Here is a 143064-nt window from a genome sequence, read left to right on the forward strand (position 1 = left end):
CATTTTAATTTATAAGCCACTGAAGGGCTTAATTATACTTGTCAGTTTTCCATTCATTGTCAGTAACCATAAATAAAATGGGGTTCTGGTTAAACATTGCAACCCTCAGAAATTTAGAGAACAAAAATGGTGTGGTGGTGTGGTGGTGCGGCAGGGTTGCCCAGTGCCTGCTGTGTGGTGGGTCTGGGGTTCAAGCCCTGCGCTGCCACATTAGACCTTCGCTCGCAGCCCCACTCGGGACAAGCAGTTGTTGACGTTGATATGTGGTACAGTCTTGACAGTTTGTCAAAGTGCTTCATACATACAAACTTTCTTTTCAACGTTCAAACTAAAAGTAATATTTATACCAGAGTGTTTATTTGAAATGTGTGAGAAATCAAGAGTCCTAAGTTTAGGAATCTGCAATGTAAATTGCTTTTTGATAGATTGTCAATTATGCAGGCTACTCTGATAAATTTAGCCGTTTCTGTTGAATAAAGAACAGGTTCAGGGAGGAGGGATGCTGACACTACTATGTACAAGGAGAGGTTTTTTTTTTTTTTTTTTGTGAGATTATTTTGTACATAGTTGTTGATGTGTTGGTTTATGTGTTGTGATGTTTTGATATATTTGATAAAAAATTAATAAATAAAGTTTAAAAAAAAAAAAAATCAAGAGTCCTGATATAAAATCCCAACTACTTACATATTTCACTGGTATTAAAACTTTATGAAAGTTTAATGATAAACTTTTTTTGGTTTTTTACTTTTTTTTTTTTTTTTTTTTAAACTGGAGCAAAAAGGATTGAGTTTGGTTTTTTTCTCTTTATAGGCTCTGACGATGGATCGACGAAATCTGAAGACAGCCTTATTCCAAGTAAGTAGTACAGTTAACATAACTTTGAGTGTGTTACTAATACAACTGTTTCTCTTTTTTATCCACAGTGGTTAATATCATATATATTTGCAGTTGTTCATATAGCAGAGACTTTCTTCCAGAGCAGTGTACAGCTCAGAGTAAACAGAAGTGCCTTCAACAACAGAGAGAGATGTTTAATTGCACAGGATTATAGAAAGATTTTTCGATCCAACAGTTTTGCTTGTACACATTAAAGTAGATGCCTGTAAATTTTAATAAAGTTCAGTCATATATTTTCTTTTTGGTTTACTGTTCCTTTTTTTTAATTTTAATGGTTTTGTTTTTTCTTTTGATTTCTGTTTTTAGTTCAGTGATGGTTCTTAGTAAACATACTGGAAATTATTAGTAGTGTAAAATCAATAGCTGTGATATTTATAAGCTCTTCTCCTTAAACTATGAAAATTGCAGGTAGCTCCTTGTCATCCAGACTGCAGAACAGACCTCGCAGCTGAAAATCAAGGGGTTTGTACATTCTGAGCACTTTGTATATGAGATTTTTCCGTATACTGATCTTTATATAAACAGAGTAACACAAATTTACTGTACATATTGAGTCTGCTCTTTCTGACATTGTTATGCATTTATACAGTTCTACTACAGCACATAGATTTAAGACTACAAGTAATTTGAAGAACCCAACTTATAGAACATGGTCTTTCGCAAGTGGAATTTGGGAATAATACAGTCCTGTTATGAGAATTTTATCACAGACATACACAGCTGTGTCGAGATGAAAATGCAGCTCTGATGATTGAAGTGATTGATCTTTCAGCATCACATGCTTTCCGTAATCAGTGGTGGTTTGATATGTTTGCCATTTTTTTCACTTAGGGTTTCATTTTGATTTACTGTAGTTACAGTTGGCTAATGTGGTGAGTGTATACAAGAATACTGGTGGTCCAAGTGGAGATTGTCAATGAAAGGCTGTAATACTGGAAGAGAAGAAGGATGTTACAAGCTTGCGTAGTCTCATTATTTTAATATGCCTTTCTTTATTTTAAATGATGTTGTTTTTGGTAGGCTTTGCACTGTCTTCTAATTTTTGGTTTGTTGTGAATTTTTGGTAGGCAGTGATTTTTTATTTTTATGTATTGGGGTCTTAACATGAGTTTTCCCATTTTTACTGTTATTTGTTAGAAGTTACCATCACATAACATTTAGAAGAACAAACAATGGCAAACGTACCCCCAATGTGATTTACAGATTGTTAAAAAAAAAAAAATTATTGCACTCATTAGACATTGTAAACATTGTCATTGTTGAATAATAAAAAAATGAAGTCATACACTTTGTAATGTCCAATTATTTTGTGCTAAAATTGTGTAGCCATAGCAAACTATAGATGTTTGTAGACTGGCACTCTTCATGTGGGAGTTTCAGCCTTTGTGTCTCTGCTTTTTTGTTTAATTTACCTTATTTTTTTGTATGTATGGCAAACAAGTTAAACGTTAATTATAAAAAGTGATAGAACCATTTGTATGAGAAATATATACGTGTGTGAGTGTACACTCCTATCTGGTGGATAGCAGGAGCCCATTTCCCATTATTCATGGAAATTATAGTTGGTTCCCAGGCCATCCAAAAAACCCCAACTAGCTTTAACATATCTCTATATCTCTATGCTTGTTGGAGAACAAGCAGGTTGAAGTTAATTCACTCCCGCAGTATGGAAGAAATAAGCTTATTTCTTTTGTGCGGGAGGGGGAGAGTGTTATAAGTCACGCGCGTGGTCGTGGTGATACGAGTTTTAAATGGGGTGAAGTGCGTGACTGGAAGTTGGTGGCGGACGTGGGAAAACAACTGCAGATGCCGCAGTGCATTGCGATCATGGCGTTGAGACCCGATATTGTGCTGTACTCCGAGGGCGCACGGATAGTGTACTTCATTGAATTAACAATACCCTTCGAAGACTCATTGGAAGATGCCTTTGAGAGGAAGAAATTGAAGTACTCTGAGTTGGCTGGTGAGGTGAGGGAGCGAGGCTGGCAGTGCGTTTAGACCAGTGGAGATCGGTACTAGAGGGTTTGTTGCAAAATCAACCACGTCGCTACTGTTGGAGTTTGGTTTTAGGGGTCAGTCGTTAAGAGCAGCCGTTAAAGGCTTGTCGGAGGTAGCAGAAAGATCCAGTCAGTGGTTGTGGATGAGAAGGCACCAGGGTGTTTGGGGGAAGCACACTTGAGTGGGGAGTACTCGCCTAGGTGAACATCAATGGTTTGAGTTTTGTTGTCACCTCCATATGCTGATGTGGTGTATTGGTTGGTTGTTGGTGGTTGGGGTGGGTTTGTTGTGGGTGGAGTCGCTGGGATGGCACTGTGGGCATGGAGGGGGGTGGGTCTGGGACGCCAGATCTCGCCGTTGAGCCTTCTGGAGGTGTCGTGGGCTCAATTCAATGAAACATCAACGAAGGAAGGTGCCCACTTGACAACCCCAACGAAGTGCACGCGGTGGCTCCCGGCAAGGAGGATGGTGTTTGCCCATGATGTGGGCTGATTATTTTTTTTTTTTTTTTGTGAAGGGAATTGTTTGGTGGGGTTTCGGGAGGGATGGAATATTGCGGCGTGGTTGGTTTGTGTCTAGCCCCCCTTGATTTTGGCACGAGGGGTTGAACATCTTTCCCTGTGTATTATTGTATATAAATGATACAAAACACTTCAGATAATAAATTAAAATGGTAATAAAGTACAACAGTACATTATAGAATATTCTAAATATGGAATATTTAAGTTGCCCAGAAATATTGTAAGAGCCTGCCTGGACCAAACTGTCAGTGGAATTACATAAAGATGACTTGGAAGACAGAAGTGTTGGAGAATGAGCTTTACTGCATCTTCCAGTCATTAGATAACAGCACTCATAGAGCACACACACCTGCCTAAAAGCTCTGGAAAAACACGGCAGTCGTTAAACCCCCACAACTCCCTACAATGATTGCACAACAACAACAGTAGTGCTGTATTATGGGAGTGGAATAACTTTGAAGGAAAAATGTTTATCTAAACATAAAGAGAAATGAGACCTATTCCCCACAGGACACATGTGTTCATCCCAAAGCCTCCTTCCACATGACATGAAGGGGGTAGGGCTTCTGCTCAGAATGGAACTTGGATACACAAATATTGCTGTTTTCTTTGTGAATGGGACTCATGCAAGAAGCAACCCTTACATTGTAAAGCCATGGTCACCACAAAAGAGTCTAGAGCCCAGAGTTTAAACCATTCTGCAACAGCTACTCATAGATGCAAAGGATATCCCGCTGCCAGCACTTTACATAACACTGGGACTTTTTGGAGGGTGTGGCTTTGTGGAGCTCATTACCCATTTCAATGTTTGGTAGAATTTACATTATCCAAATGTTTATCAAATGAATGGTTGAGTTTCAGCCTCTAAAAAAATAAAATCAGCCTCCCCAATACAGACTTCCAGAAGTACCTGCAAGTACAATACTTTATTGCAGCCCTAGAAAAGGAGAATAAATTTGTGTAACTCAAAAAGAGATTGAGGCGCAGACTTGAACAAAGGCTTTAATATGAGCAATTGCATGGGTGGGGACCAGAGCCGTTCCAACAAGTGCCCACAATGAGGATGTACTCAAACCACTTTACAGAGGGGCTGAAGAAGCTTTTATGTTAATTTTGTATAAAATGAGACATCATGACCATAAACATACCAGTTCCCAGGATCCTCTGCCAACACATAAATTCTCACCTCTCGGTGTATAATATGCCTAGACATGTCCATTTAAAACTCACTGAATCTAAAGAACAGACTCAGTGCAATTTTTGGGAGCTCATACTACCTTCTACTTTTTAACTCTGTTTTGTGATAGCTGCTGTTACTGCATATTATTGCAGATGTCTTTTTAGGAGGTTCACACCAATTTATTCTTAAATTTCTCTCTTTGTAGAGTATGGATTTTCCTTGAATGTGAATGTGTTAGTGGTATATATAGTTTTGGTCCATTTTGCAAAGTACAGGTTATATCATTTCTTATTTTTATGTCTTCCACTTTTTCACTGTGCTGATTGCACATTTCACATTGCACTGTGCTGATTTCATTGTGCTGTACATTGCACTTTATTAATGCACATTTAATATCGTGCACACTTTTTGTTCTCTAAATTTTAACTTCAGTTTCCTACATTTTAGCTCTCTTGTCTTTTTTTAAATATGTTTCTCTAATTTATTGTCTTGTTCGCACAGTCTACAGTTATATACACTACAGGTTGTATGTGTATATAACTGTGTATGTGACAAATAAAATCTTGAATCCTGAATCATGATCTTGAATCTTGATTAAGCCAAAAACTAACTTTTTTCAGAATAAAAGTCTTTATTTTTATGTTAGACATGCTGACAGAGTAGTGATGGTATGCAAAGATGAATGATGAAAACTGGGTTCAGAACATGCCTTTTCTGTATTTGTGTATCAGCTCAGAGACGTCTTCCTGACACACCTTGATCCAGCCGTCCTCCTGCATGTGGTACACTGCACATACACATACAGTAACACTGTTAAAACATTGAGAACTGTGATATTGTTTCGATTTAGCTTCCATCATCAGTGTCAGGAATGCACATTTATTCATGGTAATGAATACAACTTAAGACTAGAACATTAATTTGCTTCAAGTCTAATTCCACGTTCCAGGTGTACTAATTTTTGTCGTATTTTTAATACAATTTTATTGAGTGATGCATTTCTCAAAGGTAATAGAGAAAGAAACAAATGTATTAGATGATGACTCACTGTTGATGACCCCTCCAGAGTAGGCATCTCTGTGTGTCGCATGGGCGATTGCCCGGCGTCCCAGCTCATAAGCCTCCTCAACTGTGAGATCTTCTCTATAACCACTGTCCATCACACCATAAGCATAACTGTTCCCGCAGCCCGTGGAGAACATCCTACCCGAGAGACGAGTACCATTCTCATCCACGTAGTACAGGCCTGGGCCCTGGAGATGAAATTTCACACTATGAATTGAAGAAAAACTGACAATGATGTTTTGTAAAGAATCACTCTTTTAGGTAATAAGAAACCTTTCTAGGGGAAAGATGACTTTAAAATATTTATCAAAGAAAAACATTGACTCTCTTTTTGAAAATGTTCTATTTGAAAAACATTTTAAAAGTGCTCCTCCTTCACAGCACACTTTTAAAACAAAGTGGATACAGAAACACTATCATTTCAGCACCTTTTTGTCCCATCCACAGATCATGCTGCCCATGGAGAGACCCATCCCCCGGTATCCACACATCATGTTGGACAGCAGCTTGGAGGCAGCAGACACTGAGATCCGCTCCTTGTTCCGTAGCTTGTAAAGCCTGAATCACAAAGGGCATTAGAATGGGTCCCAATAAAGTCAATCTATGAATATGACTTTCTGACAACCACACTTGTAAGCACTAAAAAACATCAAAAACAAACACAACAAGCATACAAACAAACAAAACAAACTCCAGGATATACATATATAAGCAGACAAATAGAAGCACAGAGACAGACACAGACCTGCACTCTTTAGCCAGCAGTCTTTCCCAGTACTGGCAGTCAGCAGCACATCCCGACATCGTCCCCAGCAGATAGGGGTTGATCTCAATCACCTTGTTTACATCTTTTGAAGCTAAAAAGAATACATTGAGCTCTATTAGCAAATAAAATATTAATATTCACAATAAAATGCACTGTGATGTACCTGTAACTTCTGATTCAGTAAAAATGATGAAAACAGGGACATTTATAACAACCATAACAGCATAACTTGTCAGGTATTGGGGTACCAAAAAATATTAGCACTCATTCTAAGTGGGTTTATATACAGATATTGGGAGGGAGTTGATAGTGTAGTGGTTGGAGCTGCTGCCTTTGTACCCAAGGGAGGTTTAAATCCCATCCCTAGCTGTAGTACCTTGAGCATACTTACCCAAAATTGCTCCAGTAAAGGTTACCCAGCTAAATAAGTGAATTAATACTTCTACGTAGCTCAGCATTATAAGTTGTCTTGAAGAAAAGCATCAGCTAAATTAATTAATGTAAATATATTGCGAGGTGTACAGTAGGATGGTTTGAAAATGGGGTCCACCTATTACACCTATAGTAACAACCATCCAGATCAGTTTACTACAACATGATGCCATACATCTGTAAAATGATATAGGGTGTAATAATGAATGTATCTACTGTAACAGAAAAACGCAAAGCAAACAGTCTGCACCGATGTAACTTCCAGATGATGCTCTGGAGTCCACAGCGACGATGACCCCGTGGCGGAACTTGAAGGCCAGAGTGGTGGTGCCATGGTTCAGGTCAATGGATACCCCTCCTTCACGGCTGCATGACCTGAGAAAGGCGGAGGGCTGCCGCACACAAACAGAACATAACATGATACACACTGACTTTTGGCATAAATATTCATAGTGTGTAAAACAGAGCCCTTCCATGCAAGTGAGCAACTGATCATTTTCACTCCAGCTCTTCTCGGTTATGAGCGGCTATAAAACAGAAAATATCACTCAGTGTAGTACAAATCAGAATATTTTAAACCAGCTTCTCCTCCATTTTTACTCACATCGACCCCCACGGGCACCGCGAACTCCTGCCTTTTGACACTGAAGGTGAAGTGATTCTGCGGGTCCAAAAAGTGCTTGGGCGCCGCTCCGAACAGCCGCAGGTCCGAATGAGCCCCGAACCCACTCACGTCAAGTAAAGCCATGATGGTTTCCTCTAGACAGGGAACACCGAGATAGATGAGCGTTACAATATATTTACATTAACAGTAAAACCTGGTAAAAACGGGACCGCGATCGCGGCGATGCGCTTCCGGTAAATTTCTGTCGAAACCGAAAGGATTTTTCTTTACTTTCGATTTTATTGCTCTATAAACCCGCCGTTTCTATCAGTGCACATTTTTCCAAGCGCTACATTGTGTCTTATTTATTGCTGACATGATTGCAAAACGTGTTTTGTTACACATCACCATTTCACCGTCGTGTTTTAACTTTGCAAACGTGTAACACGCAACCGCCCAACTGGCTAAAAAAATGAGGGAACAGGTTTGTGAAATTAGATCCAATAACAGGGCGACATTGAGGCGCGTCACATATTTTTAGGAAGAATTCAGCGAGGCGGGTTTCTTAGCGCTCGTCCCTTATCACTGTCATGTCGCAACCTGGAATATCATCCCTTGACTGTTGTCATCTCTGTTTACCTTAGACGTACTCTGGAAATAATAATACCCCATACAATTTAAATAATGCGTTGTTCTGATCAGGATCGCGGTGATCGGAAGCCTATAATTATCGAAGCTTTGGGTTCAAGGCTGAGGGGGATACAACCTGGACAGAACGGCAGTGCATTGCAGCATACATAGCCACACACACTGCGGCAAATTTAGCGTCACCGATTCACCTTAACGCCATATCTTAGAAATGTGAGTGGAAACCGGAGACTCCGAGGAAACACACGGCGACATAGGGAGAATATGCAGTTATTTTATTTTTGGTGGCACAGTGAGTAGAGCTGCTGTCTGACAGCGCCTGGGTGTTGTGAGAGAATGTGGGTTCGATCTGCACTCAGCCTGGTGTGGAGTTTGCATGTTCTCCCTGTGTCTGTGTGGGTTTCCTCTGGGTGCTCTGGTTTCCTCCCACAGTCCAAAGACATGCTGTTCAGGTTCCCCCTTAGTGTGTATGAGTGTCACAGAGTGAGTGTGTTTCACTGATGCATGGATAAGTAGCTCCTTGTAAGTAGTGTATCAAGCAGTGTGAGTCACCACGGTGAATAAGGTGTGTGGGCTAATAACACTACATAGAGCTCATTGGAAGTTGCTTTGGAGAAAAGCATCTGCTAAGTGAATAAATGTTATTGCAATATTACTGAGTTTTGTTACACTTCATTAACTTAGTTACAGTTCATCATTAAGTACACACACACACACACACATTTTCAGAACCGCTTGTCCCATACGGGGTCACGGGGAACCGGAGCCTACCCGGCAACTCAGGGCGTAAGGCTGGAGAGGGAGGGGACACACCCAGGACGGGACGCCAGTCCGTCGCAAGGCACCCCAAGCGGGACTCGAACCCCAGACCCACCGGAGAGCAGGACCGTGGTCCAACCCACTGCGCCACCGCGCCCCCCCTCATCATTAAGTATTTACTTACTAAGTCTCTTATTCCATCATTATGTAGAAAATGTTTTCCTAGTATTTTGACTACAGAGGTGCTCGATTTATGCTGAGTATTCAGGTATTAATGAGGAAGCTGTCAAGAAGCTGTCAGCTGTTCTGTGTTGCAGGTTGGTCTCAGGAGAAATGACATTTCGTTCAACTGTATACAAGCTGTATAGAGGAATGACAAGAAAAAGAACTTGAACTTGAAGAAAATTCTGGATATTTCTGCTTAATTTAAGTTCAGCTTGTCAGTTAAAAGTTGTTTCTCTAAAGAAAGTGGGATGTAGTAACAGTAAAATGCATAGACAATGAAAAAAACAAGACAAGGTTCCTGGACAAAGAGGTTGGAGAATTTATTAACTTCAAATAAAGAAACTGACAGCTGTAATGGTACAATTCTGTATTGTTTTCTAATGGTTGTACATTTTCACAATGTTATGTTTAACTAATCATGAATTTTGCGATCTTAATTGTACATGGTCTTGCTTTATACATTTATAAATATATCCTGCCAGGGTGTTTCAGCAGTCCAATCTCAGCACAGTGCTTTTGTTCAGGGTTATTGAGAGACACGTTCTTGAGGTCCTCAGTTCTGCGGTTTGCTTCAGGCTGTGTCCATACTCTGCACTGTCTCCTCAACCACCTCCAGGGGAATCACTCTTTCAGTCAACACTGCAGATGTTCCTGCCTTGTACTTGTACCTTCGCTCCCTGAAAGAAAAATAGATGAGTTTTAAAAATAAAATACGTGAAAAGCAACAAATAATTGCAGTGAATGAGGCCTCACAAAATTGAAAAGGTTATTAAATACAGATGCATAGATGCACTGAACTTTCAGTTTTACAATAAAGTGTTACTGATATAATGCAAGGCAGTGTTAAATTGACTGAACGGAGGACAAATATGAAATACCAGGACTCCACTGGAGGATAACTCCATGCTGAGAGAGACAAGTTAATGAAGTATACTGGCTCAACTGTTCCATTAGAATTTTTTTCTGAAATTTTCAAATTTTTGAATTTGGCTTTCAGCACATACCTCTTGTCCTTGTACACAGATTCTTCATAAGGTCTGATATAATCCACTCCTTGTCTGGTGATGACACATATATCTACATTGTTGCCTGAACCCAGGTCACTCATGATGCCAGAGTGGATGGCATCTCGGACCAGTTTCTTTGCAGATTCCAGCTGAAAGACAGCGGACAGTGTAAATATGAGCTCAACAAAAACATATAAATTGGTTGTGACTGACCACTTCTTACCTCCATATTTGGTTTGAAACCGTCTTCCAGTATCGCCATAGCAGCAAGATCCCCGGACCCTTAACACAACCCATGAAAACAAAGAAATATTAATTTCAACAGCCTCATAGCTCCTGTGCTGTGGGTTTGGGGATGGTTCAGTTTGTACCATCAGTACCAGTTTGTGCTCTAGTTTCCCCTCACAGTTCAAAGACATGATTCAAATGAACTTGTGAATCTAAATCATCCTTAGTAGGTGAGTGTAAGATCTCCTAGTCCTGCTGTGGATGGAAAGCTATTTCTTAGTACAGTATGTCAAGCATTGTAAATCATCTTGGTCAAAGGAATAAGCTAAACCGTAGTAATAATATATTTGTTACTTAAACATATAGAAATGGGCTACTACAGGATATATTAAAATAATAGAATTGATGAATACTAGCAGTGATTAGAATATAGCAGATTTACATTTACATTTATTCATTTAGCAGATGCTTTTGTCCAAAGTGATGTACATCTCAGCAAAAGTACAATTTATGCATTACATCAAGAGAAGGAGAAGGAGACATAGCTGCAGAAATTTCTTGTGGCAATACCAGTCCAGGACATTCCTTGCATCATTTACCCATTGCCAAATATGGCACTTTGTCCATGTCTCCATAGGGCCCAATAGTGTACAGATGGCCTCCTGCACAGTCCACCCCTCCAAGGATCAGATTTGCTCCAATCTGGCCATGGTACCTTCCAAACAGGATAAGCGTGAGTTGACAGAGGGACATTTCTCTGCACTACAATCATATGCTCTCACACACTGAGTACAGCAACAAATAATTATCACAGCATAGCACAGTGAACAGACATGAAACCTTAAGCTTGAAGTATTGACTGACACATAAACATACCTAAAAAGCATGTCCTGAACAATCTGCGCCGCCATAACAACCCGTGGATTCCTGCCACTATTCAGTGAGAAGATGGAGAGGTTGGAAGCAAGGAGCTCCGTTGTCTTCTCCGTGTCTGCTGCTGTCCCGGCACCACAACAACTGAATGGGACCAAGGATGGAGCCAGGCAAGATTGATGAGAAAGACCCAGGGTGCACACACACCTCAATCTACAGAAAAAGTTAGTCTCTACATTAACTGCAACAGGTTATGTAACATATCTACATAAAAGGGTAAGCTAAGTATGGGGCTTTGTCATCAATAGCCACTCACTAAATATTTGGAGCAATGTAGTGGATCTTTGCACACATCTTGTCAGCTACAACTTCACTGGAGGTTGCTCTGGTGTCTGCACCCAGCACTACACCACCCTAAATAATAAACAAGAAAACAAAACAGAACTTTTTGTGTATTTAACTTTTCAGAACTTTTCAGACATGTGACCCCTGATACCGGAATAGAAAGACAACAGCTGTTTAACTGGCAGCTCAGGAGTTGCGTTAAAACAAATTATGAGAGATATAGGACTCAAAAAGTACATGCGTGCACAATGTCTTCAGTGTCTTGGTGATGGAAAGAACATTGCAGAAAATCATCTTGACCATTCTAAATCTAAAGTTGACTGCTGCTGCAGTTACATACTGTGCAGTTGCTTTGCAGATACATTAAGGAGTGGACAAGGATGAGAGAAGAGAGAGCTTTGGCTCTGAACTCCAGCGGAATTTGTTTTATTTCCCATAGAGTATTGAGAGGAGCTATAAAAAATAAAAATTAAAAAAACAGCTAATTCTAGCTAAGGGGGCATGGTGGCGTAGTAGGTTTGGCCGGGTCCTCCTCTCTGGTGGATCTGGGGTTCGAGTCCTGCTTGGGGTGCCTTGCAGCAGGCTGGTGTCCTGTCCTGGATGCGTCCCCTCTGGCCTTGTGCCGTGTGTTGCCAGGTTAGGCTCTGGCTCGCCGTAAGTCCACTCGGGACAAGTGGTTTCAGACAATGTGTATGTGTGTGGGATTCCAACTGGGAAGCTATTTATCAAAAAATAAATTATGCCTCACATTTTCAATTTAACTAAATTTACTTGTTGCAGGAAAAGCAGGCCTTATCCTTCATTAGAACGCCAGGCATAAAACAGGGTAAATTCCAACAAAACCAAAGAGTAACACTCCAAGACATTCTTCTATACCATATTTTGCTTTAATTACAAAAAAGTGGTCCCCTCCACTCTATCAGATCACACTACACACACAGGGACACACAGAAGGTAAGGAGACATTTCCGAGGAACAGGGTTTCCACCAGGGCTCATTTACCCAAATACAGCAGTGCACCAGTGGTGTTGAAACATAAAGCCCTGCCAGCTCAGAAGTTCTGCATACTTGGACATCCTGGATGACACCAAAACAGTGAATACATCTATGAGTATAATTGCATTGATTGAATAAATATGTTTTGTGGACAGCGGTCCCTGAGCATCAGGCTGTCGGGTGTATGCATGCGCAACAACAGGTGTGAGTTTTACTCTGTTCACACTGTTACTGTACCTCACACACCACGCCGGCTATGGTAGTCCCTGTTTTCAGAGGAGATGGAGTCTTGCTCTTGCCCCCACTGAGCAGCCCGTCCAACACAGTATTCCTGGCAACGGAAAACGACACGTTACAGTCAATCGATACATGATGGAAGAATTAGCATCACAGTTGAGTAACCTGGTCTGGTACGGTTAAAATCATGTCGTGTGTTTGCATTTTGGAGATAGAAGAAAACTTGCTATGTTTATCTTTCAATCGTATTTTTTAAGGTTAAAAGAAAAAAAAATAATAACTCCTAACAACGTTATTATTCTTGCAAGCGTACTTCTTAGAATTATTATACTTTCGGTTTCATGAACGGAGTTCAAATCATTTTTTGCAGACAACACGCAAATATCCACAATCCGTACTCTAGTTAAAAGTATTACCTGGTCGAATTTTCGAAGTTAAAACCTGGACACGGAGTTTCTAAGATATACGATAGCGCCATTTCAAGAAAGAAATTTCCCGATCTTATTTCAGTGCAAGACTCTTGTGTTCCGTGTGTTTCTCCGGCTTCGGTCTCCGAGTTTCCCGCCGCACGATGTCGCTGTTTCTCACTACGCGTACATGCGGTATTTTAGGGTAACTTTTGACACATGTAGTACCGTATTTCTAAGCAGAAAGAACATTGTCCAAGTTCTGGTTCCATAAAGATTTACAGAAATGGAGAGACACACGACGGACTCGAGAGTCAAAGGTGTTAGTACAGGGGTGAGTACCTGGCCCTCACTGCGGGGAGGGGGGACGGAGGAAAATTTTAATGGTCAACAAGTCTGAGAGACTCTCCTCACCGCCACCGGAGGGGGGGGGGGGGAATCATATTATTTCCATTGTAGACTGTAGTTGAACATTGAAGCCCGGTGATTGAATTATTTGTGTTCGTGTATCTGAGCAGCAGGGAAATGTTCATTTGTAAACATCAAATTTACACGTTTTTCTTCTTCTACATTTACTTTCACTTTCGAGTTTGTCATGATTCAAACATTTCTTGTCGATTTAAGATCAAATCCTTTAAAATTTTTATCTGCGAAATGAAATGGTCTCTTGCTTGTTGTGCACTGTATATAGCTGTGATTGATCATGGTAACTGTTTTAAGCCTTTGTGGTGTTTCCATTACTGTACATTAAGGACTGTGAGAACTTTTTAGGAATGAAGCTAAAGCACAGCATGCTAAATGCAGAAATCAACTGAATAAGGTTGATGATTCTGAGGATGATGTCTGATGGCACTCTTTATGACTGTCATCCTATGGATGTACCTCACTTTGATGTGCAGACCACTATCCTGGCTGTGAAGTTTAGAGGAGGAGTGCTCATCGGCTCAGACTCACGGGCCTCCATTGGAGGGTGAGTTCACCGTGTGCTCATATTAACAGCTGATGTTCAGTACCACCAACTCTTAATGCGATGTGACTCACTTTTCTGTCCAACATCTAAACAGTCACATTTCAAACGGCTAAGCATATTTGGCGTAGATTGTTTTATTCTTTCTTAAGATGTTGATAGATCATCTTCAAAGAACTTTTATGCTAAAATAAATTAGATATAACACAAGAGTTTAGTTTTTAGTAGGATGTTTTTCACGTTCTCTTAACTGTTGTATCACTGCTACAGACTGTACGCTAGAAATGTCACTGAAAAGTTTCTGACTATCCTGTTTTAGGTCTTATGTGGCCTCCAGAGTGATCAACAAGCTGATCCAGGTACATGACAGAATATTCTGCTGTATCGCTGGCTCCCTGGCAGATGCTCAAGCAGTCACTAGAGCAGCCAAATTCCAGCTGTCATTTCACAGGTAATCTTCACTAGTCTTTTCCAATATTATACGTAACATTTAATCTATATTAGAAGCTGAACAACACCTGTGTTGGTCTTCTTCAGCATGGAATAAAGATCAGCATGGTATAAAAATTAACAATTTACACAATTATATTGATATTTTTACTTGGTCAAGCATTGTTGACCAGCATACTGTGTAAAATCTGTTACATGCTTTCTGCTTTGTAAAGCAAAATGAACTGTAACATGTGATGTGTAATTCTACTGTTCCTTTGTGACACTCTACTAGTCTAAAGTGCTTACAGAGATATTAATATTATACTGTGTCCATTTGAGATAGTGTCCAGATGGACTCCCCGCCTCTTGTTAAGGCAGCAGCCTCTGTTTTGCGAGAGCTGTGCTACAGCAACAAGGAAGAGCTGCAAGCTGGTTTCATCACCGCTGGCTGGGACAAGAAGAAAGGCCCACAGGTGAGCCTGCTCGTATGACAAGACTGGCCAGACCCCGGCCCCCAGAGGCACAAACCTGCAGAATTTTAGAGAATACATGTCTGTTACCACCTGAAATACATAGTAAATTAATCAATTTTTCTAAATAAATACTTTAGTGAAGCATTTTTTGAAGGTTCTCTTTCACCAAAAGATCATATATTGTTCAAGATTGAGGTTGGCAATATACTGACAGGGTTGTCTAACCTACAAATTTCTGGAAAGATTAAGAATCCTTACTTTCATTTCATTAATTACCTTTGAGTTTCTCAGAAAAGATGGTATGCACACAGAAAAATACTATTGTAGAGGTTATAGAAAGCCAGTGTCATTCTGCTTTATTTGGTGCCATCCTTTTTAATGCATGATAGCCCATCCCAAACCCTTTTCTCCATACAGGTGTATACAGTGTCTCTAGGGGGCATGTTGCTCAGCCTGCCCTTTACCATTGGTGGGTCAGGCAGCACCTACATCTACGGCTACGTGGATGCAAAATACAAGGCAGACATGAGTCGTGAAGAGTGCCTGCAGTTTGCCACAAATGGTACAGTGTATTAATATTTAAAAGGCTTTGAACTTTGGAAAAGTCTTTACTGCCAGTATTATATCAGTTGTACAGTGTGAAAAATGAATCAGGTCAGACACATTTGTAGTTTTAAGGTTGCAGGTTAAGAACCTACTGTTTATACCTTGAGGGACATGCTTAGCGTGAATTGTTACAGAAAAATTTGAACATTTTTAATAAAAGTGACAACATTGAAAGTGAAGCAGTAACTTACCTTTGGGTAAGGATAAAGTTTTAAATTTGGTCAGCTGAAGTAATTCATTGTTCCATGTAACTTATCTGAACTAATGTATCACTTCATCGTGTTCTGTATTCTTTACATTTCTTTTCTTTCCATTACATATGGCTGATATTTTAAATTACTTTGCTAAAATAACAAGGAGTGGCAGGGAACCCTTCATTATGATTGCATATTGCAGTTGTTCTAACAGTCTGTCTTGTTTCTTTCTCAAGCTCTCGCCTTAGCAATGGGCAGAGACAATGTAAGCGGTGGCATCATCCATCTGGTGGTGATCACAGAGGAAGGAGCGGAGCATATCGTCATCCCTGGAGATAAACTGCCCAAGTTCCACGATCAGTAGAAAGAATTCACCATGTCTTTCAGCTGTTGCTGACCCGTGAAGTGCTGCACCTAGGAATAAAAACAACTTTAAAACATACAAAATTACCAACAAAAACTATCAGAAAAAATCCTTTAAATCCTGTTGGAGCTGTGGATTCATTCTCCATACACTAAAACATCCATTCATTTGAAAGCCTTTGTAATTTTCTGTCCTTCTCTATGACCCCTAGTTTTTACTGACCAACACGTAGCTTTGTTTTTCAGTGTTTTTTTGTATGTTAAGTTGCAAATAAAAAAATCATAAACCTTGAGGCTGTTACAAAGTTGTTTAAATTGACAGCAATTTGTTTGATTATGACTTAATGTTTAAGCGGTCATTGACACTGATTGGTTTGAATAACTCTAATCTTGATTTTATTTTAGCTGTTAAAGTCTTGCTAAAACCATGTACACTGTGAAAATTATAGTGAACTTCTACATTATGCTACTGATATTTGTAGGTCACTAATAGCAAAACATCAGGAGTACTGGTTTTGGTAATTAATGTTTTCCCCGATGCTCAACTGGAAAAGCAGAAGAAAGAACAGCCAGTTTATTTATTTTATGGATGTACTGTAAATAAATTATGTGCGTAATATATTAATGTAAAGCAGTATTCTTGTGGTGGGTATGAAAAAAATGGCAGAGATTGATCGTAACATAAAACTTTTAACTTTTAAAAAAGTTTTAACAGGTCCACCCTGGTTGTTAACCTAAATTTCGATAAAAGAGGCTATTATATCCGGGATGGATATCCATCTGCCGGGATGGAAGAGTTCAGATAATAGACTACACCATCATATTAAATAAAATTCGAAATGTATATGGTAAAATACACACACACACACATTTTCAGAACCGCTTGTCCCATACGGGGTCACGGGGAACCAGAGCCTACCCGGTAACACGGCGTAAGGCCGGAGGGGGAAGGGGACACACCCAGGACGGGACGCCAGTCCATCGCAAGGCACCCCAAGCAGGACTCAAACCCCAGACCCACCGGAGAGCAGGACTGTGGTCCAACCCACTGCGCCACCGCACCCCCTCTCCTATGGTAAAATATTTAATATTCATTTAAGCACTACTAGTCTAGACAAATGAAAAACACTGTTTAGTGGTGTAAATAAGTTATAAGTGGAAAAAGGAAAAATTCATGATAAGTGACAAATTCTGAAGTAAGACGAAAATTTGACTCGCATTTCAACACGCCCCTCCCACCAGTAAACAGTCACATTGATTAAGTTTCATTTTCGGTTCTTTCAGAAATAATGGATGAACAGGCCTCGAAAATCAGCAAATCTAGTATTTAAACTAAGTAGTGCTGAAACAAGGCAACAACCGCGCTGTTACAGCTTTATGCGCCCGGGCCGCAGCGTCGCTCCGTATCGAAACTCTTTCGTTATCCGCTCCTTTTTTTTTTAGCGTCTCTCGCTATCGAGTCGCTTTTTTCCTCCAGACTCCGGACGTCGATCGTGCAGCTCAGGTCTTCCGTCGGGTGCTAAACCCTAACAAAGCATTATCTGCCAGTATCGCTCACTTCCATACTAAAAGGACAGTATGTTGGAGGAATCGTTTGAATCTGACTGGCTTTCCGAGGAAGTTAAAACAGGGGTAAGAAGTACAGCGTGCGACTGCAGGTGTATAGACTCGCTGTGTGGCGTTCAATGAACATAACTTACATATCGTAGAAATGGGGGTAAACTGGGTACATAAAAATTAAGTGGGTGGGTAGGTTCACCCATAGTGTGCGAGTGACAGTTTTATATGTGATGTCTTCAAACATTGGCTGCTACTGCAGTGGAGGTTATATAAGGAGCAAGGTTTACAATCAATGAATGAGAGTGATGATAGGAATTGTGCACTGTATGGACTGACAGCATTGTTATTAAATAGTAATATTCTGCTGACTTTGTACAAGGCACATCGTGAAGTCTTGATTACCTTCCATTGTTGTATAAGAACATGTCCGAAGTCAGCTAGACCAAATTAAAAGTTGTGTCAGCTGTATTTGCTCTGTTTGTTTTGTAGACAACCATTATAGCCATTGAGTTTGATGGCGGAGTTGTCCTGGGATCAGACTCCCGTGTGTCTGCAGGGTAAGCCTCTCACCATTTCTCCTATTCTCTACAAATACTAATTTTCTATCATATTTGCCAGTTTTAAAACCTTCTTTATTTTGGTTTCAGGCAGTCAGTAGTAAACCGGGTGATGAACAAGCTCTCTCCCCTCCATGACAAGATCTTCTGTGCTCTGTCCGGCTCTGCAGCTGATGCTCAGACTATTGCAGAGGTTGTGAACTACCAGATGGATGTGCACAGGTACCATCCTGATTAAGGGCCCCAGTATTTACCAGGAATCCTCATTGTTTGCTAATAGCCAGAAGCATGTTCTTGACAATCCTCTTTCTGTGTTATAGTGTAGAGATAGGAGAGGAACCTCTTGTTTGCTCTGCTGCCACTCTGGTGAAGAACATCTCCTACAGGTACAAGGAAGAGCTGTCTGCCCATCTAATCGTTGGTGGATGGGACAAGAGAGCTGGAGGACAGGTTGGTGTTTGATTATACAGGGAAATAGTGAATATGTAAAAGGTGGACAGAGCTTCAACATCAATCTTGCTCAGACAACCTACTGCAAACCTTCAGGAACTGTTTCATGCCATATGATGACATGTTTCACCTTTGTAAATTACAAAGTGTTTTGAACACCTATCTAAATGTGTCTTCATAGTGCTACTTCCTTCCTTCAGGTGTATGTGACCCTGAACGGCCTCCTGTCCAGACAGCCCTTCGCAGTGGGTGGATCGGGTAGTTCCTACATCTACGGCTTTGTTGATGCTGAATACCGACCTGGCATGAGCAAAGAAGAGTGCCAGCAGTTTGTCATCAATGGTCAGCAGTAGTCAGTTACTTCTCAGTAGGGTCTCATAGCAATAATACCTCACAAGAATTGAATGTCTGATACCAGTCCTGTCTTTACTATTGTACATAAGATCGCTGTCCCTTCATTATAATTTGAATTTGAAAATGAGAAAATCTATGAATAGAATCATATTATTTCAGTGTTTGGCATCATAGACACATTTCAAAGGTTTATTATATAAATGCAGAATATTTGGTTTGACCTTGCAGTCTACAGTTTGCATTTTCAGAATTAAAAACAGTACTGTAATGCTTGAGCAGCTGTAGGATAATAGAATTTTGTTCTGTTCTCCCAACTGTCCCCAGCACTCACCTTGGCGATGGGTCGAGATGGTTCCAGTGGTGGTGTGGCCTATCTTGTAACTGTGGACAAGAGTGGTGCAGAGGAGAAATGCATTCTTGGAAATGAACTGCCCACTTTTTTCGACCAGTGAAACCAGAACTACTTACTGTGCTATAGTGACAAATGTATTGACAGATATTTCCAACCGTTAAATGAGAGATTGAACGGGGCAAGTTTTTTTTGTTCGACATTTACATTTTCCTTAATCTGAATTACAATAAATGGCTTATTTTTAAAACAAACATTTCAAATTCATTTTTCAGGGCACCACAGTGGCAAAGCAGGTAGCACTGCTGTCTCATAGCACCTGGGCTGTTCAGGTGTGGGTTTGAATCCAACTCAGTCTGTAGAGTTTCTTTGTTCTCATTGGTTTCCTCTAGGTGCTCAGATTTTCCTCCAATGGCCCAGATACATAAGTTTCAGATTTGTAGTGGCTAAACTGCAATTAGTGTGAGTGAATGCAGGTGGTAGACTACCCTGCAATGGACTGGGGTCCCATCCAGGATGTATTCTGACTTGAGTGCTGCACTATGCTTCTGAGATAGGCCTCACACTGCCACAACCACGACAAGTGGTTAAATGATAGTGAGTGAGAGGGAAATTCATCTTCCAGAGAAAAGGTATTATTTCTAAACTCATGGATGCAGAAGTGTCCATATTTTTACAGTGAGAGTATTGTTAAATTAACTCATTTAGCTGACACTTAAAAGGCAACTTAAAATGTTACACTACTTACCAGTTGTAAAACAGGGTACATTTACATTTACATTTACTCATTTAGCAGATGCTTTTGTCCAAAGCAACGTACATCTCAGCAAAAGTACAATTTATGCATTACATTAAAAGAAAGAGACATAGCTGCAGACATGTGACTCAAGTAACCACAGTATGATACCTACCACTTGCTGCACCGAGGCTCATCGTTCAAGTAGGTGCATAAAAACACGGGATAGGCAAATCGTGATACCCTCCTACCAATTTTTTTTTTTTAAATAAGATACACAAGCAAGCAAAGCGATTTCAGAGTAGTGGCTGAATAAAGGCTTTATCTTGTGATGTTCATGAAGTTACGGTGCATGAACATTTACACCGTACATGAGCTGGAGAGATCTTGGACGAAATGGGTCCAGAAAAGGTGAGCTTTCAGACCCTTCTTGAATGTAGACAGAGTTCCAGCAGTTGTGAGTGAGAGGGGTAGGTCGTTCCACCACAACGGAGCCAGAACTGAGAACCTCCATGCTTTACCTTCCGTCCGCAGGACCACCAAGTGAGCAGTAGACGAGCGAAGGGGTCTAGCTGGGGTGTAGCGGTTGATGAAAACCTGTAAACAGCTGGGAGCAGTTCTACTGATGCATTTGTAGACATTAACTAGGGTCTTGAATTTGATTTGGGCAGCTATAAGAAGCTATTGCAGAGAAATGAGAAGAGGAGATACATGGGAACGCTTAGGCGTACTTAGGGTATTTTTGTAAGGGTTTATTTTTTTTACCAGTAAGAACTTTGCCTAGGGGTCCTACAGCAGGAGGGGGAATTTGAACCAGGGTCCTCTGAGTTCAAAGGTTGTGGCTTAAATCACTACACTACCAATTGCCCTCTATTTATCTCATAAAAAGTCATGTTGTTTTAATAAACTGCAAATATTTCTCTTGATTTAAGCTTACTACAAAAGCCTTTGCTGGATTTGTGAAAATATCAGTAGTTTTGAATACGTGTAGCACTTATAGCACTTTATTATAAGGAGCACTTTTGGGGCGCGTCTGAAAACTTACCGGTCAGTACAGCGTACCGTTTTAAATAAACAGACTGAGAAACAGTGACACACGGTGGTGGAAAAGTGCAACGACGTCTAGAGACGGTATTCGGTCATCTCCAGAATCTGCGGAGAGATCGTACTTGCTCTGATCTTAGATGGAATTAATGAAATTGTTTTTAAAGATGAGTGATGTCATTTAGATGGGGCTAACAAGGAGATGCTGTTACTTTATCGTAGATACAATGTGCGCATTTATTAAGTTTCACTTACGCAAAGGGGAATTTCAGTCTAAACCGAAAGTAAAAGGCTGCCTACTGAGTTGATCAGTAGAATACATGCAGGCTAAAGGTAAGCATCTTACTGAACGCTCGGGTTGAATTAGAAATAATATAAACAGTCGTATGTACGGAAAATAAAAGAAAAATGTAATTTATAAATTAATATTTTATATGTAAGTATATTTCGAGGTAAAAAGCCATGTATGGCAATTGTCGGATGTATAATTCATGTCGTTACGAGGAGCTGATTGTAATGGACTTTTTCTTTTGCCTGTCAGGTACTTTCGTACAGATTTTACAAGTTTAAAGTAGGAATAAGTGCGTCATGTACGGTGCGCTGGTGTACGTCGTGTCTACGGTGTGTTTGGACACAGCGATCCTCTGCGCTCTGAGCCTCGGGACCGCGGAACTACTGCCTTTGTTTGGGAACCACGATGTCCTGGGAGGTCTGGTGTGCATGTGGTCAGTGGCGATCACCAGATGGGCACTGATCTGCAGTCTGCTCCTTTCCAACGTGGACCTCAAGCAAAGAGCGGTGATGAAGCGCTGGTCCGCGGCTCACTGCTTCCTCGGCTCTGTGTATGAGAGCTGTAGACAAGTGATGTTTGGAGGTCCGCTTGAGAGTGGCGCTGCTCCGCTGGAGAACCCCTGGCAGCCCTGGTTCCTGGTTTTAAACACGGTGGCAGCAGCTGCTGCCTGTCTTTTCTGGGAGATCACATTCCCTGATTCAAATGGAGAAAGTAACGGGAAAGAAAAGAAGCAGAAAGCCAGGGTTCTCTTCATGAGAGTCCTTCGTTTCTATAGACCGGACTACCTGCTTCTGCTGGGGGCTTTTGTCTTCTTATCCGCAGCCGTCCTCTGTAAGTCATGTTAATGCACCCATTTCTTTCCTGATTTACATGTATTTATCTGTCACTTCATGAATGACATTATTTGCTTCATATATTTTACAGGCGAAATGTTTATTCCTTTTTACACCGGGAAGGTAATTGACATCCTTGGTACCCAGTACCATTGGCATGATTTCCGCGCAGCGATCTTCTTCATGGGTCTTTTCTCCATCACCAGGTTAGTAGCAATGGCTCGGGCAGCATAGAGCCACATAACAGAAAGCTCAAGTTATATCTTAGTGCTAGTTATTTATCGACAAATGCAGCTCCATTTTGGTGCCTCCCAAAGAAGCAAACTTTTTGACTGTTTATAAAATCTGTGGGGTTCCTTTGTGTATGAAGTGCTAACTTTGCGATGTCTATGGTTTTTCAGCTCACTGAGTGCAGGCTGCCGAGGAGGCCTCTTCATGTGTGCCATTAGCAGTTTCACCAGCAGAGTGAAGGTCAAACTCTTTGGTGCCTTGGTGCACCAGGAGATTGGCTTTTTCGAATTAACTAAAACTGGTAATGGTCACAAACTTTTACTTGTTTACTGTGACTGGGTATATATGCAAAGCAGGCTGCCTTTAACTATACGTTTCATGTGGTTAGAGTTTTATTGTAGGTTTGTTAAAGAATAAATCCATTCTACAGGTGACCTCACATCCAGGCTGTCTACAGACACCACTCTAATGGCACGTGCAGTGGCCCTGAACGTCAATGTGCTGCTGAGGACCTTGATCAAGACCCTGGGCATGTTGTCCCTCATGTGCAGCCTGTCCTGGAAGTTGACTGTGTTGATGCTGATGGAGACACCAGCCACTGGACTGCTGCAGAGTATCTATGATGCATACTATCAGGTAAATGTAATGAAATGAAGTTTCATTCATGGACTTACAAGACAGTCCACTAAATGAACACAGACTGTGGTAAACTAAGAGTGCCAGGTAATCATCACTGGAGTAGGTTGATGTATATAATATTTTTTTCTGTGACACAAGCAGAGTGTAATTCAGACAATGCCGACAGAAAAAGGCACTTTACTTGTCTACTTTAGATGATTCTAATATATTGAAAAATTGATAAAATAACAGATTGCACCAAAATATTTTATGTGGATGGGTTGCAGAGGCTGTCAAGGGAGGTTCAAGACTCCATGGCTCGAGCAAACGATGTGGCGGGTGAGGCTGTGGCGGGCATTAGGAGTGTGCGAAGCTTCAGCACAGAGAAGAGCGAGTCCCTGCGCTATGGCAACAAGCTGCTGGACACTCACAAACTTATTGTGCGCAGGGACACAGTCAGAACCCTTTATCTGCTGCTACGGAGGGTACAGATACCTTTGTTTGTTTCCTTCAGTCCTCCGAGGGATATGTATGTTCTACTTGATTGCAAAGAGATTTTTAAAAGCTTTGTGATTTTGAGATTGAGCATCTACTGAGACATACTTTGAGATCAGTGAAGTGCCATATATTTAGGACTCTGTATGTGGCATAAAATATGAATACTGAGAGTTTTGTGACCAGTTTTTGGTGCAGTTGTATACATGGTCAGAAGAGACTCTGGACAGCAGGTTTTCCACAAAATGATGGAAAAAATTTACATTGGCTAGACAATTGAGCTCAGATTCACTCCTGTCCCATGAATTAACTCCACCTTGCACCAGCTCAAATTTGGCAGTTTAGACTTCGTATATCTCTGTCTTGTTGAATAGTAATCCATTATTGTGATTTTTTTTGTCAATTTTATTATCAATTTTGTCTATGCATTTTCACATTTTCAGCTGACAGGGATGGCGATGCAGGTAGCCATGTTGTATTATGGCAGGAGGTTCATCCAGTCTGGACAAATGACAACAGGGAACCTGGTGTCCTTCATCCTCTACCAAACAGACCTGGGAGACAACATCAGGGTATGTCTCAATTGTAGGCCACTTCCATACTCCATTATAACTTCTTTAATAAGAGCAAATGTACTCCTCAAGTGCTTTATTCCTTGAGAAAAGTGAAGGGAAAACAGTACTGCAATATATCCACAAGACTGCTATGAGTATTCAGAGGCCTGACCTTTCTTTTTTTATTCATATAGTATGTATATTTCCACATTATCATGAGCTATATTACCATGTTAAAATATTTTAATATCTTACAATTGCTGTGATAATTCAATTTGTTGAGAATTATTGACTTGTGTTATATTTAAATTGATGTATGAAAATCTTTTTCACAGACCTTGATTTACATCTTTGGCGACATGCTGAACTCAGTTGGTGCAGCAGGCAAGGTGTTTGAGTACCTGGACAGGAAGCCCCAGGTCAGCACAGATGGGATTCTGCAGCCAGATACTCTGAGAGGACATGCCCAGTTCCACAACCTCACCTTCTCCTACCCAACACGCCCAGACCGACCTGTCCTGCAGGTAGGCCTTTGTTTGTGATCATGGAAAGATGTTCACCATGTCAGCCATGTGTAAGAAGCAGTACAGTTTTAAGCACACAATAACCACGCAAATCAGTCTAAACCTACTTTCTCACAATCACTAGTCATTGCAGGTCATCACGGTTTTAAATGCAATTAAAGTGAATATTTTTTTCCAAAATGTACCATCCACATTCTCAGAGTTTCTGGTTTTTGTTGACTTAGGGCTTCTCCTTGGAACTGAAACCGGGACAGATGACTGCACTCGTGGGACCGTCTGGTGGGGGTAAAAGCACCTGTGTCAGTCTGCTGGAGAGATTCTACCAACCACAGGAGGGGGAGATCCTGCTGGATGGACAACCCCTTCAGAGCTACCAGCATCAGTACCTCCATAGCAAGGTACGTACACAATTACTGCACTTTAACATGAACAGAAAGGTACAAACAGCTACCTGTACCAGAACTAACAGGATTTATGGAACAGTACTTCACTGTGAGTACAAAACTGTTTCTTTGCCTTGACAGGTAGCCATGGTGGGTCAGGAACCTGTGTTGTTCTCAGGGTCCATCAGGGACAATATCACCTATGGCCTGAAAAACTGCCCTTTGGAGAAGGTGTATGACGCTGCACAGAAAGCCAATGCTCATGGGTTCATCAGCCAACTAGAACATGGTTATGACACAGGTACACCCTGTCAGATTATTGAATTTGGACAGGGGCACTATTACATACAATGATACTTATGTACATTAAACACCACTTCCTCCATGCACACATACATACTTTCACAGTATTTATGGTGTACTTGCCAGTAATGCATATATCTAGAGAAGATTGTAGGACAGCTGTTCTTGGAATGTATTGTATTTATTTCATTGGCTCTAAATTTTAGTATGTATAGTATTCTTATTATTCTGTCTCTTCCAGATGTGGGAGAGCGAGGAGGTCAGCTCTCCGGGGGTCAGAAGCAGCGCATCGCCATTGCAAGAGCTCTGATCAGAGAGCCACAGATCCTCATCCTGGATGAGATCACCAGCTGCTTAGACACGGAGACCGAACACATGGTAAATAATGATGCCATATTCACTACACTGATGTACAAATTAGATTGTTCTACATTTGTTGCATCTGCTGTTGTGTGGCAACTGTTAATACTTTCATGCTTTGCACACTTTATTAAACGTGATATTCAGTGTTCATGAAAATACGGTAGAAGTTTTTAGAAATCATAATCTGTGGTCATAGACAAGATACCACGTTTCTATTTGAAGCCATGCTAAGTGATCATTTTGATTAATGTTGTAAATTTACGCTTTCATGACAGAGAACATATTGTTTCTGTTATAGATCCAGCAGGCCTTGGTCAGCTGCCCCTCCCAGACTCTACTGGTTATTGCCCACAAGCTGAAGACAGTGGAGAAAGCAGATCAGATTGTTTTGATTGACAATGGCACAGTACTAGAGAAGGGCACTCACCAGGAGCTGATGGACAGAAAGGGCAGCTACTACAGGCTCAGGGAGAAGATCTTTACTGAGAACAGCCCACAAAACTCACACTAGAAACCATAGGGTTGACCTACTCATAGACAAACTTCTTTCACAGACACACCAGCATGTTTTCATCCCAAGTAGTTACACTCACAGTAACACCCTTGCAGAACCAAGAAACTGTTAATTTGGTGTCACAGTGCAAAGATGTAAATCCCTGTACATATGTAGAAAGAAATGGCCATCATGTTGTCTCTACTTAAATGTTTTACCTGTGATATATAGAAAGTGATGGGTATAAGTAAATATGATTTTCTTCTGTGATCATATTTTTCACCTTATTTATTTCAGTTTTAATCTCTGCTAAAGGCCTAAAACCCCATTCACCATCAATAACACAAAACGATGACCGAGACAATGTTTCTCTTGTTATACATTTTTATCAAAACATCCTTGTCATTTGGTTTTTTCAATAAAATGATTCAGTATGAACCTGTACTATATATGTGTCTATTTCGGGGAACTGAAGTTTAGTATATTCAGGGCCTGCCATTAGTATGTTTGCTCATCTCTTTATTTTCACCGCATTGTGTTTTTGTTGTAATATCAGACCTGAGCACCATCACATTGCTTGCAGATCAGCACATCATGGAAGCTGCTGTTCATTTTGAGTATAACTATATGCAGTTTAAGACCCTCCTTCTAACAGACATCTCCCTATATGACTGGATTCCTTGTTACCGCCAGCCTTTCATCTCTACCTACTGTCAGGAATAACCTCAAATTCCACTTTACCTGTTTTCTCTTTGTGTCTCCTTCACCAAATCACAAACATGCCTTCTGCTCATTAAAGTGGAACTTTCCAAACATCTCTCATCTTTTTAACATACTTGTTTGTAACCACTTCACTATCCCTTTACATTGTAGTTCTTGCCCTAGGTTGACCTTGTATTCCCTGTAACACAATATCTTATCCTGGATTGTCATTATCTTATCATAACCCTGCAACATCACTACCACTGCTACATTTTTTTCATTTAGCTGACACTTTTCTCCAAAGCAACTTACAATGTTAAGGTCACATTTATTACATGCTTACAATCATTTACACAGCTGGATAATTTTACTGCGGCAATTTAGGGTAAGTACCTTGCTCAATGGTACTACAACAAGGGGGGGGGGGGGGATCAGACCTGAAAACTTTGGCTCCAAAGGCAGTAGTGCTAGCCACTATGCTACAAGCTGTCCCAGTATCCCAAGTACTTCTGTATCATCCTAAAACTGCAAATCACATTTGACAAAGGGCTCAACTAAATAACAAACAATAATTATATGGCTGACATGTAACAAAATGGCAGTTAGTGAATCATGAAAAAGCATTTCAAACTGGAACATGAAATTTATATTTGAACATTTAGTGTGGATGCAGTAATTTACAAACACACATATATATTATATATTATCATTATGTAAGAAATGGCCATGTGTAGCACGTAGGACGCTCAAACAACAGTTCTGCCTCCCTTCCTGTTCACCCTGCACAGCCCTGAGGGTAAAAGCATCGTTACTTGAAAGATCGTAAGTCGGAGATCCACTGTGCGGTACATTGGCTTCAGGATTGGGAGCTTTTATTTTGACATTTTAACAGCGTTGCTGACCGGAAGTCGTAACAAGGATTTCGAGTTCCGTAAACAGTGAATTGATCGGCAGGGATCTCGAGTATTACTTCAGTACAGACTCGAATTAATAGCCATTGATATGCGTGGTTTGTTGTACGAGTTCAAAGACACGAAAGAAACAAACGCATAAGACACGTCTTTTTATAAATCACTATTTTTTCATCAGAAAACAGTAGACTCGAAAGTGAAAGTAAAATGAATGGAGCCGGTTTCTCTGTGTGACCCTAAAAAAATCCCGCAAAGGTAACGTCGTATGTATTAATTTAAGTTCACGCGCCTCTTTTTATTCTGTTTGTCCTGTTAGTGATAAAGTTGTTTGTATGTTAGGCGTCTAGAAGGTGGTTTAGGCCTCTCACAGTGTGTAGCCTACAAATGATCCTTAAACTTTTTTTGCAAAACCTTGCAAAAGACTTCTGCTAACAACAAGTAATAGTAAATTACAGCAAAATCCCAGGAAAAAAAAAATTTGTGGTATAATTATTACTCAGCATTCTAATTTCAGGAAGTACATCTTGCAACAGTCCTTCTGAGGTTCACATCCTAGTTTCATACCAGCTGTGTGTGATGATTTTCTTTTTGAAAGACTCCTTAAAGCTTTTCATAATGACAGAGATTAGTCATGGACAGCGGTTTTCATGTTTTTTTAAAATGACAGCAAAACATTGTTGGGCCTTTCACTGAACCATTAAAGGACATGGCTGCCGTACTATAATTTCTGCATCATTTTATCATTTTACCTTTTCGCTGCTGAAAACTGTATTTCCCCCAACATTTCAGTCACTGGGAGAATGGAAATGGTTTTCTTTATGCTTCGGTGTACCATCTGAATTTGTGTCTGTAAATGTATTTAAACACTTCTAAAATGTGTTTAATTGTTTTTGTTTCAGGGCCTTTAGTACAGGTTTTAGAAGTTTAACACAGGAATTAAGTGCATCATGTACAGTGCGCTGGTGTACGTGTCTACGGTGTGTTTGGACACAGCGATCCTCTGCGCTCTGAGCCTCGGGACCGCGGAACTGCTGCCTTTGTTTGGGAACCACGATGTCCTGGGAGGTCTGGTGTGCATGTGGTCAGTGGCGATCACCAGATGGGCACTGATCTGCAGTCTGCTCCTTTCCAACGTGGACCTCAAGCAAAGAGCGGTGATGAAGCGCTGGGCCGCGGCTCACTGCTTCCTCGGCTCTGTGTATGAGAGCTGTAGACAAGTGATGTTTGGAGGTCCGCTTGAAAGTGGTGCTGGTCCGCTGGAGAACCCCTGGTTCCTGGTTTTAAACACAGTAGCAGCTGCTGCTACTTGTCTCTTTTGGGAGATCACATTCCCTGATTCAAACAAGGAAAACAACAGGAAAGAAAAGAAGCAGAAGACTATGGTATTGTTTATTAGAGTGATCTGCTTCCTGAAAAAAGATCTTGTAATTCTTGCAGGGGCACTGATCTTTTTGTTTCTGGCGGTCCTTTGTAAGTATCATTATGCTTTTCCCAGATTAAAAAATAAAAAAATGTGAAGTCAATTGGAGCTGAACTGGATCTGAAATGATTGTATTTTACCACCTGTTTTGCAGGTGAGCTCTTTGCTCTTTTACAAACTGGAAAGATAATTGATGCTCTGGGCTCCCCATCCCACTGGAATGACTTCCCATCTGCTCTTTTCCTCATGAGTCTCTTCTCCTTTGGCAAGTCAGTGACTGACACGTATAACACGTGCCTCATAATTGCTTTTGCTTTTAACAAATCATAAAAAAAACTATTTTTTTCTCCAGAAACCTCCAACCCTTTGCTTTCTGTGAAAAAAGTCCTCTACTTTGAGGATTTAGAAAACTGTTCGCTATGACCTGCCTGCTGATACTATGTGAAAGCCTGGTTATACTGTAATGGTAGCAGTTTGAATGTGATAATTATGTTGATCCTTCTCTTTCAGCACACTCAGTGTAGGTTGTCGAGAAGGTTTCTTCAGCTGTGCCATCAGCAGTTTCACACGCAAGGTGAAGGTCCAGCTCTTCGGTTCCCTGGTGTTCCAGGAGATCGGCTTCTTTGAATCAACTAAAACTGGTATAACCTACTTCGCATCTGCATGCCAAATACCATATGAATGCATTGGTTGCTTTGAATTTCATCCTGCTGCTTGGCTTTTTACAATCAGTTTTAAAAGCCATGATGATAATGGAAGTGCCATGTAGTCAAAGCCAACTCACAGTGACCACTTGGATGGTTCCCAAGGCAAGGGACTGAATGAAAGTGGTTGGAAGCCATATTTTAATTAAATGTGTCAGAATATGGTTCTTTATGGAGTAATATCTGAATATTTAATCTGAATTATTTTAAATACCTATTTTAATTTCAGTGAACAAAAAGACTTTTAAATTAGGTAAAAAGCTTAAAACAAGTATCCAGTAACAAAAAATAGTGCATTGTTTAAACATAAGGAAACGTTAATGTTAGGTGCTACTGATAGTTACTGTCATTTTGAGGTTCAGTGACTAGTTCCAGGCTGAGGGACATTTCTGCTGGTTAATGTGTGAGTGCATCCTACAGGGGATCTTGCATCCAGGCTGTCTGCAGACACTGGTCTGATGGGACACGTCGTTTCTTTGAGTACCAACCTCCTACTGAGGACCCTAATTGAGTTACTGGGCATAATGGTTGTCATGTTCGGTCTGTCCTGGAAGCTGACCTTACTGATCCTGATGGAGATACCTCTCACTAGCCTGCTGCAGAGCATCTATGACACATACTACCAGGTATGGTCACTTTAAAGACCAAAGCATACTTATGAGCAACACATGATTAATATCCAAGACTGTAGTACTGAATGTGTGCTCACTGAAATGAAGCCATAACTCCAGGTTTTGGTGTAAAGCAGTCAGTTGCAAATAGTGGCCAGCCTAACACTCTCTTAAAAAATGTAATTCTAAATATCGCACTCAGGTTGATGTTGACTGCATGATATCTTTGTCTGTGTGCTATGAGAAAGGTATTTTAGGAATCTGAAGTATTGCAACATCCAAACTAATATGTAAATGATTTAAGTGTTACTGATGGTACCCTGTGGTTTTGTCTGGCTGGGTTGCAGAGGTTTTCAAAGGAGATTCTTGACTCCATGGCACGGGCAAACGATGTGGCGAGTGAGGTCATGGCAGGCATTAGGACTGTGCGGAGCTTCAACATGGAGCGAAACGAGGCCCTGCGCTACAGTAAAACGCTGCTGGAAATCCACAGCCTGAGGACCCGCAGAGATGTAGTCCGAAGCATCTATGGGCTGCTCCGGAAGGTATCAGTGTCTTTGTTTGCCTTTTCCCTCAAATAGAATGTGAGCCCTGATGCAATTCATACTGAATAAAGAAATAGAGCACCAGTGTTGTTAACCTAGTGCTGAGGATTTTATGAATGGAGTACCTAAGCGTACGGATTTTTACTTCTTAATCACATATAATATACTATGTGTGCTAATAACATCTCCTTTCCACTATTGTGACACTGTGTTTTGGCATTGAAAATTTCACAGTGTGTTTTGCAATCCATAGGTGACTGACCTGGGAATACGGGTTGCCATGCTGTGCTATGGGCAAAAGTTGATCCTTTCTGGTCAAATGAGCACAGGTACCCTGGTCTTCTTCATCTTTTACCAGAGGGACCTGGGAAACAGAATAAAAGTAAGCCTAACAGAGTTAAAAGCTGTGAAACTTCCATAGACTCAGTAAGCTTTGAGTAACTCATGTAGATAAATAGATGGAAAGATAGATAGATAACTGTATTAATTCCAAAGGGAATAGCACAAGGCTACAGCAGCATGCATACCACAAAGTCAGGACTGATAAAACAGAACACTACAATAAATATCTCATTTTGACACATGTAAATGAGTGCAGATAAAAATGTTAAAGTCTTGTGGATCGCTCAAAATTGTTTGGACATTAAGAAGTCAGTACCATGCCAATAGCAAGGGCTCATCATTGAGCTGAGGGGCCACTAGCAAAAATGATCTTAAGGTAACAGTTCATGAAAATAGTGCAAATGGCCGCCGAGATTTAAAAAAAAAAAAAAAACAAAAAAACTGTGATTTCTGTGTTTATTGGTATCAATAAATAGTACCTGGAAATACCATAAGGGAATAAATGATGAATACAAAAATTTACCTGTAATTTTACATTGCAAGGAACTATAATGAACACACCATATAAATATCTTGATGAAAATGTACTCAATACTAAAAAGGAGATTGTGGTTATAATATTAACAGAATTTGGTATGACAAGATTTGGTTCCGTATATTAATAGTTTGGTGAACTGTCTTTCAGACTTCAGTTTGGATTCTTGGTGACATTGTGAACTCTCTGAGTACAGCTGAGAAAGTGTTTGAGTACCTGGACAGGAAGCCCCAGGTGAGCACAGATGGGACCCTGCAGCCAGATACTCTGAGAGGACACATCCAGTTCCACAATCTTACCTTCTCCTATCCAGCTTACCCAGACCAGCCCGTCTTGCAGGTGAAAATTGCCTACATGTGTGGTTTTTGAAGAGTGTTTGCCATATACTGTATAAGAGAGAATCATTGTCATGAATTTAATATCTGTGGCTCTTTTGTTGGATTGTGCTAGTTCTCCTGCCTGGTTTCTCTTTAGAAGAGTCCCATTCAAATGTACAAACTGTGAGTTTCATATTCTCTGAGTTTCTGCTCTTTGCTGATTCAGGGCCTCTCTTTGGAGGCGAAACCGGGGCAGATGACTGCGCTCGTGGGGCCGTCTGGTGGGGGTAAGAGCACCTGTGTGAGTCTCCTGGAGCGATTCTACCAACCACAGGATGGTGAGATCCTGCTGGATGGACAGCCCCTTCAGAGCTACCAGCATCAGTACCTCCATAGCAAGGTAAATAATTACCTTCATTATTTCCTACACAGCAAGGCTAACCTGGTTAGTAACTGGTGTTACTAACATCAGTGCCTACACGGCAATTAAAATATTTAGCTATTCATGTCAGTGCTTACACAGCAAGGGTAGTACAGAGATACCTATACCATTATCTTTACATTGTGGTAATATAGGTACCTGCTTCAGTACCTGCATAGCAGGGTAAATGCCAAGCTACACATGTCTGTTCTTGCTGAGAAAGATGAATGGTTACATCATCTTGGTTGATACTTAACTATTAACAACAGTACTTGCCCAGCAACCTAAACAGACAGCTACCAACACTAATACTGGCATAGCGAGATGAATACTCAGCTGCTTAGTGTACAACACTGTTTCTTTGCCTTGACAGGTTGCCATGGTGGGTCAGCAGCCTATATTGTTCTCAGGGTCCATTAGGGACAACATTGCTTATGGCCTGAAAAACTGCTCCATGGAAAGGGTTATACAGGCCGCGCAGAAAGCCAACGCCCACGAGTTCATCAGCCAGCTGGAACACGGCTATGACACAGGTACACACTGTCAAACACATTTCTTATTTCCAGAAGAATTTCCGGAGATGGACACCAGCTGGTGGCATGCTGTTACATAGACCGATACTCAGCTAAGCATAACCTACTGCTTTCATACAAATAATGACACAACATTCTTAGTGTACCTACCAATAGTCTTCCGCTACCTTAAAAAGGTCATTTGTTCCAGAAAAACCATTTGTAACAAACTTTCATAACTTGAAGACGTAATTGTCATTAGTTTTAATAGTAAAAGTTTTTATGTGTTCCTGAGTCCCCAAAAGTGACACCCATTTATGTTAAAATATTACCAAACTCAATCAAAAATACACTAGTAATTAACATTGGTTATCATGACACAACACAAAGCACTTTCACTTCATAATTACTCTATAATACTGTATGACTTTATCATTATTACCATATTGATAATACGCTAATAATAATAATAATAGTACTGAATGTCTGTTTACTTGCACTCATTCAGCTCTTTCTGAGTTCCTACATACCGTACCCTTAAATGCTCATTAACACAATATATATGGGATATTCAGTGTTTATGTATTAATTCAGCCTTGAATGCAAAAAAACGTCAAGACATAAAATAAATGTATAAAAACAATGCAAATGAATTTGCACTCATTGAACAAACTGACATGGTGTCTGAGCACTGGGCTGCGTGATCCAACATGAGCTCAGTCTTTGTGTTGCGTACATTTTATTGTGAGTTGCAGTGTGTGTAGCAGTCCTGTGTGTGTGTGTCTGGACCAGATGTTGGGGAACACGGGGGTCAGCTCTCTGGGGGTCAGAAGCAACGCATCGCCATCGCCAGAGCTCTGATCAGAGAGCCACAGGTACTCATCCTGGATGAGATCACCAGCTGCCTGGACACAGAGAGTGAGCAAATGGTACAGTAACTTTCTTCATGACCTGTAAATATTGTTCCCACCCTGAGTTCATATCCACCGTGTACAGTGGTACAGAAATTAGCCTTTTTTGAGTTAGCAGCAGTTTGAGGTTAGTTTGCTGTTGTATGATAGCTGTTGATACTTTCCCACTTTTTACAATTCGCAAAGGTTGCTTTAATATATGAAATCGGCTTTGACGTTGAAAGCTGTGGAATTTGACTGCTTTGTGATCATATTTACTATTGTAGTACACATACATATTTTCATGAGTTGTATCTATTTGTTGTAGGTTCTGCAGGCCTTGGCCAACTGCCCCTCCCAAACCCTACTGGTTATTGCTCACAGACTGAAGACGGTTGAGAGGGCAGATCAGATCTTTTTGATTGACAGAGGGGTTATAATAGAGAAGGGAACTCACCATGAGCTGATGGAGAAGAGGGGCAAGTACTACAAACTCAGAGAAATGATCTTTACAGAAAAAGGTCTAGAAAACTGACGTTAATAATGTTGTTCAACAACATATAATGTTACTTGTATAACTTAACACAGAAGATTGCTGTTATCTGACTTGCACTCTCATGGGCTTTCCATAAATGCATGAAGCTGATTTAAAAATAATTTTGTAGATGGTTTCTATGTTTACATTGTGCAAACCACTTACCTGCTCTGGTATGGACTGTCTTGGATGCTTGCGTACCATGAATAATACCTGTTGTCTCTGAATGTACTAATCGTTTCTGCAGCGAAAGTGTGTATTCACACATTAATGTAAAAGTGAGTGAAAGGTGCTTATTTTCTGTAAATAGACCATATAACACATTTAATAGTGTGTAAATATAAAAACAGACTAAAACGTGTGTATGAAATAGTAATGTGTCATCTTTATTTCTCTTGTGATTCTTAGATGGATAGATGATTCGTAGATTTTTTTTAAAAAATCCCACAGAAAATCATACAAATGAGCTTCATTGCTTTATTTACTGTTGTTCGCTCATTTGAAAAGCTGGTTCAGCAGACTTGACAAAAGAGTATAACTAAATTCTTGATAAATCGCCATGTGATCATAATTTAGGGTAACAGCAATAGCAGTGTGAGTGTGTATCTTTGTTTTTGTTTTGCGTGGGAATGTATGGCATTTACCGGTCTGCACGCATAGCCGTGCTGGAAAGTCCCGTCTTGCCATAGTCACTCTGCCTGGCTGCACCATTGCCTCTCAACCCGAAGCTCCATCACCCCCTACAGGAGGTCAGTACTGCAACACGACAGACTGCGGTCGCCGAGCAGCAGCCATTTCATCACCAAACTCGCATTCCTCCAGTATCTGCAAAATGCCGGACAAATCGAAACACATCGGAACCATATTAGATATCATATTCCTTACTTGTGCAATTTATAAAACAAAAAGGTTTATACTGAAGATTTTAATTATGCAGGAGTTAAGAATGAAAAAATAGGAAGTTTGTGAGAGAAATACCTTAAATCCAGTTAGGATTATTGTGAGCATGTGGTTATGTTCTGATAAGCAGGAACCTTTTTGTTGTAATGTCATGTCAGTTGACTGGCTGGTTTTCAGTATTGATGTAAAACCCCTATTTACTGTACACCTCATTTCACATGTTCTTTTCCAACGTGGCCCATCTCCTTCTCCTGACCTTTATGAATACATCCCGCTTCCCAGTTTTCTTAGAAATGTACGTGGTGAAACATCTGCATGCTTCTGCCCAGGGTAGCACGCCACACTCTTCAATGTTCAGTCTGTTGCTCGGTGCTTGGGTTTTGGCTGGGATCATGAAGGTAAGACCTCTGTCTCAGAGGAGTCCCTGTATCACTGTGCCTTGGAGCCCAAAGCCCTAGTGCCCACAGTTTAGGGCCCTAACAGTAGGACAGTGTAGATACCCTGGCTTTGTGTAATATTTAATAAAATTTGGTATTTACATGAACATACTAAAATCTGAACCAAATTCCAGTGGTATAAAGTCAGTTGAGGTGATGTCACATGGGAAAGGACAGCAATGCTCTTTACTGGCAGGGGGTCACTCCTCATTCCTGTTTCTGACGGAGAAAACATTTATAATAGACTTTGATTAGCCTCCATCCTAAAGGTGACCCTTAAGTTTTTATCGTTATCTTTTTTTATTACTTTTGAGAAAAAAAGGCCATCTTGGCACAGTCATAGACATGCAATAGCATGCAACAAATATACTGAAAACTGTCTGCAATTTCGTCCTTATTTGGAGAAATACCTTTGCTTTGTTTAGAAATCGAAAGTGTAAGTATGCAAGCTGTACGTTACTATTTACATGTTTTGTTCCTGTGTGACATAATATTTATGGGTATGAGTAGAAGTGTATGGTGCTTACCAACCCTGATGGAAAGTCCCATCTTACCACTTGTCTGCCTATCTGTCTGGCAGTGTGCCTGGTTGCACCACGCCTCTCAGTATGGTCTCTATCGACCTCTACAGGAGGCCAGTGCTGCTACAGGTTATGGGGCAGGAGAGAAACAGTCACCATTTCATCGCCAAATTTCTGTGTCCGTAGCGTTTACAAAATGTCGGGCGGTGGATTAAGGCACAAAATTGGAATATCAAATGGGACACTGGAATTTCTATGCTTTTTCTTTTGGCTTTGAACTAAGCACTACACACCTACACTTTTATTACACAATTAGTATTCACAAAGCACCAGCAAAATTTCACGAGTGGCGATCCAAAGAAGTGCAACATTTTAATTCCTTTGTTCATTTGAATTACAGCGACAGGAACACACATTCTCTAAAAGGCTAAAGGAGTTAATCAGTAATAAAAATAACTGCAAGTTTCCACACAGATACAAAAAACTTCAGTTCTGACAATTGGGAAATTTCGTCAAATATGTATTATGTGTGCTTGTGTATCTATTAGTGGTTTTATCCGTATATATTTATACCGTCTACAAAAAATATATTTCAGTCATGCCTTGTTCTTATTACATCCTTATGTTATGTTTCTGCAAATATGGTTTGAGCTGGTGTTTGCATAAAGTTGCTCTGTAATCTGTTGTTTGCATGTGTGTGTGTCCATTTCTGTTTTGTTTTTGAGTTCTGAGTCTGCAGATAAGGGGATGGTTATGTATACTGGTGTGTATTGGTTCATTTGGCACAGCATCACGCTGGGAAGCCCCAGCTCCTACACTTTCACTTTTGGTCTCCCTTCTCATCCCTTCCAGTGTCCAACTCCACATACAGAACCAAATCCCCATTAGCAACTTTTCAAAATTTCAGGAACCAGGTGATATTGCAGTTGAACCTTTTCTTCCTATTTGTTTTGTTCAGTGCCCTTTATTGTATCTCTGCTATTGGAACAAACAAAATACATAAACTATTATATAAATGGTCAACCATAAAAAACCCATTAGTTCTCAGCTTTATTCCTTTTAGTCTTATTTGACAATTATAAATTTTGAAACACGCACACATCATCTGAAGCCGCTTGTCCCATATGGGGGTCGTGGGAAGCTGGAGCCTAACCCAGCAACACAGGGCGTAAGGCTGGAGGGGGAGAGGACACACCCAGGATGGGACGCCAGTCCGTTGCAAGGCACCTCAAGCGGGACTCAAACCCCAGACCCACCGGACAGCCCACTGCACCACCGTGCCACCGCCCACCCCCAAATTTTAAAACACTTTCAATTAATGATACTGCATTCATTTATATAAATTTAAAAATGATTTGAACTTATAGTGCATTCATTTACATTTACATTAATGCATTTGGCAGACTCTTCTCTCCAAAGCCATATGCAGCTCAAAGGGAAGTGCATCCCACAACAGATGGAGGGTTTAGACATACACAATATTGTTGAAGCACTGCTTATTTCATACAGCCATTGTCATAGCACACATGTATTCCAGTTCACATGTATTAAAGTGATAAACATATAGGAGAATAAACTGTACTGTAACAGAACTGATTATGGCCCTGTTTTCTATAATGTTCTTTTTTGGATTTTATCTCCAAGCGCTAGTCATCCAGTCAGACAGGAAATACCACATGTGCCCTTTAAAGTACACCCGCATAGCTATCATGCTATTGATGCCTGGCATCATTGATTGTGCTCTATGTGTAATTATGTACAAAACTAGTGGCAATATTCTCAAACTTCAGCAGAGAAAACTACTACAACCGCACCACTCTAACCATATGCAATATTTCTCCATATGTCATTCAATCATAAACCTAATTGACTGTGTATGAATTATAACCAGTGAGCTCAAAAACTATACAACCTTCAAAAACATTATGCCACCCTGCAAATTAATCACATTCAAGCCAGAACAATCATGTAAGTGAACTTAAGTCCGCTTGAGTTAGTTAATTTAAATGGCACCGCAGATAATGCTAATACTTCATAGCATGCCGGATGTGGTTTGACATTTGGGGGCTGCACCTGGTTAAGTCTGTACAGAATTTAATTGTTCTCACCATATCTGTTTGCATCCCCACCACACACACAGACCAAAAATATTCAAAAGGAAGTCATAGCATACCACTTGCATACCCTCATTTACTTTGGAAACAACAAGTTTTCTTGTGGGTCGATTGAGAGAGCATCACTTTCTGAAGGTTATGCATGGCGTATAAATGGCTTTGCAATGAATTATGAAGGTGAAAACATCACACGGACATCAGAATGCCAATGTTACATGTCCTAATGTACATTAATCCCACTCTGGACAGATTTGTGATTACAGCAGTAATGCCGGAAAATACAAACACAAAACACATTACCCTCAAATCAGTGTCAGAATGATTACATGTCACTCCTACTTCAACACTAAATTTAACAACAGTAAAGAGCCTTAAACTCATGATCTCCGGAAACAAAACAAAACGCCAATAATGACTAATGTACTGATGTGTGGTGAGATGCAGTGGACTCCACTGGTGGGTTTAAACTGTTTTCAGTTATGTTAGGTAAGTGTTCCACAGTAAAGGTTTCCCATTACTCACTGCAGTGCAGTCAAGGAAGGATTCATCAGTGACACCACTGGCAGTTTTAATTGACTTTTGAAAGCAAAGACTGCAGTTGACACACACTGTTTACAAACGTCCAGTTTCACGTGATTTCAAAGCACTGGCATCACTCTAAAGAATTGTTGGCACTGATGCTGTTCCAGGCACCATTGTCATCCATTTATAGGTATGTTGTTTAGATTAAAAACAATGCACAGGTTTTACAGCTTTAAAGCCAAGTAAAGAAACAAAACAGGTTTTCATCAAAGACACACACACGAGTCATGGTTCACCGCTCTGAAAAAATACATACATTTATTTCATCTGTCATGATAGAAACCCTAAAAGGTTAATTTTATCATTAAAGAGTTAATGGTAGGGTGCTGTTAATCTCTGTCTAAGCAGTGTTTGATAGCAAAAATGTAATAATACGTGTGCAATATGATTCCCTTCCGCTCCGTTGTTTGCAAGAAAACCGGATTGGCATAAAGTCACCATGGCAATGCGCCATTCGGCATACACGTCGTATGCCCAGTGAACAGTGAAAGTATGTGACAGGCAGAACAAGAACATTTTACTGAACTCTTATGGACTGACGTTCGTTGTAAAATATTAAAGACATCCGTCTTCCGCTGCACGTTCAGCTTCAGTGAAACATCTCAGGGACGACACAGTTTAAAAGCAGCCTGTGTATGGTGTTTATGTCGTACGTGGCGTAGACACCACTTCAGTCCCACTGCTGAGTCCTGCAGATTGTTTTGGGGAAAGTTCAGAGGCGCTTTTGAACTTTTTGTGCATTTTGGAAAGCATTTGTGAGTAAAGGGCGCCCCTGCAGGATGGCTGCAGGTCCCAGTTCTTGAAGAATTAGTGAGTTAAGGGCACCCCCAGAGGCAGAATGTTTGCAACATGCCCAACAATCACGTGATTTCAAAGAACTGATAACAGCCATGCTGGGCACTAAAATATGCATGAAATTAATGCTGTAGACAGGACACACCCTTCATAGACACATTCACTCTGACTGTTTCGGTCTGCATTCATTTAAATTCTTTTTGAAATTACACCCTGGGAACCCGGATGTCCACTTTTCTTGACCTCAGAAACCTGGATCTTCATGTTTGTCCTAGTAACTGATGGTGTCACTGGGGTCCAATCAGAGAAGGTCTTTGTGCTTCTTGTGCTTTTTTGGCGGGCTGTTTCAACGTAGCCAAGATATGGTTTTTGCTTCCATCTAGTGGCCACTTGAGAAACCAACAACCGAGCAAAATCCAAAGGTATGGTGGGAATTAAAAAACACCTAACATGAATTTGTTGTCCTCAGAAAATTACACAATAAAAACATTGACAAACATTCATATGTAATGTGATGTACACAAGTATGCAATAAATATGCAAAATGTGAAATCTACATCATACACCAATTTAAATATACCTGTGGTCATGTGGTTTGACATAAGATGACTTTTAGTGGCAACATAAACAACAACATATCAAAGTTGTAGGTCACAAGGTAAAGTGTGTAGCTGAAATTTCAAAATTTCAGAGTTTGCATTGATATATATTTTCCAGTATGTATAAGAACATCATAGTTTGAAACTTTTTGTGCATTTGAATATGCGTATCATTATTGTACTCCTGTAGGGGGTGCGGTGGTGCAGCGGGTTGGGCCGGGTCCTCCTCTCTGGTGGGTCTGGGGTTCGAGTCCCGCTTGGGGTGCCTTGCGGCAGACTGGCGTCCCGTCCTGGGTGTGTCCCCACCCCCTCCGGCCTTACGCCCTGAGTTGCCGGGTAGGCTCCATGCCCCCATATGGGACAAGCGGTTCAGAAAGTGTGTATGTGTGTGTATTGTACTCCTCTGTAATTCAGTTTTTGCATGCATGTGCATACTGATCTTGCATACTGATTCGGTGGGTCAGGCGGCGGCTGTGTATTGCTGCCACTAGTTCAGTTGGCACGGTCACGGCATCAGACTGGAAAGCCTTACCTTATACATTTTCACTTCTACTCTCCTATCCCCGACCAGTGAATTACGTATTTGCTACAGCATCTAACTTCATGCACTGAAACGAAACGATGCCACTCCTTGGATCATGTAATGTGGAGCTGGTGCTGACAGTATTACTGTTACCTATTGAGAAAGCTGCTTTCTGCTATTGTGCTGGCTCAAAAAACTTCTGGAGTTGAGAGAATTTCTGTGTAACACTTCATTGAACTAATAAAAGACAATTAAACCAGTAGAAGTGAATTACTCTTTGTCCAGTCCAACACATGAACAATAGTGCAAGTGCCAGAGTCAACTTATAATTGACCCCTTGCATGGTTTTTATGGTAAGGTAGGGAACAGGAGAGGTTTCCCATGACCTTCTTGCACATGTCTTTGGATTGTTAGAGGAAACACATGGAAACAAGGAAAATATGAAAACTACACAGAGTAAGGAATTGAACTTGTGTCTAAATGCACAACATATACCCTGCACAGCCTATGCACATTACCTGTCGTACCATGATGCAGCTTAAAAGTAACTCATCTGTGGAACTAAAATAGATATATTATTTGTTGGATAAGTAGATATGCCTCATGAAGAGGTGAACAGACCAGAGGTTTGCAGCACTGACTTCTCAGTGTAAAGTCCATTTGAATTTCACACACTGAGTGGTAGTCTCCATGGGAACCTGCCACTCAAACACACTCCGTGCTTAAACTAGGACATAAGTCAGATCCACCGGAAAGAAAATTTGAGAGATTTCACAGCCAGATCATCCTACTTTGCCACCTTTAAGGTGAAATACAAACACACACAGTCACCAGAACCATACACGTAGCTTTTCATTTCTTTTTGTATCTAGAATCGCAATAACAAATAAAATTAATTAATACTAACTTCCTATTATTGTTGGAAACTTCCTATTGTTAAACCACTTTTGTATCGTTTTTCTGAGATGTACGCTGCTTTGAAGAAAAGCATCTGCTGAATGAATAAATGTAAATTGTATAGGAACTGTTGCAGGCCAAATTAAGTTGAGGTTCCACTGCTTCCTGATTTTTTTCCACTGCTCATTTCTATTGTTGAAAAATGTAGAATCAAAAAAAGTCTAGCTGTGGAATAATACCACATAACACACGTCTACAAATCTAAAAAATCTACTCTCAGTGCACCGTTCACATCTACTCAGAGTCCTCCCAACAGCTAAAATAAAATTAAGAAATACAGTAAAAATCAACTTTACCCAAGTGGTCTGCAAAGTAAACTCCTCCAGAGTTTTTCTCTAGGAATAGGAGGGGTTTCCCCACTGTACACTACAGTTCATTTGTGATTTTTTTTCATTTTACATTTAAGCTTATCATTATTTTCTGCAAACTCATAATGTTCTAAAGGGTCATTATACTCTATACTGAACCATATGTTGTTTATGAAATGAGTTTTAGTTAATAAACAGTTATTCAGACTAAATCCTCCTATTTATAAGAATTCAAAAGACAATTGAATGATAAAAAATTTATTCCTTGTTTTCTGCTGAACCTAGTACAAAGTTTAGTGAGAAAATCTGTAAGGTATTAAAACAAGCAGTCTGTCACAAGCACATCAATGACGATAAATACAGACATCACGAGTGCATCTCTCTTTCATTTGGCTGATTCTTTTCTCCAAAACAACTTACAATGTGCAGATATTTACCTATTTATAAAGCTGGGTAATTTTACTGGAGCAATTTTAGGGAAAGTACCTTGCTCAAGGGTACTATAGCCAGAGATGGGAATTGTACTTGCAACCTTTGAGTCCAAGGGCAGCAGCGCTAAGCACTGTGCCACCACCCATCCCCACCTTTCACTCCTAAAACACAATGATCTGCCTGACATAACCAGTTGGCAAATTATAGTTGGAAACCCGTAGCATGTAGAATCTTTGGCACAGCCTGACTTCCCTATGAAAGACCTCGCATGCAAACTATCATTTCTCAGCCTATTTCACTCCCTTTCCCACTCAGAACTGCTGAACCTCTCTCAACACTCAAAATGGGTCTCAAAACAAATGACTCCCTATCTTTTCATCTGTTGGTGAAATGAACTTTTGCCCACTCTGAGTTGTAAGTCACATTTGAGAAAATCATCAGGGAAATGAACAAATGTAAATGTAAATGTCAATATGTGGTCTCATTTGCCATCTACTGGAAGTAGTGTAAACTACATCTTACAGAACACATGGGCCTTTGAAAAAAAGACAAAAAATTGAATTTGTCCATGCGTCAAATTTACTCTTCTATCTATCAAGTACAGTGTTCTAAGAATCAATTACCCCATCCAATCAATATTGTAATACATCCCCTAATAATGCATTTTTTAGAGTGTGATCAATAAAAGGAAAGAGGCATGGTTTGAAGGATGAAACACACACACATTTTCAGAACCGCTTGTCCCAGATGGGGTCATGGGGAACCGGAGCCTACCCGGTAACACAGGGCGTAAGGCCGGAGGGGGAAGGGGACACACCCAGGATGGGACGCCAGTCCGTCGCAAGACACCCCAAGCGGGATTCAAACCCCAGACCCACTGGAGAGCAGGACTGTGGTCCAACCCACTGCGCCACTGCGCCACCGCACCCCCTGAAGGATGAAACATGATACCGAAACCCTTCACCATTTCCTGCGGTGGTAATCAAGTGGTCTGCGTGATGTTCCTTCAACCACTCAGGACAGCCCTGAGGTGACATGATACATGAAACCTGTTTGAAGCATGAGGATCAGTTAGGCTTCCCCTGCCTATTTTTTTTAAATCATACGTCTAACAATGGACCTGGACACATCATCAGTGAAAAAACTGAAATACGAAGAAATTATCCCGTAAAACAAATTGCCTGTACACAGCCTATCTTCAGCACCTATCTTACTAGTCAGAAGTTATTGTATGTATACTGCAAGTATGTATATAAGTCCTAAACAAAATAGTTTTTTGTTCATTTTTATTTAAACTTTGTAAAATAATGAGCAACTAAAAAAAGTTCCCTTTTCTTTAATATGTTGAAAAACTAAATGAGTAACAACATAACTGCAAAAAGGTCAAAACACAATCAACCTCATTTACCTTACACATTAATTAACCTTTAGCGTTTCATCATTTTGCTGTCAGTGCCTTACTTGTTACGTCTGATGAGCTTTCGAAGATACAATATGTGAAAGAAAGATTAGAAAAAGACAACATGCTACAAATGCTACATCACCTATATTGCATATTTATCTTATAATTCTTATTTAATCATTACTGTATTTCATCCTTCTTATTTTTCTTGATGCATTACTACTCATGAGCAAATTTTTTAGGTTGAAGCACATTCCCAGAGCACATTACATTACAGCAGCAAGACACAAGACGTACCTGTTAACTCCTGTCAAATTTTCCTACTTTTAGAAAGGCAGAACTGTACTGTATAGTTTGAGGTTCTTATGTTTTTTTTATTACAATAAATTTTCTATTAATTGCGTACTGTCACTTTAAGAAAGTCGCGCCTCTCTTACGTAAGACGCGGAAATGAATCTTCAGTTTTGAGCCGGTACAGTATCAACATGTTTTATAACAAAACTTAACAGTAAAACATTATAAGTCAGAGTATAAATCACTTCTTATAGCATCCCGTAAGTCTACCATGATGTATGTGGTGCTAGTAGAATTCGGACGGAACGAGGTGCTGTGCTGTGCGTAACATTACTGATTTGATTACAACAACCCGGCCGGCCGGTCCGGTGAAGTCAGACAGTCATTATCTTGCGGTTTGAGTAAGCGCTGTCATTTCTATGTTGAGAAATGTTTTTTATGATGAAATGTGTGGATGTTATTTTGTGTTTGTGATTTCTGATGTGGAATATTATTGAAAGGTTTTATTTCGTTCTTGGCATCGAATAAAGTAGGGGGAAAAAATCTTACGGTTTATGGAAGAAATATATTTATTTAATTGCTTAATTTGTACAAGTTTATTAACATTACCCTTTTAAACTTTTTATTCACAAACTGTAGGGGGAATTAGTTAAACGCTAATTACGGTATCAGTGGAAATCTGTGTCGGCGTAGTCAACACTAGATGTCGCTGCAGACCTAAAAATACGCTCCCGTTTGAAATAATCGCTGAAGTTTCAGTGTTCAGTTTAGCTACAGCAAAGTATTTATAAATAAGCTCAGACCGTTCATAAGTATTTTTCTTATAGCCTTCTGCATTTGCGTCTGTTAAATTCTGTTTATAAACTGACCGAACAAGCTATTGTAACGGCGTTGAGAGGAATTAGTGTAAGTAGTTGATATTAGTGTTCATGTATGTACGTAGTTGTGTGTGTTGTGCTGATTGGTTGTCGTTCTGTTTATGTTCAGTGAGCAAGAGAGGAATTCTGGGGAATTCCGGGGGCGGCCCTTTAACCATGGGGCGTGGTAGTGGGGCTGGGAGTGACCCAGAGGAGATTCTCAAGTGTTTTATGTCGTTTGTACTCTCTGAAGTATCTTTAAGACTGCAAGTGAAAGACGTGTACGTGTGTGGAGGATGTAGGTCAGTTATACATTTTGAAGCTAGGAAAGTGGATTGTTTTATTTTTATGGGTTTTGAATATGCTGTTGGAGAGAGACTTTTTTCTTGTATTGGCAATGCATCTTAAGTAATGGCTTTTTGGTGGGCCCAACTGTAGGAAATGTTTTAAATTTGCTTGGTTGCAAATTTATTGATAACTCTTTAATTGTGAATTACATTCATAACTTTATTAAATAAAGTTTTAAGAAAAAAACATGTAAGTGTTTAATGAAGAGCATGTTCTTTTTATCCCGACTCCCGAGGCATACCTCCGTGGCATGAGGGAATACTAACACAAAAATATCAGTACATTTCAGTGAATCAGAATCAAAATGAGCTTTATTGCCAAATATGTTCACACATACAAGGAATTTGTCTTGGTGACAGGAACTTCCACAGCACAGACAGAATTACAGTGACAAGACAGATGAGAAGATAGACTATGTGAATAAGTGATAAAAAAATATATAAAAATATAAGGTACCCAATATACAAAAATAGTCACTAGATACAAATACAAGGGAGTGTGAGTAAGAGATATGATGTGATAAATAGTTATAAATATAAATATAAATAGCGTTGCGTATTGCACTGGTTTACTCTCTGGGGGGGGGGTTAGCTGTTCATGAGGTAGATGGCCTGAGGAAAGAAACTTTTCTTGTGCCTGGCTGTCCTGGTGCTCAGTGCTCTGTAGCGCTGCCCAGATGGCAAAGGTTCGAAGAGGAAGTGGCCTGGATGTAAGGGGTCTAGAATGATTTTGCTAGCCCTTTTTCTGACTCTGGACGAGTGCAGTTCTCTGAGAGCTGGGAGGGATGTGCCTATGATTCTTCCAGCAGTCCGAACTATCTGCTGTAATCTTCTGATGTCCGATTTCGTAGCTGAGCCGAACCAGACAGTTATGGAAGTGCAGAGGACAGACTCGATGACTGCGGAGTAGAACTGCATCAGTAGCTCCTGTGGCAGGTTGAACTTCCTCAGCTGGCGAAGGAAGTACAACCTCTGCTGGGCCTTCTTCACAATGGAGAAGTATAAATAAATATAAAGAAGTATAAATAAATATATTGATAGATTTGCAAGTTTGAGACAGATCTATAGTATTTTTTTTTTATCTTTTCATTGCATAAATTTTGCCACATCCAAAAAATTTTTTACGGATACAGAGCTGATAAAAATTATCTGGGTTCTCAGACACTGAACTGTACCTGGTAATTCACTGCCGGTTCACAGCATGGCTTCAACAGCCACGGGGTTAAATGGGAAAGAGTTACAAACAAAAAACAAATCCATATATCTCCAGTGACTGTACAAAGCTGAGCCATAGAATTGTAACTGAAAAACTGACCACGAGGAACAAGTTTAAACCCGAAGAAAGCAAAGGAACGTGGAGACAAGGAGGAAAATAGAGGGGAAAAATGTGTTGCTCCAAACTCTTTTACCACTGTATGTTCACTGAGCAATAAAGCAATTACTACTACAATTACAATAAAGCAATTACAATAAACCAATTACTACTACAACTACTCAAGTAAAACAACTACTCACGTCAGTATCAGGTATTGATTACGTTTTACCTAGGTACAGTATTTTGCTTCACTAAAACATGTGATCAGAAACTTACAGACAAAGATGTTGAAAAAGTGCCTCATCATCACAGAAAAAATAAACTTGCATAGCTGTAATGGGTTTTATTCTTCTAGGGAATTTTTAATCATCGTGGTGAGTAGCAGAAAAATAGAGAGAAATTGGGAAATTAGCAAAGACACTTCAGGAAAAAACTTCTTGAATGGCCCACTCAAGCAGCTGAAGAACTCAAAGGCTGTTTTGATTAAAAAAATGAGGACATCATTGTTCTCCAGTGATACTATCCATGAGTAAACTTGCATTGTCACCTTCTACTTTAGTTTCTATCAAGATATGCATATTACTACTACAACCTTTCGTGGATAAACAATGCAATGTTTCCCCAGGCGCCAGGAGAACCTGTATCCTGGTACGGAACACATTTACATGAGTATTGACGTATAAAGGTAACACCTTCTGGGAATCAGTGCAATATTACAATTCCAACCGCCAAGAGGCCATACAAGGATGAGATAGAACAACAGTTTGCAACTCAAGTTTGTTTACTGTGTAGAAGGGCACTGAAGCCATCACACCATAATGAGAGACCCACCTCCTAACAAATTTGAACCCACTGCTGCCACACATAACAAACAGTTACTATAGCTAATGATTTGAAACACAAAGAAACCTCAGCCACCATGTGATTCATTGTCTCCACCCACACCTTCACACTTTCCCTGGTCTTTATCACCTTCCATCGACTCTCTTGCAGCACACAGTAGGAAGACCTTCCCCATCACAGAGCAGAGAGTCCATAAACTCATCAAGAGACAGAACTAGAGGAAAGCACCTGGCCCAGACTTTTGTTTCCTGCTGTACTGAAACCTTCAGACCATTTAGTCTCACTGTTTATATATTCAGGTAATCTGTGGATCCCTGCATTAATTGTCTCTGTTTTAAATCTTGAATTACAGTACAGAACTCCAACAAAGATTATTTACTATGTAACAACTTTTTTTTACAGAAGTTGTGTCAATGTCTTTGTGTTTCATTTACAGTTTTTGTTTAGCTGACACTTTTCTCCAAAGCAACTTATAGCATCAAGCTGCTTACAGTTATTTACCCACTTAATAGCTGGGCAATTTAGGGTAAGTATCCTGCTTAAATGTGCTAGAGCTGGAGTGCAAATTTATGAGCGTATGACAATACCCCCTAGGACAAATAATTAACAATTTTTTTATTCTGTTGATTATTTGTAGTTTATGAACACTTTCCTGAATTGTAAAAGACTACATTTATTACATAATGAGACTGCAATAAGGAAGGCATTATAAGTATTTTATTGTAGCATACATTAATATTTGTATTATAAATTTACAGCTCACTGTTTTACAACATAAAATTATTTGTAGAATTATAAAAAAACATAATTAAAAAAACATCATATGATATCTTTGAAAAATAAAGAAAAGCAATATTAAAAACATCATTGAGTGTTGAGGTTTATGTAAATTTCATTTACTGCCACCTGATGCTGTGTCCTACGCCATTCAGGAATGAACCAACACAGAGAAAGATTATAATATTTTCTAGGATTACTTCAGTATTAAATTACTTAATTTATATTTTTTCTTCCAATTATAATGGTATTATATGGCATTAAAGTACAAAAACAGAAAAAAATGAGCTTTTGTCATTTTTTATTTAATTAAGAAGGTTTTTTCCTACTTTGCGTTTCAGAAGAGGGGGTTTTGTCTAGACCCCACAAACTTGCAACCTTTAGGTTGAGGGGTTGTAGTTCTCTCTACCACCTGTCCTGAAAATCTTGGATGATCACCAACGAACGCAAACCCTCAATCTTCTAATCAGAAGTCAGATGCTTTATCCATTAGGCCACATGCTTTTGCAAGTCCTTTCTAAAATTCAGCATACTGAGGCCAAAAAACACATCCGTTTTTTTGTTGCATTAAAGTATTGTTCTGTTCCATGCTCCTTGATACCTTATTTCCATTGCTTGAATATCCTGATGAAAATATTCCATATGTTCTTGACTAACAGCACCCAAGTTTGGTATTAAAAAAAACAGTGTATGTATTGCAATTGAGTGACATTCTGCATCCAAGCCTTCTGTAGCTGTCGATAAATTCTTCAACCTTGAAGTTTTATGCTTTGCTGTTTCCAAGGAAATCACAAGCTATATTCTTAAAAGCATTCCGGTGTCATCTTTCCACAGCAGTACATTTCAACTCCTGCCATGCCAGCCGCTGTTGAAAAACCTGCAGAGAGACATTTTCTGAATCTTTGGCCATTATGTTGAAACACTATTACAAACTGCTTGGTTAACTCCAACTTGATGTGCAGTGGTGGAAGCAATATTTTATCCGGTGGAACTAAGGAATCGTTCTTGATTTAGAGCACCAGGCTCCAGTTTGCCTCAGAGGTCAGTCTCTTCTGCTGTGATCCCATTTGTATTCATCGTACTCAGCCTTTTGCAACAAACTCTTGACGTTCTGGAAATCTTCTTTGAAGTGCACAGAGTGACTGACAGGGATCAGTGCATTCACATTGCCATTACATTGAGACTCCTTGATCAGCTGTCAATGAAAAGATGCCACTCTTCTGGACAATGCTTCACACCAATTTCACCAAACAGTCCAGATGTATGCAGAAGTACAGTAACACAAAGTATGAGCCACCATATAACATTTAACATGTTAAATTTATTACATCTCCCATAACTGTCTGTAAGAGACGAGGCAGGAGACAAGAGGTGCAGTTGCCCATTGGTGAAGGCTTTTAATTGCCCTTACAGCAAGAAGGAAGGGGATGGAAAAGGGGGACCAGGGAACAGGTAGGATGAGGTTTCGTGCGGGTCGGGGGGCTGGGAGAGTCGGGTCGGTTGGGACGCGGGCTTCGTCTCTGGGATCGGGTTCGAGCTCAGGTTCGTCTCTGTCTCGTTCTCCTCCTCGGTCTCTTCTCTCTACCACTGGGCACCGGGGAAGAAATAGGAAGTGTAATCAGCCCCAGCTGTGGCTGCTTTGCCCCCATCTCCGCCCCCCCGGGCGGCCTCGGCGTGCTACACTGTCTAATTTGACATGGTGCCAGACTGATCTATGACCAAAGTCACACACACACAATGCCTACAACCACTTGTGGCAAACTGGAGCCTAACCTGGCAAGGCAAGGATGGGAAGGGACACACCCCAGATGGGACACCAAACCGCCCCAAGGCACCCCAAGCAGGACTCGAGCCCCAGACCCACCACAGAGCAGGACCCAGCCAAACCTGCTGTGCCACCACACCCCCTGTGACCAACCTAAAATGTGATATTAAATAAGTAGAGAAAGTTTATCAGCACCAAATTCCCCTTCACTGAGATATTCCAAGATAACAATTCTAGGGGAACAAAGCGTGCTGCTGAGGATATCAATGACTCCTCCACCCAAGGTAACTCCTATTTCCACTGAATACATGGACTGTTAGAAACAATGCAGCAGGTGGTCTGAACCAAGCAAAAATACAACAGCTAGGTCAAAATATATATTCCAAACAGGCTTGTTGTAATTGTAGGATATTTTGTTTAAAATAAAATATTTGCAGTAATTAACAGGACTCGGCACAGACCAGCACTAGGTCACAGCAACATAAAAACAGAAAGAGAACACAGAGGAATTGCAAATGCATCTACATACACCAAGGGGTTACAATAAGTAAAAGGTCTGACCATATATCACTAAGTCGTTTCATGGGTGTCCAGACTTTCCAACATTCCTTTGAATTATCATGCAAATCAGATGTTAATTTTTCCATCAGGAGAAAGTTAAACACCTGTCATCCACATATTTACATATGTATCTGTAAGTTTAGATCATGACAATGAAACACAATTGCTTGCCAAGTATGTAAATATAATCTACCCATTTTCCATAACTTCATCAAAAAAGAATAGTATATAATAGTAGTATTATATAGTATTATATTATATAGTATATATAATATATAATATATTATATATAATATATATAGTATGTATATATAATATATAATAAGTATATATAATATATAATAGTAGTATAACAGGAACATAGACAGGGATAAATTAAATTAAAACTTCTGCTACAGGTTTCTTGAATGACTGAGTGAACACCTTTATAGAAAGTGTCCACGTTCTTTATCACATTCCTAGAATGATTGAATCAAATTGCCAGGAATGATTTTATGTTTGAAATTCATCATATTAAGTCATCCTGGAGTAAGGCAGATTCTGTGAAAAAGCTTTAACTTTTGTTCCTAGATGCTGAGAGGGAGCAGACAGGGAAGATTATCACATAAACCTACCCACACATCACTGCTTAAAGGCAATTCCCTTGTCTCCCTCAATGCATCGTGAGAATCAGCATCAAGAAATAAAACAGTAAATAATGCAGAAATGATACCTCTGGAATTTCTTGGTGCCATGAGCTGTTTTTCAGTTTTATTTAATTCTGCTTATAGTCCATTCTCTTTTTTACATGACTGTAATAGTCTGTATGCTTGAAACTTAAGACCATTTGAGCTGCAAATAAATATGATATATCCATCACCACCTTAGAAAGGGAGCTGAAAGTGAAAACGTCATCATAAAATCAAAATCACTTTCAGGGGTTGAATTAACAAAGAATTTTTCAATATAATATGCTCTAAGAAAAAAAATTTAAAACATCCAGTACATGGTAGTATTATTATTGCAGTGATTTTCAGCGACTGTACAACTTAATTTCTCTTTGTTGGACTTTTACAAGAATTGTTTTGCGAGAAACATATCTTATATCATCCATATATCTAAGTATCGGATTGAAATAGATAGAGGTCCACCCAGCTAGATCCTTTGACATTATAATTTAACAATCTATGCAACTTCTAATCCAGGCCATGGTGAGATCCTACCTAGGCTACTGCATTTTTTTCCTGTCTGGTCTTCAATCCTCTGCTATCAAACCTATACACCTGATGCAAAATGCTGTTGCATGAGCTGTGTTTCACCTGCCAAAACGTTTCATTGTACCTCCAACTTTGTCTCTCTCCAATGGCTTCCTGCAGCTGCCAATATGAAGCTTAAGACTCTGGTTATGGCCTACAAAACCATCAGCAGATCTGCTCCCTGATACCTACAAGACCTGATTGCTTGCTAACCTTCAGCCAGACTGCTATGTTCTTCTGCCTCGACGCACTTGGTGGTCCCATGCACAAAATGTCCAAAATGAAAATCAGAGGTTTTTGGTTTTTGACCCAATATAGTGGAATGACCTCCTTCTCCCACTCAAAACTGCTGAATCTCTCTCAAGATTCAAAAGGGTCCGAAAACATATATTCTGGACTCATTTCTCTCCTCATCTCCTGTGTACTTGAGAGATATGCACTGCTATCCATAATAATTAACAAAAAAAAACTCCATATGCAGCTGCTCATGTAATGAATAGCGGTTTATATGGTTGTATGATTCCAAATGACTGTACTCAAGAATCACGTCTGTATCCAGATCTCCCTCCTTCTTGACGTAGGAGTAACAGAAATTCCAAGATAGCTAAACCTGTTTGCCGCTTGAAAGGCATCACATCATTAGAATGAACAGAATTAATTAACTGGACTGCCAAAAATTTCAATATGTTTGATTTATAACCCAAAGTTTACTAAAACAGCTTTTAGAACTGTTGGGGCTGATGTGTCAGGATTAAGGTACAAGACTCCCTAATGTTTAGGTATAAGAGCACATATTTTGTATTTACAACATTTTTGTGGGTATCAACTTTTAATACAATGGGGTAATTTAACTGTGATTATCAACAAAGCATTTTTTAAAAATAGTAGAAGATAAAAACTAAAGAAAAACTACCAATTAGGATCATCAGTAGTGGTGTGAATGGTGGTCTGAATTCCAGGAACACATACCTGGAGAGAGCCCACAAAAAATCCAATAGTAATAAAATTGTTTAAGGGACCTTAGAATTTAAAGCTATGTCCCTATTTCTAAATAACAACTTGTCTACCATAACAGCATTACACTTTTTTCCCCCATTGTTTCATAAAGTGCAAAATTTCTCTTCATAAAAATACAGTAATATACACTGAGATGCTGTACAGTTCTCTCAGCATTATATAAGACTGAATTCCATGGTTAGAAGAAAACTTTGTCTAGACTAATCTTAATTTCTATACAAATTTTCATGTGTTTATTAAAAAACTGTCATAATACTACCCATTCCAACACTCTATTATCATAACTGGAACTATACTGCACTAATACAGAACCATAACTTCCACGGCCGAAATCGAGAAAATTCTGGAAAATGTGTAACCCGAGCAACGTCACCCGCGCTCTCTGGGCCACGCATGCGTACAACGATTCTTTATAGAACGCCATGTTGGCAACAATATCCGGTGCTTAAGGAGGGATATGAAGTCTGGCACCACAAAGCTTCCAGACTTGTTTCTTAGGGAAAGGTGGACAGAGATGGTAAAAAGGAATACTTTGCTGTAGGTCTATGACGGACCCGTTGAATAACTCCTGTGTTGCGTACTTGGAGAAACGTTACGTTTCTTATAAATTAAAAAGCTGAAGGCTTTGCTTCGTCACGTGACGGAGCACTGACCAATCGGAAGAGTGCTGACGTTACTGGAAAATGTCCTTTGTGTTGCGTTCATCTTAGTTATTATTGACAGTAGTGGCAAAAGAGTTTCAGGACCAGGGAAGAAATGGATGCTGGAAGTTTTTTTTTTTACGCGAAATTCCTCTATGATATAGTGGAATGTATCTTTTGAGGAGAGATTTGGATTCTTTGATGTGGTTCCAGGTTGTGGGCAAGGAGCAGCGCGAGGGCGGTCATGTGACTCCCCTCCCCCACTCAGACCCAATGAATGAGGGAAGAAGAAGACGGACATGTTGGTGGGAAATGAGTTGAAAAAAAGAAGTGTGGCCGAAGAAAAGAAGAACAAGTAATTTTACCTGCATTCGGATTTAAATTAGGACTTTTCACATCGAAATATTCTTACTTTTTTGGAGTTTCTATCTTAGTGATGGACATTGTTTGTTTAATTTCCTCAAATAATCTTAACTAGCTAGCTATCTGGCTAGTTTGAGAATTTGGGGTTTTGAAAAAGCGGGTTATTTGCCTTGGAGCGAATACTATGATCTTAATTTGTTTTTGTTTAAATGTGTAGTCCGAACTCTGTGACGATTGAGGACGCGCAGACTTGCTAGTGGGGGATGGGTGGCCGTGTGTGTTATCGGATGTTTTTCAAACTTCTGGCAAATAATTCTCGTTTTTGTCGCAAGGTTTTCTATTTCTCGTCAGAAATTAGTCAGATATGTGGGTATTTGTTAATATCTATGGGGAATCCGTTAATTCTTTTTTTTACCGAGAAGTTAAAAATTGTTTGGATTATTTAATCCATGGTATGAATTGTCCTTTAGAAACACAATTTTATTGTCTAGGGGGGGTTTTACTGCGTTTTGTGCAGTTTTAACTAAAGATATTTTAAGATAAGTATGTATGTGGCTTTTCTGTAGTAGTGGACTATCCTAGGCTAGGTCAATTGTTGCCTGAATATGATGGATAAGTATTGTAGTGTTATTTTTTCCTTGGATTTTGGCGTGATTTTGTAAACGTTGAGTTTTCAGTATCCTAAGTTTTAAGCGAAGTGCGTGGCCTTCACCGTTCAAAAGTGCTGTGTCATTCCAGCGTGTATGGTATGGCTCGATAGGGCGGCTTTCAGTCCTCCCGTTTTGAATTCGTCAAATTCGATATTAAGACGTGTAACCAGTAGTAAATAAACCGTTTTCAAGGTTTAACGAAGTTTAAAGCATTTATCTGAATAACGATTTAAGTTACGGAACCCAGCTAGGCCTCAATACCGGCAGCATTCCACCCACAGTCAGTGGCTGAGCGTTTCCTCAAGTTCTGATCCAGGCTTTGTTTAAATATGCTGTTAAGTAGTAAGTGGCGGTACCCAAGTGCGGATTTTCTGTATACAGTTGTGTGTTATGCTTAGTTGGTATGATAATTTCGATTATATTTTCTGAATACTTAATTTCTGAAATATTGAAAAATCCAGGACCTTGCGGCCGTAGTAGTGACGTTTAGTGTTGAGTAGGCCCGGTTTAGTCTAGAAAGGTGGGGGTTCGTTCGAGAGTACAGACTCGCCGTCTTCAGAATTATCGTTTTTAAATGCTAAATGTATATTTAGCGAGTGCTATCGTTGTGCTTTAACGACGAAATCTTAAGTTTTAATGCAAATATGGGAGACGACTTGAGTCGCTAAAACTCAGAAACCCGAAGAGACTTCGAAAACGGAGCATACGTCTAGTACGCGTGAGTGGTTTCGCCAGCCAATCGTGAACCTGCAAGTTTCTACTTGTGCTCGCGCCCGATATTAAATGGCCAATCATCATCAAGTCTTTTCCTCCAGTGACGTAATTTCAGCCTGGTGCGACACTGGGCAGTGTGGGCGTCAACCACCTTCGTAAAAGGGTGAGGCTCAACCAGTAACGGAAGCGTGTGAGTAAAGGTTCATGGAGTAGCCATTGGCTAGCGCAAGTTTGTTTTGATGGACGTCGCTCATATGCGAATCAGAGACGAGAGATTATTGTAGGCGGTGATTAGGTGATGAAGGCGTGTCTTACTTGATGGACAAGAGGACTGGCCTATAAAACAGTTGGGGGCGTACATATTCAATTATTACTTCACCCAATCGCGTTCCCGAAAGGGGTATAAAAGGCCGGGCGGATGCACTGCGTCGCCATTTCGCTGAAACAGTGAGCTGGAGGAGGACGGGGCAGACTGCAAAGGGAAGTGCTGGAACTTGAGAGAAATTGGGTCTTTTAAAAGAATCCGGATCCATCCTGATGGAGACGGCCCTAAATCCACCCCTTGACAGGTACCGAACGGAACCATTGACATTTACCTTGTTTTCTAAGGCAGTATTGTCGGCCATGGAATATAATTTGGTCACCGAGTTACATTTTTTTTAATCCTGCGATAATAACCAGTTTCTTTCTCACAACTTGCATACAGTGCCTCATCGATTCATGTGATGTGTACCTGAAAAACGGACTTTACGTTTGCGTTGGTGTTTTGTTGAGAAGTGGACTGTGCTGCAGGGCTGATTACACACGGAGATCTTGATTTCGCCTCGGACTGGAGCCCACTGGGTCCCGCTCTCGCGCTCCGTCGCCGCGCGCCGCCGCCATTTTCCCACCGTCTCGCCTCAGCGCCCGGGCACACAGCCTTCGGCTGAAAGTTGACAATTGCTCACTTGAGCCACAGTAACTCAAAGTGGAAAATATATTTATGTAGTTTGAAAGATTTCTTTTGGGATTTTTTTTTTTTTCAGATGCCAGGCACTGAATTACCGATTTAAAACGCGGGTGTTATGCCATGGTGCAGAGATACCAACGACCGATACAGTCGTACCCACAACGACAACAACGTTTTAAAAAATTTAACTCCGTGTAATTCTGTAATTTTAAAATGTACTTTACATATTAACTTTTTTCATTGTGACGTTTTGTAGCGCTGCCCTTCAGGTCACTAAGTGTAGTGGTTGTTTAGACTTCGTGAAGTGGCTGAAAATGTTAAGCGTTTTATCTCATTTTAGTTATGAGTTTTGCTATTGTTGGTTGGGATGAATTAACTCATTCATTGTATTCTTAACTCGGGTCGGTCGCGTCCACCGGTGCGCATGTGGGGGCTCAGCGTCACAACGCAACCTTCACTGTTTATTCATCTCAGCGTCTGCAGTAAGGCGGGATTCGCTCGGATGTAGCCGGTGGTGTATGGCAGGGTGGTGTGGTACTCCATGTTTACAAACATGGCACTCCGCGAACCGAGGTGGCAGTTAAGGGTTCAGACGTGCCCACACGTTTTATGGTGGTTTTGTTTTCGAAAGTTGCTGAAGCTAGCTATCATTTGTGAATATTTTAACTATTACCGGTTTGGAGAAATAAGTATTTCCAACTAAAACCCCGACCGACTTCTTAATTGTGAATTTGAGGGAAAACTTCCTACCTTTGTAAGTAGGCTGCACAAATGGATGATGGAATTTTCGTTCTCAAGAGTTGACTGTATATTTGGGCCCGACTTTTGGTGTAATGATCACGTACCAGTTCGTCGTGTGAGTTGACCTTAGTGGCCAGTGCTTCCACATTTAGTTGATAAAGCACATTGGAATGTATGGGCTCTTCAAGATGTTGACCTGGATTAGTTAATGATTTTTGTATGGTTTCAGGGAAAGGATTACAAGTCATGTCAAAATGTGCTGGTTTATTCTCTCATTATAGCAATGTAACTATAGCCACTTTGTGAAATAAACAAATGTTACCTAGAGGTACAGGTGAATATTGTAACAGGATTCCCCCACCCTCCCCTCCTTAATGTGGAGAATGTACTCATTCTTTGCCTTGGCTGCATGGTCAAGAAATATCAAACGGTTGAGATTTGTTTATCCTTGAGGTAGCATGTATTTAAACCTAAAACTTGCTGCCAAGCCTACAGTATGTTTGGGTGCAGTGTACTGCTTTTGCCTCCTCCCTTGTAGTACTGCAGAATTGGTTAAGTGGAGCAATTATTGCACAATTTTATTTATTTTTTTTTTTCCTTTTGTCCTTGAGTTTGAATATGTGAATTTGACATTTTCTACATGTAATTTGCATAGGTCATTTTGTATGTCATGTTTGTCCCTGTAAGTTTCCATAGTTTGTGTACATTGGTAAGTATGGTCTTCCAGGGACATCTTGCTTTATGTACAGTTTTTGTATATCTGCAGTTTAACAATAAAATGCCTTTTAAACAAATACTATTTCGTCTCTTTGTACATATCCATTTATATCCAAAGTTGAGACTTCTTTACATTAAAGTTCTCCCCTTATTTAATTCTAGCTGTTAATTTCACTGGTTGACTCAGATGCCCCATCCTTACTGCAAATGTATTGCCCTCATGGGTTTAAATGATGTGTAGAATGTATTGGGGGATTGGACACTACAGTTAGGCCTTCAAGTTCCTTGTCCCAAAAAAATGGACAATACTAAAAATCACTACTACCGTGTACATGTCATAACTGAATGATGCCTCAGAAAATGTAGTTTGGCGCTATTTGGTGCCTTAGTCCATTGCAACACTTGTGCACAGAATGCAGCTGGTACATGTCAAAACTCCATAGTTTGAACAGCTGGATGGTCTTTTTTTGTGCTGTTACCAGGTAAGATTGTACATACGTGAGACCACTCAAGACTTGAACTGTGTTCCTGCCCTCATAGCAAATTTCAGATGAGCTGGTTTTAGATTGAGGCACTGTAGTTATCTAAAACTATATAAGTGTTGGTATTTTTCTTTCAGAATGTAACAATGATCTTCCAGTGCAAGCCATGTTTTCTTTAGTTTTCAGATTTACAGTGCAATAAAATACATAAAGCTGATATAAATCCAGTATTCGGTGCCTATTTTCTGAATCTTTGACTTGTATATCCAGTGTGGTGTAAGCCCTGCAAGACTTGATTTCCAGTTGCATCATGGGCAATGACTGAGCAGAAATGTACCTTCAGAGTGTTCCACTGATGCAGTAAAATGATTTTGTTCCTGCTGTTGGTCAGCGAAATGCTGAAACACTGTCTACATGTGAAGCAGTTTAGAGCACTAATATTTTACCTCTACTGTGATGGTCCCAAGTTGGAACTGCTTTTCAGTGCATTATATTTAATAGCTAAATATTTTACTGTAATTTTTAATTCATCACTGTATTTTGCAAGCTCACAAATAAATTAAGGCCTCTAGTCCAACCTCCATGTGTGGTCTCTTCAGAAAGACTTTGCAGTTGAGATTAAAAATGGGACTGGTGTGTTACACTGGACACTTCTCTCCGGAATGGCTTGGCTTAGACATACAGAAATAAAGTAAAAAGGTTTTTTTGCATATTCTCCTTGTTTTTGTCGTGTGTTTAATGAAGCAAAACCAAGCTGAACTTCCAAAATCTTCCTATGGATGTGAACAGGTTTGTAATAGAAAAATGCTAGAAATGCTGGGATTACTTATTGTATTAGGGTTTTGCTACTGCTTACCACCTGTATGCCGAACCTTAGTTTTGGCTGTATAGAGCAGGTGCTTGCTGTATTTCGGCAGTTTTTTTTTGTGTCAGTGGAACAGGGGAGCTGTGGGTAAGCAAGAGCTCAGTGATGTAGGCGGAGCCTTGAGCACGGGCCGGCAACGCTGTACTTTCACTCCCGGTTCTCGTGAGAAGGTGTTTGTGTAGAGAACAAACAGCGGCTGGCAAACGGCCTTGGATTACAACCCGGATCGTTCCTTTGCACAGGCTGTGCCTGCTGTGTGTCTATTGTCGGTAGTGGTGGGGGTAGGGGTTGGTTACCATGGTAATGCCAGTGCAGCAGCCAATGGTGTGTTCTCTTTGGCTTGGTTGCCAGGGCAATGGAAGGGAAATGGGCGCTAGAATAAGTACTGGTGTTGTGCTTTTCCTCTTTTTTTCCCCCGACGACGTAGCAGTTCAGTAGACTTGTTACTGTGCGTGACTGATGGCGTATAGCCGTCAATATCTGCATACACAGTGGACAGGTTGTCTGGTTCTGGCCTTCTGTAATGTGGTCTCTGGACAGATACTTGTGCTGTCATGCACTCTGTAAAGTCCCTGATGTCAGAGTTTGTGTTATTATTTGAAAGGCTTTGTGTACCGGTGACCCAGTCACTGAACTCTTGACCTGCAGATAATCACGTTGGAAGTCATGAGGGTTATCTGAAGCTTTTTCACTAAAACTTGCAGCACTATTAACAGAACCTATTGGTGATGTAGTCCAGGTGAAGAGCTGGTGTTAAGAGGGTAAGAAAGGTGGTGGTGGATGAGTATGCATTAAGCAGACCTTCTCCATCTTTCTCCATCTTCCCACCCTCATCTCCCCCTCTGTCCAAAGGCTGGTGTCTGATGGCAGCATCTCTCTAAGCGGGAGTGCAGGCACACAGGAAGTCATTGGCATGGAGCACGGCCTGTCGGGTCCAGGCAAACGCATTCGCAAGCCATCGCTGCTGTACGAGGGGTTTGAAGGCCCAGCGCTACCCCACGCGCCTCCTGCGGGGCCCCCAGCGCCGCCTGTACGAGATCCCAGCCGCCAAGGCCGGCTCACCAATCAGCTGCAGTTCCTACAGAAGGCCGTGGTGAAGTCGCTATGGAAGCACCACTTTGCCTGGCCCTTTCACGAGCCGGTGGATGCGGTCAAGCTCAACCTGCCGGTGAGTGTTCCACCGCTGCTCTTCTGTCCTGCAAGTTTAGGGTTTATCTATCTAGTGCGGCACAGCATAACAACAAAACCAAAACAATATTAGCAGCTACAAACAAAAAGCAAACAGTTATTCGAACTACAAGTGCGCAGGTACTTGCAAATTTTATAGTAGATGCATCATACGAAAAGTCCAAGTTGTTTTTTGAGTAATCTCGTGCCCCCCCCCCCCTTTTTTTTTTTCTTTTTTAATTAAATCTGGCTGGTTCCTTTTAAGTTCATGAATGTTCGGTGTATCGTAAAACAGTAATACTAATAGCATAAAAAGATGTGCAGCAGATTAAATTCACATTTGAAACAAGTGTCTGTGATGCCAGGACTACCATAAGATTATCAAACAACCGATGGACATGGGCACCATTAAGAAGCGACTGGAGAACAACTACTACCGCAGTGCTAGCGAGTGCCTGCAGGATTTCAACACCATGTTCACCAACTGCTACATCTACAACAAGGTGAGTCTGAACCCTGAATCTTCGTGTGAAAGCAAAATCAGAATTGATTAGATGTGCAGTATATTACGGAAACTAGGTTTATCAGTTTACTTAAGTGGTAGAACAACAATTACAGGAGTCGGTAATAAAATGATTAGGATTTCGTTAATGCTGCAAAGGCACACAACATTTGTCTCAAACACACCTGTTAAATTGTGCACACATGTACATGAGATATTCAGTTTTTATTTGCATGTATCCTTTATTCTATGTGATGAGTTAAAGTGGCAGAAGGCTTTGTGCCGGAAAAGCATTGCTGGTTCCGTTACTAGGGTCCTCAGTGAATTCCAGTCATACCATTTTCCGATTAAAGTAGTTTTTCTGGTCCTGTGTTACTCGGTTCACAAATTTTACTAAGGGGTTGGTTTCTGAATTCCATACGATCAAGGTGGATTATTTCTATAAGTGGGATTTCTTGTCTCTTGTAGCCCACAGATGACATTGTGCTGATGGCACAGTCTCTGGAGAAGGCTTTCCTGCAGAAAGTTGCCCAGATGCCCCAGGAAGAGATTGAGCTCCCTCCTCCTGCGCCACGGGGCAAACCTGGCAAACCACCCAAAGGCCGTAGGGCAACCGGTGAGTGGGAACCCAGACTTGCATCCCTTGTACTCCTGTTCTCTGTGTGTACATGTGTGTTTTGTGTATATGAACACCTCTCTCTGTCTCTCTAGTTCCAGGAGGCGTGACCACTGCCCACCAGGTCCCAGCTGTTTCCTCTGTCTCCCAGTCAGTGTATTCACCCCCGACCCCTGACACACCAGACTCGCTGCTTTCCACTCCCCCACAGACGTTGCTGACCCACAAAGGCATGCTGGGGCTGCCCCCCACCCAGCCCACTGCTAAGGTAAGGCTTGTGGCTCTGTTTCGTATGGCAGTGTAGTAACAGATCACCACTTCAACAACCCCAGTCAGCCGTTGATTGCAGTTCACTTTATCCAGGGGTGGATTTGCCTCTCATTCAGTGGATCTACCCTACCTCAATGTATTGCTTCGGCAACACTGCAGCTCTTTATTCCAAACCATTCCCTTGATTCCACTGCACATAACTGCAGTCCTACACCTGTACTGTCATCTCGGGTGCCCGGTAGTTCTCTGATTTGTTTTTGTCATCTTTGTGACTCGTTGCACTAAACTGATTGTCTTTGCTTGACAGAAAAAAGGTGTCAAACGGAAAGCTGACACGACCACGCCCTCAACCGTGGCCTTGCCCCTAACTGTGGGGGTTGGTGGGATGGGAATGGGCCTGGGCAGCGGCGGCGATTCCCCTCTAACGCTGTCTTCACTGGGGGCTGAGCTGACAGCAAGCGGACAGGTCCTGCTTCAGCCTGCCATGGCTGCGAAGATCCCGGCACGGCGGCGAGAGAGTGGTCGGCCCATTAAACCTCCTCGCAAGGAGCTTCCCGACTCTCAGCTGCAGCACCAGCCATCACGGCGTGGCAAGCTGAGCCCCCAGCTTCGCTACTGCAGTGGGGTGCTGAAGGAACTGCTGTCCAAGAAGCATGCAGCTTACGCTTGGCCTTTCTACAAGCCTGTGGATGCTTCCTCTCTGGGGCTGCATGACTACCATGACATCATCAAGCACCCCATGGACCTGAGCACCATTAAGGTGCGTGCTGATGACGAGCACTCAGGCTATTCAGATTTTCAGTATGCATAGGTCAGTTGTGATCATCATCTGCTTTGCCGTTGTTTTCTCAGAGGAAGATGGACAACCGCGAATACAGGGACGCACAGCAGTTTGCTGCTGATGTCAGGCTCATGTTCTCCAACTGCTACAAGTATAATCCCCCCGATCATGATGTGGTGGCCATGGCCCGCAAATTACAGGTATAATGTGGCCCAGAGATTTTTGTAAGAGGACCTGTTGTTATTGTCACTATCAATGAGACTCCTCTGCCAATCTCTTTTTGTCCAGGATGTCTTCGAGTTCCGCTTCGCTAAAATGCCAGACGAACCTGTGGAGGAGACCACCACGGCTCTCGGGGGAGGGATGAGCTTGTCAACAGGACACTCCAGCTCGTCGTCGTCCTCGGAAAGCGAGCCCAGCAGTGACAGCGAGAGCGAGAGCAGCCCCAGCTCAGACAGCGAGGTAGAGCGTGCACACCGCCTGGCTGAGCTGCAGGAACAGGTGTGTACTCAGGTAGACCCCGAACGCTCCTTCCACTACTTTCCAGTAGACATCTCTAGGGATCCACCTGCAATTCATGTCAGACTATTGGGATATAAAGCGTTCATTAAACAACTCAGTGGACTGGTGTGGTTCATGTTTCCTTGGCAACGGGAAAGTCAACAAGCTACCTATTTTCACAAGGGTGGTCCTTTGTGTCTGTGAAACACTAGACAACAGCTCAAGTGTTCTAGTAACAGCCTGTTGTCAGGTGACCCTCACTGCTGTGGACTACAGCGTTAACTTAGTCCTCTGCTAAGGGACAGTAAAGCATGCTGGGCATTGTTTCTTAGAGAATATATAAACATGTCATGTTTTATAAAACATGGAAATAATGGTGACCATCTCACCCCACCCCAGAATGTTTGAAGGTCTTTCTTTGACTGTTAAGCTGACTGCCTCATTCCCTTGATAAAATGCAGTTGTTTCTGAATTAGTCTTACATAATGAAATAATAATTGGACCAGTATACTGTGTGTGTGATTATGCTCACATGAAATTTTATTACTGACGGAAAAACATATCCCTTGTACAGTGAAATTACTTCGTGTCTGTTATTGTTGCCATTATAACACTTGACCCTGTCTATATTTTTGACTGTTTTTATTATCTGAGCTAAAAGCTGTTTTTTCTCCTCGTAATTTTTGATGTTAACCATGTCATTCCCACTGCCTCTCTCTCAGCTAAGAGCTGTGCATGAGCAGCTAGCAGTGCTGTCCCAGGCCCCCATTGTCAAGCCAAAGAAGAAGCGGGAGAAGAAGGAGAAGAAGAAAAAGAAGAAGCCCGAGAGACACCGAGGGGGTCGGGAAGACAGTGCCAGCGAGCGGCCTGCCAAGGTCGCCAAGACCTCCAAAAGCAAGTCGAGCCGGGCTGCACCCACCTCCACACAGAGCAAGAAGGGCACAACTAAGAAGAGCAGTAAAAGCAGGTGAGTTGATTGTCCTTTTGCTTCTATAAATACAGGTTTCTGATAATTATTATTTTAAAACCTCTGTCAAAGACATTACAATTACATCATCTCTTCTCAGGAATCTTTTTCTCAAATGTAAATGTGCAAGGAAATCAGTTTGAAGCTTAACCTCTGGGATGTGTAAACTACTAGAAGGTTCTCAGTATCTAAGTAGTTGAAGTCGGTGCTTTAAGAGTCTGCCCAGTGTTTAAGAATAAAGTTTTAATTAATGCCTGTACCCTATCCTTTACTAAGGTCCTCCAAGAAATCCCAGTCTGCATCATCGGCCACCCACCCGTCCTTCACCGGAGTGATGCAGAACTACGACTCGGAGGAAGAGGAGGAGTGCCGTCCCATGACGTACGATGAGAAGCGGCAGCTGAGCCTGGATATCAATAAATTGCCTGGTGAGAAGCTGGGGCGTGTGGTGCACATCATCCAGTCCCGTGAGCCCTCACTGCGTGATTCCAATCCTGAGGAGATTGAGATAGACTTTGAGACACTGAAGCCATCCACGCTTCGCGAACTGGAGCGCTACGTCATGATGTGCCTGCGCAAGAAGCCCCGCAAGCCCTATGGTAAATAGGGGTCTCGGAAACGGGACTATTATTACAGTGGAGCTCCGTCCTTTCTTTCTCATGCTCAACCTTGGTGTCTTCCACTGCAGTGATGAAGAAGGCAAGCAGCGGGAAGTCTCGTGAGGAACTGGCTCTGGAGAAGAAGCGAGAGCTGGAGAGAAGGTTACAGGATGTCAGCGGGCAGCTGAACTCGGCCAAGAAACCAGCAAAGCCCAAGGGTTAGTTCCATGCTTGCCTTAAGAGCGGTGACTTATAATGGCCAAGATTGGTTTTCCTAGTAGGGGGCGCGGTGGGTTGGACCAGGTCCTGCTCTCCAGTGGGTCTGGGGTTCGAGTCCCGCTTGGGGTGCCTTGTGACAGATTGGCGTCCCGTCCTGGGTGTGTCCCCTCCCCCTCCGGCCTTACGCCCTGAGTTGCCGGGTAGGCTCCGGTTCCCCGCGACCCCGTCTGGGACAAGCAGTTCAGAAAATTTTGTGTGTGTGTGTGGTTTTCCAAGTCCGAGGAAATCTTGCAGCATCACATCCGCACTCATTCCAATGACAGTGTTGGACAGAGATGCCATGTTTGTACTGTCTAGTGAGTTTGTATCTGTGCCCTGGTCATCATAGTGGAGAACAGTGGAAAAGAAGCAATAGTTTAGAGTTAAGTTCATGTCTGTTCACAGTCTGGTTTCTCTCTCTCTCTGTCACTCACTCACTCACTCACTCACTCGCACACGCGCATGTATACATTCTGTTACTCTTAGAGTTTTGACATTGTCTTTCTGTCCTGCAGTGGAGAAGCCCAGTGCCGTGGAGCCTCACGCAGTTGCTTCCCGGCTGACTGACAGCAGCTCCAGCTCTGACTCCTCCACCTCTTCCTCCTCCTCCTCATCCTCCTCTGACACCAGCGATTCTGATTCTGGGTGAGGGCAACCCATAGGGAGATGAGGGCCTCGGAGACCTTGCGCGGAATCAGAGCCAGTGGCCAACTGTACAGAGAATGGAAAGAGGCTGGGACTTGGCTGTCTGGTTGAGAGGACTTTGGGAGAAGGAGGGTGGGGCTGGGGCATGGGCCAGCTGCCCTGTACCCAGAGGGGCACCCCCTCCTTTCCAGGAACGAGAGGAATACTCTCATGTGGGAGGATTTGCCCCCAGACACTCCAGGTGCAAAGGTGCAGAGCAACAGCAGATGCCCACATGCAGTCAGTTCCACTTGAGACACTCCTCCTTGCTCATATTCCTCTTTTTGCTGTGTAAATATATGTACAAATACATAAATGTCTATTTTTCTTTTATAAAGAAGAATTTTAAGAGGTCCCTGGAGAGGGAGGAATGGAAGTGAGTGTGGCAGGAAGGAGAACTCAGTTTGGTTTTGCCCTTTTGTCGTTATGGGAAAGATGCATGCAAAAGAGATACAAAATTATTTTTTGTGTGTATTTGTTTGTGTCAGATGGATCATAACCTTGGGTCAGAAATATAAATTGCAAATTTATAAACTGATGTGATGTAGAAATCCATGAGCCTGAGTGTTAAATCTGAGGCTGTGGATCTGGTTTCAGGCTTGCTCATGCTGGGTGGAGGTGCTTTTGATTTCGTTTTTTTGGAGGGGTGGGGGGTGCCTCTACTGTCTGCTGGTTTCTGTTTTACAGAGTCACAGACAGGCCAAGCCAACCAGCTGAGCCATCCAAACACACTCAGTCACACACGCACACACGTGTGCGCATTATAGTTCTCCCTTTTCATGCCAGACTTGACCTGGACCACGTTTCGGATTAACCGATTGTCCTTAAGCTCAATTGGACATACAAGCATGTCTGGGTGTGGCCCGGCAACAGGGCAGACTGATGCTGCAGAGGGGGCTTGTTCTGTTTTTCATGATCCGTTGTGTCTGTAGTCTTTTTTCATAACTGCAGGTGGAGTTCTGTCTTAATTTGTTGCCGTGACCTTCAGAAAGAGTCATTAGTCCTTTGTGTCCATTTTACTCCTCCGTGTCAGACTGGGGCAGTCGGTGATCTGTGATTGGAACACGTTCTCACAGTCTGAGCCCAGATGTGGTGCTGGAGCGCTGTCCTGTTTATTAAAACCACTTCTCTCTACACTTTGTTCTTGTGTCAATGTTTTTCCTGCTTTTGTTCTCAACTAAGATCTTGTGCCGCCACTGAAACCTGTTCTTTACCTCGTCATTGCCGTAGGTATAAGTGTTTGCCTTTACTGAAGAAAGAGCCCTGTTGCTTTACCAAAACAATGAAAATGCACTGAAGGAGGAGGGTAGAGCAGGAATGAGGGGCAAATGAACTTTTTTTTTTTTAAAAAAAAAAAAAAAAAAAAAACCTCTTTCTAATCAAGAGGGGATTGTATGGAATAGGAGTGTGTTCAATTTTATTTATTTTTTATAGAGTTAAGTTAGAGAACGGTGTGATGTTTTATATTGTGTACAGAAATCTAACAAACTCGGATGGGTTGTGCCCCTCGCTGACACCAGGTAAGGGGCTGAGACGAACCATTGATCCCGAGGAGATGTACAGTTGCAGGAGAGATTTGCACCGCGTCCCTGTTACTAAAAGTGCTGTAAATAAGTCACATTTGCACAACATAGCAGCATGTGATTCTTCCTGTTTTCCTTTCTGTTGCTTTTTGTTCTCCTCTCCTCGAAGATCAGTGCATGATTGTAACTTGCTGTCTTGGTTTGTTTTCTGAGAAAATGGCCCAAGCAGAAAGAGCACCACTCTGGGCAATGGCACTGTCTTCTCTGGCCAACTGCAGGTTTTTTTTTTTCCCTTTTTTTTTTTTTCTTTTTTTCATAAGCTGTACATCAATAAAGGGAGAGAGATTGTTTCTCTGTCTTACTGTACTTTCTTGTCTGTGTGTCATTCAAAATGCACATTTGAGTTTTTAAAGATTCATCTAAAATATTCATGCTGATACAAGTGAAATAGTTTGTCTATGTAGCTATGTTGATGTATCATTTCCCATAGTAATTTAAGGTAAGTACCATGATCAGGTATACTAGTTTGTTTTGATTCTACTAATAAATTCTATATTAGTAGCAGGACAGGGGACTCGAACCCACAACCTTCGGGTTACTATGTCCTTACTCAGAACTCAGAAACTTCATTCTGAAATCAAGGCACCGCATGTTGCCACCGATACGGCTCATAATTATGAAATTCAACACGGAACAAAACAGTTATGGAGCTCGTCAGGATTTACTAAATACTAATTGCAAAGGTTGTAACTGGTTCGCTGTTACTCTGAACACAGCAGACGGAAAAACTTTTTTGTCGACACAGCACCGAGCCCATGTAATTAATAATTGATCGGAATAGAGAGTTACTGGTGCACTGTGGGAGTTGTAGTCTTTCACCTCAGCGCACCTGTAACAAAAGGCGTCTGAACTTTGAACGACTCACACTTTTACCCAGAATATTTCACCCATTTACACAGCTGCATGTTTTGTACTAACGGGGTAAATACTTCGTACTCATTTTAGTATAGCAGATTGCAAGCTCATGTCTTTAAGTCCTACAACAATATACGAACTAAAATGGCATATAATGAATGGAAATAATATAAACATTTGTATCCACCCGGTTTCGAATGGGGGACTTTTCACGTGGTAGGCGAACGTGATAACCACCACACTACGGAAACCATAACAAGACCGGCCACCACAGTAGGGCCTTTGACACAGCACTGTCGATCTGAGCTCCCTGATATGTGGACAAATAATTTTTCTATACAGTTGGAATGCGCGCTTTCTAGTTGCAGTATTACCGGAGTAACGAGTGTTAAGTATCTGCATTTCAAAATCAACAGCGCTTTCCGAACACTGTACACAGTATTTAAAGTGGTACCACGACGCCATCTGGTGGAGAGCAACAGTAGCATGTCTTTTGTGCGTCACGTGCCCGCGAGCAGTGATATGGCGGCGTCCTCGAGACTCGTGTCGAAATTGGCGGTTGTTACCGGTTAGTCGCATTTGTCGTCACTTTTTTTTTTTTTTTCTTTTTTTGGGAGAACATTGTCGACTAAAACTAACAGAAAAATACAGTTACAGTAAATTTAAAGAACGTTCATTAAAATACTGACAGAAACTCGACTTCGTAGAAGAATATCGAGTTGTAGAAGAAGAGAGTGTTGACCTTGTGAAATTTCGTGTATAAAAATAGTGTAAATGTCAACCGTGATGGATAAAATGTCGAATTTTATGTATGAAACGTCAAGTTTCACGTGACGTGTAAAATCAAAATGTCGACCTTGATGATGAACAAAACGTAGAATTTTACGTAAAACGTAGGCCGTGATGGATAAAATGTAAACTTTGACGCATTTTGTGTCACCTTGATGGACAAAATGTAGAATTTTACCTTTAAAATGTCTAATTTTTACGTATAAAATGTCGACCTTGATGAACAAAATGTCGAATTTCATGTGTAAAAAATGTCGTCACTCGGTCCATCTCCGACGCCGTGTTTCTCTCGTGATAAAAATGTTTAAAATAAAATGACTTAATTATTTCAAGAGCGCCTCAGAAAACTAAAATTTCCCATACAAACAGTACAAAATGCAGAGCACGGCCTTGTCAGCGTGAGAGTGGAAGACACTGGTGACACACCCGCTGTTTTACATTGTTTTACTGTGTTTCGAGGAGGCACCTTGCGGTGTGGGAACAAAAGGCTCCCTTTTATGAAACACTCATTAAAATATTCACGGGCACAGACAGAAGTGTGAGAACAGGAGCGGCTCTCGGACCTCCTGGTGCCGGGGCCCTTGGCTTGGCAACTTCTGCTCCAGCTTTACTCATAGGATACAGATTTTACCGCAGTAAACCTGACCATCTTTAAGCATTTGTCCAAATCGGGGTCCCAGAAGCATGGGGCGCAAGGCTGAACGGGACACTGATCCCTCTCAGGAAGGCCACACGCACATTCACATTTATCTGATACTTTTCTCCAAAGCAGCTTACAATTATTTACCCATTTTTTACTGCAGGGTAATTTTACTGGAGCAATTTAGGGTAAGTACCTCACTCAAGGGTACTAGAGCTGCAACCTTTAGGTCCAAGGGCAGCAGCTCTAACCATGATGATACTACTGCAGACAGCTTAACTGGAAATGCATGCCTTTGGACTGTGGGAGAAAATAGAATACCATAGTAACTTATTTATACCTTTGTCTGGGGCTTTTTCTCCAAAGTGAGCAACAATCCAGGATGAGCACCTCGATCCAAGGTATAATGGCAGTAGGGTATAAAAGAGTGGATTCAAACCCAGAATTTTTGATTGCAAGGTGACAGTGAAATTAGAAGAGTAATGAGTTAAATCAAATGTTTATGGTTTCTGTTTATGTAGGAGGAAACCCTCTGTGTGCTACAGTCTGCCAGGACCATGACTGCTTTTTGTGGACTTTAAACTAGGGTGTTCCACTGCAGTTGGGCCTTTACACAAATAATCTACTACACCACACTGAACAACTATCAAGTCATAATAAATTACTGTTAATTACAGTAATAATGTAATTCTTGTAAAATTGAATATGTACTTACTAAACTGTGTTCTTTACGGTTGTTTCCTAAGGCCAGGAATCTTTTTTGCAGTTACAGTTTTTATACAGTGTACGCTAGGTTACCCATTTTTGATTACGACCTGACTTTGTCCTTGGATCAGTGAGTCAGTGGATTTGTCACTGTTCCCCTTTGGCAGCTCTGCAGGATCAGCCCAGAGTCTGTGTTTTTACCCCTTCTTCCCAGGAGGGGGCAGTGGCATTGGCCGTGCAGTGTGCCAAAGGTTTGCCTCCGAGGGTGCGTCGGTGGTGGTTGCTGACATCGATGAGGGATCAGCCAGTCGGACCGTGGCTGCCCTGCCACGTGGCCACAGAGCTCAGGAGCACATGGCGGCAGCGGTGGATGTGTCATCAAGGCACAGCGTGGACAGGCTGCTGACCAGTATTCAGGTGGGAGCTGCGGTAACGCAACACGAGGACCTGCAGATGATGGGAGAATGACAGGACTAGTTAGTGTGTCGTTAGGTGTTCCGATGGCTCCTGTTGGTGAGAGTTAGTAGAAAAAGTGTGATGATGTCTGATTTTGATAATCATGGATGATGATCATGCAGAAGAGTAAGTGGCTTAGTTTCCCAGGCCAGAGCAGCACTTGTAAATGACGTCTTGGAAGTCTGTCACTCAAGCTTGATATTTTTGAAAGCATTTGTAAAATCTGTCAGTCTGTTTTGTCTTTTAGCAGTGAGTTTAGAAGTTCTGACTTGAATGACAATGAAGTGGTGTTGGCTCCAGTTTAGAGTATGAATATTTTGGGTTTCTCTCATTTGTTTTAACAGTGTTACTGGTGTCTCCCAATAGCACCAGTACTTCCAGCCGCCCTCATTGTGTGTGAGCGCAGCTGGTATCACCCAGGACGAATTCCTGTTGAAGATGGACGAGGAGGACTTTGACAGGGTTATCGAGGTCAACCTCAAGGTATCCCACTGGTGTCTGCCTGAGCATCGTTTCCCCCCACGCTTCAGTATGTGACTGCATTGATAATGTTGTATGTGAACTGAGGGCAGTATGGGTCAGGATAGGGGCAAAATATGTCACGGTAAGAGGGCTGGCACAACCTGTCCTTTCTTTTCTCTCTCTCTCTCTCTCTCTCTCTCTCTCTCTCTCTCTCTCTCTCTGCCTTACTCTTTCCCTCAGGGGACGTTTCTCGTGACTCAGGTCTTCTCCAGGGCCATGGTTTCCTCTGGATTCCCCAAGGGGTCCATCATCACTATAGGCAGCATTGTGGGCAAGGCAAGTCCAAGTCCTGTTTACTGTGAGCGGGAGGATTCAGTTTTTTTCCTCTTCGGAACAGCAGCAACCTCAGCTCACTGTAGACTAAGACACTTTCTAGTCAGCAGTAATTTGGTGACTCTCTTTAGCCATCAGCTGCTAACCTCTCCTAACAGCTCGGTTATGCTATCAGATGGGGAACATTGGCCAAGTCAACTACTCTGCCTCCAAAGCTGGAGTTGTAGGGTTAACAAGAACTGCTGCAAAGGAGCTGAGCAAGTAAGAGCAAGCTGTTTTAACACGGCCTTGAGAGAAGCTGTAATACACTGTGTGTGTGTGTGTACACACACACACGTTAGCATTGCATTGATGTCTTTGCTGTGTTACAGGTTTGGGATTCGCTGTAACTGTGTGCTGCCTGGATTCATAGCAACACCAATGACTGATAAAATACCTGAAAAAGTCCTCAGCAAGGTCAGATTTTACTTATATATTATACTTTTGTCTGGATTTATGCATTTCTGTTGGTTTGCATATTATCTTACATACAGGTTTAGCGCCAAGTGTTTTTCCTGTGTAATGCTCTCTGCCGTTTCAATGCAGCCCAGAATCAGAAATGCAAAAAAAAAAAAAAAAAAAAATTTTTTTTTTTAAAAGAGACCGGTCACACAGCTTGCAAATGAAAACTGATACTTCCAGGTGTGTTCTGTGTATACGGTTTGATGTGGTGTGTCTGTGAGCGCAGGTGTGCTGACACAGCTTGTCTATTCTCTGTAGGTCCTCTCCTTGGTACCTATGGGGAGGATTGGAGAGCCTGCAGGTGGGTTACTGTGGAACCATGTGAGGCAATAGTGCATTTTGGGTGTGTGGGTTTGGTGAATGCATAATGTGGTACAATGAGCATAGGAAGGTTTTCGATCCCCTCTTGCCAGAGGTGGCCGACGTGTGTGCGTTTCTGGCATCAGACGAAAGCCGGTACATCACTGGGGTCAGCATTGAAGTTACAGGTACGAAACGAACCCAGAACACCACAGACACACGGAACATGCAGATCCGGGTGCTGAAGTCGTACATTACACAGTACACCCTGTGTTTACATTCACTGAATAGCGTTAATTCATATACCTACTGGGTATTTTTTCTGCTGAACATGTCTGTACTAACATGCATGCATCGAGTACATGTAATAATAACCAGGACAGTTGCTATAAATGCACCTTACCAGGGCTAAAATTGGAGCCTAATGTATAAAACTTTTCTTAATAAAAAAAAAAAATTAATTCAGGTTTGTTTTATTATTTGCAGGGGGCCTTTTCACTGGTTGAAAGATGGAATTATGACCTCTTCCAAGACAAATGGAAAAAAATGAGCATAGAGCCCTGGTGCCTTTACACGTCTTGCTTTCTATGTCTGTCCAGTGGGTAATATGTAAAACTGTACATATATAAAAGTAAAATTTTTTTGTGCATTTTTATGCAGTGTTGACTTTACTGAGACTGAGTCCAAAAAGATGATGAAATGAAGGTAAGAGTAGAAGTTTTGGACTTCTGTCTTGTTTTCATATTATAGTACTTATCACAGGTGAAGGTAAGAAATGTTTTCATCTGGAAAGAGTTATCATTGCAGGTTGAGATTCCATCATGACTGTCAGGGAATATCACACCAGTCCAAGCAGCAGGAAAGGTACAGGAAGTGAGCACATCTCTGGCTGTACTTGTGTGACAAAAGAGAGTGGAGTGTTTATTGGGAAGAGCAGCTTTATGTTAGTGTCATGCACACACACAATTTCATGTAGAGGGACAGACACTGGGAAGATGCATTGGCATGTGGTTTAATGGGAGATGCTGGAATACAGAAACCAACAACCAGCCAGAACAGGCCAAGACAAAATGTTGAGGCAAGATGTAAAAACCCTGATCAAAATAAATGCAAAAACACAAAGCAGAAACATTGAAAAGATAACACTGTCAGACCCGACGGGAGAAGGAAGGAGAACCAGGTCAGCAGGTGAAGAGCAGCTGTTTGTGGAGTACAGCAGGGAATGGGGCTCAGTATCAAAGTGCGGTTGAGGTAAGGCAGCTGTGTGTGTGTGTGTGTGTGTGTGTGTGTGTGTGTGTGTGAAGGTCATATGATCCTTCTGTAGAAGTGAAATTGAAAGAAAATACAAGCTTCGCTGGTGTCAGGCAACATGCAATAATAGCATAACAGAAAAGGACAGGATGCAAAAGGGAAGGAAAAAAAACGAGGGAGTCACAAGCAACTCTTTAAAAAGATTATATATTACATATTTTTTCTGAAATTAATTACACACATTAGAAAATACTTCTGTTTTCAGCACCATATTTTGCTGGAATTTACTAGTTTGTTTTCTGGAAGAAAAACAGATCTTAAGGGTGATCTTGACAAAACTACACAGCTTTCCAACACCAAGAGTTTTACTATTATTCCCCCTCCCTCCTAACCCTGATAACGCAACAAATGAATCAAAAAGGTAAACGCATCATACATTTCAGATAGCTGTTTATTCAATATAAACAGCCCCCCCACACTCATGTATAAATAGGGTTCTTTTCCCTCTTGCACACTGTACCCCCTCCCCCAACCAGCCCAGTTCTCTCCCCATTCCCCAGGAGATTGAGCTCAGTCCACCAGTAGGAACCGCAGTGAGAAATGACAGGCGCAGAGCCCTCATTTAGTGGGTAGAGTGAGAGCAAACTGGAGAGTACAGCCCACAGATGCTGTGTGACACATGTGACACATGCATGTTAAAGGTGTGTGCACTGAAACCATGGATTCACTTCTTTATTTACTTTTTAAAATATGGATTTAATCCTTCTCTGATTGGCAAGAAAGCAAAATAAATAAGTGAAATACCACATTTAAACTGTCATTTAATTTGAGTTTAAGCACCTTGTGTTTTTTAATAAATAAAAGTTTTTCTGTACATAAGGGTTGAAGAGTTCAGTCTGAAAACTATATAAGGGCACTAAAGAGAGTGAAATGAATATTACGTTTGACCTATATACCCAGCTCACAGCATCAGACCTTGTGCACTGAATTCGCTGCTATCAAGGACAACTCCAATATCCCATGTAAAGTTCATACACATATTTAACCCTGATACCTGGTCTTACAAAGAAAATATGTCAACAAGCATGTTATAAAAAGTAATTCAGTAAACAAACCTAGTTCACCGCCTTGAAATTCATCTAGAATTTTTTCTATCGTACTTGACAGGTTAAATGTGGTGTGTACACGTCCACTTGTTACAATAGACAGCGGCAGCTGAAAATACATGTAAAAAACATCAAGTCTGGTGCAGTTTGCTTGGTTTTAATGGCTTTGATTTTGAACGATTTAGACGAGACTAAGTCAGCCTGTCCCTCAGTTAACGGCATTATACAGGCACTGAGACACAGGCATGGTAAACAACCATATTATTAGTCATTGCTGATAAAACATTGGTCTTTGTTACAGTACTGGAAGGGTGATGGCTATTCCAATGTAACACTGTACTCAAACTCCTCAGCGTGTACTTCTCTACACATGTATTCTGTGTCTGCTGGTCATGAATGATTGACACGCCCTCATGAGAATGTGGTGCTGCTCTAACACTGAATTTCCCTCTCAATACTACAGCAGCCAGATGTTAACAAATACAAAATTCACAGAAACAGAAGGAACAGGAAGGAGCACCATGGGATTCCAGTTACTGAGCTTCTCTTTAGTCTTTTTTGGTCTTCAGGCTGTTATTCCTCTTCCTTTGGACACTGTTCTTAACTTGGTATAACTTGCATACTTTTCTCAGGTATCCTTTTCTGTCAGGCGAGACAGGAAGGGCCGGGCATTGAGTGAGAGGTGCGTGGAGAGAAAGCGGAGAGGTAGGGAGAGAGAAACAGCTCGAGAGAGAAGTAGCACAGAGGTGGGAGCAGGGAGAGGTGTATCCAGAACTGGGGTTCTTGCAGGCTGGATGAAATTGAAAACTTTGGGATCGAGCTGTTTGTTTAAACCACCGTTTTATTCTGCTTTGGTCAGAATGCTGTTTCTCTTCCTCAAGGTAGATCTTTGCTCTCCTCATTGTGAGATGTATTTGATTTTTCTTTTCTCTTCTCTTGTCCATCAGCTGTTGGAATTTTTTCTCCTGGATGTGTACATTTGAGTGAATGCATGTCTGTTTAAAACAGCATTAGTGTGTCAGTATTCCTCATCTTTGATTTTGTTGAGGAATCAAGAGATTCTGTGTGTGTCCGTGCATGCATGTGTGTATCAGTATAAATGAACGCATTGAAGTGTCTCTTTCTCTCTCTCTGATTATATGTGTGTATTTGTACGTGTTTTATCCCAGGAAACAGACAGGTCCCACATCAAAGCCAAATTTCTGGTTGCTCTCCCCAAAGTCTGAGATCTTGATGTCCAGCAGGGGGAGCTGTTCCACCAGGGGAGTGTTCACTTCCAGCACTGTTCTGTCGAATCCTTTGCGATACTGTAACAGGGAGAACAGCGGCTAAGGTTAATTACCCATTATGTAAGTTTAATTATGTCTAGTAACATATTAATATAATTACAGATATTCATTTAGTCAATTCCCTATCATTATATTTAAATTGTGTTGCCGGGTAGGCTCCGGTTCCCCGTGACCCCGTATGGGACGAGCGGTTCTGAAAATGTGTGTGTGTGTATATTTAAATTCATTCATTAAATCTCAGTATTAGAGTTTATAGAAAACTTGTGGACCAAATACATCTAAGAAGAAACAATAGCACATATCTAGTATTTTTTTTCCTCTGAATTTTAATTGACCAGATACAATATTATGCTTTTACATTAATTGGTGACATGGTGTCTATTTGCTCTAAGTGTAGACTGTAGACACACATGTTAGGATGAGGTCTCTGCCAGAACTTGGACCTCTTTACTAGTGACAGTGAGAAGCATCTAAGTTTTTCTCCTGTGTGTGCCAAGTATCATGTTCTTTCCATCCTGAGATTATCTACCAAATTTGGCCTTGTAGAGTTAACCAGCCTGCATGTATGTGTAGTAAATAACCTGTCTCTAGTTTGTCTGAGTTTAGCGCTGTTAACTGATAGTCACCGAATATGTGGCTCAGTATCAAGAGTGTCGGGACTCACAGAGCAGCCATCGGTGAGAGCTTTGATGTAGGGACTGGTTTCATAGCTGAGCTCTTCATCATTGGCTCCCAGGAAGTGCAGCGCCCTCTCGTGGCCGTCATTGGCAGTGCGGTCGGCCCAGGCCACAGAGCGGTGGCAGTGGTAAGTGAGGTTCTGTCTGGCCTGGACACTGAGGAGACGCAGGAATCCCAGCTGCACCACACCCACAAGCTCCCCGTTAGAGTCCACATAGGAGAGCTGAGAGAGACAGAGAGAGACACTCAGAGGGGTCTGTCTACTGAGAGCCTAGGGTTTACAGTTCTTCCAGCCAACTTTTTTTTTTTTCTGGGGGGTAGTGGGTAAATTCTCACTTTGCTTCCCGTTGTAAACTGGCTGTACCAGGAGCCAGGAGTTTCTGTGGACCAGGAATCCATATTTACCTGAGAGGGGGAGAGAAAGAGTGTAAGGATGAGTGCAGCACAGTGAGTACCGCTGCTGTCTCACAGTGCCTGGGTGGTGCAAGAGGACGTGGGTTCGATCCTGTCGTCTGTGTGGGTTTCCTCTGGGTGCTCTGGTTTCTTCCCACAGTCCAAAGATAGGCTGTTCAGGTTCACCCATAGTATGTGAGTGACAGAGAGAGAGAGTGTGTTCCATTGATGTATGGATGAGCGACCTAGTGTAAGTCACCTTGCTGAATAAGGTGTGTGGGTTGATAATGCTACGTAGAGTTTATTGGAAGCTGCTTTGGAAAAAAGTGTGTGCTAAATAAATAAATGTAAATGTGCACAGAGTCTGAATTTGGTGGCAAGAAGCTGTCCCACCCGCGTACCCACCGTTTCACTGTTCTTGCTGGGGTACAAGCAGGTCTCCCCACCAGCAGTGAAGTTGCAGAACACCTTGAAGGAGTCACGTGAGCAGCCTTGGTTGGGGTCAATCCAGTACTCACCTGCACAAGGAGGGACTCATCTTAAACACTGTTTCCCATAGATGAGCAACCACTCAGTTGTTGTGATTGACAACATAAATCATAATACATCTCACTACTGAAATTGGACAGGAACTCCAAAGTCACTTTTACCATTGTTACAGTTAGTAAGGGCTACATATATCATACATGCATCCATCCTTTTATTCATGGTCCTGTCAAAACTTCCTGCCCAGTGCAGTGTTGTCCAGGCTGGTAGGTTGAAAATGAAAATGGCCATCTCCACTACCCCCTCAGTGTTCTGACAACTTGATCACATAAACGTGTCCATCACTTCATTACTGATGAGCAGTAAACACTGGAAATTAGTTGAATTTAGGTGGAGTAGTTAGTTAGCAATTAGCTGAATTTAACTCATGTTTTGTTTCCGTTCTGTGTGGCTGTCAGTTGAGTTGCCAACTTAACAGCTTTCCAAGAAATTTTCAGGAGCTAAGGATCAGCAATTGTGGAGCAAATGTATATTTTTTTAAATAGATTATTTTATTGTCCTTTTTTTAAAAGAAGTGGGTCAGGGTGGAGCTAGACTCCATCTTACTTTTTTCCTGGTTAATTTTTGCAATTTTCCTGCTTGGACATGAGCGAACCCCTGAAGCCCACCCTCTGGTACCTGTCCCCCCCCCCCCCCCCCCTTACCATCTTTGTAGTCTGGCTGGCTCAGTTTCAGGTCCTGGCAGGTGCGGGCAGGGCTGTCCTGGGTCCCCAGTGGGAAACGCATTGTATCGATCTCTCGCTTCAGCGAGTTGATGGAACCATAAATTTCCTCCATGCCCTCGTTGCCAGTCAAGAACTCGCTTCCGGCTGAATCCGAGGGCAGTATCTGGCTGGCATCAATGGAGCGCTTGGACTTCTTGGGGATCAGAATGGGCAGGGGCTGGATGACTTCTCCAGGGGGACCCTGGGAAAGAGGGTTGGAGGGGAGGTAATACGGTTATAAATCAGTCATGTAGAACCCCTGAGGTACCCCATCTGTTTCAGTGTGTACACAGACCATGGTACTATGACAACACAACAGATTATTGCAGTAACATTTTACAGACATCCTTTCCAGAAATGTAGTATGTTTCCAGTACCTGTATACCATTTATCCTCATTGCTTATGGCATAATAAGGCTTTGGAGGTCTTTAAGAACCACAGAATGATGTGTGCATGCTGGTGCAGCAGAGGGGCACTCACTGGAGGTCCAGGTGGTCCTTGCACACCTTTCTCACCCTTAGGGCCAGCTGAACCCTGAAACATACCAAGTGACCTCTCAGCACAAGTGCCATGTAACATCCCTGAGAGCAATAATCCATCATACTATATTTTACCAGCACCAACTTCCACTTGCTATATCAGACACTTGACAACTTGCCTTGATCTCTGATTTGCTCATTATTATATCTATTGATTTGATTTATTGTTGAAGAAATCAGTGCTTGATCATCAGGACTGCACACAATAAAGATATATGGTGTGAGCTTTTCACTGTTGCAGTCCCAGAGATAAAGCTGGAACATATAAAGAGAACTCACTGTTGCACCCTTGGCACCCTTAAAACCTTGAGGACCCTGAGGATGACAGAAAGGATTAAAAATACAAGCCAAACAATCAGGTAGAATCTTTACGGTGGTCTCACAGTAGGGGAACAATAAAGATCATCAAGCAGATACTCACAGGCAGACCAGGGGGGCCAGCAGGACCAAGTGGGCCAGAGGCTCCAGCAATACCCTACAAGCAAACAACAGGTGTGACTGGTGTCTCGTGCAAGAGACTGCACTTACAGGGCATACAGGTTACAGCACTCGGATATTTCAGTGACTGAAGAGTTATTGCAGGAAGTGGTCTAGAGATGAACCTGTTGCAGTTTAAACTGCATATCTGTTAACTGCAGTTAAAGTGAGTTGTTTCTTAAGCAGATATTTGCTTGGGTGCACTTAAGGCAGCAGTCACAAGAATGAGTTGTTGCTGTTACCCACCGGCTCTCCTTTGGGTCCAGTTGTTCCCTGGGGCCCTGGAAGACCCCTGTCTCCCTTCTCTCCCTGCTCTCCTGGGGGTCCGATAAGACCAATCAGACCTGCATGACCTTTCTCACCCTTAGCCCCTGGGTCACCACGTAGACCTGGCAACCCTGGGGGTCCCTAGATGAGACAAGGAGAAAGACAAAGTAATTCTACGCTTCTTTTGGACAAATCATCACACATATTCTGTCCCTTACTGATAATAACAAATTCACCATGTATTCTAATATAGGCAGCAACAAGCAATGCAGTGGTTACAGCTGCAGCCTTTGGACTTTGATTTCAGGTTTGAAACCCACGTCCTGCCATAGTAACCTTGAGCAAGGTACTAAACTGAAAAAGTAAAAATGACCAAAATGTATACATGGGTAAATAATTGTAGGTAGTTTGACATAAATTGGTTTGAACAAAAGTGTTAGATAAGCAGATAATATAATCTTTTGACCAAACTCATACCTAAAGCATGACTGAATAAGTTGAGTACTGAAACTGGGACAGATAGATGAAAGAACTGTATTAGATCAATTTCCAGAAACAAAAGAGCATTTTGGCCTTTCTCCTGGCCTCACCATAGGTCCTGGGGGACCCTTCTGTCCAGCAGGTCCGGGAGCACCTTGTTCACCCTGAGAAAGGAGTGATAAGGAAAGTCATACATAAATCCATAAGCTTTAAGCACCTCCTCATGCAGGTTAATATATTAAGGAGTCTTAGAGCTGTATGCTAATTGTGTGTAGGAACCCAGTGAGGTACAACATGTATTGTGTCCAACACATGTGCCGTGACACTGCAATACTCCACACTCCTCACCACTCGTCCAGGGATTCCTCTCAGACCTTCTGTTCCTGGCTTCCCTGGGGGACCCTGTGGCCCGACAGGACCTGTCTTTCCAGGAGGTCCGTTGGCACCTGGGTCTCCCTGGTAACAGACAGAGAGCAATACACATGGTAAGGGCGGGAGGCCTTGTGGTGATAACATGTCACACTTGTTCTACACAGCTGGTTCCCATACTTTGAAATTCAGGCATGAGGTTTACTGGTTCAACAAAAATCCAATACGTTGAGGCATGACTAATAAATTTTGCATGAAGATATAGTAGTGAACTACATAGTGCGTAGTACTTTGTGAGGTCAGGTGTGACTAGAATAATGAAACACACTACTTCTGGGCCTTAGCCATTGGCTCACTTGATATATGATGGTTAACCTCTTACCTTAGCTCCCTTTTCTCCCTGACGCCCCTCAGGTCCTCTTGTTCCTGGAGGACCCTACGAAATACAGGAAAATAAAAGTACATTTATTTCTCAACAGAAAATCTGTGAAGAAATTCAGTTACACTATGGTGACTAAAGAGAGTAATATATTTTAAAACGGCCTTTAGATTTATTTTTCTGCAGTATTAGATTTGCATAGATTTCCTCCAACTCTTCTTGAAGCAACTACATAGATCCATATTCTAAGCCTCATTTGAACAGTGGCAATGTTTGAATGCATATAAACACTTTAATAGCTTTACCCTCTTCCCTGGGGGGCCAGGGGGTCCGTTTTCCCCAGTGGGCCCAGGTGAGCCCTGTGGACACAGAGAGAGAGAGATCAATGTACTGCAGACACATAATAACCCAGTGAGACCAGGCTCAGTTCAGAGCAGAGGTTCCAGTGTTACAGGTGCACACAGAAAACAACTTTAATGTGGTCAGTACTGAGCCTGTTAGAAGCCCGTGAACATACCTGTACAGTGTACAGTTTGTACAGTCTGACCGAATACCGGATATCTCACATGAACTGTTCTGCAGCATCTCAGTGAAATGGCAGAAATACATCATACAGAGAACCATTTTAGATGATGTGTGCGGCAGCAAATCCAACATGAAGTCACAGTTGGGGATGTCATGCTAAATTTGTATGATAGTAGAAGGCTTCCCCTTTATACACTTCAACATCTGCAATTATGCTCTCTTTTTTCTTTATGAATGCAAATAAAAGTCATAAAATTGTGTGTCGTCTAATGGTTGTGCATTAGAAATGGAAACTGGGCAATTGTAGGATGGTGAACAATCACATGAATACAAAAATTGAAGTTTGTTAACACAAGACCAGTGTAGACGATACTCCTGTCACTACATCTGGGACAGAAATGTAATAGATTTAAATTTTAAAGGCCAGACTATTGAATATTACAAGAAAGTGAATATTAAAATATATTTGTATTTTCAAATGTATTTATACCTCATATATGAGCCATGTCAATCCCAGTATAACTAAAAGCCCTGCTTGTTACTGTGATGGTCACTAACCGGTTCTCCCTGTTCTCCATCTTCTCCTCTCTCACCCTTTGCTCCATCTTGACCCTACAAAGGCAAATGCAAACATACATGTATTTAACACAACGGGATGAACAAAGTATATTCCTATATTTCAACCAAATTTAAATATAGATAAAATGTTTCTTAAGGTTAGATCATTTCTAAATTCTTATACATCAATAATATCGTTTTACTTTTTTATCCCCAAGCATTTGGTTTTTACTGAATAAACTGATTAAAAAATATTTTTATCCCTCTCCAGGCAGACATTGCAAATTAGCATTGCTAATTGCCTACTAACATTTACGACTGCTAGTATTAATTCGGGCCTGAAAGCGTTAAGCATCAAAGATGTTTTTCTGTGAGCATTATGAAAACTTTACCAATGAAATTGCATAAGAAAGTATAAATTAATATAAATGTATAAATTATGTCCTCTTACAAGAATTACTTGAAATATTCTTGCAGACAATGTTAGCTGAAAGAATACTTGACAAATGTATGTTCTACACTCACTCTAGGACCAACTTCACCAGGGGGGCCAGGATCACCAGGGAAACCAACAGGGCCCTATGAAAGAGAAACAGAGTTTAAAGTTTAGAGCTCTTAAAATAATGCTAATTTTGACCTGGCATTTTATTGTGTTCTGTCCAGCTCCCTATATTTTATGTTTGAATTTTACACACAGGGTTTCCTTTAGGTCCATCATCTCCAGGAGGACCCTTTCCTCCAGGAGGGCCTGGTGTTCCAGGCTGTCCTGCCTCCCCCTTGTCACCGCGCTCTCCACGAGGACCCTATAATTGGACATCACAGCTGTCAATCAATCAGTCTCAGGACAAACATGGACAACTGACAATGGGGACATGTTATGGCAATTCAGAAAACTAGAATTTGCAATCACACTAGTCTATAACCCCTGTTAATGACAGCACAGTGATGAACAGCCAATAGTGAAGGTATCCAGGGGCAATACAAAGAAATAGATTTGTACATGTTTAACATTATAGCACCAAAAACACCTCACCTTCTTTCCTGGTTCTCCTGCTATTCCAGGTGGTCCAGATTCACCAGGCTCACCCTTTCAATACAGGTAAGATATTACACACATTGAAAGCACACTGCTGCACATGCAGATACTGAAATTGAAAGCAAACACAAATAAGGAGGCATAAATATCAATACAGAGATGAACGGCAGCTAACAGTAAAACAGATGTGAACATTAGTTGTATAGTGGGCCTCTTACTTTCTCGCCTACGTTGCCTGGGTTACCCAACCCACCCGGAGGACCCTGAGGACCCTGAAGGACAATAAAATGGACCAGTTAACTGTGGGATAGCGGTTAAACACTTACTGCACCAGGTTTCACAAAATGTTCATTAATAGTTCCACATTTGTAATCTATTTTAAAACATAATATCCACAAAAAATCTTGGTTTATGTACTTTAAGAATCACTATATCTGTCTGAAACTGATCACTGTATATTCCAGTAGCAATATTTATATTAATATATCATCCTTAACATAAAAATAAGTAATTTATACTGGTAATGATATTAATATTTAGGTAATAAGAATATGTATACCCATATATTATATGTGATATTAATACTATTTCATAAGTGAAAATGGATGTATGTTAAATTTTCACATAAGAAGTCTGAAAATATTGATTTACAATTTGAAAGTCAACTGAAAAGATTCTACTCATACTCACATCTGCTCCATTGGGTCCAGCAGGACCACGGGGGCCTGGAGGCCCAGGAGGTCCCTACAGGAAAAAACACAAAGACAGAAAGAATGAAAAAACTGAAGTAACACAATATGGAGGACAGTGTTACCTCAACAAGAATTGTGTCCATATTTGTACTACCACTTTTAAGAGAAAAATCATGTCAAGAGAAGCTCACCATTGGTCCCACATCGCCGGTCTCTCCCTTCTCTCCTGAGGGGCCTGGCAGTCCCTATATGAATACACAATGAAGAGCCCACAGACATGTATGAACCAAATTTGTGGTCATTGTAACTTCCAGAGGAAGAACTAATGACCTTGATGTGGAACAATATTAACAAGTACACCTACAGTTGAGACCTGTACATAATGTGCCTTTATTACTGCTATATACAGAAATAATGAAGCTGAAAGTAATTTTATAAATAAAAGTTTGACTGGTCCTATGATTGACTTTATAGGATCAATGACCATTGACACCATGGGACACAGTTTGGCTCATTGTCTACAGGACAATATTAGATAAATAAAAGAATTAATGGACTTCCCCAGGGTGTCCTTACCTGCAGTCCTATTGGACCAGGAGGCCCAGGGAACCCTCTTGAACCCTCATCTCCTTTGGCCCCAAATGGTCCCTGTTGGCCCCTGGGTCCAGTCTCTCCATCAGCACCCTGACAATGAAGAAAGAAAATGTGAGGAAAGATAATAATATTTAGCAGATCATGGTATCGGGCATACAAATGGTGTAAAATGTCACAGAACTCCTTGTCCTTGCCCTTGTCCTTGTTTTGCTGAATTGCTTAACTTAGATTTAATATTCATATTTTGTCAAACTGATATTGATGCAGGTTAATAATATGAAAAATGTTGGCATCAAATACTGTTTTCCAAAATCACTTAAAATTATATACTTACAGGAGCTCCTGGTTGACCTACTGGGCCCATTGGCCCTGGTGGACCAGGAGGGCCCTGTAAAAACACAGAAAAACAAATTCAGCATAATACACACATCTGTTCTTGTACCAGTAGACTGATGTTTATTCGTATAGCTGTTCACGGCAGAAAAGTTTTCATGCAAGATCTACTCGACATATTATAGAGTAAACAAAGAACCGAGACCAGAATATGACAGGGAAGTAGATATGGAAGCTGGGGAAGTGATGTTACTCACATGTTCTCCCTTTTCGCCTTTGGCTCCCTTCTGACCAGGCTCTCCAACTTCACCCTGCAAAGAAGGTAAACAGAGAAATGGTAGCTTCCTCATGCAAGCTACTGAGTTGTCACGCACTTGTGAATACATGTAATGTTAAAAGTATTATATTTGTTTAAAATGAATGCTCTAAAAATATTTTAACCCTTTCTTGACCTTGTCTCCATCCTCTCCGGGTGTTCCTGGAGGTCCAGCAGGGCCTGGTAAGCCTACTGGGCCTTGGATGCCATCACGTCCAGCAGGCCCAATTGGACCTTTCTCGCCCTGTCAGATTCAAAGAGATGGAAAAAATCAGCAAGGACACAACAAAATCGGTCACATGAGATGAACTGAAACTGAAAGTAATCATATGGTAAAAAGGAGGCCAGACAGAGAAATACATTACAGACAGATAAGTTGAGATAGTTAGTATTGCAACATAACAAAACAGGTACTCACAGGAACTCCCTTCTCTCCTGCTGGACCTGGAGGACCCTGGGGGCCAGGTCTCCCTGGAGGGCCAATGGGGCCACCACTGCCAGCAGGACCTCTTTCACCAGTAGAGCCCTGGAATGATCCAACATGTCAGTGATTTACATGGTCACTGTCTGGTACACCTCACATAGCAGAGTTACTATCACCCCATCAGGTGAATTTCAGTAGAGAGGAAATTGAACTACCATTATTTCTTAGGGAAAGAAATAATCAGGTCTAGATTAAATGTATGTCACCTAAAATTCATTAAAATACAAAAGTAAAATGTATTTTTACATATGAAAATAACATCAACATATTTAGTAAAATTTGGAACAAAACTTATTTATTGCTTAGTTTTCTCATTCATTCGTTATCAGTGCAGGGTCATGAAGGTCTGGAGCCTATCCTGGAAGTATAAGGCAAGGCAGGGGACACTCTGGACAGATGAACCAGTCCACCGCATGAAAAAATGTTTTATTTTTAACACACCAGATTTAGGTAGTGGATTTTTATTGCAAAGGACCCTGTTATATAACAGTTGAGAATATTTTGACAACAGGTGATGCACTTCAGTACCATCTTTTATATTTCATCTTTTATACATCATTAAGTTTTCAGTTTAATATCTGAATATGACCTTCAAATATATTATTCAGAACAACACTGCTAAATCACACACACACACACACACACACACACACACACACACACACACACACACACACACACACACACACACTGTCTGAAACCAGTTATGCCGAATGGGGTCGCGGCAAACTGGAGCCTAACCGAGCAACTCAGGGCGCAAAGCTGAAGGGGGAGGGGACAGACCCTGGATGGGATGCCAGTCCGCCGCAAGGCACCCCAAGCAGGACTCGAGCCCCAGACCCACCAGAAAGCAGGCTCCGGCCAAACCCGCTGTGGCACCACACCGCCTCACACTGCTAAATGTTTAAATGAAATATATAGTTGTATGAAGTAAAAAACAAAAGGGAGACTTACAGCTGGACCAGGAGGTCCAGCAGGACCTTCACTTCCTTTTAGTCCTGGACCTCCCTTAAAGGCAGACAAACCACAGGATCAAAACATTGTACAACACTGATTTATCATCATGTCATATCAATACATTTTATAGTTTACATTATAATAAGTGTTTCCACTTTTTACCTGTTGAAATCTAAAATTACAAATGTAGTAAACATTTGGTAACCAATTACAAAAGTTTGTATATGTTTGTGTTTGTGTATTTAGCCATCATAAACAGCACAAGAAGTGTTATCACAAACATAACATTTTAAGAGAGAACTATTGATAAAATGTATCAGTGACAGTAATAATCCTTGTAGTAGCCTGACACAGAAAAGGTAAACAGTGAAACATCTAATTGCTGAAGCTGAAGACATAGCTGCAAGGATCTTGCATGGAAATTATTGACTATTTTACCGATGTGCCAGGAAGTCCTCTCTCTCCAGGGAAACCTCTCAGCCCAGGAGGCCCATCCTTGCCAGAAGGCCCTGGTGGACCTGGGTCACCCTTGGTTCCCTCCTTCCCAGATGGACCAGGAAGCCCTTGCTCACCTGGTGGCCCTGGAGGGCCAGGGTGACCTCGTTCACCCATAGGGCCAGTCTCTCCAGAGGGCCCCTGCAGAAGAAAGATAAGAGTGGATTTGCTTTGAATGGACAAATCTTTTTTAACATTAACAATCATGTAATACAGTAATAATGATTAAATGATTTCATCACTGTAACTATAAATTCATGTTTTTAGCAGTTTTGTATCATGTGAAACTTGTTAGCATTGAAATTGCGAAATATGAAGACTGCATGTACCATGTCAAATGTACTGTATAGAAAATAACTAATTCAATTAGAATTACATAGTGATTATTATACAGAAAGGTGTTTTTAATTATACCTGAGGACCAACAACTCCTGGAGGTCCAGGAGGACCTGTCTTTCCTTGGAAGCCCTAAGAAAAAAATAGGCTCAGAGAATGACCCCCAGATACATGCTTAATTACACTAATGAAGCACTACAAAGAAATCGTAAATATTACAATAACTCTGTGAGATATATCTTACGTATATAAATATAAAGAAAAGAGACTCACAACTTCTCCTCTCTGTCCAGGGTGTCCAGGAAGTCCATCTTTCCCTGGTGGGCCCTGAGGATAGGAAAAGAAACACACAGATGGTGGTCATTACCTGTCATCAGGAAAAACAGAAGCTTAAAAACTTGAAGATTAATATAACAGATAATGTGACTTCATACACCTGGATTTATTTGGTGCTCTTTGACACTTTGGACTACATAGAAGGACAGAAATGATGATAATTTATATCTTATCTTACTGGTGGTCCTTTTGGTCCGGGGAAGCCATTTGCTCCTTGAGGTCCAGGCAATCCCTAGAAAAGATAACAGAAATGCTGTGAGGGCAAGTGTTAGTCAACATGTTTTCAGTAGGTGTGTTTCTCCAAAGTTCTTGTTATCGCTTCATACTTCATTACACGCATGAGGAGTTTTTGGAGTGGAGTGAATTTATACATCACATGAACCACAACTCACCCTTTCACCTGGAGGACCGGGAGGTCCATCACTACCTGAAGTACCCTGGAGAGGTGACAGAAGATAATGAGCAATGCGGTAGCATCCTCATTGTTGAGAAGAAGGTGGAATGGTCCAATAAGGATCTCTTATATGTTATTATTATAAGAACAAAGTGGATATTTCATGATTTTTTTCAGTTATCTAGCTGTACAAATGTGTACAACCATCATTTATACAGTTCAACATGACTTCCTCTTCCAGACTGATGTTGAGGTAACTATTACACTAATCTTTTAATATTATATTTCTTGCTATGAAATCAGAACCAGGCATTAAAGGCAGAGGTTAGATATCAAACCTTGGCTCCTGGCTTTCCTGTAGCTCCACGTGGCCCTCTCTGGCCCCTGGGCCCCTGATAGAGAAAAAGATGTTCTTATATGAAATAATAAAAGGACAGGAATCAATATTCTGGTGCATTCGCAACTGAATATGTGAATGCTTTCAAAATAATCCTTGTATGTTCTACTTCTTGTGATGAAACTTTTCATGTAACTACTACTAAGGTTTAAGGGGACTGCAAACTTCTTCATCCAGTACACAGGTAATGGCTGTTGCAGAAACAATGGAAGTCCATCTAGTAAAATCAGACACAAGGTTGCTGATGTTGATGGGAGTATATTAATGGCTGTAAATCTGTTTTTCACCCATGTTGTATGTGAGTTGCAACGTGTACACTACGGTTACCATGGCTGCATAGTGACAGACAGCATCATGCTCCACTATACCGTTGGTCCTCTTTGACCTCTTGGTCCCAGCTTCCCAGACAGTCCCTGAAAAAATAAATGCCTTAAACAGATCTGTTGACACTGATGTAAATAGTAAGCATTATAATTAAATGAGATAAAAGTAGTCTCTTCTACACTTACTCTTACTATCACAGACATCCTGCAATATAGAGTAAGTCTAATTCATTCATATTTGATATTAACAATTAAAAATATTATGACCATATTATATCAAATTTGAACATTACTTCTGTTAGCTTATTGTATTTTTCTGGCATGAATGGCCAAAACGATATTCAGTTAAAGCATATTTTTAAAAGAAAAGGTATAATTAACTAGCAGAACTGCAGGCATTGATTGATAGTATTTAAAATATAATAAACATTCCTTGCAGTATAGAAAACGATATGATTTTGGAAGTTTGCTCAGTGTAATATTGAGTATTTCCTGACAATTGACTGTTACTTCCTGCTGTTTGTTTGAGTAGCCCTTACCCTTGCACCCTTCTCGCCGTTTGTACCAGGGAATCCTGGGAAACCAAGGGATCCCTTAAAAAATAATATGAAGCATTACAACCATTTTAATATAACTGTGATCACTTAAACATTTTAATTATTAGTAGCAAAGATTATAATAACAAGAATATTTGCAATACCTTAGGTCCTTGTCTTCCAGGATATCCAGGCAGTCCAGGAACACCAAGTTTACCCTGCAATCAATTCATTGATGCCATCAGTAATGGTATTTACTCTGAAAAAATTTTCAGCTGAATTATTACATACATAGGTATAATGTAGGCATAAAATTATGTCTGCTGTATTAGGGGAAACATTAAAAAAATGAAAGCACATCATCAGGAAACACGGTCAGGTATGCTGAGTAAATGACAGTGATGCATTACCGTATAATTCCTTCTCTGTAAATAACCACTTCAAAACCAAATGAGTGAAATGCACAAATAGGGTCCGCAAGGGCTCAGAAAAGGTATGTGTAGAATTCGACCCCTCACCTTCTCTCCTACATGGCCAATTGGGCCCACTTCACCAGGGGGCCCCACACGTCCCTTCGGCCCCTCAGGGCCATCTTCTCCTCGGGGCCCAGAAACGCCAATCTCTCCCTAATGGGGCACAGTAAAAATGTAGGAACCCTGATCAAATGCAAGTGGGCAACCAGGTGACTGGTGGGAAACCAAAATGTCAGTGATTATGTCTGGAGCCTCAGCAGGCAACATGCAGGCTCTTTAGTAACTACTGTGGTATGAATTTTCCTGTTGTGTGTCTTTAATAACATGTAACTAAACAGGACAAGCAAAGTAAACTGAAATCTTGATAATCACCTTTTAAATAAGGGTAAATCAGGTTAACAATTTTAATTTATATTAGACATCTTCTTACCCTGTCACCCTTGACTCCAAAATCACCCTTGATTCCAGGGAATCCATCTTCACCCTGGAAATTACATTCTTACTTTTAAAAAAGTGGTGTAAAATTATTTAAAACTGATTTCTTACACCCTATTTCCTGATATATCACAATCATCACTAATTGTAGAAGAAACAACATGCAGGAAATTTTAAAAGTCATTATCTTTATTAATTATAAAGAGTCCATGGATAATTAAGCTCCCCTTCTTTAAACAGGACAGAGTATTGCTTTTTAAAAGTGTTGCATTAGAAAATAAATTGCACTAGCTAAGGCAAAATTGGCTGTAATTTGTACAGTGGGACCACTGTGCTTCAGAATAAGCCGACATGTATGACTCTGCTTAGTGGAACATGGAAAATATGCCTACACAAAAATGGTTCTAGAGCAGTAAAAAATGTGTTAAATCTATGTCAAACTGACAGCCACTGTAGTGAAACATTTCAATAATATTTATAGCTGCTTTTTATTCAAATCATGATTAATTTGTAACTCTTCTTTTAGAATTTAAAAAAACTGTTAGCGTGTAATTGCTGATGCACCATTTTAAATTCCTTTGCCTTTTTCTTTTGATCAATGAAAATGTCATTAGAAAAAATATGTCTGTTTGTCAAACTGACAACTTCAGACAGACTGCCATTACAACTTGCTTGTTGCTTTACCCCTGAAAGTAAAACTATGGAACTGAACTTGTGTTTGGACTTCTGGATTCACCTGTAAACTAATTAATGCTAAGTTAAAGACATTACGCATCAGTTTGGGACAGCCCAAAGTTGTAAGAGATTCCTAACCTCATCTAACATCTTTTTCGTGACTTCAGCCATACTGTTCCAAAAAACATTAATTACATTTGTGTTGTACATGCAGCATGTAAATTTCAGGAAATAGGTCAACAGTTACAGATTACCCAATACAATCGTGAGCATCACAATTTACTTATTTGATCAGATTATCTAAGGAAACTCACCTTCTCTCCTTTATGTCCCTTTAACCCACGAATACCTTGCACACCCTGCAATGTGTACAGGATTAACAGGAATACTTTGAACATGGAACTAAGAAGAAATTTTCCACACGTGGTGAATATAAAGCAAACAGAAAAGCAATTTAACCTCAAGCCTCGAAGACTTTGTTCTGATTTTTCACCACACCATGCTGAAATTGAAAAAACTTGTAGGGCTGTCCCACACAAGCATCAGATGCTATTAGGCATGTTTCAAAGTTAATATCTGCATCAGGACAATCATTTTAAAAATTTTTGTTAATAAAAACTATTTTATGTTGGTCATGTTACATAATTTTATATAATGTCAATTCATTTCATAGACAATACTTTGACAAACTAGAACATACTGTATATTTAACTTGTAGATAAGCTACTCTACCCACTTCTTCGGCATGGCTGCGATGGAGAAATCAAGCTATGGTTGCACTGCATATCCATAAAGAAAACTGCTGATGAAAATTTAATGCATATTGACCCAGTGATATAAAAATAAATGAGGTCTCACCTTGATGCCACGGGGACCAGGATAGCCAATACTGCCCTGGGGTCCAATGGGGCCCTGCATGGGTCGCATTAAAGATGATAGACATGTTTACTGAATTTGGCGTTATTTTTTCACTTGACATACTCGTCTTGGTTCAGTTTTTTTGTAGCTTAAGTAGTATATCACCATCTGCACAAGACATGCTAAGTAAAAAACACTGGAAGCTGACCTGATTTCCTTTAGCTCCAGATGGTCCCTCTTTGCCTGGGTGTCCCTGAAGAAAAGAGAGGGGTTAGTAGAATTGTTCACCATGGAAGTTCACTGACCCTGACTAAACAGATGGTAAGCATTCTAATCAGCAACTCAATATTACTTATGTCCACTCCAGTGTCAGGACACAAATGGTCCAAAAACTTTTAAGCTTAAAAATGGTGATATTAGAATATAAGAAATAAACTGTAATATCAAAAAGTGATATTATAAGGAATGTGAAGGCACATCATTGATTATTAGCATTTTGATCTAAGTGTAGGTGGCATAGTCACCCAGTGGGTGGTGCCACTGCCTCACAGTGCTTGGGCTGTTTGGCTGTAGATTCAATCTGAATTGCTTTGTGTGGAGTTTGTATGTTCTCCCCATCTGCATGGGTTTCCACTGATAGCTCAAAGACAAGCATTTCAGGTTAACCAGTGACTCTAAAATAAACTTTATTAGTCTCAGAAGGAAATTCACTTTGGCTGCAGCAGTATACAATGTACAACATATGTTCATATACAAGGGGGGCGCGGTGCGCAGCGGGTTGGCCCGGGTCCTGCGCTCCGGTGGGTCTGGGGTTCGAGTCCTGCTTGGGGTGCCTTGCAATGGACTGGTGTCCCGTCCTGGGTGCGCCCCCTCCTCCTCCAGCCTTGTGCCCTGTGTTGCCGGGTTAGGCTCCGGCTCCCCGCGACCCCGTATGGGTCAAGCGGTTCAGACAGTGTGTGTGTGTGTGTGTGTGTGTGTGTGTGTGTGTGTGTGTGTGTGTGTGTGTTCATATGACATACATGTACACACATTATACTTGTAAAGTAACCAAACATATAAATAAGAAGAAAAATAAATTAATTAATAAAGAAATGAAATTAAATAGACAAGCATATTTAATATGCAAGAGAGGAAGAATGAATTGAAGTGACATGATTAGTGAAGTTGATGTGGTGCAGGGTATGGTGGGACACAGAGAAATAAATGACAGTAGCATGTGAATATGTTTAAGTGTGGCTACCCTGCAATGGACTAGCATCGTATCCGCTGTGTACTCTGCTTGGCCTTGTGCCGTATGCTTCTGGCATAAGGTCCCTACTTCTGCAATCCTGATTTGTACAAGCTATTAAGGAAAGTGAGTGTGTAAACCAAAAGTTCATCAGCTGGCCTCTGATACAGTGAATACAGACCTCAAGGGTCAGCAAGGTCAAGACAGTGTGAGGGAGTTTGCCATAATGGACACTTACCGGGGGACCATCAGCTCCAGGCATACCAGGCAGACCTGGCTTTCCTGTGGGTCCCTAACAAGCACATGGAGAATAGTTCAAATTTTTGTAACTGTGACTTGTCCTGCAGTGATGTGAAATATGATAAACCTTATGAAAACACTAATCACTGTTACTAATTTATCATTTTAATATAATTATAAAACTTATTCTGTTTAACTTCTACATGTTAAACCACTTCAAGGCTTCTAATCAAGTTCAGTTATTACCAATCATGTGACCACCCAACCATTACCTACGGTACTGTTCATTTTGTAAAGCTTGTCTTGTACTTGGGAATGTAACAAATGAAATGTAACAGAGAGTAGGCAAAAGGTACCTTATTAGTCATATATGCAGCTACTCGTGCAATGTGTGCAGGTAAAAACAACCTAATTGACAAAAACGACAATGCGCCTGTCCTTCAAGAATCACATTTCTGTATCTGTAAACTTCCGTCTGGTGAAATGTATTCACTCCCTCCTCCAGCTGGGGGAGCTTGTGCACACACCGGAATGAAAAACAAGAAACACCACCAAAATCTGCCAAAAAATTGATCAAAACCACCAATTTATCAAAAAACTGTTAGCCTTTACTCCTACCTTCTCCCCTGGGGGTCCAATGGGTCCCTGGGGTCCTGGCATTCCCTGAAACAATTAAACAGATCTGTTACACCATACAGTACTTTAGGTAAATTAATTTCACCCATATCTAGTACGAGCTGTAATTTCTGTGTGAAGTTTTAAGGTTCTCCCTGTGGGTTTCTTTTAGGTGCTCTGGTTTCTCCCACAGTCCAAAGACGTGTTTCAGGTTACTGGTGACTCTAAATTGCCTGTAGTGTGTACATGTGTGAGTGAATGACTGTGTGTGGCTACCCTGCACCAGACTGGTATCCTTTCCAGGCTGTATTCTGATTAACCTAATGCCCGGTGCTTATGGGATAGGCTCCAGACACTGCAAGCCTGACTTGGACAAGCAGTTAATAATGTGAGTGAATAAGTTTTATATGTCACTCTATGTTTCACAATATGGCACAATAGCTCAGCCTACCTGTGTTCCTGGGGTGCCCTGCTGTCCTGGGGGGCCTGGTTCTCCTTGAGGACCCTGAACATCCACAGAGAGAACGAAACAGGAAGGATGACAGATCAAAACCCACTTAACAAGTACAGGCTCTGCAAAAGCCTCACATTATTATTTTTATTATTATTATTATTATTATTATTATTATAAGAATAAGAAGAATAAGAAGAAATTTTATATTGCACTTTTAAAAGCTGCTTCCCAAAACAAAGATATATTTTTATACAATAAAAAATGTTATAGGATACTTAAACACAATGCCAATGTAAAGAACACAGAAAAGAGTTATCAGCAGGGCCGTGATGGGTTACTGACTAGATTTCCCTTTGGACCCTGGGGCCCATCGTTTCCTCTCACACCCTGGAAGAGAAAGAAATATTCAATAAGTGAATCACTGATAGTCCATTAGGTAACTATTCTATTTCTGATAATGTCATACATTTACTAGATTTTGATCTGGCCCTCAAGTCAAATTTGGATCTTTTTCTTTTAGGAAAGACCATTTAGTCACTTCTACATTTTACTGACTTTTAAAACTTTTTACTGAAGCACTCATATGTCGTACTTGTATCTTTAACCCCTTCATATTGTACCAGTGGACTTTAAAAAGACAAGGTGATGAACTCCTCATGAACTATACTTTTCTATGAGATGTACGTCGCTTCGGAGAAAAAGATCTGCGAAATTAATAAATGTAAATATAAAATACTTATTTTATGGGTGACTAAAGAATTTACTGTGTTATAGAGTTTTTTAGCATAACATTTGTGGCACTGCTATTTTTGTTCTAAAACTTTTGAAAATAAGCATATTCTGGTGTATCTTTAAAGGTAATCCAGTACCTTTTATTTACGAGAAATCTTCTGTCAATTCAACTCAAAAGCCATAGAAGGATGTTGGTATAGTGCCAACAGTATGCTCAGAAGCAGCCCCCCCCTCTTTTGGTTTCTGCAATTAGCCTATTATATGCTTTGGATTTATAACCTGTGTGACAAACTGCCACATACACTTGTTTAGAAAGCAAGGTTTCCCAGTATCTGTACCTGAGGATATTGTAAACTCATCTACAAATCTGAGGTAAACACTGGGAAATACCTATTTTGAAAAGTGGCCAAAAATAAACATTTTGTTCAGTGTATAATGTGCAATACATTAACTTACAGGAGGCCCAGGAATTCCAGAGGGCCCTTTAGGTCCCAACAAACCACGAGGTCCCTGAAGACAGTGAAGTGCATAAGTAACAATGAAGAACCAAGACTAATCTATTAGACCTTTCCTAATGTATTAGGCTGTACAATTTGATCACAATGTGGTAATTCATTACCTTAATCATTTTACATAAAAAAACAGACCTTAAAAGGAGAATCAATCAGATTATACAAAATGATAATGCAAAAAACTATACACACACCAAAATAGGACAGATTAAAGAGAGAGTAACACTCACTGGTTCACCAGGAAGACCCCTAGGTCCAACTTCTCCATCATCACCCTAAAGAACAGAGGAAAAAAGTAAAGTCAAACTGAGGAAAAAACCCTCATGAACTTAGAAAAATCATAGCTCATTAAGAGGCACAGATATATTATTTAATTAGATTTAGATTACTCTGTGTACAATAAATAGAGATTCACATGATAACTGATGGAGACATCCATCATTCTCCACACTGATAAATTTAAGTCATCTGAGGTGCACAGATGAGCTTACTGGAGCAATGCGTTACACAAGACCAGCAGTAATTAATGGTAATTCTCTGATTATCTGTCGAGTTCCTGGTGCTCATACCCTCTCTCCATCTTCTCCAAGAGGACCAGGGGGTCCTACTGGTCCAGGTTCTCCCTGAAACAGTGAAAAATGCAAATTAGATTATTACAACTACTTCTTAATTTCATCTGATATTGATGATGTTGCTTTGATGCAATCAGTGGGACCAAATATTTCCAAGGAACTTCTCTTACTACATTTACATTTACATTTACATTTATTTATTTAGAAGATGCTTTTCTCCAAATCAACTTCTAATGAACTCTACATAGTGTTATTAGTGTGGTGTTACAAAATAAAACTTTCTGCAAGATGCAGCCATTTTGCTTCACAGTAATCATGAGGGTTGTTTTATGCTCACCCTGTGTCCTTTGTCGCCAGGCAAACCAGGCAACCCATCAAAGCCACGATCACCCTAGGACATGCAAAGCCAGCATTAGACATGCATACAGGAAAAAAGGAAATGCTGACATCAACAAATATTGTAAGCTCACACAGACAGACAATTTCAAAGACAGGACTTCAAGCACTTAAATATACCAAGTTATTAGAAGTATAAAATCAGAATTCTAACTTCTACAGCAGACCTCAGAAAGACCAAACAACAGAAATTCTGACAATCAAACTTAACAAAAAACATGGCACAAGACAAAAGCTTTTCATTACAGTACATAAAAAAGTAGGAGGGGTACCTTAGATCCAGGTTCTCCTGGCATCCCTCTGGCTCCATCAGCTCCAGATCGACCCTTTAGTTCAGCACAGAGTCAAAAAATATTCACTTCACTCAACTAAAACTCTAACTCAACGACTCCTCAAATCCTGTCAATGTCTACATGTCCACAGACAAAAAAAACAGCCATTCAAGTCAACAAAATGATCACAGCCGCTCAAAATATTTTTAAACTAAGAAGTCTGTGGGAATAGGGGGGCGTGGTGGTGCAGTGGGTTGGACTGGGTACTGCTCTCCGGTGGATCTGGGGTTTGAGTCCTGCTTGGGGTGCCTTGCGACGGACTGGCGTCCCGTGCTGGGTGTGCCCCCTCCCCCTCCAGCCTTACGCCCTGAGTTGCCAGGTTAGGCTCCGGTTACCCGTGACCCCGTATGAGACAAGCGGTTCAGAAAATGTGTGTGTGTGTGTGTGTGTGTGTGTGTGTGTGTGTGTGTGAGTGTGAAGTCTGTGGGAACTGGTCTTTATACAAGTTGGGTTAAACCCACGTGTTTATGTCAGACATGCTGAAGTAACTTTCATTAATTGTTTCCTCTATTCACAGCTCTGGGTGAAGAAAAACAAAAATGACAGCAAGGAAACATCACTCACCCGGCGCCCTGCTTTGCCAGGGGGTCCTTGCAGGCCCTGTGTTCCTCTAGGACCCTGTGCCACAAAGATATTAAAAGTTTATTTATTACATGAAAGCAGGATATAAGTAAGAAAAAGAATATGACCTCTACACCAGGAACATCTGCTTGCTGTAATGCAGAGTATTGTAACTTTACACAGAAATACAAAAATTTGAAACATACAAATATACTTTTATACATATGATGTATCAAAGAAAGAGTTAAAACATGACGGTATCTATAGCCAGCTGAAGGAATGCACCCACTTAGGTGTTCAAAAGATATGCTCATATAGGAAAATGTGGTTACAAAAACTGTGAGTCATGTACAGTAAATTGTGTTCAATATGATGATACAGGTCACTTGCCTGAGGTCCTGGGTCCCCACTCTCACCCTTAAACCCAAGACTTCCAGGACTTCCCTAAAAATGAGAATTGTGTGGATAGGCTCATTCTGTAGACAAGACTGTGGTCATACAGAATACTGTCCGTTTGTGCTGCATATACTCTGGCTCCTCACCTTATGAACACATTTGGAAGTGAAAGTCTGTTGTTTGACTTCGTTTTAATGACAAGTACAGACTGTTTGCGTAAGAACAGACTGTGTTCGCTTCACAACAAACAGAAATTTTAAAACATAGATGGTTAAAGAAAATACAGTAGTCAAATATGCTTGCTTCTCCAAAAATTTGTATCTCAACCATTCAAAAAGTAAGGAAACAGTGTAATAGTAACAGAAGAAAAAAATAAAATCACTATTGCCCCATAACACTAGATGATACCCAGAAGGATCAACTGTATATCATTCATTTATGAGTAAAATATACAATCAAATCTGCAATATTAATAACAATCTGCAATATTAATAACAATGTTAATGCAATATTAATATTTCAATATTAATTTGCAATATTAATAACAAGTGAAACTTTATACATTTTTTTGACTGAAGCACTTAAACTGAAAAATCCACCACAGTCATAAGCCCTGATTAAAAGGTAACTAATAAAGAACTGTGTGTGAAATCTGTATGTGTATTATGTTGAGAGTAACTGTGTCTGGATACTCACCATGGGTCCCGGCCGGCCTGTGTATCCCATTGGTCCTGGTGGACCTTTCAGTGCAAGCTGCACACAGGAAATGCGTCACAACTCTCTGCTTTCATACACTTAACCCATCATCACCTTTCACAATTACATAGGACTTCATTTATGTAATACACTATACTACATCCTGCAGAGACCTGCAGAATCACAGTCTTCTCACCTCTGTTTCAGTCTGCACCATGCTATAGAGTCCTGTTATATCGCTCTGCTCACAGTGTGTGTCATGTGTCTGTCACTCACCCTGGCCTGTGAGAGCATGGCCTGTGCTTGTGCTTCCTGGGCAGAGACGATGGGACCCTTGCCACCTCCACTGTTGCCGAAACGGAACTGCGGAAGAAGAGAAACAATGTTAGTGCCCTATAAATATTATTCACCTGCAATGTGCAATTTATTATTCACCTGTAAAGTGCAATTTAAAAATATGTTTACTTAAAGAAGATAACACTGCTGAAAGTGATTCACAAAAAACAGTACAGTACAGAGAGGGAGTGTAATTCATTCAATATGGAAATTATATAAAGAAATAAAGAAATAAAGTTAAATGACTCATTTGTAAACTATATAGCTGAGTTCTGTATTTCAACAAGAATAACACAGAGAAAAAAAGCTGGGAATTATTTATACACCTGATCACTGTGTTGCATCATTCCTGCACAACAGAGATCTACAATCACACTGCACTGATATATTGTGCTGGGCTGACTTAAGTGCAATGTCTGACACCCCAAAACCATTTTAGTGGTCTAAAAGTATATGAAATGTGACTATTCATATAAACTTGGAAAATTAAGATTTATTTTAGAAGGTTTTTACAAGCTTAAAAGACCCATGTCTGAACTCAAGAGGGCTGACTAAGATGGAGCGAAACAAAGAGATATGGATTCAAAGGGACAAATGCGGCTTTCTTACAGGAAGCATGATGGATGATCCGGGGGGCCCAGGCACCCCATCAGCTCCAGGTAGACCAGACCGACCAGGAGGCCCCTGTGAGCACAGAGAACAGCCTATCTCCAAAAACTATTTCAACTGTTGTTTTATTTAACTGACACTTTTCTCTGATGTGAATTATGATGCAATAAGCTGCAGTGCAACACATACTGATAAAAAAAAATATACAGCAATAAACCAGGGCCCACATGGCCCAGGGGTAAGATGAAGGATGGAAAGATGAGCGAGTGATACTCACCCTTTCACCAGGATCGCCAATTGAACCAGGAGGTCCTGTGGGGCCAGGGGGCCCAGGAAGACCCTAAGAGAGAAAGCAACCATCAGCCCAGACAACAAATGTGCAAACTGTCTGATTTGACATTAGACAAGCTCTACACTGAATGAAAGGAACACAGAAATGAAACACTGCATAGTTAGTCAGTAGCTGATATAAAAGTAAAAAACCCTTGATATGGAAACTAATCAGAAAGGCACAGAGCAGAAGTACAGAAACAGAATGGCCAAAAAGAAACATGAAACAGGTAAGATAAAGACTCACTGGTGGTCCTTCCGATCCAGGAGGTCCTTCAATTAGCATACCCTGAAGGATAGATAGGAAAAGAAAGTGGGATGATAGACATAGGATGGGAAAATTTGCATTTTTCTTAATTTTTTGACTCATGTTTTCATTGCTATGTGGTCCAAAGCTTGTAGATACGAAGTGTTCCCTTTTGCCATTTACCGCATATTGTTTTTACCACTCTCCAGATTGATGATGCAACATGATTTTGTCACATTACATTGCTATTTTACATTACAGTGCTAACTGTTCTGATTTCAATTGAACAGATGTGAAAGTGATCTGAGTGTTAGGATTCATTCGCTGGACTTACAGGTTCAAGGACAGCAGGTTCACCCTTTTCTCCTTTCTGGGCTCTTACTGAGGCCTGAGGAAAACACACATGTAGCCCACAACACAGCACAGTCAACGCACATGCTCAATGGAAACAAAAATCCACTGGTGCCTTTCATTGGCCACCTTGCCATGCGGACAGAGCATCAAGTACTTAGCAGATGTGTATATGACTGATTCAAATGAAAGTCCAAGCAAAAAATACAGCTGCTAGAAACGGAAGACCTCATACTGTCACAGTCAGAGAAACATGTGCCCTGATTCAGAATCCTACTATGCATACATGCATGACCAGGACCACTGCAGAAATTCGCTGGCATCATTGTGCAGTAATGTACTATGACAATAATTGTGACACCTATAATTAGGAACTTGACATATAACACACATGATGGAAAAAAACAATAACGATGCATTCATTTTCCTGCTTCCAGGAGTGTACTCAGTTTCACAATGATTTTTTTAGTTTTATAGAGAATTTTTTCTCTTCTTCAATGCTATCCATGTTGTACGGTAAAAAAAAGCTTTGCCCAGAGAATTTGGACTTACTGAGATCCAACTGCAGATTTACAGTGGTGTTTATCATGGTGGCAGAACATTATGATATACCAACGTCACAAGCGTAGTGAGAGTGTACTGAGGTAATCACTAATACCATACTTTACCGTTAAACATGATGAGGCAGAAGGACGGAAGATTGGGGTTTAAGAGATGCATGTTTTCTGATTTATTGCCCTGAGGAACAATTTACCCAAAGCTTTTTTCTTTCTATCTCTTAGTGAGTACAGTAAATTTTTCCATGCAGGAGAAAACATGCAGGTTTGCACATATGCATACAGACATACATATTATAGCCTAGAATAAAAAGTAAATGAGAAGCAGCACTTTGTCAGTTGAAGTAGGATTCAAACATGGAGGCTGACTGTATCATGCAGACTGGTCCCTGCACACAGACCACAGTTTAGCCAACAGAAACAGACACAGGTGTCCACAGAGGTGTATAGATAGGCACACCACTCAAGTCCTGGGTACTAGGTACCACGGGTGCATTTTGCTTCATTTCTATATCCTTCATGAGACTACTGAAATCTACTGACAGGCACTGAAGCAGGAACACAAACATGTAATAAGTATCTCTCCAAAATGGATCTAAAACAGATGGGGAAAAACAGTTCACTCTAAGTGAACTCGTACCAGAACCATGGTCCCTCAGTGCCAAACTGGTCCTACAGTGTGTTTTTACTTCTGACATTCAGCTCCACAGGTTAGGGGCTTATTAGCCAACACTGTAATGAGGTAACACTCATAAAGCCTTTACAGTGTATGATCCAGTAATGGTACCAGAGAACTGGATTTCTGGCCCACTGCTTTTTCAAAGGCTCATTGAGTTCTCTTAGCTGTGGTGTTCAAGGTTAAAATTTACATGTTTTATGAAGTTTCATGTCTGAATCATTCATTATTAAAGCTTCAAAACAATTCTATGTACATCTTTCGCATATTTGGGTTATGAATTTTTGAAGAAAGAAATGTCTTCTAATTTATAAGAAATTTAAAAAAATTAAAATTATCTTCTAATAATTTTATTTGTTTGTTTTTATTTATATTTTACTTGACTATCTTTAAAAATTTTTGTTTGTTCTGAAGCAAATGTGCACCACGCCCAGACATTAGTTGGCAGTAAAGTAGGCACAAACAAAATAGGACTCCCTTGTTGACAGGTCTTGTCTGGTGTTCATGAGTATCTGAGATCAATAACAAGATGAGGAACACTGCACATGTTTAGGGGATGATTTGGTCAACAACAAGCACTGAACAGGAACTTGTTAACATGGGGTATATTTATTTTCATCCACTTAAAAATGGCAGTTAATAGGAGTTTATGGAAATTATGCATTTTTTTCCAGTTATTTAAAATTTGTTTGAATATAAATGTTATATTCAATGAGCAAAATATAACTATATTCAGATTTGAGAGACTTCTTCATTCAGTGTCTTGTTTTAAACTAAGGTTCTAACTGTATATTTTAAGAAGTTTATTATGTCAGTTTCTTTTACTACCAAAATTTAATTTTACAGTTATTTTTAATTCACTTTATTAATTTAATTAATTATGCAGTAAAACATTTTCAGAATACAACTTTGTATGGGAGCGTTTAACCTCATGTTGACCAGAATGCTCTAAGATGTAATTCAGCTTTATCAGCAACTGTGGAACTGAAGTCTTTTAAACAAAAGCATACACATACAAGCATATTTGAATGCTCCTATGGTATACATACAGTCCAAACACAATCGCATTCCAATCCTGAGATTGAAATGGATATTTGGCCTAAAAAGGGGTGACTTACGCCTCCCTCATCTGTCACGGCGGACAGAGCGGGGCCAATGTCGCCACGCGGGGATCCGGTATCGACCTCGGGGAAGGGCTCACTGTAGTCTTTGTAGGAATAGTCGTACTCCTTCATGCCGGCATCTCCAGTCACGTACTCCTCGGTGAAGAAATCATCTGGGGACTGTGACACCCCTTCGCCACCCGACTTGGGCAAATCTACCTCCTCGGCCACCACTGTCTCTTCCACCTGGGTCAGAGCAGTAAGGTGGGGGTGTGACACAGGACAGGGGAAGACAGAAAGGAAAGAACGATGATAAAAGAGAACACATAGTGGTGTTGGGAGGAACAAGGTGAAACAAATGAGAAAAAGTATGGAAAGACCATGACAGAGAGATATAGAGAGACAGACAGATAGGGAAGGTACAGAGAGACAGCGTGATGAGTCTTACCTTTTCTAACACAAGGCAATGGTAAAGGGTCAAAGAGGATACTGACACCTGGTGGACTATGGTGGAGCTGCACAGTTTACACAGTTGAAATGCCAGCTGACAAGATGCTGTAATCGCCCTGCTGGTACACAGCACTAATGGAGTTCTCTTTTAGCATTTTTTTCTCAACTTGACTTTCCAGTGTATTTGTTAAACAACTGGACATTTCTCCATCAAAGCTAATGTGCCTTACCTATTGCTCATGGTGGGCAATTAACAATTACATATATTCATTTAGCAGATGCTTTTCTCCAAAGCGACATACATCCCATGGAGAATACGTGTGCATTACATTAGCAGGAACAGAACATTGTTTTGTTGTTGTTTGAAATTTGTTTGGATATTACACATTGTCTGAACCACTTGTCCCATACGGGGTCATGGGGAGCCGGAGCCTAACCCGGTAACACAGGGCGTAAGGCTTATTATATTTTTATATTTTCCATATTTACCTAATGCCTTTTAATATCTTACTTATAACTTATGTGACAACTATCAGTATGATTTGCAACAACGCTGAGAAAAAATGTCTTGCTTATAAAGATTAGAGGCCCAAAGGCTCTTGGTAAGGCACTTAGTTTTGTGAAAAAAAAGGGTTTTTAGCACTTACCAATGATGCAGTCTACATACATTTAAGGCATCTACTGCAACTCTTCTAACCATCAATCATTACAGCAAAAACTGTTATAACAGCAAAAATTTTAATCAAATCTCAAAATGTAAGTACTTACTTTTACTACTTATTTACTTACTGAACTTCATCTAGTTTGCTTAACCCTGTAGAAACATTTGCTTTTAAGCATATAATACAGAAAAACTCCTTAAAGAATGTAAAATCATTTTTTCCCTGAGGCAATTTTTTTTTTTATCCTAAGAAAAGATTTTTAAAATGAGAAAAATATAAGTCACATGAAGTTTGTCTTACAACCCAAAAACATGGGAGAAAAACATCTCAAGTATATATTTTTTTTAAATAAACAATTGTTGTACTTATAAATAATAGCATTACAATTTACTGGTAGCTCATAGAAAGTTTTTATCAAAAATTATCATTACTGCACTCCACAGAGCACCTGTCAAAGACACAAAGTCTGATCCACTCTTGAAATTTGCTTGAGCTTAACTGCATGTTTGCCAGATTCATATTGTTGTAATGTTGCATGATAGGCATGCAGCACTGGATGAAGAAATATATATTCAGATGTACTAAAACGATACATAAGGTCAGAATGATGTTATAAAGCTACTGTAAAATATGCTTATTATTAACTTAAAAAATCAAGCTTAATGGTCACAAATTACATGCATTAACAAACATGCAAAAATTATATATATGTATGGTTATAATCATGTAATCATAAAATGTACATGATTAAAATATACATATATAGTTACTTATTACAGTCACCATTCATAAAGTTCTCCCTTCTAGGATTACCTTATTTGTAGGGACTTCCTGTTCAATCACCTCACTGTCTGGCTGTGATACCGCCTTCTCGTTTTCTAAGGTGAAATAATAATCCATCTCTCTGGGGGTGGAGTCAGTCTCTGTGTGGGCAGGATCTATGTCCTGACAGGCCAAAGCCAGTGACAGGTGGTTGGGGTCAAGGGGAAGGTAAGCAGATTTGAGGAAGAACAAGTGGTTAGTGTCAAAGGTTTTCAAGATTATTATCACTATTACTGTGTTAATGCAAAAGGGAGAAATGGGGCATGTTTTGGAAGATTGTCCTCCAACAAAACAAATTTCAGTATGCTACACAATTTATAAACAGAGAAATTTGGCTGGTACCAAAAACCTTACATTTGTTTTCATATGCAAGGTTTACAAACTGAAATGGGTGGTAACACAGCTCCAATTCCTTTGTTGCTTCAGTTCTGACTAGAAATCACAAATACAGGAGCTGCCAAAGCAGTGTGGTGCTGGCTTTTGCTGCAGCTGCATTGCCATTGCTGGGTTCCAGGTCGGCCCTTCCCTTTGTGCTGAGACCAAGAGAGGACCTGAGCATGACCCAGCCTCTGGTACAGAGCACCATCAGGACTGACACATTACAACACACAGCTGTGGATAATTGTGGCAGTGTGTTTGTATTGTGTCTTCCATTAAGTGGGAAAGAACTTAACAGCAAATAAAGGACAACAGACAGAGAGAAGAAATGGTGAAGGTTCCATACTTACCACCAAATTTCCTTTCAGTTATATATATATATAATATGTATATATATATATATATATATATATATATATATATATATATAAGTTGTGATAGTCACAGCAGCAATGTCTGCTTTGATATTTTTACTCATATTTTCTTGACGTATTTCCTATAGGTTTGGTCAATGAACTTAGACAGAAATTTCCGCCAGCATACACCCTTATGTTGCGCCAGAGATACAATTAGTCTATTCACTGAGCATGACTTCCTATTTAAATGTCCTTTTTTCTGCAAACTTGTTAAATTCCTATTTATATAAAAATATGATACAACTGCACTTTAGTAAACAGAAAAGGAGGTACTTCCACTCAGTGGTATTAATTTCTGCAAACTGTCTCAATTGTAGGTGCCTAGATGGCAAAATTTTAAGCTTCACATGGTCAGAAAATGAATGCATGCACCAATTTTCCTGACATAATATGCTCAATCCATTCAGTCCAAATATGTATAGTAAATCAAAAAGCAATATCACGTGATAAATAATCCTACTGCAGAAATTCTGAGTTTCAGGAGATAAAGTAGATCTGGTATGACAAAAAATAGTTCTAGTGAACGTGGATGTACAACAAAGTTATGGTGCATTACAACACAATGTACAACAAAGTTATGGTACGTTACATTTCCATTCTGTACTATTTCCAGCATGTATATCTTGGCAGTTATAATTATACAGATGATGCAAAAGGTGAAGGTTATCTAGATGCAAATGTACCTATGTCTGAGGACTCACTCACCATCCAGGTTTTCATACTGTTCTCTACATTTTTGTGTATTTTTCGCTGTGTACAGATGAGTTTTATTTGTTTTTCAGCTTTGGAACATGCTGACACATCAAAAATATTTAGAATATATTTGTGAATTTCAAAAAATAATTACATTAGCTATCTAAAAATCTACTAGGACACTTTTATATATCAAGAGATAAACAATGAAGTGCATAACACTAGCTGATAGTGAATGTGAATGTGACAACACTTGTACACTATAAACTAAGCATCCAACCAGCAATGAGCACTATGGTTGGATGAGAGTAAACCTGGATGGTTAGTGAGGTTATTCTCAGAGTGGTCTAGTGAGAATGATGGTTCTAGATCCACAACCTTGGGCCTTCTATTTGTACCTGTTGATAACCGTTGCCTGGTCTCTTCTTGGGTTTAGCTGGCATTGAGGCGGTGGTGGATCTCACTGCAGACTTCCCGAAGGGAGGATACTTTTTGGCCTCAATTTTGCTCACCAATTTTCCATTATTGGCCTTCACAGTCAATGCAGATTTCTCGGTCTTGGTAGAAGCAGGTGTTTTGGTGGCTGCTGCTGCTGTCTTGGACGTAGCTTTGACAAAAGGAGGCTTTTGAGTGTGGTAACTCTTAATGTTTTGAAATTTGTTGTTATTGCTTTTTCCGTTTCCATTTTTGCCATTACTATTTTTGGCATCGCCATTTTTCACTGTCCCATTTTTGCCATTGCCATTGCCATTTTTGCTGGCTAGTGTGGGCTTTGGTTTGGGAGTAGGCTTTGATTTAGGTTTGGCAGGGGTCGGTTTAGACTTGGCTGATGCCGGTTTGGCTGTGGCTGCCTTGGGCTTGGCCAGCATGGGCTTGGGCTTGCTGCGGTTGCCATTAGCTGCCTTGCTCTTCTGTCGTATGTTTTGGTGTGTTGTGTTGCAGTTGGACAAAACGAAAAACGAACACAGCAGAAGGAGAGTGACATTGGGGAAGGGAGGGGCAGAAAACAGAGGGAAGGGACAGATGGAGGGACAAAAAGGTGGAGAGACAAAGACATATATGGATGTTTTGAGATACAACAATATAGCTGAGGCTTGGTTTGATTTATTTCGCTAGTTTTGGCATTACTGGATACAGCAAGGTTACTACACTGTACACGTGCTTACTGTCAGCACACAGTACACAAAAAACTAATTATAATGTCTGGAATAAAAAAATGAATTCTTTATAAAATGGCAGAGACATTATAAAGTACTTTATGGGATTATATTCATTAATACCCTAATACTAGGTGATCTGTGCTATGGATGCTGGTCTCTCCAGTAATGCCATACTGCATATTAAAAAGCAGCAATTTTTGCTCATGAGAACTCAAGCCTGTAGCGTGGGGTGACTCTGGGTGTAGCAGTCAGATAAAGCAGACCCCACTGACACTGCCAGACGGCCGGGTAGCAGGGGTCCTCCAACCGCACAGAGAAAGATCCACTCCTAACCAGTGAGTGGTTGTCATTCAGGTGCACAGAAGCTGGACAAACATGGATGAGATGCCATGCAGGTTTCATGAGGGACAGAGACAGGTTCACTTAAGATGGATGCTAAAGCATGAATACTCTAGTCAAACAGGTCACCAGGTGTCAACAGAGCATGACCCAGCCATAAAAAAACAGACAGAGAAGTCAACAATGGAGACAAGATAAGACATACAAATACATACATGCATGCGGACATGCCCAAACATTTATGCAGAGGACAATCAGAAACAGACATGCGAGCTCCAACATACATGAACCCAGCAGTATGACATGAGAACTACATTAACAACTCCTTTAAAACGGCCAGAGACCAATCAAAGCAGAACTGTTACAAAACACGGACACAGACCAACAAATGCGCATGCTGTACACCTTTCTGCTCTACTCTTTCCTGACTTCCCTTGCTTGCTCTTGTTCATCTCTTGAAGTCTTTCTACCCATCCCCATTCTGCCCCTCCTCTTCCTAGTCAGACCGTCAGGCAGGGTCCCTGAGCTCTTCTGTATCTGTGCCCAGTGGACACCCCATAACTCCATTTTAAACATACAGACAAACACATAAATGTATATACACGACGACGACGAGACAAATACATGACATTCACGTAAAACAGCTCTATAGGTAAAGTGGGGCTAATAACTGATGGAGAGTTTTGAACCAAAACACAAGAAGGCAGAGTACAAGGACAAAGAACAGAACAGGAGCAGTGGTGAGGGAAAGGTGTAATTCCAATATCTTCAAGGAGGCAATAGACTGCCACTCAATATACTTCCTATATTGCCCCAGTGTTTGCATATGTAAGCAAATCTGCACTGAAATCAATGATAGGAAAAGTTCTTAAAAGCTAAAATCAGATGCCTGCTTTGATTTGAGATGTCTTGATGTTACAGCCTCCCTTCACCACATGCTCTCTCTCGGTCTCTCTCCTTGGCTCTCTCTCCTCTAGGGGTCCCTCTTTACCTGTTTGACGGGGCTCCGTGATAGGGGGGAGGGGGAAGGCGATGGTGAGGAGAAAGTACCCGTGGTATCTTCATAATAAAACGGGTATTCATAGTCATCCTGTTTCTCATCAATGTACTGTCAGCAGCAAGGGGGGTAATGACAGTAGCCCACAGGCAGGAGACAGGGGCAGTGCAGGAGCATGGGTAATTTTGGGAGCACATAGGCCAAAGATAGTTCCAGAATGAGGAGAAACAGGAAAGAGAAAATGCAGGATAAGAGCATTAGCCACTGCAAGGACAAGCACTAGCTGCAGCCTGTTAAAATCCTGTGTGACCATTGAAAGAGGAACTCCCCAGGATTTTAACAGAAATAGAAAATCAGTGAAAAACATTTAAATGAATAAAACCACAGGGATTTATATTCATTTCTGTTCCTTGATTAACATAATAGTATGTTCCTTCAAACTTCAAGGACCTTCACAGGATGAAGAAATCAGCATTTTTTTAGTTTTTGTTGCATGGTTTATAAATAAAAAGTTCAAAATGTGTTAACCCATTTTCCTATTTGTCCTTTAACTCCTCTAAAAATATAAGGATTTTCAATGAATGCAATGCTATATTATTAATTAAAATGTTTAATGAGTATCACCCAGCCTTCTGAACCTTTTGAGTCAACACCAGGCAAGTCATATGACTTGAAATGTAGCAGCTGCAACTTGCTAAAATTGCTATTCCACTGAGCATGGCAGACTACATCATGCAAATGCAGACTGCAAGCTAGGAATGCAGACTGCATGATGGGAGAAAAGACTTCTCTTTGTACCCAAGTTTTACATGATTGTTGTTTAATTGCATTGCTGCGTATCACAGAAATGCGTATCACAAAATTATGAGTCATTTATACCTGTACTGTGCTCCACTGTATAGATCACTGAAACAGTCCAGTAAGCCTTCACTTTAAATTTTCTTAATATTGTTAATGCGTACTAAATTAAGCACCTTTACAGTCGATGTCTCCATCTCTGTTTATACTGGGTGAACTTACATAGTACATCAATGCATTAAAATTTGTGTTTAAGTATTAATGTCATGTAAGTGTTATTTTTGGCATGTTTCCTTTTAATCTAGTGTTCACGATGTAGGAAATTTATGTATAAGCAGAAAAGTTTCTATCATCTTTTCTCTCACTCTCCTGTGGTCCTTTGTCACTGAACACTTTCTGAACCGCTTATCCCATACAGGGTTGCGGGGAACCGGAGCCTACCCGGCAACTCAGGGCGTAAGGCCGGAGGGGGAGGGGACACACCCAGGACGGGACGCCAGTCCACTGCAAGGCACCCCAAGCGGGACCTGAACCCCAGACCCACCGGAAAGCAGGACCCGGTCCAACCCACTGCGCCACCGCACTCCCCCTTTCGTCACTGAACACATATTCAGCAATATCAAAATTCTGGTAAGCAGTTTATGTTCTTACCAAAGGACTTATAAATGGTCTACTTGCAATTTCTTCTCTAAAGCAAGGGCCACAGCATGGAGAGAATAGTCTGATAGTGTAAAAGGAGAAAGCGGTACTTTGATGACCTCCCTGAAACATAGATCTTCTCTGGGAAGCTCGTCCAGTGAGCTGCCAGTTTTCAGACGCTGCTGGTAAATTTTCCTGTTATGAGGATCACTTAAATGCTAATACGTCCTGTCCAGTTATACTCACATGTAGGATGTGAGAGCGAAGAGCAGGTTTTGCTGCAGAGTGTATAGCATAACAGAGTGTGTCAGGATGTTGGAATTTGAGACTGGTGACAGTGGTGTAATGTGCCAATACATGTTTTGCACATATTGTAGCATGCCAACTGGCATTTTGATGTGTCTACTGTCAGCCATAGTGTTGAGTGTCACTCACATATGTGCTGGGGTCCTGGGCTTGTGTGTTGGGAAGGGGCGAGTCGCAGTCTGGGCTGTAATGTTCACAGAAGTCATAGGCAGCCTGAGGGTTGGGTGCAATCAGCAGCTGTTGGATATCTCCCTGCAAATGATATCAGTGTCAAGGAATCATCCTTAAAATGTCAATAAAAGTTGCACATCTCTCTGTGTAACATCAGCATGTGATCGTATGTCTGACTACAAGACTAGCTCAGTCTGTTTCCATTCCACACCTGGAAGACCTCCTCGTCCAGCAAGCGGGCACCAAACACAGTAATGCCCTTAACATCCAGAACCGGCTTATCACTCCGTAGCAGAGGCTTGGTCACAGGCTTCTTGCAGTCTAGAATCAGTGTAACGGTCTTCTTGTTCACAGAAATGGCAATGCGATGCCACCTGCAGGAATGGAGGAAGAGCAGAAACACTATGTACCAAGGTGAAGAGAGCTACAATGAGGCTATTTATGAAGATGTCTGGCAAAGTAAATTTGTTGCATTACTGACTTGCCATCAGCCAGGTTGACACCCTTGAAAAGTGGGTAGTCCTCAGGGGCGGGTTTCCTCATCTGGTCCTCATACAGGAAGACTGGGGAGCGGCCCAGCTCCACACCCAACTGCTGCACTCCCTGTGCATTATAGATGGACAGCAGGAAAGCCTGCAGGCCAGACTGGGCCTTCACCAGAGCCATAATGGAGAAGTTCTCTGGGAACTGACCTGGCAGGAGAGAAATGATGCTGTCAGGTAATAAGGGCTCAAGGACTAATGGAAAGGCACCTCAGGATTGGACTAATAATGGTAGGTTTTATTAATCTCCTCTAGACATTGATGTAAATTCCACAAGTCCTGTGGCTCATCACACTTGTGTTAAGGTTTGTTTAGATTAGTAAACAGGTTAGGGCTATGAAAGTCCTACCTGAGAAGATCTGCTTGGTGGGAGCAGAGATCTGTGCCTTCTTGGTGATGCGGTAGGCCTCATCAGGGGCACCTGAACGGCGGGAGGTGCAAAAGCCAGGAACCTTGCGCACTCCCTCAGGCAGTGACGGCAACTGTAGCACCCGCAGCACGTCCACTGGATCTGAAGGAGAGAATCAGAGTGATGTGGAACATTGACAGGCTGTGTGGGTATAACACAGGGGCTAAGGGTTATCACCATAGCAATTGGTTAGAAGACCTTATGAGGAAATACAATGTATTTTATGTGCATAAATATGCTAAAAATTCAATTTACTGGTTGAATTCACTGTCACTGGCCTTAAAATAAATGGTTTTGAGGTTAAGAGACAAGTAGCACAATATCCACTGCCCAATGATAAGTGGAGTCAGCTCATGAGTCAGAATTCCATTCTGTTCAAATACACAGGAAGAACCACAGAAAACATTTACTTTTTGTAAAAAATTCAAAAGACATGATTCATCTTCTATGAAAAAATCTTTGCCATGAAAAATAGCACAGTCTTGTAACAGATAAAGACCTAATTTAGTGTATACATGATTAAACTTTCAAAAACAGGCAGACTCCTTGAGGGCTGCTAACAGGTACCTTTCAACATCTTATTATATCTTAAAGAGCATTAATTCCACTAAGACAAAGAAACCTGCAGTTGCCCATGACAACCAATTCAAGGTCAAGTGACTGGTGCTCAAGGACCCCAAGCAGGCATCTGAGTAGGCGATTCACAATCTTTGGGTTTGCATAGTTATCTCCCTCATGTGGCTCCTGCCAAGTCAGCCAGCTGTGATTCCACTCTGGAACACTGTTAGCCTGCTCAATCATTCAATCATAACTCAGAGAAATACCTCAAATGACAGGCAGAGATGCAGTGTTTGTGTTCCATTCTCTATAACCTTGTCTTGACTGGATGTCATTTAGTGACCAACCGTCTGGACTTAAATAGATATTTTTCTCTCCTTAACTGCTTTCAAATCCGTGTTTCAGAATAGCTGCAGATCATGTCATTAGAAACAGTGAAAACAGAAAATGTCTGCTTCTATCTAAGCACCTGCAACCTGACATCCGGCTTCTATGGGTCCAAACTGTGAGACTACAAATCATACTTTGGCTTTAAACTTTTTATTTTAATAACATTCCTGATTTTGAAGGATTTACTTGTTGGCTGTGCAACAATGAGAACTGTGTCTCTGTCAAACTATTAAAGATGTTGTGCACAAACTGGAGTTTGACCAAAAATGTCACTATAATTATACTACTAAGTATTTTTACGGCACAGTTTAACGTGAAATGTAATTGTCAGATGCACACTCACCCACATATATATGGGCATTTGTGGATATTAGTGATCAGCCACAATTATATGTCTGTCATTAAATTACAACAGCTTATAATGATGAGTATCATACCTTGTCTTCTGTGCAACTTCCAAGAATAAATCATTTTGCAATTTTTTTTATTCCTGTAAGATATTTTTAATGTTTTAAACAGAATAAATTAAGAAAAATTGCTCAAAACATGTAAGCAGGACAATTAACTTGAACACTGAAGTGGATGGAGATCACACAGACAGCTGGTTAGCTATTCCACAAGGCTACTTTCAGTTTCAGAAAGAGTGATCCCTGGCACACAGACTGAGGCATCAATTTCTACCAGCATGTGGCACCGACAGGCATGCTTTTGATCCTTTTAACACTATGATGATACTACTATGTGCAGGAAGTGCAGATACCAGATGTGTCAGAAAGAACCTTTAAGCAGGATTGTTTTTGTAAAACTTCCTCTTTTTCACAAGAATCCACTTATCCAACAAGCTTGTCAATCAAAACATTGATTCATTTGACAGCTGATGCCTTTGTATAAAGCAGTTTACTTTCTTTGGTTTACTTATCACTAAGCTACTGAAAGTTATTACCTGTTTACAGCTGACTAATTTTTACTTATCAATTCAAGGTAAGTACCTTGATCAATGATACTACAGCAGGAGCGGACATTAAAACCTGGGTCATTCCATTTTAAGCCAAAGGCTCAAACCAATACGGCACCTGCGGCCTCTGAAATATAACTGACAAAATACAAAGTTTTACTGTAATTAGGATAAGTGATGCTACAGATGTCTTCCCAGACAAGCATAAAAGCATCTCACTGGAGTTTTTCAATATGTGGACAGTAATATATGCTGCATTATACTGCTTGAGTTTTGGAAAAATGAAGAGAAAGTAGCTCAGCTGTTGGACCATATTACAAGTACAGCTGTATTTACCAGTTAGTTAACAGTAATGTCAGAGGGGTGTAAAATAAAAACACTCAACAGTTACAGCCCATGAACTTAACAGGTTACAGTCAAACACTCAGCACAACTTAAAAAAAGATTATTCATTATCACTATAGGTCACTGTAAACCACCAGGGAAAAGAGGGACACTTCAAACACTCATGCCAAATTCCAAAATGTCTCTTACTTTGCTCTGTTTCTTCAAGTTTCTTACAGGCACCTTTACAGCATAGTACCAAATGCTAAGAGGACACGTCTCATGACACTTGGCTTCTCACCTTTGACCTTACATTGACCCCCTTCAAGTGGAAAGAGAGTAAGGGATAAAAGACAGTGGAGATGCACTAAGTGAGAAAAACATTTATAGAGGGTTGGTAGAAAAATATACAGAATGAAAAGTAGAAAAAGAGAGAGAAGTAAAAACAATGGAGACTTTTATATGAACGGAATGTATATGTAAAATGACCAAAATGAAGGTGAAAGGATGACGCTTTCAACCAAAGGCCAGGCCTGAATTTGAATTCCCCTGTTTTCTCACCCACTAACTCCAGCTGACCACAGTAGTTAGGCGTGTGTACATGGCCCAGACATAAGGCTGTAATTTACATCACAGCTCACTGTATTTATCATATATTTATAATGCTTAAAGTACACATGCACAAAATCCATCATAACAGCCCTTGCTTTAGTAAGGGGTTATTAAGAAGTGCATAATGTGTATTTAATATAAAATGGAGAGTGCATTTTAGCAAATCCAGGCTGGTCCAAGTACAAACACACAGGAAAAAATGCAGAGTGTTTCAGGCAAATCTTACAAAAATAGGTTTCCTGGACACCAGGGCCTGTCCACAAGTGGACAAATTCGACATTGCTTGAATTTCTTGTAATCTTACTCTGACAAGCTCCTCCCTTGTAAGCCATGTTGCAATAGAAAAGTCTAAAATGATTATTTTTCTAAATGTACACATGATCTTGTGTTTTTCAAGTGAGACTCAGTGTATCCAAGGACACTGACTGTTATCGTGTTTGAAATTTCAATATTAATGTGTTTTGATATTTATTTATTTATTTATGCTCCCTTTGTCTATCTCTTTATTTTATTTAGCTGAGGCTTTTCTCAAAAGCTACATGTATAACACTTTTTTGTTAAGCTAATTACAATGATTTACCCCTTTATCCATCTGGATTATTTTTACTGGAGTAAGTCAGGAAAAGTACCTTGCTCAAGGGTACTTACAGCAGGAGTGGGGATCTGAATCTGGGTCCTTCAAATGCAAGGTGATAGATATGACCACTTCACCAACCACTCCAATATTTTAAGTGAACATAGTGTTAATAAGCAATGAAGACCTGTGAGATCAGTGGCAGAAGCTGAGACAGGTGAAACAGATGAAACTTTAACTGTAAGGAGAAAGTAGGCAAGACAACCAAATAAACCTTAAAATCCAGAATAGTCTGTTTTGGAGATTCAGGAGTTCTAGAAGGAAGAAAGCAGAGGTCAGTTTGCAGAATTTATCTAGAAGTATAATGGCTAAACAACTTGTAATCCGTGGTTTCAATCTCAGAAGTTCCATGTTGACAAGTCTACCTTGATGGACCAGGAAAAGACTGACTGTCAGATATGAGATTATTTTATTTTCTGTTCTGATAAGAACCATCATGATTAGTCAGCATAACCCCAGCCTAAGGTCCATGACGGGCACCATTAGCTGAATCCATCCCTTGACCTCTATGCCAACATATACCAGTGTGGTGGAGACACACCACAGGCCTACTTCACCACAAGGCCCCTTGCAGTACTCTCCACCCCCTCTGTGCCAAGACTACTGGCCCCCAGGCAGTGACATGTGGAGGCAACAGTCATATATGGGAATAATTATTAGTTAAAAAGTCTTAACTATGACTCTCTATATCTATAGCATTTTTTATTATTCTTTGACTGCATGCAGACATTTTCTGACTTAAATGTTACCTGAGGATAAAGCAGACTCACAACAGTGTGAATTCATATTGCAATCCCTGTACTTTTCTTTTTCTTTACTAATCTTTTTTCCACAAGGAGATGGAACTGCTTTACTAAATTAATAGCTTCTGCCTGTTTTTGCAGGTGTTTTATGGTTGGTTTCTGTGGACAGGGATGTTATAAGTGAAGATCCCATATTAACAGTTAATATAACTTGTAGAAGGAGGACTGAAGAAGGGTTTGCTGTCAAATCATTTACCTAAAAAAAATGCTTCAAGTGTCTTTTAACACATTTTTACTCATTCTGCATTACCAAAGTCACAAGGCCTAGCTGTACCTTCTGTCCTACATCCAGCCACGTCTATCCTACATGCCCCAGGCTTCTCCAACACTGAAATCTGTGGCTAGACTGTTCTTGAGAAGGTGATGTACATCAATACAGCTTTCAGCTGAGGAAAGAGGCATTTATGGTTTATATCCACTTAACTGTGCCTGGGCAACTGGAAGTGAGAAAGTGTCCTTTTGGTTTGTGAAAGTGATTAATAGCAGATATATCTGTGTAAATGAAAGTTTATTCCCACTTGCACTGTAAAGAACATATTGTGACTATATGTATATATTTGCACATTCAAACACTAGACATGAAAAGATGCCGATGGAAGCAGACTACACTCTTTCAATGTGCTTCATAAAATGTTTCATAATTGTTCCTCTATTACCAATATACATTAGACTTTTAGATTTTGTAGAACAGTCATAACTATCAAAATAAAGGCTAAACCTAGAGTGAGTGTGTGCCTGTATTAAAAGAACAGACAGAAGGATGGGAGAGGGAGCAATAGAGAGGCATAGGGAAAGAGCGCTCTCTGGTGGTGTTATTTTACAGTCTCATTCTTAAGAGGTGCTGAGTTTATTAGAGCAAAGCAATAAGCACAGGGAGGTAGCTTCTCTGCATGACTAAATACTGAACATTTTATTTGTGATTTGCAGTATAGATACAAAAAAAACACCAGACCAGTTGGTGACACATGGCATCACTGGAAACAGCAGGACTTTTACAGGTGAATATATGTGGGTGACTACACTCTTAAATTCTTTTTTAAATAATGTATATGTGTCTAATGTTTTACTATCCAACTTCTTCTTTCCTTTCAGATACAAATACTTATGGCCCATTCACAGAGACCACAAGGTTACAGTGGGGAGGGGGCACAAACCCTGACCAATGTATGCAGGCACGTAATGGGGCTAAAGCGAGGCCATACAGTGGCTCTATTCACCAGCTCTCTGACTCTGAGGCAAAGACAGAGTCAGAAAGAGAGAGAGAGAAAGAAGGTGTGTGTTAACAAAAGTGTGTTATGGTAAGCATTAGTAGACAGACTGCTCCTTTACACTGGCCTCTTTGAAAAGAGTCTATGAACATCCTTGTTTTGAAAAAAATATTTCCCACCTAAATTTCCATTACACAGAAAATGTTTTCATTCCCCCCAGTATCCTGTTCTTGTCTCAGTACTGCACATCATCCTTCTGTTACAGTGTGATGATATGAGGACTATAAAAATAGCACCACAGTTCCTCTGGGAGGAAAATTCCTGGGAATAGCAAAGGAGGGACTCTGGCATAGTTTATTACAAGTCCAGGTCCTAGAGTGAACCCAGGGAAACTCCTGCTTCAGCTAGACTTCACTGCTTCAGACCTGGGTAGAAATTATAGTTGCTCAGTGTCTGTCCAGCTCACAGCTAGTTCAGCCTGCACTGACAAATGCATGATGAACAAACAGTAAATGCACATAAGTTTGTTTGTTTACACACAAAAAGTAAAATGAAAACACACCAGAAATCAACATAAATACTACTATATTCACAAAAGTTACACACAAAAGCTTTACGAATTGCTTCTTCACAGAAAAATGTACAGGCCTCTGTAATTGTGACGCACAGAGGTATATTTACTCGAACGAGGTACTACCACGCCCCGAGACAAAAAAAAAAAACATCGCCTCAACTTTACAGACTACATACGCAAACATAACTGTATAAAGCTCACATACACTCCAACACACTGAGGCTTTCACTCCTCTCTCTCTCTCTGACATACCCTTGCACGATGCTGTATAATAAGCTATTCAGACTTCCTTCTCCAAAATACACAGGGGAATCGGACGAGGGGGAAAAGCAGCCGCTCCTGAAATCTGAAATTGGAACTCAGGGCAAATGCTTCAGTCTGACAGTCTCACACGGCTTCTTATTCATCATGTGCAGGGGTTGCCTAACGAACTCAGTCAATTAATTATGGTTGATTTTGCAGAACAACATCAGCTGCCGTCCAGTACACAGCAGAGCTGATTGGTGTTCTTTGCCATCATAACTGAAACTCGTTTTTTTTCTGCCTAAACTGCTTCGATGTTTGGGACCAGAGACAAGCGGCGCAGTTTCCCACGCGCTCAGAATTGCCGCTGCCATTCAGTTACACTGCGCGTGCCGACAGTTAGCCAGCGCGGGACCAGGTTATTACAATGTTTTGTCTTAATCCTAAATAAATATTCCTAATCATAAACCTGATCACTTCAATACTTGTAAGCGAAGACGTTTTTTTAATTAATTAATTAATTAAATAAATAGCTCGAATTCGACGCTACGACTGGAAGACAACTTAGTTTGTAGAGAGGGACGGAGCAATATGCAGTGAACTTGGTTTAAATGTGTGGCTCAGTTTATGAATGGTGTCACTGTGTTAAAAATAGCTGAGGAGATGTAACCGCGCGAAGATCCACTCTAGTGGCCAGGAGGTGAATTACACACGTTTACCTCGAAGTCATTCTCTCCAAATTCCTCGAGAAAACCACACGATAGCAAAGTAGGCTTTCAACAAAATAAAACCTATCACCAACTATACAAAATTTTTGACGATAACCGTTGATACTACAAAGGTTAAAGTCCTGCCACAGGTGTTCATAATAAGAATAAGTTAATTTGTTAACTGCAAAAAAAATCATCAAACATTACAGAAAACTGGAAATTGTCCAAGCTTTTTTTAAGCGCCAGACACCTCTGTTGAATAATAAATCGATCACAAATTTTACATTGTAAACCTTTGCAAAAAAAGTCAATAATAGATGAGATAGAGAAACAAGATGAGACCATATCGTCGTCGGAGATTGAAAATTTATGCAAAATAACCAAATAAATATTAATTGGTGGCACAGAATCGTCAATTCACTATCTCTTCAATGTGTGGCTTGAAATGTACTATATATTCATATATTAAGTGTATAAAAGCACCGGCAATGACTGTGCAGCGGAGCGGTGTCCAGGTCGAGCGCACCGTCCAGCCCCAGGGGCCCCTGGAATCTCCCGGTACCCAGGATTTTTTAGTAACCCGTAGAATACTTACAAGAGTGTCCAAAGTCAAAGTTTTTATAGAAGCAAAAATTAATGAATGCACACTATTTAACTTGTCTGCAGTGTGTTTAAAAAAAAAACCCAACCGATATTATTTAAATTAGTAGCTATAACTGACTGACACCTGAGCACCGGCGTTAAAATAACGCTATAGTATAAGCAAGCAAAAATGAGTACATTGACAAGATTTTAAAATAACAGCTGTTTAAATTATAGTCAAATTTTAAAATTTTTACCTCAGTATCTGCGGAGTATCAGTATCAACTTGGTCATTTTCACCTCACCTGTGGCTCCGGAGATTCATGAGTTGTCTAACTCGAAGTGTTTCCGGATAGTATACGAGCGAGCCGTAAAACGTATAAAGCTAGAAACTACCTATAATTGTATTTTAGCACAAAAAAACAAACGAACGTATAATTATTTTCTGCTACTGTCGTCATATTCCTGATCTTCTCGTCAGGGAAACAAGCGAACTTACCTGCGCGAGCCAGGGGCACGTGGCACAGCGCGAGCGCTGCAGTTACCAAGGTGATGGAGGAGAGGTCCACGAACCAGGGTCTCCGCTTCTTCCGAAAGCGAAATTCTCCAAAATCCATATTTTCTTAAGTTCTTTATCTATGGCTATAAGATATTTTAAATTAGTATCCCAGTCTCACAGAAAGTCAGTCGAAGTTATTCGACTGAACTTTCTGTGAGGTTGAAAAAAATGAGAATGCCTCACACACAGAGAAACCTGTTACCTCACACTTGGATTTTCTTGAATAAATTACCTATCTTTCTATTTTATGTACAAATACGAATACCGAACTTGGAATGGGGGGACGGGTAATAAATATATTTTATATTAAATCCCTAACTCAAGCCCATCAGTGATGAGCCAGAGAAGTGAAAAATGAGAGCCGAAAGCGGAGAGAGCAGAGAGAGAGACTTAAAATCACTCTCTCAGTGTCTCTCTTTCTCTCTCCCCTTCCTCCTTTCTCCCACGAAAAGTGAAGGAGCGCGTGAGTGCGCCGGGAGAGAGAGTGAATGAGTGAATGAGTGAGAGTGTCGCGAGAGGGAGGGACCGCGCGCGGGAGGGAGCCGGAGACGGCGACTGCGCGCCTACCTGCGCGTGCTTGCTGCGCGTCGCTCACGTGCGTGAGTGACTGGGAGAGAGAGCGAGAAGAGAGAGTTTGCGTGTCAGAAGAGGTTAATTAGTGATGGACCCTTATATTCAGATGAAAGACTTGTTTTTCTCAGGCTCAGATTATTTGTATTTAGACACCTGTTCAACTCCCTCTTCATTATCATGCCTGGATAGGTTTATTGACTTGTTGTACCCCAGTGCCCAACTCCCAGCACTTTCCTTATGTGTTCTCTAGTCTATCATTCATTGTCATTTACTCGGGAATGCTCATTTCTTTAAAAATATGGACGTGTGTTTGATGTTTTTACGTCAGCAGATCTTATTGATAAGACAGCCAGACTGGACAGAACTGGTGGGTCCTTGCACTGAAGGATGGGATTGTTGTGGCCAATCAGCATACTCCAAATTTACATGCTGTACGGCCATTTAGACTGAACCTGTGATCCACGCCCACCATCAGGCCTCTCATTGGTCTGTATGACCCCTATTGCGTTCTGATAGGCCAAAGCCGCATGACGTAAATGGAGAGTTAGGTGCGATGAAATGCAACGCATAACCGTTAAATATATTATTATTATTATTATTATTATTATTATTATATCAGGGCGGCTTGGTAGCGATGCTACCTTACAGCGCCTGGGCTGTTCCCGTGCTCCGGTTTCCTCCCACAATCCAAAGACGTGCGTCAGGTTAATTGGTTGCTATAAATTGCCCACCGTGTGTCAGTGCGTGGCGAACTGCTATGGATTGGCGTCCCGTTCGTAAGCGGTTAAGAGTAGTGAATGTGAGCAACTACTACTACTATTATTTATTTATTCATTTAGTAGATGCCTTTCTCCAAAGTGAATTACATGTTAGGTTTGTATTAAATGCTTAAAAGAATTTACCTGGTTGTACACCTCAGTAATTTTGACTGTGTCAGTCTAAGATAAGTAGCTACCTTAATAAATCAAGGATAACTTAAATCCATTCAATATGACCTCATGTATATATGAATAATATATATAATGTATAAGAAATCATATATTTGTATTTACATTATTTTTTCTTAATGACCATATAATCTGAAGCATGTGATTCTACCAGGGTTTCAGTTACTGTCACACAAATGTCTTTGTGTTCTGCTCTTAAATATAAATCAAAAATAGTTATGTCAGAAACAATGTGCAAAGCACCAGTGTACTGCCAGTTTAAATAAAAATTTATTTACAATTTTGCATTTAAATTTTATATCTATTTTCAACAATTGTTTTTTCAATAAATTATTTTCCAACTCATAACTTGAGATACATCGAGGTCACTCTGTACGTTCCACCATAAAGTTACTGCCTTCCTGGCTTCACTAAGACATTGCGGTTTTTTTCTGGTAGCAGGCAGAATATTTGGAGGAGAAAGCTTCAAGATCATTTATTTGTTTTGGAGACTCTTCAGTGAAGACCCACTTCTATAGCTTACAGTTTTACCACGTGTCCATTCATAGATCCAGTTTTTCATTACAGCACCCTTTTCAAGGACAGAAGAGCAGTTTGTCTCCTCAGAAGTGGACTTGTGAGAATATGACCTGTCAGAGCCCTAACCACCAGAGCACCTGTTCCCCATGTGGCACAACGGAGAGGCGTGATGAGCGGCGGCCCGTTCAACGTGCCCTGGACTCTTTGGATTCAGATGGGCTACATCTGGAATGCCAATGATCGGAAAGCTGAGAATGGAACAGTGTTTTAGTCTGACTCCCTGGGATGTAAATAAGCTGTTTTTAACCACCTTTCTTCACTGGGTATAGACTAACGATACCTGCTGTGGTATGATACTGTAGGAATTTTTCATTTAAATGTCTCTCATGATTTACATTTATTCATTTAACTAACACTTTTCTCCAAAGCAACTTACAATGTTAAGGTCACAATTATTTACCCATTTATAGAGCTGGGTAATTTTACTGGAGCAATTCAGGGTAACTACTTTGCTCAAGGGTACTACAGCTGGAGGTGAGGCTCAAACCTGCAACCTTGGGGGGTCCAAAGGCAGTTGCTCTAACCACCACACTACCAGCTGTCCCCGTAGACTCCCCATAACTGTGCCTGTGTCCTTGCTTGGACCAGTATAAATATATACTCTTTATATTTGTATACATTATGTCACACACATACAGAGTCTGAAACTGCTTGTCCCAAGCAGGGGCACAGCAACACAGAGCGCAAAGTTGGAGGGGACACATCCAGAACAGGATGCCAATCCATCACAAGGCACCCCAAGCGGGACTCGAACCCCAGACCCACCGGAAAGCAGGACCTGGTCAAACCTTCTGCGCTACTACACCCCTTATACGTTATCTACATAGTGGAATATGTAGTGATGCAACTATTTTTTAGTCATTATTTCTAAATGCAAAAGCCAGGAGCCAGCAAGCCATAATTATGTATAATCATCCTTTGATTTTTTTTATGTTCCCTTTCTTGTTCAGTCCCTCTCATTTCTACCTATTTTTGTCTTCATGCTATAAGCAAAAAAATGTGTCTGTTTTGTGGTATTCTTGCCATCCTTCTACTCTTGCTCTGTCTCCGTCTCCGGCATGCCGCTGCTGCCGTCTGCAATTCTGCAAAGTACAGTAAGTGAAGGATGCGAGCCGCATTTTGATTCTGCGGGGCTCGTGCCAAACATAGAGCGCAGCTTTTTAAAAAAATGTGCCTGAAGAGACACCGAGTATGGTTTCTACAAAAAGCTGGAAAACCCATCCATGTTTACAAGCACTTTTATCATTTTGTTTAGCAGACACTTCAGCGCAATGCAGTATAACAGTTAATACCATATGAGTGTACACACACACACAGGCTGAAGCCGCTCATCCCAAGCAGGGTCGCAGGGAGCCGGAGCCTAACCCAGCAACACAGGGCGTAAGGCTGAAGGGGGAGGGAACACACCCAGGACGGGACGCCAGTCCATCACAAGGCACCCCAAGCGGGACTCGAACCCCAGACCCACCAGAGAGCAGGACCTGGCCAAACTCACTGTGCCACCACACCCCCTTCACCCTATGACTACATTTCATTTTCAGAACTGCTTGTCCCATATGGGGTAGTGGGGAACCGGAGCCTACCTGGTAACACAGGGCGTGAGGCCGGAGGGGGAGGGGACACACCCAGGACGGGACGCCAGTCCATCACAAGGCACCCCAAGCGGGACTCGAACCCCAGACCCACCGGAGAGCAGGACTGTGGTCCAACCCACTGTGCCACCGCACCCCCATCCTATGACTACAGTAAAGGAATTAAAGAAAAATCTGAGGTCGTCAGCACATACAGCGTCAGGGTTTACAGTAAACTAAACGCTTGTGTTAAACGGCACAGTACAAACTTTCCGGACTCAGCATTGGGAGTGTTTTGGGATTATTGTCTTTGCCTGAACAAAATCTCAGCACCAAGAGCACATCTGGCGGTAATTGTTTTAATGGCGCTGGTATTTTTACATCGATGTCTATCAATTTTAATTTTAGCCCAAAGAACAAGGTATCCAGAGCTCATTAGTGTCAAAAATAGTCTCCCTGAGCTGGCCCATCTCCACAGGAGTCCAAGTGTTGGGCTCAGGCTTAGCACAGTCAAATGACACGGTGCAACAATTCTTGGTTTTCTTTTGGATTCCACAGAACGTTAACTAGAACTTTCTGCCAGGCATTTTTTGCCCCTTAGGTTTGAAATGTACATCCCGCAGGGCATAAAAAGAGAAACTGTAAGAGAGCCACGGTACATGTTTGCGCAAAGCAGGGTTCGGACACAGTTGCCTGCGTGTTTCCATATAGAAACGGCATAATTGCAACGTTCTCTCCTCTGTGGTTGTGTCATAGCCGGGCTCCCGGAGAGGAGAAAAAGGGCAGCGAGGGAAAATCGCTGCAGAGGAAAACAGCAGAAAGGAAATTATGACATTTGTGGGCAAAGTGTCGCTGCTCTGAGGTTTTCATATTTTCTGCCCACATGCTTCACCTGGAAAAAACAGTCCAGGTGTCAAAACCTAGATATCAAGTCAATTGTAAACTAGGGCCAAGTTAATCAAACACCCGTGAAGAAATTGCTCAATGCAAATCAAAACCGTTTCTACTGCATATAGAAGGAAAGAAGCAAAATAACTTGTCAGAGGTGGATTTCCCATGCAGAGTTAGAGAGAAGTGTATTCTCGGCAAATAAAAATTTTTCAACCTCGCTGCTAAAGACGATCTCGACAGATTTCGAGGTCACCGAAAACTACGAGTTACAGCATACCTCAAAAGACATAGCTATTTGGCATGATGAAACCTACTAATTCGTCCTTTTTTAATTAATGCTTTGCTCTGAATTGGATGGGTCCGCAGTCCTTCATTGTCACCGACTGCCACCCAGACGAGGTTTCGACGCCTAAGCGAGCCGAGGGACCGTCGAGTGGAGCAGCCGGAGCGGGGCGCCGTTATCTGCGGACGGCATCCCGCCGTGGCGTGCCAGCGTCAAAGGGCAAACGCAGGGGCCGGGAGGTGGGTGCGCGGCAGCGGGGCCGAGAGAACGGGACAGTGTGCCATAGAAACAGACACAGCAAGTGCCTGCGGGTAGCCCTGCTATTTCCAAAACGAGGACCTTGTAATTACAATAAAGCGACCAGATTATATTGCTGACTTCCTTGAAAGCTCTGTATTTTACTGGGCAGGGCTGCAAACCATGCTCACACACCCTGTTTGCCACAATACACTGAAATAGATCAGAGAGGGATGGGCGGCGGAGCAGGGGGGACTGGGGGCTTAATGCAGCACATTAACTTCGTGTACGCCTCGACTCTCGGGTAGTTAACCGAGAGCGAGAAGGAATTTGCGAGAAAAAGGAGGATTTCTAACGGGAATGTGGCTCCAGATTAGGGCCACGGATACACTAACAAATGTCGGTACTAGAAATGGTTAGATAGAGGTACAGGGAAAGTAATGGGGAGAAAGAGAGGTGCCGTGTGCGAGGAGGTGTCTGGATGTGTGTGTGTGTGGGTGAGGACTTGCAGGTTCTGGCATATGTTTGCCAGGCACCATATGAGTGGACTCTGTGTCTGTGGTGTGTGTGTGTGTGTGTGTGCTGGTTGGCCGGTGTGACAACCGTATGCATTCGTAGGCTCTATGAAACAGCGTGTTTGTCCGCGCGTCTATACGTCGTCTTTTGTGCCGATCTGTCTATACACTGGCGCACATATAGCGATATGTGGGTGTAACTGTTTCCTCCCGAAAGTCAAAGATATGGACCATTAATAAAAAACACTCACAATTAAAGTTAATTTTAGTAATTTTACTGGAGGAACTTTAATGGCTATGCATTTGATCGCCTTACTCCTATTAATAGAGGTAGGACTTACGCAGAGCAAGAAATGACGTATTGTGCTTATTTTTACAGTAAAACCATTGCAAAGGGGTTTTATAATTCCTCAGCATTGGAGGTCGAGTATAATGATATATTGCAGGGCAATAAAAATGTTTAAAATATACAGTATATATATTCAAATTGGCACAACCAGTCAGTTAATAGAAAAAAACAGAATATCAGATTTTTCACATTCTGAAAATGTTTTATGTCAACTGGTGTATTTATGCACAGAGGAAATGTATCAGATAAAATTAATGGTAGAAAATAAGGAACATTTATGGGGCTATTAATTCTTGCTGAAAGTTACAGAATTCACTCCAGTTCAGGTCAAAGCATTTTGATCACAAGAGGAAATTACAAATGCAACAATCATACTGTCCAGGCAAAAACTAATGTAATCCAGCCCATAATAAGTTATTTAACTGCCCTAAGCAATACGTTTATTAAACTGTATCTTCTTGAACGGTGCAGGGTGGTGGTGGTCCGGAACCTATCCTGGAAGAATTGACTGTGAGTCATGGTACACCCTGCATGGGACACCAATCTATTCCGGGGAAATCGCGCACACACACACTCGTTCACTCACATCGACGCATACACACTACGTAGAGTTGGCGGTTCACCTGAAAACACACTTCTTTGGACTGTGGGTGGAAATAGGAGCACCGCAAGAAACGCACATGAACACGGGGAGCACATGCAAATTTTATGCATATTGAGTCAGATCCGAACCCATGTCTGATCCCACAGCCCAGGAATTGTGCCATAAATGGCTTGTAGTAAATTATAAACCAGAATTCCAAAGGAGGCTGTAGGTGGTCTCAAATGTGAACCTGGGGGGGTGATCATTCTCAGTGGACGTAACTTAATAGCGTTTGGAGTTCCGAAGGTGAACGGTCTCTCGTGTAAAAGTAGCCCCATTAATTTCGAACCCTGGGCAGCACAGGTGCCTGTCCAGCGGCACGGTTTGAGGCTCCGAAGGACGACTTCCGCCTCATCCACTTTTGACTGCTGACGAAATGAAGCTTCAGAGCTTCCACGGGGCAGAATTGTCAGATGTTTTGGAGGATTCTTAACCTCCCAGAGTGTTACACAGGAAAGGTGTCAGAGAAGGGGGATCCCAGAAAAGGTAAAGAGGAGGTGAAGTGGGAAAGAGCGGCATGGGGGCACTGGTAAGAAAGGTACAGCGTGGAAAGGTACCGGGAGGGAACAACCCAGGGATGAATAGCCAGAAGCAGGGAGGGGAACGGGGTTCGGAGGCATTTGGAGGGAGAGAGCGAATGAATGAGGGCCATTGACGGAGAGCGAGAGCGGGATCAAACACTGTTTGCACAGGGAGATTCCAGAAAAAGGGAGAGGTGGGTAAGGAGGGAGGGGGGGGTCACTCCCACTGACCCACTCGGGGGTCCGGGGACACTGACACGTTGCTGGAAAAGACGGCCGCAGGGTGGGTACGTTACCATCACCTGACGGCGGTACCGTGCCGCTCTGGGAACGAAGAGCCAGGATGGCAGGAGCAGTAGAGGAGGAGAAAGAGGGAAGGGAAGGAAAGGAAAAGGTGAGGACAGGTTTTTGACAGCAGCGGGTCAGTGTGTGGTGGAGAAGAAGACTCTATGAACAAATAAACTGGTCAAAACTGGACCTGTTCATGTCCTCTTTCCTGATATGAATGTTTTCTTTGCATTAATACATTCATAAATAAACTACTGTACCAACTGATTTTATGAAGATAACAGCAGGGACACTGCTGAGTCAGCAATCAGTAATCAGTTACTATATTTATATAACTTCTTTATTGCCTCTGGACATTTTGAATTTTAATTTTTGGCTGACTCTCCAGTTTTTTTTTTTTTAATATACTATATATACAGGATTTTGCCCTGCTTGTTTGCCTGGTAAAATCTAAATTCAATTCATCCGTGTTTTGCGCAATTTTCCATCAGAAGCCACAGCTGAGGCTCTTAATGGTACATTCATGCGAAGGGAGGAATGTCCCCAGTTCATGCACAGACACACACACACACATATTGTCTGAACCGCTTGCACATTTTTCCAAAGCAACACACAACTCTAGGTCAACAAAAGTGTATCAACAAATGAAGAGCTTTAGATATAGACACGTGATTGCTGAAGAACGGGTAGATTATCTGGTCCCATGTTTTTTTGCCAGCACACATTGCACTAGTAGCTACCAACAGCGCTGAATCAGACAGCAAATATCTAGAACAATTTATGGAGCTGTCAGAAGTTTGGGAGAAAAGGGGGTCTGAAAATGGGTTTTGAGGCTACTCTTGAATGCTGGAAGGGATTCAGCAGTTCCGAGGGAGCCACAGTTCAAGATCACACATCTCACATGTAAAGTTGAGATGTTACACATCGCAACACATGAACGGTCCGCCCAAAAATAGTCTCTCTCCACTTTTCCCCCCATTATTCATCATGTCTGAATCCCTGTGGTGCAGGATTTTTGGAAAAGCATGACTAATTTTTGGCATCAGTGAAGAACCTATCAATCAGTGCATGGAACACAAACCCTGCGCTCTAAATTAAAACAAATTCCAATGAATGTATTTGCAGTAGGATGGACGAGGTCCCCAAAACGGACCGGTCAATATGAAATGCAGGAAGCGTACAGGAGGAAATGGAATGTACCACTGGGGTGTTGAGGAAGGGGGTGGGGTGGCAAGAGAGATGTAACAGAAAGGATCCTTTGTGGAAGAGGAAGAAGGAGAGACACCGAGATGTACAGTGAAGCTCCGTGTTAACAGAGACGGGCAGAGGACGGCCGACGCACTGGATGCCCGGATGTCCTCTTGGCCTTGCTGTCGGGACCCTCGAACCCAGAGATCACACAATACGCACTTGTAATTAGTCACACGGCGCGACCAAACAGAAAAAGAAAACAATCGGAATTTAAAGGAGTGTTGAAACTCAGCCGTTCACCCACTTTTGTCCGCATTGGCGCAGCATCAAAGTTGTTTTGTTGGGATGCATCCGGTTGGAGTTTACGCGTCCAAACACAGATAGCTGGATAAATAAATCACAGTGCAGAATTTTCCCTCCCATTCCCAGTCTTCCTTCCTCCCTTTTACTCTTCCCTTCCTCTCCACTTGGCCCTGGCTGGACATCGGTTGCTGGCAAAGAGGCTCATTTCCAGCAATGGTGTGCAGCTCTCAACCAGCAGTTCACCATCGACTACTTTACTAGTCTTACTAGTCTTATTCTCTCACTACAAAGCACTGCATTAACCATTTTCACGGAGCTGCGATGAAAAAAAAATTGAAGGCGACTTTCAGTATCATTCTTGCTCTTAACAAAGACCACTCTCCAAGGCGGCTTCCAGCATCTGGAATGTTACATTAGTGCATTGGAGAGTAAAGGTTAGCAGTTTCATGGTAAACTTCCCAATTGATTTAACGATGGTTTTCATCTTGTATTGGTTCTCTAAAAATATGCATTTTGCACAATCATTTGCTGGACACCGCAAATTTAGGATCTAGGATTATACCCTTTGCGTGGTGTTCTTTCCTCGCTTCGCTTGGCCATACACTTTGGAGCTTTAACGGCACCAAAAATATACCTCGGAGAAGAAGTAATCAGCAATCATGCCACACTGCCTTGAACGGTACCATGAGCAAGAGGAGGAAAACGTGCTTCTCACAAAGACCTGATTGAGGGACTCAAGTTGGTAGAGACACTGATGTCACAAGAAGGCTCCAAGAAGGATCTCTGACCTCTTTTCTTTCCTTTTCCTTTCTCATAAAATGGCCCAGCAGCTTTAGGCACGAATTCTATTTGCACAAAACGTACAAACTACAAACATAGCTGCAAACAAACCCTAGAATTTCATCATCCTTCTCACTGGCTCTCCCTTAGTTCATTGAAATCTGAAAGCGAGCCTTTGCGAAACCACATCATTTTCATAAAACACTCACTGTTTTTGTTTATGAAAGTGCTTCTTCAAGTTATTTTTACAATTAAAATGACCACATAACAATTACAGTGCTTCCTAGTGAGGCCCACAGGAATAAGGCTCAAAATCCCATGTCTTTATGGTGTAAATGTACCTTGAATACACAGATTATATCTGATCCTCATAAATGGGCATAAAGGGGCAGCAATGTGAAACTAAAGATCTTCAATAAAAAACTTCTTTAATAAAACACACCAACAAAAACTTCATGCTACTACTATTTTTGTTGAATTTATGCATACAGTTGCTAATCTATATTTACACTCCTAAATAATCTGGTGAATTGTCTTATCATTTTGGGGGTACAACACAATATCACAGTTTAAATGTAAATACTCACACGTATGTTGAATCATAATGTGTGTTTGTAGAACATCAGGCCAGAACACAAGGTCAATAACATGTTTATGGCTAAAGTTTGTGTGTCTAGGGCATTTCATCACACACTGCCTTCTGAAACATCAGCGGATGACCTAAAAGGCACTTCTATATGCTTGATACTGAGCAATAATATTAATCTTGAGAAATCAAACATTCTTTGAGGTTAAGTCAAAAGAAAGTGGAATTTCATCTGCAAAAGAAAGGCTCCATTTATACCTTTGAACACCTAGCAGGAAACATGGAGGGAGAGAGGGAGGGAGCGGAGGGCAGAGAAAGGAGGACTGCGCAGGGAGGGTGAAAATAAAAAGTGCTGTTATAAAAACCCAATAAGAGCAACAACGTGACTTCTGATGGAAATCTGCCATGAAAGAGCTGTCAGATGGTCTGAGTGTATTGTTTTTACGGTGAAAATATCTCACTGTTAAGAGTTAGTATAAGGCATTTCTTTGCAGATATTAAACATTTCTAAAATACCTGATTGAAAACTAAATCGAAAAGGTATTACCACAAATTATTTATTTGCTGACGTTTATCTGTGAGATGGAGAAGTGCATTCGGTGTCGATAAGCTGAATTCACACGACCCCCAGACCCGGACTGGAGCGCAGGACACCGTGAACAGAGAGGTTATTGTACGTGGCGCCCCCTGGTGGGCGGACCGCGAACAACAGCCGCACTTTCCTCAATACAGCAGTGTTTCGGCGCCACTGCGAGCTGCTGGGGCACCTGGGCTTTGCGCTCCACTTAAAAACTTCTTGAAACGAATCTCATTCTTTAAAATATTTGCCATAATTAGATGGGCAAATAACGCCGAATTAATATAAAAACGTGAAACGTTACATATAGCAAAGCGAGATTACTAGAATAGTTGACGTTTAATAAAACAATGTCTGCAAGTATGTCTCTCTTTCTCCTAACGTAATGCACAAATTGTATTTTCTGAGTTGTACATCGCTTTGGAGAAAAGCGTCTGCTAAATGAATAAATGTAATGTAGTTATGGTGTTCCCTTTCAGTCAGTTTCTCCCGTTTTGTTCGTTTTTCCACTTTGAGTAACAGAGAAACGTTTTATGTAAGGAAAACACAACGATGTGGTCGTTTAACATGGGAAAAACTTTTTCTTAGAATTTAGATTTTTTAGAAACTTGCATGTTGTTCACAACAGGGTGCATGTAAATAAATACGTATATGTTTAACCAAATCCTAACAATTACCTTTAAAGGTTAATATACTTATTGATATATGTGTATTACGTTATATTTATTCAGGTGTATTTTTCGGCTGTTCACGCACCCAAGAGGTGGCTGAGGGCATCCTGAAGAACACATTAAAACACTCATTAGCGGCCCTTCGTTCGACTTGGGGTGAAACGAGCGAAGGAGCTGGGCGCTCATTAAGGGCCATGTGTTTGAGCGCCCTCTGCAGGCGACGAGCAGCGATGCGCGGCCGGTCACTTGGGGCCCGGGGGTCCTGCTGGACTGAGGACTGTACCACACTGCAGCCTTCATTGGGGGGGATTCGAGGGAAGTCGGAGTAAACCAACAACAGAAAAAGGCATTTCTGGGGATTGCGGAAGTGCAAGAACGTATATATTCTAATTTGTATACGGTGGTGTTTGGTCCATCAGGCCGACCTCGTAAACACATTCAGCATATGACTTAAGGCCAGAGCTGGACTCAGGGACAATGACACGAGTTAATGCAATAAATACTAAATATCTTGAGTGAAATAAAGGAAGGTAATTTTTGGGGTTCAGAAAGTCCCCAAACCAAAGGGGGAGAGGGAAAAAACAATCAGACCAAATGGTAATGTATTAAAACCTTTACTTTGACATGATACAGAAAACAGCTTCAGAAACCATTACATTCATTCATATTTTCTTGCTTACCTCAAAACACAGTCAATCATTTCCAAAAGTTATGCTGGAGTTGAGATATACATAAGATGACAAAAGAACCATGGAAAAAGTTAAGATTCCACATGATATAACTGTTTTGCATTTGCTTAATACTCCTGAATAAAAAGACAGAGCAGTCAGTGTAGAATGAGAGATGAAGAAGCAGTCTTTGTAGTGGGAAACTGCAATAGTGTCCCAACTAAAATCATGTATTTATCATGTAATATAGCAATATCTGTTCGCCCTACTTCCCAAACCCTTACAGGCTTTCATTTTCAAATATAAACTGTAATCTGAAAAACACCAAATGCAATAAAATGGAAGAAAAAAAAAATCTGAATGAAACTCATGAATAAAGCTGAGAGCTCTAGTTTAACCGTTCATCTGCCCTGATGCAGCCGCAACGACGCAAAGCACAAGCGATTCAGATGGCCGGTAGATCCTCACACGGGGGCGCTCAGCTCAAGAAGCTGTGCTTGAGGCCTTTCACATTGTCCATCCCTTTACGGCAACTGGGCAGAAGTTTCCCCATACGCACGATTCTTAAGGAAACCAAAATTGCCATCAAGGTATGAAGAGGAAAAAAAAAAAAAAAATAGACCGTGTACATGTGACGCCTCCAACTCACAAGGGAAGCCACAGTTCATTCCAACTGGAGCTTCTGCTAATAACTGCTCATCACATCCAGGACAGGAACACTGGAGAAACACACCAGTCTGGCTCCAACAAAAACTAACATCAAGTAATCTGGAAGCAACATTGTAATGTGGTTTTGGAAGAGTGGGGACAGGTTTGTGGAGATATTCGACAGTGCATCAACTGTTTACATCATCTCATTTCTTGAAACACTTTAGGCCTTTACACTGGCTCCTCATTTTAGGAACACTTCAATAATGAATTTAAAATTCATTTAACAGTTTAATTTTCTTTACCAATCAACTTCTATCTATTGCAGACCAAAAGCGACCTGCATTTGCCATTTGCAATAAGCACACCTAAAGAGGAGAGCAGCGTGGGACTGCTTTAATTCAACCCACTTTGTTTACAGCTCATGCCAGGTGTTTGTGAGTGTTGATGATCAATAAGATGAGGGACAATGCCCACGGCTGAGACGAATCAAGCCAGCAATGAGTAGTAGTGGTAACGCATTTCTATTTATCATATACATTTAAAATGTATTTTTATTTCCAAGTTTTTTATGCATACAATTTTAATGTAGTTCAAGAGCTTTCTATTACAGCTTTAGTTTTTTTATGGAACCTAGAATGTGAAGATATCAGGGAAAACCGTTTCAAGTTTTGTGACTCACTTTGAATATTGACTTAGAAATTTGAACAAATCAAAATTACAGACTTCTTGTTTGTAAGGTGAGCAGCCAGTGTAATATGCCATTACATTCTTTCATAATCAACGTCCCAACATTTGGTGCACAACCATCATATGGCACCCCTCCATACACCTCTGTTCAATGTCTCAACACATTCGTCTATACGGGTCTTTAATGACGTAGGATCACATACAAAATTACTACTGGGGACAACTGGATAATCTGCAAAAAAAGGGAAGAGAGGATGACAATATCAAAGCAGGTCAAGACGATGACAACTCACATCTGCTTGTGAAGGAGGGGACACCAGGGCATGACCTTCACTACATAACACTGCTCTGAGCGGTACAGCTCCAAAACCTGGAGCCACGAAGACCTGTGTCGAGTGCAACGCAAGCCCTCTCTTTGTGGTAGGTTTACAGCAAGACACACTAAAAGGAACTGTATATATATATATATATATATATATTCACACACATATTACATGTGCAGTAGAGTACAATACACTGCTTGATTTTACCTTCCTTGTATCATTGGTACCTAATCTGTGGTATGTACAATCTTCCAAAACACCCTGTTAGGACTGCACTGTACCTAATAAAATTCTATGCATATGTTACATACTGGAGTGTTAACATTTGAACGCAAAGATCTGACGTGCTAATTTACAGGTTGTTTGGGGGAAGGAAGAGTCGAGCTAAAAATCACATACCGACTAGAGTAAAATAAAAATCACAGATCTGAGGGCATCTGTGTACTTGCATAATGTTTGCAGAGGTTCAGTGTGTACGTCACGCAGTTGGCGAGAACAAATCACACATTAACGTGAGGCTTCACCGATCGTCACGTCAAGCATTGCTTGTGTGGGCACAAATGCGTGTGAACATGGGTGTGCAATACACAGCACTTCATCAGGCATACTGTGCGTTACTGTAGCACCTAAGTACAAAAACTGGACCGCTGTTCAGGCAGCATTCTTGACATTTCCCTCTTCCACCAACGATGTATACCTAACACACAATATAGATTGGTTGTTACTATACATACGTATGTATATCCCAGCTTGGGGTAGTTTGTTCTGCATTTCCAGATTCATATTTGTTGTTTTAAAAGCTTCCAATAAACTGTTTATGGGACTTCATTTCACAGTGTGTCCTTGATAACTGGTGGAAAACCAGTGTAAAGCCAAAAAAAGATCAAGCTTAGTTTTCATGCCATACTAAATTTATGAATATTAAGGCATGGAAATCTAAATATGTATTCCCTGGCCCTATCCAGAAATAAAAAGGTTTACTTCAATTTCCAGGCAATAAAATTTTACCATAGCTTTTTTAAAAAAAAAAAAAAACACACTAACTATACAACCGATTTCAGGTAATTTCTTTCCTCAACCTGCCACTGTGCCCGGCCTACAGCTTTATTACAACAGCATTTTTAAGAATGATGCCAAGTACAAAAAAAAACAAAACCCAAAAAAGAACACACAAAACTCTGGTCATATGACCAACACAGAAATAGATGCCGTGCCTAAGGCCGGAACAGCTCACCAGGTCTGAGCTTATGCTGATCTGTGACACACAACAGGGAAGTGCTGCAACTGCAACTGCACCCCCTGCTGCACAGGATAATAGTGCATGTGGCCGATGAGCCATTTAAACCACTAGGGACCATGAAGACAAAGTTAATGAGCTCACGGCAATACAAAATATATATATTTTATATATATTTCACTTAGCCTGAGTGTACACTGTTCCCCTGCCTTATGGTTAACTAATGTTGTAATGTGCACAAGTCCCCCCCCCACATATGTGTTTACAGTGTGTGCATGCATGTGTGTAACTGCTCCCTCCCAAACCCTCTACACTATATGCATAGAACAGAACGTCCCAGTGCCAGCTGTGAGGGTAACCCACGTCTGTTGGTTTTCAGCTCCAAATCCAGAGTCCTGCTGGTGAGCTTGAGCCATATCATCAGCCCAGAGTCCTCAAAGAGATTTACTGGTTCCTCTGAGTTCAACATGGCTTCCTGGCTAAGCAGTTCCTTTCAACTGGGGGTTTAAAAACATTGGGCGTGCCGCCGTCTTATATCAGAGGGCTTGAAAGGGTGGTGTTTTCTGTGCAATAGTGCAATTTCCTGTTCATAAAACACTTTGGTCTGTTCTTGGCGCAAAGCAAAAACAATTTATAACAACAGCTAAATCAGGGGGACTGGGCTCTATCAGAGCAGGCAAACCACAGCTGAGAAGCCGGAGTAAAGGAAATGTTCAGCAAAACTACTCATTCCACAAATACATAGAAAGCATACAGGGTACCATGGGTTACACTTAAAAGCCTTCAGGATTAAAAATAATAAGTTCTATACCATAAAACTGCATTTGGGCAAGAAGCTGGGCATCTGCCATAGCCAGGCGAACAAGACTTCAATTCAAGAGCACAGTACTTCAAGTTCAGTTCAAGCACCAACTGAATACATCACACAAGATTCAGTGTTAATTCCCCAAGTCAACCTATGAAGCACACCTAAACTTAAAAAAAAAAAATGCAAAACTGGCTAACATAGAATTAAGATTTTTTTTTTTTTTTTTTTTTTTTTTTTTAAAGCATTTGTTCAACGTTTTCCACCCAACAGCGTCAAGGGTGTATGTTGACATATGGACACGGATAATACGTTCAGTCAGGTAAGAGAAGGGGGGTGGTCCAGTATCAATATTTGTGAAACAATGTTCACATCACTAAGTGGTGGCAACATATCCCCCAGCATAAAAGAGACCTTCCAACTGGCAGTTTAAGTCTAGATATTTAAAGCCACTTTAAAACACACACACACACACACACACACACACACACACACACACACAAACCTTTAAAACGGAAAGACACAAGGTGGCATTTGTCTTCATATAGTGTGCAGAAATAGGGGGGGAAAGCATTTCTGACCACACAGGTTCTCTTGTATATGCATGTTACTCAAGGAGCCAGAAAGCTGAAAGGGAACTGGAAACCAGCAGACATGGTGTCACCCTCCCTACCCCCAAAGACTGAGCTTTCAGAAGGAGACTGCCTCCTATGTCAATTGATGGGGTGCCTCCAGCATTTCCATGAGGAACGTATCAATGGGGGTGTCACCAATCAGCTTGAAGAAGAACAGGTGTTCCAGGCATTTCAAACCAATGGAGCGCAGTGCTGGTAGTCGTAGGAGAAGCTTTGCAAACCTGAAATGGGGCAGTGAAGGGATAATACCACATCAGCACTGTTTTTACTAAACGCCAACCACTGTCAACACGGTGTGCAAACAAATGACCATCCATTTCCTGCACAGTGGAGGCCTTTCCACTGTGTATTTCCTGGAACAGATGCAGCTCACCTGCCCTGCTGGTCAGGGTATCTCTGCTTGCAGTAGGCTTCCAGAGATGCATACACCTTCTCTCTCAGCAGCTCCACTTCATTGGGGTTTGATAGGCCCTTAGCATCTGTGACAGTGGTATTACAAAAAATTAAATGTTATTAAAATTACCACTACTGTTGTGTCTGACCTGCCAAACTGTTCCCATGTGTGTCTCTGCTCATCTTTATTGGCTTCCTGTAGTTACCAGTATCAAATTCAAGCTTTTGGGTTATTGCCTATGATTTGGAATAAGGATCAATACCACTGACATGATCAATCTGTACACTCCAGCAAGAGTGCTGTGCTCCTCCATTTTGGCTGCTTGCCTGTTCTGCTCAAAAGGGGTCCAAAACCAAAAGCCTGCTGATTCTAAGCCTTGTCACAGATGTTATGGAGCAAATTGCTTGTCCCTGAGAAATGCTGACTCCTTCCCAGGATTCAAAACAGTCTCAAAACATGTCTTTCATCCCAATTTCTCAGCAAATCTCCTGACAACTATTTCCAAAAACATTCTATTTCATTAATTTCTATGGGCAGCAGGTAACTGAGTGGCATGAGCTCTTGAAGGTTCAAGTCCTGCCTCCTACTGTAGTATCCCTGAACAAAGTACTTAATTACTTCAGCAACAATAAACCAAATAGAAAAATGAGTAAATCATAAGTAGCTTAACACAACAAGCTGCTGTGGAGAAAAGCACTAGTGGAACAAATACATGCTACCGGAGTAATGTGTAGCAGCCAAACACAAACATCTTACATATAAGCTATAACTGAGTCTCAGTGTCTGAAACAGAATCTGTTGTGGAATGTATTTTTGTATAAAAACTATAAATGCAAAAACATGCACTTGCAGAAAACCCATCTGCCAAACTAATGTCAATGCCATGGTCCAAGGTGACTTGCAATGTTAGGTTTGTACAGCAACTTCCAATTATATACCAACCTTTTATACAGCACAATATTTTCAATAAAAGGAGTTTTTTTTTGTAAGTACCTTACTCAAGAGTAGTGCAGCAGAAGCAGAGAACTGAACAGAGAATCTTCATAATGCAAAGTAATGGTCCTAGCATCTAGCTACCTGCTGCCATGTCATTGTCTGAAGACATGGGTTGGCAGAAAATCCTGTTTTGATGTGTTTATCTTGCTGGTATACAGAGAGTGCCTATGTAAAGGGTGTATTTTACTGTAGTATTACTTTTGTCAACGTAAACTATTAATGCATTGTATACATAAATATGCCAAGCATGTCACACGTTTTAAAAGTACAACAAATCAGCGCACCTGAGATATTGAGATACAGGCAGTCTCCGGATTACGAACATCTGACTTCGTAACTATGGGTTGTACGTAACCACCACCTTACTGACCGGAAGTTATTTTTGTCACCCTTAAGTAACAATCAAATGAACACTTTATAATTAAGCCTATTAAAAATTCGAGTTACATACAATGGCTCGTAATAACAAACGGGCACTACTTTGCAATGTGCATCAAAACATTGTGCGTCTACAGCTGTTTGTGGGCTCGTGGGTGGGGCACATGAGCCCGAGATGGGACAGTCTTCCTTCTTTTCAGTCAGACCACACTGCTATTAATGTCTTGTGTGTTACTGAATTTGGCTTTAATTTTTTTTTTTGTTTTTACCCTCCTAACCATTGCACCAAAATGTAAATGTGGCGCAAGTGATGGCAATGCATCCAAGAAAAGGAAAACAATCACGACAAAATAAAGTGGAAATAATAAAGCGATCAGAAAAAGATGAAACTCCAACGAACGTTGGAAAAGCAAACATTAAAACTTCTTAGTTTTGCACGCAGGCACACGTGCATACACTCTATTATAAATACTATATTTGTCACAACCCCACCCGCAACTGCAGTCGGAGCACTCTGCTATAAAAGACACTTCTTCCCAGTTGCATAATCTCACTCGACAACTGTCCCCTCTGCATTCTCAAACCTACCTCACTTTGCTCTTCCAAGTCCTGTCCCTCATCAGTCCCCAGTACCGTTCCACGTCTCTTTGATAACGACCGCCCACCTTGTCTTTCGACCACAATTTCGGATCCTCGCCTCTGTTCAGTTCACCGATCGACCCACCATTTGCCCACCCCATGACCACAAGAACACGTCTAGTCCTTTGATTCTGAATAAACGGTCTTGCACGTGGGTCCAGCCTCCTCCGTGTCCCGTGTTCATGACAGTAATAACATTTCTCTTTCTGTGTCTCTCGATTATGAACACTGTATTTACATTTATTCATATCATCATCATTGTATTATTACTGTATTGTTATATTAAAGATGTTTTAGCATATCTGGAAGTGTTTAATATTTTGTATGTGCGGAAATGTACACAATATACTATATACTAAAACAAACATTTGACAAACTGACGTCAGACACGAACTGTACCAATTTATGCAAAAATCCGACTTAAGGACAGACTGAGGAATGAAACTCGTTCATAATCTGGGGACTGCCTGTACACGGAACAGAAATGCAACAATACAGGAAGTAGCACTGCGTGAATCTGGCCCAAAAAGAGGTCAGGTACATACCTGGATTGAACAGGATGATTGCCCGGAGACAGCCCAGTTCTGTCTTATCCATCTGCATGTCTCTCATCTTGCTGACCAGTTCTGTGAGCACCCTGCAAAGGAATTAAGGAAGGGATGGGGCAGGAAAGTTGTGTGAAAGGGGCAAAAGATTGGAGGATGAGGGGTTAATGAGCTGGCTTCACAGAACAATTAACTGTCAAAAGGTAGGATTGGAAGCCTCTTGTCTTCACTGCAAATATATCTGTAATAACTAAAGCAGAAGAGAGGCTACCAGAGTGAATATCCACTGTCCTGCTGTAGTTACTCCACTGAAATGTTCATCTGTTTTGTCTGACCCATATTTTAGGTGTAATTGCCAGCGATTCATAAATGGTTTAGGCCTGATATAACAACAGGCAGTTCAGGTTTCTCAGTTCAATGTTGGTTAATAAGTGCTTGGGACTCAGAGGCCTTTCGGGAAAAGAATGATAAGGCCTCTGGGAGACAGCCAGCTTGCAGCTTTCTATGAATCAGCCCTTGACCGCAGCTTTCTGACCAGCAGTGCGTACACTCTGACAGAGGGGTGAGCACTGAACCCTACCACACACAAGCCATCTCTTCACCTGAGCCTTTTGTACTTCACCTCCCCCATGCTAAACCCAGAATACCCTGTTCTGAGCTGTGGTGAAAGGACAGTTTGATCGTGTGGTGTTATTACCTGTCAAATATGGCCCCCACCTCTGCATTGTGCGCACTCTCCCTGTGTATTCAATCAGAACGTGTTATTACAATGTCATTACTTGGCACTTGCATTTTTATACATTCTCATTTGTCAATCACATCATTTTTTTTGGTTCCAGTTTAGACTGTACTTTCAGTTGGGGCCAGTTCTTTATGTAACAAGCTGCAGGCTGCTGAGGAGAGCTAAGCCTGTCTTATTCATCTATGCGGTCCTTAAATCAAACTAAGTATTCCCAGAGTACTGCAAATTGCAATGTTTGCAATTCCCTTAGACTGCAAAACCAGTGCTTTAATTTCACAAATGCCATTTAATTTCTGCAGCAACTGAACAATTGACTAAATACATTTAATTCGCTATCAAAATTAACCATAAGACTTTTTTTTTTTTATTATTATTTAAAAATGACCTTAGAGTCACAATTAGTGTTTTGCAGTGTGAGATTCAACCTACACATTCCAACCTTACACTTACACATTTCCCATGGGGATTAAACTAATTGTGCAGCACCTCCAGTAATGAGGGTCTCATGAAGCACATGGCTAGCTTCACCCCTTGGGGGGGTTCCACAATGGTAGCAGCCATGGCAACAAAGCAGATTACATCCAACAGTTTGTAAGGGTATTTTTATAACAGTACAAAAGCACTGGTGTTACAGCAACGCACCAAAAGCTTATAGATCAGAGAAATCAGAATTTAATTGACTCGAAAACCCGTCTGAAATCACGCAAGATGGTCACGGTAAAAAGGAAAATGCATCTTTCCTTTGGACACAGACATATAAACTGACAGACCAAAACAAGTTTAACATTACAGTGATAACGTGCACACAAACATAGCTGATATCACAGAATATGCTGGACTGCAAAAAAACCTGTTATCAGTTAAACCTAAAATTTTTTTAAAATTAGCAAATAGAGTCTTACTGCCAAAGTGACATTAGAAAACATTTGGGTGGTATTAATAAGAATGCAATTCCTAAATGTACACTTACCTACATTGTTAGACCAGCACCATGCAATGCAATACTTTGACAGGGTCAGATATTTGTGAAGACATCCGGTCATGAACAAAAGCCAAGAGATGTGTTTAAATCTAGCGAGAACATGTTCTGTGTCTTGCTGACATTCAAAACAGCAGTGTGTTTATACGAAATACTAACCCTAACACTAAGTAACACATTTGTTTGTCTCGATGTCCTTAGATGTATGATATACCCTAACAGTGAGTTTACTGTGTACATGGAGGTGGTGCTGGTGGAAGCACCATGATGGAAGGACAATGAAACAGAACAGTGCGGTTATTTCATATAGCTTTGTTTTTGAGCAGGGAGCACTGACCGTCCTGACCACAAAACGCTGTCTGTGCCGTTTTAATGAAGTCTAAGTTCATTCAATGTCTTAGTTTCACTGGAAGACTGAATTTGACTTGAAAGACTAGACCACACCTACATCAACCCAAAGGCCAAGCTTTTAACTGTAGTGTGTTCAATTCCAAAGAAGAAATTATCTACTTTAAGTTCTAAAGATTACGCGTTCCATGTGCTTCTGCATGTGAAACAAGTATGAAAAATTAACCTCTACTATAACCCTACAATATAATACCAACCGATGTCTCCGATGCAGGTACTTTAACTCAGCGAAATAATGTATGAATTAAAAATATTTCTCAGTTTTGAAAACATTGGTGCACTGAAGATTTCTGTACTCTGTTGGGGTGGAAACATGCTGGCAGCCAAGAAAGTGCAAGCACCCATACAGAGAAAGAGCACTTGTGTCAACATGCAAGTGTTTTTACCTGTCAAAGATGGCACCCACACCAGCACTATGTGCGCTGTTGCGATGAACATGAAGCCCTGTGGCTAACAAGATGCCATCTTTCACTGTGATGGAGCGGTGTGAGAAAGATGCAATCAGGAGCTCATTCCAGCCTGCAGAGGGAAAATGGGGAGGGTGGAGAAGATGTCACAAAGCAGAGTTTCTGGCTCTGAGCTAACCTCATTAGCTACCAAAGTACTGGCCTCAAATTACATTTACTCTGCGGTAACAGGGACAAACTGAGGTATCCAGGCAGGCTTGATAACAGCTATAATATACAGTGCGCCGCTTTGTTCAGCCACTGTTGCTATTCGGAGCTCCATTTTTAACACCAATAACTACTAAAGCATTTACAGGAGGGGGAAAAAAAAAAAAAAAAAAAAAGAGAAAGTAAGGTGAACACATGAATCAAAGGGGCAACAGAGAAAAGAAGGATCTGAAAGAGGGGAGAAAAATAAAACAGGGTGTTCCTACCACATTGGACCATACAGTGAATTCTCACCAGCACGCAACAGGATGACCTGGTCATCCAGGGGCAGCTCAGAGAAATGTGGGATTCTCTTAGCCCACTCCACCAGGGTGAAGAGCTGCTTGTCTGCTGCCTGGCAGATGTTGGTCACCGGGTCGTTGGGCTGGAGAGAAGCACTACGTCAAGTCACTGGATGCAAGCACTTCCTTAGAGACAGCAGTATTTTGAACAAGACTGGTTTTTATAAAACTGACCAATTGTGGCAAGAAATGTCAAAAATTCTAACTTTAACCTGAAAGCTGCACTGCACCTTTTCAAGTTACTAAAAATTTGCTAGTCTAAAGTATTTCAAAATGTGTAATATCGCATTTAATAGCATGTTGTGATGCTGGACATGTAGACAATTCTAGGCTGGTAATTTTACGTTGGCAGGAAGGGTTCTTGTTAGATATGAGGGCATGCGTGTCCTCTTACCGAGCTCCCGCCGGAACTGCCGTCTGCATGCAGCTCAGTCTTCTGTTCTACAGCCATCTCCGCCTCCAGGATCTTCTCCACAGGCATCTCCTCATTGACAGCGCTGGTCGACTCCACCTCCCCGTCTCGATCCTTATTCCTCTGACGCTCCTCTTGCACCGCTGCGAGGGGAAGGGGGTTGTGATGAGAAAAAAAAGGGGAGGGGGGACACAAGGCAACGAGGACAGAAGACAAAGGATGAGAGAGAAAACGACGGACACAAATATATACATTTCCTAGTTAGTTCAGACAACTTCCATTCATTCTTTGACATTCACACTTGCATACAAAGCTTTGTCAACAAACCATGTGACCCAAGGGGCTCTCGACCAAGGAAGATGTATCTATTCTATCTACATGTAGGAAAATGGAATTAGGTAAGTGAATGACGGACAAGAGTCAGAATGACAGGAGGAGTCACATTAACAGCATTATACAGACAGAACGAGCACCATGGTCAAAAATGTTTTGAAGAAAGTTTTTAAAATTGTGATAA

The 143064-nt window shown here is 41.1% G+C and overlaps 9 protein-coding genes across 22 annotated transcripts in view; 5 read left to right on the forward strand and 4 right to left on the reverse strand.

Annotated features, from left to right (window-relative positions):
- Window positions 1-5294: 5294 nt before the first annotated feature.
- Window positions 5295-7607, reverse strand: psmb8a (proteasome 20S subunit beta 8A). The gene is made up of 6 exons (XM_018745591.1): window positions 7464-7607; window positions 7110-7251; window positions 6407-6518; window positions 6090-6219; window positions 5645-5849; window positions 5295-5383 (listed from the first exon to the last, which is right to left on the reverse strand). The coding sequence occupies exons 1-6, from the start codon at window positions 7605-7607 to the stop codon at window positions 5295-5297; spliced, it is 822 nt and encodes a 273-aa protein (XP_018601107.1).
- A 2059-nt stretch (window positions 7608-9666) lies between these two features.
- LOC108930383 (proteasome subunit beta type-7-like) lies at window positions 9667-13259 on the reverse strand. Its single transcript, XM_018745592.1, has 8 exons — window positions 13198-13259; window positions 12782-12875; window positions 11520-11617; window positions 11207-11347; window positions 10930-11045; window positions 10326-10384; window positions 10100-10251; window positions 9667-9772 (listed from the first exon to the last, which is right to left on the reverse strand). Exons 1-8 carry the CDS (start codon window positions 13257-13259, stop codon window positions 9667-9669), a joined length of 828 nt encoding a protein of 275 aa, XP_018601108.1.
- Window positions 13260-13474: 215 nt separating this feature from the next.
- psmb12 (proteasome 20S subunit beta 12) lies at window positions 13475-16224 on the forward strand. Its single transcript, XM_018745610.1, has 6 exons — window positions 13475-13522; window positions 14088-14158; window positions 14475-14606; window positions 14931-15060; window positions 15478-15622; window positions 16097-16224. Exons 1-6 carry the CDS (start codon window positions 13475-13477, stop codon window positions 16222-16224), a joined length of 654 nt encoding a protein of 217 aa, XP_018601126.1.
- Window positions 16225-17801: 1577 nt separating this feature from the next.
- Window positions 17802-19596, forward strand: psmb9a (proteasome 20S subunit beta 9a). The gene is made up of 6 exons (XM_018745599.1): window positions 17802-17855; window positions 18273-18340; window positions 18431-18562; window positions 18661-18790; window positions 18991-19132; window positions 19469-19596. The coding sequence occupies exons 1-6, from the start codon at window positions 17802-17804 to the stop codon at window positions 19594-19596; spliced, it is 654 nt and encodes a 217-aa protein (XP_018601115.1).
- Window positions 19597-21921: 2325 nt separating this feature from the next.
- Window positions 21922-35151, forward strand: tap2a (transporter associated with antigen processing, subunit type a). Its single transcript, XM_029248489.1, is given in 22 exon segments — window positions 21922-22396; window positions 22490-22623; window positions 22693-22930; window positions 23060-23265; window positions 23535-23732; window positions 24186-24314; window positions 24632-24820; window positions 25045-25218; window positions 25345-25504; window positions 25748-25884; window positions 26168-26377; window positions 28896-29445; window positions 29550-29664; window positions 29906-30036; window positions 30520-30725; window positions 31058-31255; window positions 31509-31637; window positions 32283-32471; window positions 32676-32849; window positions 33244-33403; window positions 34175-34311; window positions 34601-35151. Coding segments are annotated over 22 exon segments (4374 nt in total). The 5' UTR covers window positions 21922-21993; the 3' UTR covers window positions 34808-35151.
- Window positions 35152-53812: 18661 nt separating this feature from the next.
- brd2a (bromodomain containing 2a) lies at window positions 53813-67230 on the forward strand. 5 transcript variants are annotated; one of them, XM_018754425.2, is made up of 13 exons: window positions 53813-53925; window positions 54243-54384; window positions 60363-60678; window positions 61043-61180; window positions 61648-61795; window positions 61891-62063; window positions 62373-62825; window positions 62918-63046; window positions 63135-63359; window positions 64070-64314; window positions 64591-64913; window positions 65003-65131; window positions 65687-67230. In XM_018754425.2, exons 2-13 carry the CDS (start codon window positions 54329-54331, stop codon window positions 65818-65820), a joined length of 2469 nt encoding a protein of 822 aa, XP_018609941.1. In that variant the 5' UTR covers window positions 53813-53925; window positions 54243-54328; the 3' UTR covers window positions 65821-67230. The 5 variants fall into 5 exon arrangements, with proteins under 5 accessions (XP_018609941.1, XP_018609942.1, XP_018609944.1 ...); XM_018754426.2 differs by having other exon boundaries at window positions 53813-53905; XM_018754428.2 differs by lacking the exon at window positions 53813-53925 and having other exon boundaries at window positions 53945-56325.
- A 1567-nt stretch (window positions 67231-68797) lies between these two features.
- On the forward strand, window positions 68798-73128 carry hsd17b8 (hydroxysteroid (17-beta) dehydrogenase 8). Of its 3 annotated transcripts, XM_018754372.2 has the most exons (9): window positions 68798-68861; window positions 70642-70844; window positions 71250-71366; window positions 71586-71681; window positions 71854-71939; window positions 72050-72134; window positions 72438-72480; window positions 72593-72667; window positions 72966-73128. In XM_018754372.2, exons 1-9 carry the CDS (start codon window positions 68816-68818, stop codon window positions 72983-72985), a joined length of 771 nt encoding a protein of 256 aa, XP_018609888.2. In that variant the 5' UTR covers window positions 68798-68815; the 3' UTR covers window positions 72986-73128. The 3 variants fall into 3 exon arrangements, with proteins under 3 accessions (XP_018609888.2, XP_018609887.2, XP_018609889.2); XM_018754371.2 differs by lacking the exon at window positions 72966-73128 and having other exon boundaries at window positions 72593-72959; XM_018754373.2 differs by lacking the exons at window positions 68798-68861; window positions 72966-73128 and having other exon boundaries at window positions 70776-70844; window positions 71228-71366; window positions 72593-72959.
- A 787-nt stretch (window positions 73129-73915) lies between these two features.
- On the reverse strand, window positions 73916-119646 carry col11a2 (collagen, type XI, alpha 2). The gene is made up of 65 exons (XM_029248490.1): window positions 119529-119646; window positions 111377-111538; window positions 110967-111177; window positions 110697-110859; window positions 110444-110566; window positions 106474-106986; window positions 104580-104711; window positions 102670-102900; window positions 100302-100355; window positions 99968-100009; window positions 99668-99730; window positions 99391-99465; window positions 98722-98808; window positions 98446-98502; window positions 97744-97797; window positions 97357-97410; window positions 96733-96786; window positions 96402-96455; window positions 96062-96115; window positions 95723-95767; window positions 95437-95490; window positions 94591-94635; window positions 94246-94299; window positions 93798-93842; window positions 93178-93231; window positions 91920-91964; window positions 91712-91765; window positions 91168-91212; window positions 90174-90227; window positions 89789-89896; window positions 89435-89488; window positions 89274-89327; window positions 88780-88824; window positions 88353-88406; window positions 88013-88057; window positions 87799-87852; window positions 87558-87611; window positions 87363-87416; window positions 86892-87089; window positions 86451-86504; window positions 85431-85538; window positions 85149-85256; window positions 84954-85007; window positions 84698-84751; window positions 84346-84453; window positions 83961-84014; window positions 83768-83821; window positions 83296-83349; window positions 83075-83128; window positions 82737-82844; window positions 82567-82620; window positions 82042-82095; window positions 81264-81317; window positions 80962-81015; window positions 80559-80666; window positions 80321-80374; window positions 79710-79871; window positions 79408-79461; window positions 79266-79301; window positions 78928-78981; window positions 78387-78648; window positions 77602-77714; window positions 77140-77208; window positions 76790-77026; window positions 73916-76143 (listed from the first exon to the last, which is right to left on the reverse strand). The coding sequence occupies exons 1-65, from the start codon at window positions 119644-119646 to the stop codon at window positions 75997-75999; spliced, it is 5838 nt and encodes a 1945-aa protein (XP_029104323.1). The 3' UTR covers window positions 73916-75996.
- Window positions 119647-133566: 13920 nt separating this feature from the next.
- Window positions 133567-143064, reverse strand: part of rxrba (retinoid x receptor, beta a) — a 14679-nt gene continuing 5181 nt past the window's right edge. For 5 of the 8 annotated variants that reach the window (XM_018754423.2, XM_018754419.2, XM_018754417.2 and 2 more), the window contains 7 exons: window positions 142530-142690; window positions 142089-142218; window positions 141567-141699; window positions 139749-139790; window positions 139052-139143; window positions 136473-136578; window positions 133567-136320 (listed from right to left, as the gene is read on the reverse strand). In XM_018754423.2, the coding sequence (XP_018609939.1) occupies window positions 136173-136320; window positions 136473-136578; window positions 139052-139143; window positions 139749-139790; window positions 141567-141699; window positions 142089-142218; window positions 142530-142690 (812 nt within the window). In that variant the 3' untranslated portion in view covers window positions 133567-136172. The remainder of the gene's footprint in view (window positions 136321-136472; window positions 136579-139051; window positions 139144-139748; window positions 139791-141566; window positions 141700-142088; window positions 142219-142529; window positions 142691-143064) is intronic. The other 3 variants (XM_018754422.2, XM_018754421.2, XM_018754418.2) reach the window with 1 other exon arrangement.

Source organism: Scleropages formosus, chromosome 23 (genome assembly GCF_900964775.1).
Source record: "Scleropages formosus chromosome 23, fSclFor1.1, whole genome shotgun sequence".
NCBI lineage: Eukaryota > Metazoa > Chordata > Actinopteri > Osteoglossiformes > Osteoglossidae > Scleropages > Scleropages formosus.

Bases quoted from the DNA above. Each gene is read 5' to 3' on its own strand.
- psmb8a (XM_018745591.1), bottom strand. From the start codon at position 7,607: ATGGCTTTACTTGACGTGAGTGGGTTCGGGGCTCATTCGGACCTGCGG. The intron at 6,519-7,109 runs GTGCAGACTGTT...TATTCTTTTTAG, and splicing joins ATCATCTGGAAGTTACATCG to CTTCAAAAGATGTAAACAAG. The intron at 5,850-6,089 runs GTGCTGAAATGA...TTTCATCTCCAG, and splicing joins TCTGTGGATGGGACAAAAAG to GGCCCAGGCCTGTACTACGT.
- LOC108930383 (XM_018745592.1), bottom strand. From the start codon at position 13,259: ATGGCGCTATCGTATATCTTAGAAACTCCGTGTCCAGGTTTTAACTTC. The intron at 10,385-10,929 runs GTAAATGATGCA...GGTTGTGTTAAG, and splicing joins AGTGCCATATTTGGCAATGG to GGTCCGGGGATCTTGCTGCT. The intron at 10,252-10,325 runs GTAAGAAGTGGT...GCTGTCTTTCAG, and splicing joins GTTTCAAACCAAATATGGAG to CTGGAATCTGCAAAGAAACT.
- psmb12 (XM_018745610.1), top strand. From the start codon at position 13,475: ATGGAGAGACACACGACGGACTCGAGAGTCAAAGGTGTTAGTACAGGG. The intron at 14,607-14,930 runs GTAATCTTCACT...CATTTGAGATAG, and splicing joins TTCCAGCTGTCATTTCACAG to TGTCCAGATGGACTCCCCGC. The intron at 15,061-15,477 runs GTGAGCCTGCTC...TTCTCCATACAG, and splicing joins ACAAGAAGAAAGGCCCACAG to GTGTATACAGTGTCTCTAGG.
- psmb9a (XM_018745599.1), top strand. From the start codon at position 17,802: ATGTTGGAGGAATCGTTTGAATCTGACTGGCTTTCCGAGGAAGTTAAA. The intron at 18,341-18,430 runs GTAAGCCTCTCA...TTTTGGTTTCAG, and splicing joins GACTCCCGTGTGTCTGCAGG to GCAGTCAGTAGTAAACCGGG. The intron at 18,563-18,660 runs GTACCATCCTGA...TCTGTGTTATAG, and splicing joins TACCAGATGGATGTGCACAG to TGTAGAGATAGGAGAGGAAC.
- brd2a (XM_018754425.2), top strand. From the start codon at position 54,329: ATGTTGGTGGGAAATGAGTTGAAAAAAAGAAGTGTGGCCGAAGAAAAG. The intron at 63,360-64,069 runs GTAGACCCCGAA...CCTCTCTCTCAG, and splicing joins AGGAACAGGTGTGTACTCAG to CTAAGAGCTGTGCATGAGCA. The intron at 65,132-65,686 runs GTTAGTTCCATG...TCTGTCCTGCAG, and splicing joins GAAACCAGCAAAGCCCAAGG to TGGAGAAGCCCAGTGCCGTG.
- hsd17b8 (XM_018754371.2), top strand. From the start codon at position 68,816: ATGGCGGCGTCCTCGAGACTCGTGTCGAAATTGGCGGTTGTTACCG. The intron at 71,682-71,853 runs GCAAGTCCAAGT...TTATGCTATCAG, and splicing joins TAGGCAGCATTGTGGGCAAG to ATGGGGAACATTGGCCAAGT. The intron at 72,481-72,592 runs GTGGGTTACTGT...CCCTCTTGCCAG, and splicing joins GAGGATTGGAGAGCCTGCAG to AGGTGGCCGACGTGTGTGCG.
- col11a2 (XM_029248490.1), bottom strand. From the start codon at position 119,646: ATGGATTTTGGAGAATTTCGCTTTCGGAAGAAGCGGAGACCCTGGTTC. The intron at 93,843-94,245 runs GTAGGCTGAGCT...TAATTGTTTCAG, and splicing joins AGGGCACCCCAGGAACACAG to GGAATGCCAGGACCCCAGGG. The intron at 82,621-82,736 runs GTGTGTAAAATT...TCTCTTTCATAG, and splicing joins ATGGACCTAAAGGAAACCCT to GGCCCTGTTGGTTTCCCTGG.